This window comes from Ambystoma mexicanum, chromosome 4p (genome assembly GCF_040938575.1).
Source record: "Ambystoma mexicanum isolate Mex_15411 chromosome 4p, UKY_AmexF1_1, whole genome shotgun sequence".
NCBI classification, from domain to species: domain Eukaryota; kingdom Metazoa; phylum Chordata; class Amphibia; order Caudata; family Ambystomatidae; genus Ambystoma; species Ambystoma mexicanum.
This window is the reverse complement of record NC_090927.1, coordinates 1,147,381,229-1,147,525,407: the sequence shown is the minus strand read 5'-3', so window position 1 is coordinate 1,147,525,407 and position 144,179 is coordinate 1,147,381,229. Positions and strand designations below refer to the sequence as shown.

The window sequence follows — 144,179 nt, the reverse complement described above, 5'->3', positions numbered from 1 at the left end:
ACCATATACACTGAACTTTTGAAGGACCCTGCTGCCTCTGTCCCTTACTAGCTTTATTGGAGACACTGGGCAGTGCATTGGCCGACCCTTTACTGACCATCTTACTTTGCTGCAACCGCTGGTCATTACCAGGTTCATCATACTAATTGTGAGGTGGTTTGTTGGGGCTGTTTTCCCTGTGCCAGAGCAGCACTGAATGTGACATTTACTGGTCTGCTCCCCTAGCGATCCCTCTGGTGGAGTCTGGGGGGAAGCGACCGCGACTTATCCTCACATCGCATGGGGAGTGCCAAGCCCCTGAGTTTGCACCTAACGAGGATATATTGTAGTTGACCACTACCCAGAGTGCATTGGATAATTGCTCAATTGTTTCCTTTGCAAGATAACTGATTCTTTCCTTGTCCTCCTTTGTGCACTGAGCATGCTTTGCACCATGGCGAAAGGGGCCAATGCAGGAAAGAATGCAGGGGCTATGGATACATTTGCTAAGGCCGGTCCTTGAGGGGAACGAGAGGCATCACCTCAGGCTCATCTGGCACTTAATCCTGTCAATCCTACTGTGCCCACTGATCTGCAACAGATGATGGAGGCTATGAGCAGGGGGTTTGCAACAGTGCATGAAAAACTTGACGACATAACTGCCAATGTTACCTCCATACGTGCACAACTAGAAAAGGAAGTATTTCACATAAATGACGCTGAAGAACGACTTGGGGTGATGGAAGACAATGTGCAGGGGCTACAGGTGGCAGTGAATACACTGACAAAAGACATGAAAGTCGTCAAGAACAAGTGTGAGGATTTGGAATCCCATTCCTGGAAAAATAATATCCGTATTGCAGGGGTTCCGGAGGACGCTCTATCTGGAAGAATGGAGCAGCCGGTCGAGCGGCTATTTGGAAGACCGTCTTGATGACCCACAACTGTCCCACTTTTTTGCAGTAAAGAGAGCACATTGCGCATTGGCGCCTAGATCCAAACCTGGAGATTTCCCATTATTGCAAAGATCTTAAGTTATCCAAACAGGGATCATCTTCTGAAATTAGCCAGAGACAAGAGAGAACTGCGATTGGGATTCCAAATTATCCAGATCTTCACTGACGTTTTGGTGGCAGTCCAACAAGAGTGACGTCAACTTACTGGAGTCAAGAAACTGCTCTGGGAACGCAATATCCTACATGCAATGTTGTTTCCGGCGCGCCTCCTTTTCTAGTTTTGGGGCCCAGATCCCACTGCCTGCCAGAGGGTGGTGGTTGCCAACAATCAGATGCCGGGTTGACAGTTTGTCTCTATGTGGTCATAAGTAGCTCTGCCATGTTTATGAGGACATTGTACCTGTTGGTTTAATTTATGTCACTGCTGAATATCCGGTTTAGTAACAGCTCAAGCTCAGCCACAATGGCAACAGTAAGCCCCATTGCAATTGCTTGGTATTTGTTGATGTTGACATGTTTATAGTTGGTTAAAGGGATTTGGAATGTGATGGGGTAGGATGTGGAAGGGAGGTAATACACTGCTGGTTGGGGAGAGGCAGCGAGGGTGGGAGGGATGGTATTACATAGGTGGGCGGTTATCCAGTGTTGCCCAAGTTGGGGAGCGGGCACTCATAGACAATGAAATGGGATGGGAGGAATGTGGACGACTGGGACGTGCAAGACGAATTGCTTCATTATAAAATTATATTGATATAATGCAGATGAAAATGATGAGCTGGAATGCTAGGGGGCTGGGGAATTTCACCAAGTCACCCAAGATTGTGGCAGATGTGAATAGACATAAGGTTAATATATTACTAATGCAGGAAACACATGCTTTGTTGGGTACATGTCGGGGTGTTGCAGCCCCCTGGGGGTCCAATAGGTACTTTACCTCTTACTCTACACAGTCACAGGGAGTTATAATGCTTATTCAGAGAAGAAGGTGTACGTAGACACCGAAGGACACTATGTGATCGTACTTTGTATTATAGAGGAGGTTGAGATAGTGTTGTTGAACACTTATGGCTCAAATATTGATACCCTGGAATTTTTTGACATAGTGGCCGGGATACTAGCTGTTCCTTTTGGGGTCCCCATTGTCTGGGGGTGGTGACATGAATCTGATACTGGACCAAACACTAGATTGCATCGTTACAGGCCCTGGGCCGCGATCCAAGCCGGCACGTGCGTTATCCGGGTTTATGGACTCCCTCTCTGTGAGAGACATTTGACACCTGCTACACCCATACGACCGGGAGTATACTTTTTTCTCATCATTGCACGATATGGCCTCACGCATTGATATGTTCTTAATTTCTACCTCTTTGGTCAGCATTACCACTAATGCAGATATTTTCCCACAAACACTCTCGGATCACTCGCCTGTGGTGTTGGCCCTAGTCCTGAACAGTTCCCGTAGCCGAGGCAGGTCATGGAGGTTTCAACCGGAAGCCCTGGGAGACAGTGGGCGTCATTACGACCCAGGTGGTAAGGGGTTAACAACACCGTAAAAGGTGGCGGCGCCGTTAACCCCTTACCACCTAATTACAAGGTCCCTTTGCGGGTCCCTATCTTAATGGCTGGTTTTACCAGCCGTTAAGGATTGGACCCGCAAAGTGACCTTGGAGGTAATTAGGATACCGCAATTTGTGGTACCGTAACTACCGCCTTCCCCATTTCCATTGAGCCCTATGGGGGCAAAAATGGGAATGGGGAAGGGCCAATGGTGAATGTGGAATTACCGCCCGCCAACCTTGGAATGGGGCGGTAATTCCGCCATTCACCATGGCGGAATCGGTAAAATACTGGCGGCAACCATGGCGCTACTAGTGCCATGGTTACCGCACGGGTCGTAATGAGGCCCAGTGTCTTTAAGGCAGACATCAGATCCGACATCGAAACTTTTTTCACTTGTAAAACAGCTGATGCTACTTCTAAGGGCGTTCAGTGGCAGGCATTTAAGGTTTACCTGAGGGGTATGGCAATATCCAGAGAAGCGAGCATTCTTAAAATGATTAGGAGGGACTTACAGGAGTGTGAGACCCACCTGGAGGCCCTGGAAACCGAATATGCTTGATCGCCCGATCCCGCTATACTAGCGTTAACTCGGGTGGCGTTGGAACAGTACAGGTCCCACCCTTCACGAGAGGTTAGATATTTTGCACATCCGGTGGTATCCTGGAAATATGGTGAGGGGTAGAGACCAGGGAGGACACTAGCTAGGGTTGTGAAGGCGGAGAGGGGACCATCCCGCATTGACTGCATCCTTGACAAGCAAGGGGTAACCAAATGGATAGACCATGATATTCTGGAGGTCTTCTTTTGTTTCTATGAAGCTTTATACACAGAAGCAACACTACATGGGGAACGAGGGATACACTCACTGCTTGAGGATATACCGTTATCCCGTTTGAGCACGGAGGCTAAGGACACTATAAATGTTCCTCTCACGAGGGAGGAACTGCTTGCGGTGATCAGGGAGTTACCTTAAGGGAAGTCCCCCGGACCCAGACAAACTAACATCAGAGTTCTCTCTTAGAAAAGCACTTTAGTGGGTTGCACTTCTGGTATAAACAGTATGGACACAAATTATTGTTTTCCATGAAATTTATTTGTTCTTTTGTGTGCTCTTGCTCATATTTTCATTGCACAATTTACAATTTCTTTCTCAATTGCATTAACTTTCATGTAACTCAAGATTTAGATTTTCAACTTTTATTCCTTGTATTCGAATTTATTTCTCTCGCACAATTGTCAATTTTTTTCTCAATTGCAATGACTTTCATGCAACTCAGGATTTAGATTTTCAACTTTCATTCCTTGTATTTAAATGTATTTCCCTCAACACGTGTTTCCCCACAGTATGTGACCGTGGTTCTTCAGGAGAGATACTAAGGAGAAAGTGTAGAAAAAGAACAGAAATCAAAAATTAAATAGAAGTTAAATGATTTAAAAGAAGGGGTGGGAGAATGAACTTATCGGTTTGTATAGCCTGTTTGGTTCACTCACCTAAAATAGTTTCTTCCTTGTTAGGAGTGTTGATAGTTATCTCACTTTTTGAATTCTTATATATATTTTTTTCTCTCTTTTTTCCATACAGTGTTCAATGTGCTTATATCTGAAATAGTTTAAAGCCAGAATTTGACCCCTAGATATTATTTCGAATTTATATTATACATAAAGCCAGAATAAATGTGCACATCATGATAAAAAAAAAATTCAAGGGCTACAACTTGTTTCCCAGGGCAACTTAACCTCTACTAAACCTTATTGACAACAAAATCTAATTCGTTTTTGACTCCTTAGTTAGGTATTTAAGAGGAGTCAAAGGATGACATTTCCTAACTATTTTCCATATGGATTGCCTTTAAGCTTTCTTGTTCTTTTCCACGGTACGATTGCCTCTAGGACTGTGCCAGATTGTGCAATCTGTACTCAAATAGGGCTCAATGGGAATGGGGAAGGCGCTAATAGCGGTACCGCAAATTACGGTACCGTTATTAACTCCAGAATCCCTTTGCGGGTCCCGTCCTTAACTCCTGGAAAAACCAGGCGTTAACTGAGGACCCGCAAAGGGAGCATGTAGTAGGGCGGTAAGGGATTACCGGCACCGGTGCCCTTACCGGTGCCGGTAATCCCTTACTGCCCGCCTCGTAATGAGGCCCTATACCTTTCTAGACCTTTCCACATGGTTGAATTTTAGAGAAACTCATTTGAAATATGACAAATGATTTGTATAATTTCCTCTTTTTCCCTTTTTTCTAGTGTATCCTGTTGTACATTAACAAGGAAAACATGTACATATTTCTTTAATTCATTCAAATTTGTGTGTATTGTGTCCTTGTATGTTTTTACTTCTCCTTTTTCCTAAATTCTGAAAAGTGGAACAATAATAATTTATTTTTTGTTTATACAAAACCAAGCTGTGTGGTTGTGTTTCTTTTGACATATAATATATGTGTAAAGTGGGATTTGACGTTTGCAAAGGCCTACTGTTTTGATAACTCCTTCCCAGATTCAATTTCTTAGCATTGGCACCTTTGGTATCATCATTTAGCGGCACTTTTTTCATTTGATATATTTGCTCTAGGTATGCAACAGAAAAAGAACCACACGTTAAACACTGGATAGTTGTAACATTCCACAACCTGGAGGCTCCCACGATTTCCCCGATCCTGAATGCCCCAAAAAATACTGTTACAAATTCTGCCCGGAACAAGGATGTCTTGTAATTGTCACGACATATCCCCCCAAAAGCGACCACCATCATCCTTATCTTCTGAGGGTCCAGAGGTCTCCTGGAATCCCCTTGGCCCCTGTCCAGCCTCCGCCAGCCAGCTAATGCCCTCTTTACAGCAAAATCGCCAGAAGGACTATCCACTCCATGCAGGCCAGAGACAAATCTCGCTGCTGCCACCTTAACCTTTGCGGACCCCTCCGATACCCCTGTCATGTGCAGATGGGACAAAAAGCTAATCAAGGAGTCCTGATGAAATAGGTCCCCAACCCCATGCACCTCGCAAAACATCCTGTATTTTTTATGCTCCTTTTGGTTTCCTCGATAGGGAACCTGCGATCAAGGGTGCCAAATCTGGGCACCAAGCCTCCAAGAGTATTGGGAAAAGGGGTCATCGCTTTCTCTGCCTGAGGCAGCCATCTCTGAAATTCCTGCTTCTTAAAACGAGACAAGGCATCAGCTTCATTATTCATCACGCCTGGTACATGCTTCGCCTGAAAATGCACCCCTTCTTTCAGACATAATAACACAAGGCGTTTCAGCAATCTCAGCACCATGGGACAAGATGCCCTCTGATTATTAATGGCCATCACCACCGACATGCTGTCTGACCAAAACACCCACCCAGACCGTTAAAGCCACAAACATGGGGAACAATTCCAAAAAGGTCACGTTCTTAACCAAACTCCTGCTGAACCACTCATCCCGCCACTCCTGCCCGCACCATTTGTTTCTCCACATTGCCGCAAATCCAGCGCTACCTGCGGCATCCGTGCAGAGCCCAATACTGGAATTCTAGTGTGCCTCTTTTGGCCAGACCTGCACCCCATTGAAACCAGCCAGGGATAAATCCCAAATTCGGAGATCCTGCTTAATGGATGGTGACAGTCTCGTGTTACGGTGCCTATCCGTCATCAATGATTTTGCCCCTACTATTGCTTGTGAAAAGGGGTGCCCCATTGGAATAATCATGAGCGCAAAATTCAGTTGTCCCGGCCAGGCGCTGCCGCCTTCCTAGTGTGACTTTTTCTGTACGTAGCCGTATGGGTACTGACTCCCTGAACTCTGGTACCTTCCCTGCTGGCAGCCGTCAAACTCCTAAGTCAGAATCAATTTTGATCCCCAAAAACGTGATGATAGTGACCAGTCCCTCGGGCTTGTCTTTTGCCAACAGCAGCCCTGGTTCCATGGTCACTTCTTGGAATGCCCCTCGAGCGTGCTGGCATTGGCTTAATCCTGATTCTCCCAAGAATAGGAAGTCATCTAGATAATGCACCACCCTCTTGTACCACTGCTTCGTAGCATGGGCAGGCATTTATCAAAATTGAACTGTCCCCCTGCCTGAAAACCTAGCAGACAGTAATCCTGAGCGTGCACCGAGAGGAGCCTAAATGCAGACTCAATATCTGACTTAGCCAGCAGGGCTCCCTTGCCTAGCTCCTGCAGCTGAGCTAGCACCTCATTGAAAGAAGCGCATCTAACCGAGCATGCTTCCTCGCTGATTGTGTCATTGACTGACACCCCTTTTGCAAATGATAGATTATGAAACATTTGAAACTTGCCCACCAAAGAACACAAACACTCCGGGAAAGGAGGGTGCTTAAAGAGGACCCCACCCTACCCAATCGCCTTTCTTTCACAATCTTTTCCATCAAGATACCCATATTACTAGAGGCAGAAAACTGATTTTTTTGGCACTGATGGGCGTTCGGCCTCTTGTATTGGAATTCAAAATCTCCTTAAAAATCCCTCCACCAACAATTCTGCTCCCCCCCCGGGTATCTGTTCACCCATAGGTGCAACACGTCTACCCGAATTGGTGTGGGCAAAGCACTCGATATCGGAGGCACACCGCCCACGACTTGTGTTCCCTCTCTTTTCCATTCTTGAAGCATTTGAGCTCAAGGTGTCCCCCAAACCGCATAAGGAACATGCATGCTTGAATCTGCAGCTACTCCTAGTGCAGGTTTTTGTACTGGATGCCAAGCAAGTTCCCTTCCTGTCCCCCCCTGAGTGGGAGGTCCGAAAGGACTGCCCCGCCTTTGGTGAACAGGTTCCCAGAGCTCACCCAACTGTGGGCGCACCATGGTACAACTGGCCCATAGATCCATGGCTCTGGTTCTCCGGTCCAACTACACACTCTCTGCCTTAGAAGCCCTGAATCTCTGATCATAGTTCAGCCATGCCCCAAAGGTACATTCTCGGTACATGGAAAGAATCAGGTGTAGATATAAGCATAATTTCGGATTCAGCTCAGAAAATTTTTCCACCATTACAGCTGAGAAATTTGCAAACCCTGTAGTCCTATTGACCATGGTTCTAGCCACCTGCACCTTCTTGTCCTTCCCTTCCGTCTTGTATTCTTTGACCTCCTCAGTCACTGTATAGTTAAGCAGTGCAAACCCATCAACAAATCTATCCTTCCAAATCTTATCTTTTAACTCTGAGGACACATGCCACGTGAGCATACCTGCTGAATTGGTAACGGAGCCCGGCAGTGCTCTCGCATCACCTATTGCTGCACCTGGTGCGGTCAATCCTGCTGTCTCCCGCTGCCTTCCCATGCCCCCATGCATTGTTGACGCTATTGCTGCAGGCAGCCCCTGTTAGCCCAACCCAGCATTGCTGCCTGATTGCTAGATGAAACGCTTATGGCACCCCCCAACCCACCTCCACTAGGCCCGCTGCGGTTGCTATTGAGTGCCGTTGCCCGTGCTTTGGGTTCCTGGTTGCACTTCCACAGAGGACAGCAGACTCAGAAGGCTGTGCTGCACTTATCCTCCTTGAGTCATCGGCAGCCTTTGGCACTATCAATGACAGCATCCTCATCGACAGACTCCACTCTCTAGGCATCATGAACTCTGCATTTAGATTGTTCACTCGTATCTCACTGACCGTTCACAAACCTTCGTCCTAATACTCCCTCAAAATCCCTCCACCCTGTCTCTAACGGAGTCCTGCAGGCGGACTCCCTATCCACCCTACTCTTCAAGATGTGCCTGATCCCCCTTCCCATCCTTATCCAATCACATGACATGTCCTGCTACAACTACACAGATGACACCCACAACTTTTCCAAGATGCCTAAGACCTCAGCTACTCCACATCGTGACCTCACCTCGGGAGACACAGCTTTCAAAACACTGCATGGCATCTAGCCACCTCCTCCTGAATCCTGGTGGAAGCGGAATCCTGATTTGCAGTAGTGCAGCACTCTTCCACCAACCCATTCCCACAGCAACCAGCTCAGTAAAGAACCTGGGATGCACCTTGTATTATGACAGAACCCTCTCTCACCACATTAGCACTGCTTGTAGATCCTGTCATCTATTTATTCATTTGTATGGCGCATATACAGCAGAAAGGGTTTCCAGTCGCCACAAGACAAAAGAAGAGGGGTGGGGAAAAGAGAACAAAACGAACGGTCCTACTAGGCCTTGTGACATTCGGAGTGTGCAAGTGCAGTATTAAGAAGTACACGGGGAGGCCAGGGGATGGGATGGGATAGGGAGAAGGTAATGGGGAGAAGTTCAGGGTAGAGGGGGGGCAGGGACTGAGCAAGTGTGAAGTATCGTGGGTCGTACACCAGATAACACTCATGAACATACAGGATGTAGGGAGCACGAGACATAGAAAGGAAAGACACCGGGATTCCCCATACCCATCCAGTACTCTCAACTCTCAACTCCCAATACCTAACGGTCCTTCTCAGAACACCATGAACGTATTCATGACAATACATTCCACTTCCAACTTTGACGTCACTACACTCAAGACATCACTACACATCTCCCTCCCGTGCAATCACCACAAACAAAGAGAGAAGCTGTGACCTGCACAAATTCCACTATACGTACACGTACACATGTGCCAAATAGTGTACGTGTAGAATATTTGGCCCGAGACTCTATCTCTGCTTCCCTATCCTCCCTTTGTTGGCTTCCCTTTCACTCCCAACTTAAATTCCATTTCCTCAGTCTAGTCTTCAAATCTCTTCATGATCTCACTCCCCCATATCTCTCTTCCCGTCTCTCTTTCTACTCTCCCTCTCGCCCCCTTCGCTCCGCTGACCACTTTCTTCTCACAGTTCCACCTTCCCTTGTGCTTCCTCTCGATTCCGCTCCTTCCAACTCCTTACCTCTCTCAATCTGCTCTATTCCTACCTTTTCCTCATTCCGCACCTCCCTCAAATTTCTCCTTCTCCACTCTCCTCCATGATTTCCCTCCCATAATCACCCCCTCCCTCCCTCTCCCTCTTCCCCCTTATTCACCTCCCTCCACACCCCCTCCACTCCCTCCACTCCCCCTTCACTCCTCCCGTTGCCCTTCTCCTCCTCCTATCTTCCCTCCCTCTTCCTCCCAGAACTACTCCACTACTCTCCCCTCACCCTCTTTCTTTTGCTCTAAATACTGTTTTGTTGGTCTGATTCAAAAATGTCATAATTGTTATTTGATTCTACTGTTATTGTTAATTTGTTATCGTTAAATGTACCCTGTTGTTATAATGTGAAGCGCTTTGGCGTAAAGCGCTATATAAACCAAATAAATACAAGTACAAATACAAATAGTCACCACAAAGCGGCCTACAATGTGAAGAAAAACCCAGTACCAACAACAAAAGGAATCTCCTCCACAGGACAACCGGACCACCCAAATGCCAGTAGCCCTAAAGATACTCAACAACCACGCAACCTCCCTTGGAATACTATCCATCCATACTTCATCCATTCACACTAGACGCACCAACAGCAATATCCACCGGCTTGGAATAAGGACATCACCCACGCTACAACATCAACTGACAGGCAACTCCCGAGAACTAAAAACAACAAACACAAGCACCTCCACCTATCTCGAGCAGTCACCTTAGGACCTTAGGCCTGCCACACCCAAGCATACTTGAGCATTAAAATGATGCTCACTAAACTAACCAACCAAATCATCAATAGCCCACACTCCTTCCGCTCCGGGCTGCCACCCCAGAACCTCAGCTCTGCCACAACTGAGCATGAACCACCTCATCAATGAGCAACAACATTGCCTTACAGGCCGGTAAGTGACCCAAAAGAAACAAAACAATCCAACACACAACATCCACCGCCACTCACTGTCACAACCTAACTGCAACACCTGACTCACCATACTGCTGGCATCTCACACACTTCGACACTACCGTTCCACCAAGATCACCCACCTTCAGTACATGGAAAGTAAATAACTGGGAAACACACCCTACTCATGACCAACACACCAAGAGTAGGAACTTTACTCCGAGCATAACCCTGCTCACTCCACAACCCTGGAGAACATCACAAAATGCCACGAAATGGCTCAATGGAGCTAAACCCTTACTCCGAGCATAACCCTGCTCACTCTACAACCCTGGAGAACATCACACACGCCAGTTCTCACAACTGATACCCCTCATCCAAAGGGGAACTAACTGTAATGCATACAGTAATACTGTAACTGAGCTTTATCTGGCTCAAACCTAAACTAATAGGTGCCAATGGCAGAGCACGCTACTGCTCCACTTTACGTTAACTAACGCCAACCGTATCTGGATTGTGCAACTCCTTACACCACACTCACACCCACCAAAACTCAACAAAAGTGGAACAAACGGAACACCCCACTTGATAGTCACGGGCGCAACTAGAAATTGAAAACAAACGTTGCGCACTACATCCATAATGGAACATTGACAAATCACAAAACATATAAAAGACATTTCATCAACGTTTTTCACCTCTCGCAGGAACTCTCCCATTTAGAGTCCAATATTTATATCCTAATATCATATGGTGAAAGAGAAGAAAAAAGAAAAACGCAAAATCGCTGCTGCACCGCCCCTTCATGTTTGTAGTTGAGTGCAATCTCCAAGCAAAATCCCGAACTCTTGAAAGATGCTCATGCTCCACCCGGCAACATGTCCCAAGCACCTCCCCCACACCCTCATGTTCCTAGATGAGTGCAACGTCCGTGCAAAATGCCAAACACTTGGAAGAATGCTCATGTTCCGCCCGGCAACATGTCCCAAAGCACCTCCCCCGCAGCCTCATGTTCATAGATGAGAGCAATTTTCCACAATTCTTCTTCAAACTCCCCCGGGAAAAACGTGAAAATCCCCACTACGTTTCCCAAATGTCAATTAGCACTGTAAACTGGAAAACTGAAACAGTGCCATCCCCAATTAATCCAAAAGAAACCTGCTACATGCACCCTAAACATTACATAATAAATTGACAGGGACCTATAAGGAGACAGAGGCCACAACATAACACACCACGCAATACCAACAACAGCCTCAAAACGACATCACCCACCAGTCACCAACCCAGGGATACATCCTACACCCCTAAACCTGGGCCACAAACACTCACACAATAACACTACAGGCCCAATGACACTTACCTCCCTCTTGTACTCTAACCAGGATCACCTAGGTCACGAAAATACCCCAACGCAGCGTCCAAAAATTCTAACTCACTGGCAACTCTTTGCCAAACCAGGGATTCCTCCGTCCTCTCACTACACTCCTCGCTGTGTCCAGGACAGCCCTTATTCCTCGCCCAGCTCTCCACGCTTATTTGACCTCCTTCAGCACCCTTGTTGGCACACTCCAATCCTCCGTCGTGTAAGGGATTTCAATCAGACACATAACCAACCCAAGTCTCGTCTAGCATGTAGTGCGTAAATGAAACCCTTATTTTATTTGTGTCTATAAGTTCAATATTCTGAATGATATATCACTCATATCACACCCTTCTCAAAATACCCCCCAGGTCACACTGAACCAGGAATCAGGCTAGTTTGTAAAGGTAAAGATCTATTTATTGATTTAATATTCACTCACACATAGGTTTAATATAGATATATATGGGGCAGCAATCACCCAAAGGGTGACAATACAATTCAGAAAGATAAGCAAAGCAATTGAATTCACTTACAAGGAGGCAAAATAGAAAGTACAGGAAAAAGAACAGTCTTGTTTTGCACACAGATAGCGTTTAGGTTAATGTTCCCCAGCAAAGTTTTGTTTAAATACAAATGAGCAATCCTACACCAATGTGAGTAATCAGCAGGTTTTCAGGAATGAAATACAATTGGGCCTCATTACACGGATGGCGGAGAACCATGGCGCTATTAGCGCCATGGTTCATGCCGGTAAAATACCGGCACCGCCTTGGCGGAAAGGGGAATTACCGCCCCATTCCAAGGTTGGCGGGGCTCTAATTCCCCCTTCCACCATTGCCATAGGGCATAATGGGAATGGGGAAGGCGCTAATTACGGTACCGCAAATTGCGGTACCGTAATTAGCTCCCTGGGTCCCTTTGCGGGTTGGTTTTTAACGTCTGCAAAAAGCAGGCGTTAAATCCCCCAACCCGCAAAGGGGCCTCGTAGTAGGGCGGTAAGGATTTACTGGTACCAGTATTTTACTGGTACCGGTAAATCCTTACCGCCATCCGTGTAATGAGGCCTGGAGTTATAGGCAATCCTCCCTCCCAAACAAGAGAGAAAACCTTATTTTTGGCAAATGACACTTTGAAAATGACAGGTGAAAATGGCTTTGTGAAATACTGCAAAAGGGTGCAAAAATGCTTAAATGGATAGACATTCTAAGAAAAGCAACACTAATCAGGTCCTAACATACATGAGCTATAATATAACCAACAATACACACTTGAGATTAGGATGGGATGGAAAAAGCACTTTGAAATGGGGAAATGACACCTGTAAACTTGGCCATTTTGCAAATTTGCGGCAAACTTTTACTATGCGATATTGAAGAAAAACGGGCCAAATACACTGTTCCGCGATGCGGTTATTAGTTGTAGAGATAGCTAAGGATGTTAGATATCAGTGAGAGTTGAAATTTCGTTTCTATCTTCAAAACTGAAGGAGTTATAGAGGTTTTAGTGAGAGGCGTTTTTGCCAAGTAGGCGCGAAAACGAAAACGACTGATGGGTTTGATTACACTATATTATGACTATGAAAAAGAGAATGCCACAGATGGATTTTACAGTCACGTGATCAGCGTAACCCGTCCTGTTGTGGATACTCTACTTCTTCCTGGGATTTACTTTAGTTATTCAAAATCACTATGGAGTTATGGTTTTGAAACACAGGTGAGACAATCAGCGCAAGAAGGATTCTAACAATACTGGAGTTCTGAATTAAAGATGGATTAGATTGAGATAGGGATAATACAATGCAGATATACTATGGGTCACTGTTCTTCCTGTTAATACTTACAGAAGGAGTTATTAAATTGGACCGTCAGCTCTGGTCAGGACAGGGCACCTCTAGTGGGATTGGATCAGCAAGGTGGTTCTGGTCAATTGGACTGCACCTCAGCCTGGATTTGGAAGGGCCCCTTACTGGTTACTGGACACAGTAGATAGCAGGATGCAAGTTTTCAGCGGGGCCAGCCTTAGTGGTAACAAGCAAGGCTGAATCGGAATGAAATCCCTTCAAGTTTGGGATGTTTGCAATTGGGTCAGGCTAGCAATAATTTTGCAATGCTAGAGTCTGGATTCTGCAAAGAAATCTGGATCTTTCAAAAAATTCTGGAGTCAGCTACAAGTTAAAGAGTTCTGGAGTAAGGTGCTGCGTGGACATCTGGATGGGTTCTGGAATCAGTGAGTTCTGGAAGCAGTGAGTCTTTTGTGTAGTGAAACTTCTATATTTATACATTACAAATGCCAACCCCTAGTTTATGGTGTGGGCAGAACTTCAAAACACACCCCCATGTCTGTGAGTGGCTACTGGCGTGTGCTTTGTCCTGGTTGGCAGTCTAAACAGAGCTGTCATCTCATGACAGGATTTAGGAACTCCCACTTGGATTTTTACCAAAACATACTTTTGCACAAATGTACATTTCTACCATTATGTACCCTCATAAAATTACACATATACTTTATACTCGATTATCTACATTTACATCCACTTCCCATCTTTGTGAGCGCTGTATTGGTCATTCTATGGATTTTTATCAATTTTACTCATAACACTTTGGATTAATTATTTCTAATTTGATACATCTCTGGGCGCTGATCAGGGGATCATGTACATACAATTTTAAGCTTGCAACATTAATAATTTTGCCACAATCAGTGTTTTAGTGTATCTTTGGTTCCTTATGTAGTAAGAACTCCTACCACATCTTCAACTGTCTAGCATGAGTTAAGATTTATAAGTTTGTATTTATCACTTGTCTACTTATTTTGGATGTCATGTTAAATGTCATAAGGTTCTGAAGCAAAAACAAGTAATTTCCATTCAAAATCCAGTCCCGTTTTTTTTTCTTACTTCCAAGTGAGCAAATGGCCAGTCCTTTGTATTTCACTGAGAAACCTCCTCCACATCCGGCCCCTCCTTTAGGAAAATGGGTGTCCAAGCCTTCCTTTGTCCTTGGGTCAGCTAGGAGACAAATGTCTGAGGCTTTCTTTGTTTTCATTATGCGGGAACCATTGACAGCCATTAGCCTTCCTGTTCTCAAGGAAGTGTCAAGCAGAGATGTCAGTTTTCCCAGGCTATCAGATCAGAATTACATAGTGGATTGGTCCCAGACTGGGCCCTTTGACATTAAAGTTTTTTCATTTCCCATATAAAATATAAGCTCAGTTTATAAAGGATTTAAACGTTTTAAAAGAATTAGCCATTCACCAACAGAGGTGATTTTTGCAATTTTAATCAGGAAATAGAAACACTTTTGAACTGGGTTAGACAGCTAATTTTCTGATGTAGCTGTCAGTCAGTGAGGCCTGGAGTCCTCTGACTGCCTGGAGAATCCATGATTTCAGCACACTTTCCTTTCAATAATTCACTGGGGAAAATGACTGAATTTAGCGCCAAAATAGTACTTTGAAGGTTTTCATTGATTAGAAAACTGTATTTAAGGGCATTTTCGGATTCTAGCCCTTCTGTGGCCTTGTTTCAAGTGACAGTGACAGAGGACAGATGACAGCAGCAATTTCTGTTTTTACACCAACTTTGCCTGTGTGTGTGGCAGGGTGTACAGCTCTTTGGTGGTTTTGCACCAGGCGCAATTTTTCATATTTGACGCGCACAGGGTCATTTCCTCAATTTTGACAGTTTACTTTCCCCATTTGCAAAGGGGTGCAGTGTGGCGCATTGGCGTGGATAACAATACTCCACAGTCGTATCACCAGTATTCGCCGCAACCACTGTTGACATGAGGACCGCTTCATGGTCACGTGCTTGGCAACCTCGATTATGCCATGAGCAGGACACGCTCGAAAGGCGCACCAAAGGCCGTCCACCTGATTGCATCTCCGTCCCGCACTGGCCCCTGACGTCACCAGTGTAACAGGAAATTCAGATGCGATAACATCTCTTGGACTCACAGCCCAAACATCATGTGTGACACAGCCGACAGTCTTCTCCGCAGGTCTGCTCATAAATGCAGTCCTCACTGCCTTCTGTGACCCCCTTTCATGAGGCCTGGGTCAGGGCATCCATGAACTGTTTCCCTTTCTGTCGGTGCTGCCTTGCCCCAGCACTGGACCAAACGGAAAAAGAAGTGTGGTTCTTCTCTGTGTTCCGACCGGGACGCAGTGTACATCCTACTCAGCTCCCTCTCCAACTCTGGGACACCGGCGGTGCTACGATATTACAGAATGTCATCTGCCTGGGACAACGGCTCTCTCACCAGGCACATCCCCGAACCGAACACTATGCGCTCCTCCCACATATCTTCCTCCATGTCGGCCCCCAACCTAGGAGACACACCAAAGGGCAGAACTCGGCAGGGAAACTGGCTGCTACTTTTGTGAAAGTCCTAGGTAGCATAGCCACACATACGTCACCAACAACAATAAAGAAGCTCGGTAGGGCCAAGTGCTGGAATCACGATCTGTACCCGGTACTGTACACCGGACTGGCTCACGGATAGCGCCACCTCGCCCAGCGGTCAGCTGTATTCCGGGGTGTGGGGAAATGTCGTTGTGGGTGGTGTCCTTAACTTGCTGCACCTCCCCCCCAAGCAGCGCAGATGTCACAGCTCGCACTACCATGCCATCCTCGTCACCAGTGAGGTATCGTGGGTCGTACAGCAGATAAGGTAAGTAAAGGTTCTTTAATGTCCAGTCCTGCACTACTCATGAACATACCGGATGGTAGGGAACACAAGACATAGGGCCTCATTACGAGTCCGGCGGTAACCGAGGCGGTAAAACTGCCTGGTTACCGCCGGCCTCGTATTACCATTCCGCCTCCGTGATTCCCAGAATTACCGGGGCATTACAAACCCGGTTTTCTGGGAATCACGGAGGCGGAATGGTGTTAATCCCCATTCCCATTGAGTCCTAGTTTACACAAATGCTGCATCCTGTGAACTCTAATGCCCAAACTCCTCTGACTATTATGTTTTGGTTTATATACCTAGTATAACATTTAATCAAGTTTCTTCTGTAATTCATGGCACTTCAATTGTGATTGATGCCTTTTTTTACATTAGCTTGATTATCACTTCTGGGTGCTCTCTTTTGTGGTGGCTGCAAGCCCACTTTTGTAACTGGTCTTGCTCACTGTCTCCTTTCAACCTAGGCTCAATCCCCACCACCCTTGGTTTTACTGTTTCGCCTCTGACTCCTCTTCACTGAATTGCTGCTAGGACGCCCGGTAAGTTCCTTGTGCAGTGTGCAATCCCCTCTCCTATTCTTCACTCACCCTGTAATTATGGTGCTCTCTGTCTCTCCTATCTACTGTAATTGCTACTCTATCACCTATCCTTCCCCTCTTTTGAAGTCTGCAAGGCAGAACTTTAAGAAAGCACTCCTGGTGTCCAACCCATTATTGTCCATTGCTGTCAATGCTTCTTCCAGACAGACCATTACTGACATTCTCTTTACTGTCCCCTCTCCTGACTCATGGATTCCCCATATGGTCACTATCCTCTCCTTTTTCCTCCTCTCCCATTAAAGGTGGTCCGATATGGGAATTTTTTCTTGCCGTACTTCCTATCATCTCGATGCATCATTAATATCTACCAAAATGGTACTATAATGGCCCAGGGCTCTCAGCCCAAGCTCCTCCTTCTTGATTGGTGTCTCCTGTCTCTCATCAACTTCCTCTCTTCTCTTTCCTTTATTCTGATTGCCACCCCTTTGGCCTCTCTGTCACCCTTGATGGTGGTACCCCGCCCCTGTATCCTGCCTAGAAAGACCTTTAAAGATGTCAACCAGCTTCACCTAGCTACCCTCAACTGTCGGTCTGCTGTCAAACACTCCTCAGACATCTGTCATCTCCTTGAATACTTTGACCTCAATGTCCTCACTCTCACGAGACGTGGTTCAATGCCAGCTCTGTCACTGCTTTTGGCACACTTCATTCTGAGGGCTACAAGATCCTCTCCAAGCCCAGGTCCAACCGGTCTGGAGGTGAAGTGGCCCCTGTCTTCCCTGATTGGGTCTCTGCTACCATCATACCCCCTCAATCCTATTCCTCATTTTAATGCCTTGTCTGCAAGTTTTGCATCTCTCATAGCCTCTCGCTCACTTTTTCTACCGTCTGCAGGCCCCATTGCCCTATCTCCCCCTTTCTCTCGGAGTGGGACGACCTAGCCTCCTCTCTTCTTTCCTCTAACTCTAATCGTCTCTTCCTTGGAGACTTCAATATCCATCTGGATTCTCCTGATGCGCCCACCCTACTCTTCTGCAATCTTTTTGTCTCCCTTTCGCTCACCATTATTCCCTCAGGTCTGACTCACTGAGCCGGACACACCTTGGATGCACTCATCTCTGCTAATATCTCCCTCTCCAACCCTCTCACCACTCCCCTCTCATGGACTGACCATGCCCTCCTCTGCTCCTATCTTGATCTCCCGGGCTCCCCAGCTAAGCCTCATTCGACCGATGAAGTGAGTGTCAGTTGCTGATTTTGCCACTTCCTTCTCTCCCCCCATTCCCACTATTCACTCTCACTCTGACTCAGCTCTTACTAACCGTCACCTCTCCATTTCCAACATCCTTTCCCCTTTCATGAGTATCCGTATGAAGCTAGCTTCTAAGTGCAATATCTGGTATGACTCCGATTTAGCCTCACTGAAATGCAGGTGCACAGCTGCGGAACGAAAGTGGTTGGCTTCCATCACATCCTCTGACTAATTAACTTGAGCCGGATCTCCTCAAGTTTCCCGGAAGCTCCTCAAGACCTTCCTCTTCTCCTCCTCCTCCTTCTTCCATCTCCCGCTCCCCTTCTAGTTCCCACTGCTGCTGCGACTGGTTGCCCGTGCCCCCCATGAGTCTTACTGTGATCATTCCCTCCATGAACAGCCTTCCCCTGCACCCCACCCTACCAGCACTTGCCCTCGGGCACCGTTCCATGACTAGCCACCTGTGGCTGTCCACCCCTGCCCTCACACTATTTATTTCCTCCCCTTGCTTCCCCCTGGCACTTGCCCTCTTGGGCTCCCCGTAGCACTTTGTATTGATGTCTTGAGTGTAGTGACGTCATAGTTGGAAGTGGAATGTATTGTCATGAATACGTTCATGGTGTTCTGAGAAGGACTGTTAGGTATTGGGAGTTGAGAGTTGAGAGTGCTGGATGGGTGTGGGGAATCCCAGTGTCTGTCCTTTCTATGGGCCTCATTACAAATTGCCCGGTATGGAAACAACGGTGGTGGTAAACCCACCGCCACCGTTGTTTCCATGCCGGGCGATCACAACTCCTGCAGGCGGGAGGTGATGTTCCTGCCAGGTTTGACCTGGCGGGTTTAACACCGCCCGCCTGCAGGCGGACAAGGAAACACCGGCAGCATTACGGTGTTTCCATGATCCCCATTCCCATTGAGTCCCATAGGACTAACCGTGTCCAGAGTGCCTAACGTACTCAGGTGGCAATGTGTTTACTTCACTGCCAGTCATTACTCTGTTCCCGAGTCCAAATTTGTGTGTATTAATTGGTTCTCACACTCTTTGTTGTAACATTCCTGTTGTTGCCAGAGGGGGATCCAGTCAATCTTTGCATGCAACACACCCTTTTTGTGTTGGTTCATCCATGGTCCTTACCAGTGGCTCACCCTGGGGGGGGGGATCACTTAGCCTTCCCCATTCTGGCGGTGCTCCCACATTCATGGCCAGTTTTTGGAAATGGATTAACCTACCTTGGGACTGTGTCAAGGGTATGCCCCCTCTGGTGGTTCCCATTACATGGGTGTCTTCCCCCTATAGGCAAAGCAGAGGCTGAGCCTCCTGGAAGCTCACTGGTGGCCAGTTCAAAGTGGACAGGGTTGGCTGTTTGCCCCAGTGCAGGCCCTCTGGCCATGCTTTTCAGCCTCCATCACCAAACACGTATGTGCAGCAGTTCAGAACAACCGTTCTGTGGGGTGCCAACCCTTCCCTATCACCACACTGGTGGAGGCACGTAGCGTGACCCCTGCCACTTTCAGTTGTGCCTGAGGCCAGTTCCTCTCCTTCTACCACCACACCTGGTGCAGGCTGGCCTGCCAGTGCATGTGTGGTTGACTTGTCCACCCCCCAAGTGTTGGGGCTTTGCATGCTCTCTTGCTTCTGTCCCACAGACGGCCCAGAGGGTGGGCAGATGAGTCTGAGGGAGGTGCAAGGCACCCCCATTTCTACACTCAGGGAGGTGCAGCTACTGTGAGGAGTGGCATATGCTTGTCTCATTGAGTAAGCCATGCACAGTGACAGTGCAAATGGCTCATTGAGTTAGTGATGTCAGCTTTGAAGGTTGGCTCTGATTTCCGTGGTGGATGTACAGCTAATACATGCCAACAGATGCTGACCTCCTGGGATGTGTGCATTAATCAGACCTAGAACAATAAGGCAAATAATGGCCGCTTCAATGATTGTAGCTACACATGGCCAGATTGTGCCACCCGGTGACGGCAAACACACATAATGATGTCTGGCTAGTCAACTTCCTGTGCCCACCATGGTGCTCCCAAGTGAGAGTGTATCATGTTTCATTTCAAGTGAGTAAGCCAAACAGCCACCACCTCCAGGGAAGGCAGGAGGCAGGGTAGGTGTCACAGGGTCCCCGTTCCCTTTGTCTCCCTAAGCTAAGACCCCGATCAGTACCGTCACTGAATCCACAGATCTCGTGCAGTTCCTTGATTGCGGGGCCTCGGGACCTCCAAGTGTCACACCTCGTGGGGTCAGGTGAGGCATGCCCACAGCATGCATCTGGTGGTGGTGGTGGGCTGAACTTCCCAATGCATATTTCTCTACCGATGAGCAGCTGGCTATACCACATGTGGCTCTTTGTGGTGTTCCGCAGCTGCCAGCATGTAACGGGCGCGGGGCACAGACCTCTCAACCACATCCATCGGCAAGCACTCCCCAGGTGGTGTGTGTTGATCAGGACTGCACACACTTGACAACACAAGAGGTAGCATGCTGTGGCAACACCCAACAAGGCCGGACAGCAGCTTAACTGCCTGAGATTCTACTCACCCAGTTTGTCCTCAAAACAGATGTGGGGAAACGCTGAATGTGACCATGTCACTAGGCAGGAATAAAGTAACGGGCCAGGATTCCCTCAGTAACAGCGCGTGGAGAGTGAAGAGACCAGCACTGAATACACATATATCGCTGGGTGCAGGAAATGTGGTGTACAGTAGACAGACTCCCCAGCATCAGTCTGGGGACCCAAGTCGTTTTGTTCAGGGCACACCACATGGATGGTGTTAGGCTGGTAGCGTCCACCAGCAGGGTGGGATCAGGTAAACTGAGAGCCGGGTACTTGGGAATACAACACAAAGCGGATGGTTGACTCCATCAAAGGAGGAGTATGGTTGTGGGAGCAATATCCAGCAGGTACAGTGAGTGACAAATGAAGTGTACTTTGATTAGTGAGTTGAAGTGGGCATGATTCCATCTAGAGATCTACATTTGGGGAGTTGACATGGTGGGCAGTCTGGTTAGACAACACAGCAGAACCGCTTGCAGGACCGCCACCTGGGTACATCCTGCCAAACACAGGGCAATTTACCTCTGTTGTGGTGCACCTCAACTGGCTCCAGGTTGGCTGAGAAAGGCCTGGAGGTAGGTGGCTATCCATTCTGATGAAAGGCGTTACTGACCCCTGGCTCTAGTTTCGACATGTCCACATGGCAAGGGTGATTAGCCACCAGCACTCACTCCCCTAGCGACCATCCCAGCATCTTTCAAGGAAGACCAGGGCAGAGACAGGGGAAAGAGGCTGCAGCTTCCAGTGCGACTGTCAACTGTGGTGGACTGTCCTCAGTGTACCACGAGCATGTAGCACCACCAGACTGGAGGCCCACAAAGGGTGTCAGGGGTCTGTAGTGATGTCGGTTACCCACCCACTTGCATCTCTCATCCACTGTTGTGGAGGTGTTGCATGAACGTGAGTGACCGGACCCGAGACAAGGTGCACTATGCCTGGCCTGGGTCATAGGAGAGGGTTCTGTGCTGGTCCATAGAAGTCCTAATATGCTAATCATTTGTCCGAAATGGGTTAGGGCCAGATGAACATTCAGAACATCTGGTATTTGGTTCCGTCTGACCTTTCACTCAGGATTCTGTGTCATGTGACTGCTTGCATGTACATGACAGTTGATATCCACCAATGAGCCAGGTGGTGCCAAAGGTTCCTGATGCCAGGGCCTGGTATAGTGGAGAATGGCGGTAAATGAAGCCATCATGTGTGCTTCTGGGGAAATTTGCATTGACATGCATGTTGACTCCCTTTGCATCGCAGATGACCTGTGCATTGATTGAATACCAATGCGTACGGTTGCAGTACATGTGCTCACTCGCTTGGGGGGTAGAGGCGGGCTGTAGCACAACATGCATGTAATCAATGGCTCCTAGCACCCGTGTGAAGTGTGCTATGGCGTAAACTCCTGGCACACTGACTTTCCCACGGTGTGCATGGCATGTATATGTGCCTACGCACATGTGATGTAATGCATCGCAATACCTGGTGTAGGCGCTGAGATTGCATGGCCAGCGATATGCCCCTAACAATGGCAGAGGCGGGCTGAAATGAGCCCATAGCCAATAAATGTAGGGCTGTCAACACCTTCTCCAGGGGTGTGAGTGCATGGGAGCAGATGGCGGGTGAGACAAGGTCTTCCTCCCACTCCCTGACCAGGTCTAAGATGACATGGGGAGGGAATCTGCACCTTGCATAAACCTTGTCATCTGGCATCCCAGAAAGCTTTGTGCGACTATGGAAAATCATGTCCCTCACCAACCTCCTCATCCTTCTTCTTCCATGAACATGTACGATCACTGCCACTACAGAGGGATTCGTCCTGGAAGTGCAATTTTGTAATGGTGTGCATTGCATGCTTTTATACGTGGCCTTTGTGCTTTGTGTGTTGTGTCACGTATCATGGTACAGTGAGATCAGGAGGTTTGCGTATGCCTTTTCATTCGGTGAAGTTGTGGTTAGGAATCCATGAATTGGGTTATGTTTGCGCACAACTGGGCGTGCTCGTTTTTTATGTGTTTCTTTGCGCAGGCCTTTGCCACACTTTGCACTGTATCGCGCAAACAACACAGCACCACACAAAGCAGGTCAGGACCTGCGCAAAGTGGCTGCAGACCCACCCAAAGTCTGATCCATGAATCGGCTACATGAATTTTGCGCGGCGCAAAGTGCACTTTTTCTGCGCAAATTGCCTTTTCACCCCGCAAAACTTTCTATGAATCGGGCCCAAAGTGACTTAGTAGGTACACAGTGTGTTTGTTTGTTCGTAATTATGGAGGCTATGCTTCTAGTAATGGGTTTTCCTAATCTCGCCCTGAAAGATTTTGTTTAGGGCACATTTCGCCACTCCATTTGTCAGTTTCATAAAAACTCAGATGTTATACCCCAGTTGGGATACTGCAACCTCCTCACCTGTTTTATCACTGGATGAGCGCCATACCCCTTCTCTAGACCTCTTAAAGAAAAAAGTGGTGCAGTTGGATTTGATCACACAGCACTGTACTGTCAAAAAATACCATATTGTTTTAATCTAGTGAAGCAAAACAACCAAATACAAAAAAACACACATTTTTATTTACAAGGCAGTACATATCAAATGTTAAGTGCAGTTGTACTGCACTAAATGCTATCAAGGCAGCGGATTCAGAGTCCAATATAAATTCTTTGTTTTAAAAAGTACAAAATCAGTCTTCTTGCCATGTCTGTAAAGGTTTGGTGAGGCAGTAATGTACAAAAAAGAATATAAAAAATAGGCATTTTAGAAGTAAGCAGACAAATGAACACAAGAGAACCCTTTCGAAAGGGTACACTGGAACATAATAAACACAGCTCTCCCAAAAGTTTGAAGGTGCAAGACATGCCGTTTACAATACAAAAATAACTAGAAAATAAATCTCCCAAAGAACAGTGTTTAAAAAGTTGCGTACAAAAGAAAAATAATATACAAACGTATAAAAGGCTAGTGCATAGTTGATTCGCTACCACCGCGTCTGTTTCTTTCTGAAAGCGGAACTGCACCTTGTACACTAACAGCATGTCTACATGCTAACAGTAGTTTGCAGCAGCAGCATAACAAAACATGTAAAAAATACTTAACATCCATTTGGCATTTTACAAAAATTAAATTACTGAATAAAAATATAATTTGTTTTCATAAAAACTCTCGTACGGAAATCATTTTCCAAGCAAGCCAGTAAATATTAATTACAAGACACACACACCCACACTCTCACACGCATGTATAGTGGTCTAGATTATGGCTCCCCAAATTATATGGACTAAAGCTCCCATCAGCCCCAGCCAGCAGTGTCAATGGTGAGGAGATCATGGGAGTCGTAGTGCAATACATCTGGAGAACCACACCCACACCTGGTAGAATGATATCAAAGTCAAAGAGAACTAAACATATTGTTCTCGATTGTGAGCATCCACAGTCCTGGCAGTCCTGGGTAGGATCCTTGCCTCTTGCCTCGCTTCATGTACTTGTGCGATATGCGTTTGTAGTAATGCTTTGACTGTGTTTTTTTAAAACTTTTTATCCAGTGCATTTTATTCTTTGAGTACGGAAAGAAAACTGGCCAAAAAACTGCTCTCCCAAATGCAGTACACACCGGCCTGGAAAAAACAATACTGGTGTAAACGTCTGATTGATTGCTCCTTTATAATACAGGAAACTCGTCTTCTCTTCCTTTTTTCAGGTTTTTTTTTAATTAAAAAAAAAAGTGTTATAACACTTAGTCATGTATCGCAGAACCTAATAACTTAGGTATGCTCTGGCATTTGTCCGTTCCACACCCTTTTAGTCGGGTGAATTCTATCAAATAATGTGCTCAGTTGCTGAGTGTGCTCTGAGCTGCTCCCAAACTGTTGTACCACAACAAAATAAGCTTTTCTCCCAATCATGAAAGCAGTGTTCACGCGTAGGAACTGTGAATTCCATGAAGTGTTTTGAGACTCCTAATGCTTGTCTGGCAACGCGGCTCTTCTCACATGACCAGCGTCCTGGTGGAGAAAGCGTTTATGTGTTTGCGTGCCTGCTCCATCGACGTCTTCTGCTCTTCCGTCTTCCCGCAGGACAGGACCTCCCAGGTGTTGCTGAGCTGCTGTGGAGGAAAACATGGCGACACGGTTATTTCTCCATTGTGACGTCCACATAAGACTAACCATTTAGAATGCATTACAGTTGGAATTCGCTTTGAAACTGTATATATCTGCTATCTGGAACTGCTCTATCAAGTAAGGCAGCATTGCAAAACTAACCTAGCTATAAAAACATACACTATCAATCTGCCAAACTTTGACCTTTACTCCAAAACAAATCTCAAGGAACAAAGAGAAAATATTTGACATTTTAGGTCACCTGGAAATTTGAGGCCTCACTGTCTGTATTTATTAGCAACTGTTTTAATCAGCAGAATGGGATGGTGGAGACGTGGTGTGCTTGCCGTACATTTTGATTGGTGTGTGGCCAGTCGCTGATGGCAAAGCCGCGGTGGAATGCTCCGCCGCCTACCCTGCCCCAAACCCATTTTCTCTCATAGCGCTCCATTGCTACCCAAGATAGACCTGAGTGATAGAAAATCCCATGCATGTGAACTGGTGCTGAGCACTAGGTAGGTAATAGCAGTAGAGGTAGTTTTCACACACCACCACAATCCCTCCTCTGCACTCACCAGTCTTTAGACATTAGATGACCTAACTGGTTGCTAAAAGAAGCAGAATAATGACGTGTTCAATTCGCTCTGGGGTGAACCCCTTGCTAAAGATTTGTGAAGAAGACTTATGCGACAGCGCCTCTTTTGTAGATCAAGATATATGGTAAAAATAACCCAATAGTATGAAGAAGGCCCATTAGCGACTCAAGGTCTAGTTTTAACCTAAATAACATCAATATTTACCACTGGATGTATTGACCCTTTATGCTCAATACAAAAAGACTGCACCAGAGCCTTCCTTTCTATACTGGAGAGTTGCAGAAGCGAAGGCAACCGTGTGGTCTCATCTCTGTGGGCAGGTGTTACAGAGCTCTTAAGAGGGGGCGCAGACATGGAACCCCAGAGGTTGGCAGGAACACATGAAAGGAAGACTACAAGAACAGTGAATTGGAAAGGGGAAAACGTTTTCTAGAGTGTACTTCTACGCAGCTTGAGGCAGCGCTGGAGAGATCCAACTACAGAGTTCGAAGCAAAATGATCAATGCTCAACAGTTTCCTGAGACTAACTTGGACTGAAAATGTTGGCCACCCGGAGCAGGCCGTATTCTGAGGAAGTAACCCAGGATGGGGCTATTAATGGTCTACACGGTCACTCGTACTATGCGGGTAACCGAATCTATTTGTTTTTAGTGTACTTGATGTGGGCCTGGTGTTAACAAGAATGAATTGCTAGTTATAGTTGGCTGTTAACCACTAAGGACAAGAGTATACAGAGGTACTTGTGTCATACTGAACTGTAAAAGACACTGCTTTATTTCAAAAGAACATCTTTTTGCTCTGGTGGAACTCAATGAAACGCATATCTTCGTTAAAATGGACACCAGAGCCATGCAATGGGACTTTTTAACTTCTATTTGAGGTTTTCTGAGTCTGTTAATCAACTCCCAAGTATGTGGTCTGCTGTCTGAATCAACCAACATTGTATGGAGAAAATAAATTAATTATCCAAAGGTTAGAATCAAAACCGGACACTCTTATGTTGCCCTCCAATTCAAGAGCATTGCACAGAAAGAGTCTCATTTAACAATAAGATGTTACTACGCATTTTGGTTGCATGTGGTTGTGTCACCCACTTTGGGTTTCCAAACAGCAGCCAATTGACAGAGGGATTAAACTAAAGGGTTATGTATAGCAATAAAATATACCATTCTTGCAGGATTACTCTTAAATTCATGTGAAAGCTCAACTCGTTTTATAAAAAGAAAAGGGGTTAAATGTAATCAACTCAGAATACAGTAATACTGACGTGGTTCACACAGGTTTTCTCTTGGCACATTAGGATTATCTGTCAATTGTTGACTAAAAAGGTCAGTGAGTAGTAGGCCGTCCATAATGGGTGACTGGGCACAGCCCTCCCTGTCCAAGTTATCTGTTGTGCACCTGAAGGGATGTGCTGCGCGTGACAGTGCTTCCTCGTTTCCGCAGGGGCAGAGGCCCACATGGTTGTGTGCAGGGACTTTGCACTAGGTGAAGGAAGCCTGGCCCATAGACGGCCATACAGGCTTCTATTCAGACCCTCCAGCTTATAGCGATTTTGCGATCCCGCAAAATGCCGCGAAAACGGCCGTTTTGCGGAAAATGCCGCAAAAACGGACGTTTTGTGCAAAAACAGCATCTTTTTAATTTTTTTTTTTTTATTATTTTTTACATTTTTTTTTTTAAGTAATCTGCAAAAATTACTGTTTTAAAAAAAAGAATACTCGGGGTGCCAGGTTCTCAACTTTTTTTTTACACAAGAAATGAAATGCGCTAACACATCTCATCACTTGCGCCCCAAAAAAGTGCAGCCCAATCCACAAGGGACACATGAATGGGCACATTTTATAAGCGCGCCCATTCAGATGGCCTTTTCCACCTCCTTGATCAAATACAGTGGCGTTTCTGTCAATTTAAAAGCGCATCCCTCATTTCCAAGCAAGATGCACTTTTAAATGTGCAGAAATTGTAGGCAACCCTACGCGCACGGGATGTGGGGCTGCCACTGGATGACAGGGTCTTTCCTGACCCTGTCATGCATTTCTTTTAAGGTATGAACCGCTGCTGTGTCGCTTGCATTTCTGTTCCTCAAACAGGATAGAAACGCATTTTTGGGGTCGCATTTTACAGCGGCAGGCACCTGGAGAGCCTGTCCCTGTGAAAGGCGCTGGGAGCTTGCAGAACACTGTCGGGAGAGCGATTCTATTAAAAGTACTGCCCATTTTGATGACAAAAATCTATCGAATGTTACAGTTTGACCTTTTTCGTCCAGTACTATTCGATCGATTTTTTTAAATACTGAACATGTGTTGCGGGGGTGTCACCCGCTCCCCATGTTCAGTATTTTTGGTCTAGGGTGGTTGCAGACGTGTTTTCCCCTTTTTCCTCAAAATTGGAGGCGAGGACAGAAAAAAAAAGAAAATAATGAAAAAGGGACCCTGCGGAGTCGGATCCGACCCGCGTTAGAGGGACGGATATGGCACCGCAGGGTTGCAGGGGAAGCGGCAGCGACCAAGTAGTTAAGCAGTTAAGTAGGGGAGGGGGTGGGGTGGTGGTGAAAGGTACATTTTGGGTTGTTTGGCTGAAGTGCAAATCAATTTGCAGCGAAATTGACTACAGTCAATTCCGCCGTAAATAATTACACTTCGGTCAAACAACCCAGAAAACCATTCAAGGCAGCTGGCCAGCGCACAATTTGCGCTACAGCTCAAGCCTGTGGAAATGAGCCGGTAACCTTTGAGAATAAGGTGACATGCTCATTTCCAAAAATGGGTTGTCTAAAAATAACATATCCTCTGTTCTTTTTTTAAATGCCCCATTATTTGAAGAACTGGGTCAAAATCTACATTTAAAAAAAAAATAAAAAATGGTTACACTATGAGAGAGGGAGAGTGATGGGTGAGATGTGAAGTGATAGGCAAGAAAGCAGAGGGAGAGCAGTGGGTCAGAGGAGGAGGCGCTGCACAAGAGAGCAGAGGAAGCAGTGATGCGGTGAGCGAGAAATCTGAGAGCAAGCAGAGGTACAGAAAGTAGAGGGAGCGTGTGGTCAGTGAGCCAGAAAGAAGAGAGGAAGTGGTTGGCAAGAAAGAGGCAGTGAGCTGCAGATTGGGAAAAAGGATGAGGGAAGAGTGCGACAGAATGGGAGAATGGATGCAAGATGCAGAAGCAGCACAAAAGAATGAAGGACTGTATATTGCGGGAGGAATTGTAGAGTGTAAGGTGTGAGTTGGGAGTATGAATTGGAGTTTGGCAGGGGCTGGGCAGTGCAAATCGTGACTTGACAGTGTGACATAGCACATGAGTATTTGTATGACAGAGTGAGAGGTTAAGGAATTTAAGTTGTGCTGGAGAGTTGGTGATATGTGTGTTGGTGAGAGAGGTGTGTGGGTGTTTGGGGGATTGGAGAACATAGAAGGGGAATATTTTCAGCATTACAATTGATAATGATCAATTTAGTTAATACTATTAAATAGGCATGAACATTAAACCAGCAATGTAGCCAAATCAAACACTGTTCTGCCAAGCCAGAGACATCTGGGACTCTTCCTATTAAATTAATACAAAGGATACATAATAATGATACCCTGGCTCTCTTGTAGCCTTGCACTCTGCCTATTTCCTGCAATGTGGCAATCTTACACCCTCCAGTTAATACAAAATGTCCCGCAAAAATGCCGCAATAAATAAAGGTTTGTGCTGCAAAATTTGGCATTTCATGCCGCAAAATTTGGCATTTCATGCCGCAAAATCCTGGAAGGTCTGTCTATTTAGAAACTCTCTGGTCCTGCCAAGGGTTGTGATTAAGGAAGGGAAAGGCCAATCACTTCCCTCCCTGCCTCTCTACACTGTGGTGCTTGTTGTGGAGAGTAGACCAAAGGAGCAGGGCCAAGCCAGGGAGCAGGCAAAGGGTATGTTTTTTTTGTGTTAACCCGGGTGTGCTGTTTAGTGAATGTACGTGTGCGTGGATCATAGAAGGAGCATGTGGCAGGACTTTGGCACTGAGAGTTAAGTAGAGGAGATCTGAGGTAGGTAGCGCAACATTGGGAGAGAATGTGGGCAACAAGTAACACATGTAGGTGTTTTACCGTGGAAGTGCTGGCATACATTGTTGTGTGGGACACCAGCAGCGTGTTTCAGAGAGCAAAGCTGGCATTCTGTTGCACCTTACAACATTAAAACTTGTTTTACAGGACAACGATGAGCACTGGCAGCATGAAAGTGGGTTTTACACTTTGGCCACCACTACAAGTTTGCGGTGTGAGGAAATGGCAGTAAAATAGCAGCAATGTAATTCGGCGGGGTGGGAAACTAAGATTGGAGATGAATTGGAGAATGTACTCTCAGTACACAGCTAGAGCTAAAATCCCCACTTCTCCCTCCAAAAATTGATTTACCGCATTGACATTTTTGCTCATGGGAAATCCGATGAAATCCCTGTGAAGTCCTATGGACTCCAAAAAGGGGATTAACACTGCTTTACCACCAAACAGCAAATCTGCAGGACTGAGCGGCGGTTATTGCAACATTTTTGTCAAACCTATGATGAGACCCATTGTTTTGCACTGGCGGCGTGACAATAGGGCAGCGCTATCTTACTGTGTGACAGACATCATTGTCTGATTTGGGCCCAAGTAGCATAAAAAAAGTGTTTTTACCTTAACAATGCAGGCATGTGTCAGGCATAGCTAGAATTTTCTTTGTATACAGTGGCACATTTTGTGGTGTAGTCAAATCTGCTCCCATGGATGCATTGAGTTGAGGGATTTTGCTTGGGCATTGCAGGCAAAACAATGTCTATGCATACAATTTGGCAGAGCTTGCAGAACATGAAGGGAGTTTGCAAACAGCTGGTGAAGCGGAATGGTGTCCCATGGGGGAAGTAAAAGCACCTGCAAAGGTCTGCTTGATGGTGCACATGGCTATTTCTCAATTGGCAAATACTGCTTTCACTCCATGTTAAAACAAGCATTGGCAAAACCAACCTTCTGGGCTTTTGTATAGGCACTGGTATTATGGCCAAAAGATCACAATAACTAGAAAATAGAGTAATTATCTGGGCATAGGTTGGGAGTACTCGGCAAATACCTGTCTAATACCTCAAGCCAAAACTGTTGGCTTTATCACTGCTTGTTTTTAACAGGACTTCAGCGCATGAAAGAGATATGAATCAAGTGGCTGGAAGCACGCTTGGTTAAGGAATTTGTATTACCCCAGTAGCCATTTGCAGCTGTAATTAAACCACTACTCCCAGCATACTGGAAGGAAATAGCAGTGAAAGGCTAACGTTTGATGGTATCTCTTGAAAGACCTCAAAGAGATCCCTGAAAAATATGTTTTGGGCCGGGAGGGGCAGGTGTTGGGTGGGAAAGGCCATATGGCTTAGCATTGCCAGAGGCAGTCAATGGATGGGTAAATAACCAAACACTCACAAGCTGTGTGTTCCTCTTCAGGTCATCTCCCTCTTACCTGTACCACAGTGCAATAGTTTTGGCTTATTGGTGGTGCATAAGAGCCACCTAATAGCCCAAACTAAAAGGTAATTGTTTCATCCTGGCATAATGTAGAGGCACCTGACAAGTCATTTGTTTATTCGGAATAATGAAGACGTATTGGCCAAAAGGTGGAGATATGGCTGTGGGTTTAAATAGTTTCCCCACCTTTTACTTCTCTATAAAGCAGAAAGTAGTATTCGCACACAGGAAGAGCGCTCTTTAGGTGGCTGGAGTACACAATCCCAGGGCTGCTGCTCCAGCCACCTGAGGCCCTTCCCGGGGTGGCGCTTTTCCCCCCCATTTCTTTCTTTTTTTTCTAACGAGAGTAGGCAACAGCGAGGCTCACCCTGTTGCCTCCCCACGTTAGAAAACCCCAATTCCCCTTCCCCCACCCCACCCCAGCCCAACTTACATGCGGGAATCGGAGCCTTGCGCATCCGGTCCCTGATGCTCCCCCGTCTGGCCGCCATCAAAATAGAAAAGGGATTCGGTCCTTTTTCCATTTCAATGGCACAGGCCATATTTTTGTTGCATTTTATTTCTCCGACGGGAGATGGGCTCGCCCATATAAACATATATATATCCGCACCCCAGTAAATGCTGGGGTGCAAATAGCTTTTACGGACCAACTTGGCAGCGGGAGCTGAGACCCTCGCTTCGCTCGGACCTACCAAAGCTCGGGCTGGCAGGCCATTAAACCCCATGTGTCGCTCCAGCTGGGGCAGGAAAGCTATATTCACGGGGCTGATGATGAAGAACAGACAGACTCTGGGGCAGTAGTCTCCTACAGAATGTTTCCGCCCGCACACCTAGGTTGGCTCCCCTCTTTGGGCTGGTCTTAAGTCCCCGGAAGCAAGGAATGAATGCAGCGAGACCCTCTCAAGAAGATGGGTCCAGTCTGCTGGTATACACACATGTTCTAGAAGCGCCCACCACCCCAGGACTGCTTTGTGTAGTTATAGGGAGAGCTGCTTATGCTCCCCTGCTTTCCAAGCCAAGTTGAAGCACATCATTCTACAGTGCACATTGCAGTTCAGAAATATGTAGTGCATACTATGCCTATAGCTTTTAAGTAGAAGCCCCTTAAAGTACAGTTCTGCAAATATTTTCAACACTCGTACCCTAGCTGGGAAATCGCAAGAGAAGCACATTGTGTAATGCGTAGACAATCACTCTGGACCCCCTTCACCTTGCCATTGCAGACTTCAAAGGGACATCTGGATGTGGGGCAGAGCAAGGGCCCTTGCTACACAGGCTTCATGTTCAGTTCTCCTAAATATAAGCCAGGGAGGGAGATCTCGCTTTCCAAGATCTACAGCATTGAATGTAAGTCTAAATGGAAACGTGTGCAGCCCCAGGGGCGAGGGTAAGGGCAGAATGCAAAGGGAGTCTAGTCTACTGCCTCATCTCTTAGAGATTGCACCTACTGTTTCCCCTGTATATTGGTGGCCTTGTTTCAGGCCTCTCCAATCAGGGTCTTGTTTGGAACCTATCGTTTTCTTGGGGGTCGCGTTTCATGTCTCTGCAAGCAGGGTCTTGTTCTAGTCTTATAGGGGGGCATTCTATTTTGATGGCCTTGGCAAACGTTTCTGTAGGCAGGTTGGTGATTGGCGTCTATGCGTTGGTTGGATTCTCGTTTGAGGTTTCTGCGAGCAAGTTTGTCCTCCTCTTTGACCACTCTTGGAGACTCTGAAAAGGTAGGCGGCCAGCACCCATGGCTTATTACTATTTTTCTGAAGGCATATTGCTGAGCACAAGGGATTGGCTGTGAAGTTCATCCGTGCGCTGGCGCCAAGCTGCAGTATACTGCATAGTGCAGCTGCATAGGTATGCTATGATAGGTTATTTATAACGCGCTTAATACCCAGAGGTTTCTAAGCGCGGACCCGGGGATCGAACCTGTCGTGCTCTGTGTCGTCTTGCTTCCAAGGTGAGCATGTTGCCCCTGAGCTATCCTCCCGAGATAGGTGCAGAGTCTCCACTTTTGTTTGGAAGAGCGTCTTGATGGGGGGAACGAGAAATGGCACCCTAAAGTTCCCTATAAAATATAAAGCATTTAAGCCCTTACTTTTTGTAAAATAAGGCTTTGTGCTCCTGGTTCACTGATTATCGTGGAACACTGTGGTCTTCGTGGTGATACTTCACCTGACCAACAAGTGGGCTACACTGGCCAAATGTCAACAGGTCTCGAAAGCATGAGGCATCTTAAAAAGAAAGAGATGCCTCCCTTTTCCACTCCCAGCTTTCCTTGCCGAATACTCACTGTTCTGTGCTTTTTGTGAGATACCACACCACACCTGTGTCCACACCCCCAACTCTGTCTGCTCTGAGCGGAAGACACAGCTGTACCCGCCTAAATGCGCGCAACGCGGGGCATGTTTTTTTATGTGCCACTGAATACAAAAATAAAAAAAGAGATATTCCCCCATTTCCCACCTTCCATCTATGCAATGTGCCCGTGTGTCTGCGTGGCTGGCATGTCCCAGCTACCCCCCATGCCAAGGCTGCGGGCAGCCAAGGAGGAAATGAAGCGCTAAAACGCATTAGAATACAATTGCAGGTGCTGACGTTTCCCCGTTCCATTCACTCTGGAGTTTCCTGTTCTTACTTTTCTAGTTCTGCATCTTCCCTTGCAGGTGGAGTAGAAATCCGCTCCCTCTTGTTCACAAACCTGCCGATCAAGCCCCTAGACGTCAGCCTCTATTCATTCCCCCGGCCTGCACATTTAATGCCGTGCTGGACTATTCGTCTACCTGCATTTTTATGTATGCACGTGATGGGCTTGGATCACCGACAATGCCCGTTTCCAAAAAAAGGTCTGTTGTAATGACGGAAAGGGCTGCAAAACCAGTTCGGCGGATTCTCTGACCCTCCGGTCGTCATTCACCGCCCCCCTCCCGTGTTCCCACTGCCACCTGCCACCTCCTCCTCCAGGCACTGGCCTGGTTCCGCTCTGTCTAAGCAGCACTCCAGGCACATCCTTCTCATGGCACCAGGATCCCTCTGTTTATCCTGCAACGTGTGCTTCACTGCCCCGGGGTTAGAGGGGCGGGGGCGAGGGGGGCAACGAGGAGAACTGTAAATACGCAGTCAAGTTCAAGCTGGGATATTATCTTAAAAGCACTTTTAATTAATAAATGTCCCCTTCATTAAAAAAAATAACAAGTGCGTCACAGACGATGTCACCCGATGAGACCATGCTAGTCATCCAAAGTCATTGCCGTTTGGCACATCCTGGTTCCCTGCGTTTTGACGGGCCTTGTTTCAGGCCTCTCCAATCAGGGTCTTGTTTGGAACCTATTGTTTTCACGATATTTATAGGGGTCACGTTTCATGCCTCTGCAAGCAGGGTCTTGTTCTTGTCCTGTAGGGGGGCCAATCTATTTAGATGGCTTTGACAAACGTTTCTGCAAGCAGGTTCGTGATTGGCGTCTATGTGTTGGATGGCATTCTCGCTTGAGGTTTCTGCAAAGCTTTGATCACTCTCGGGGACTCTGAAAAAGTAGGGTGGCAGCATCCATGGCTTATTACAATTTTTCTGACGGCATCTTGCTGAGCCCAAATGATTGGCTGTCAAGTTCATGCACTTGCACGACCTCAATGTCACCTGGCCTAGTAGGATCGTTGTCTCTGTCTTCCCTCTGTTCCCCCTTCCATGCCTCGTCGCGCCTTGTAACACTTGTGTATAGGCGTGTTATAAATGCCTTATCATATCAAGTTCCTTCTAAAATACATGGCGTTGAAGCTCTTACTTTTTCTAAAATTACTCCTTGTGCTCCTCATTCACTGATTATCGAGGAATACTATGGTCTTCATGTTGATACTTCACCCGACCAATAAGATGGCTATACCAAATGGTCTCAAAAGCAAGAGGCATCTTAAAAAGCAAGATGCTTATGAGAGATGCCTTCATTTTCTACTCACAGCTTCCTTTGTTGAATATTCACTGTTCTATGATGTTTGTGACATGAAACCACACCGCACCTGTGTCCACACCCCCAACTCTGCTCTGAGCGGAAGACACAACTGTATATTTCAGGCAAACATGAATTCGAAAAAAGATACTGCTTACCGATAACGTGAAACTCATGGACCTCTGCTAACATGAAGTGATATCATGGGATATGAACTGCTCACCAGGGCAGAAACCACACACGCCAGATACATGCTCCAAACTAACCGACGCAGCACATCTACTGTGCAGAAGTTGCTTACGCTGACAGGGTTGGTCAGTGCCTCGAGTTTAGGATCCTAGTCAAAGGTTTGATGAGTTCTCCTAAAGCATCACAAGGTCATAGAGCGGCTAGCATGTTCTCTACGTTGTCACTTCGCAGGACTAAGTGATTCAGATTTTTGGCAGCGTTGGAAAGAGGCCGGATTAGAGGACATCGTTTATTCTCTCAATTATTATCCGTTCTTTGGGCAATTTTCTTTTGTTTGTTTAGGACCCTGTGATGTTTTAAGATGTCCCAAGAAGAGACGTCATAATTCCAGGGATGTAACATGCACTGGAACACAGACTTTGGGTTAAAAGCTGTTGCTATTAATACTCTTCAAAGCTATTTCATAATCCTGGATCCCAACTTTTAGTATAGAAACAGATCTGCAAAGAGTTGATCTTTTCCTGCGTTTTAAGAGTAGAGTTCAGGTGGGGAATCTTCTTGGCGACAGGCGGATAGCTGAGCACCGCAACGCCACCCAATAACTTCCAGATGACTGCAAGTAAGCAGGCATCACAATCTGCCATCATTTTCCTTTTCGTGTACGCATCTATGAGCATGTCCGGCCTACATCATAATCAACAATGGCTCAGAAGCCCCACACCGCACAAATATCTGCCACATCGGGTCCAGAAGAATGTGCGATCACACCAAGAGGGACCCTGCACAAAAGTAAGGGCGGGAATCCGTCTCTCCCAGTACCCTCTGACGGTTTTTTGTAAATTTGAATGCTAGGCCAGAAAGAAGGGGTTATGTCACGACCAGACAGGGTACACTATATAGGACCATAAATTATTTTGTTAAACAAATAAAATGTCGATGTATTCCCGACAATGCTGGTATTTGTGGAAATTTCCACAGAAGGTAAATTCGTTTTCATAAGTTCTTTGTGAAAAACAAGCAATCTGCCTAAACAGCCAACTGAAAGTGTGATATATATTAACTCGCGCCACCACCGTGCACTGCTAACTCTAACACCCAGGACATCAAAGATTTACAAAAGCACGCTTTCGGGACCAAGCCGCCGCACCTAGCGCACATTTGTTAAAAATCCATCCAACATTTTTTCCATTGCGTCTATGAGGATTTTCCACAAATTGTGGGCCTCCCTGAAACTTTGCCCCCTTGGACAAAACCGCACCAAACTTTGCAAAATCATTCTTTTTTTGCAATGTTTGATGACGATTCGTCCAAGGAGTGGGCAAAGTTATAACCCGCCCGAAAAGTGTTTTTTCTATAAGTTGAGCAATTTAACCATAACTACAGGGCCGCTACCGCAGGCCCTGTCATAGCACACACTTTTGGCCTGGAGTGTGGAATGTTTTACTAAAACATCCCCTTTTCCCATTTGTTGGCAAAAATGCCAGAGAATACCATCGGAACAGAGCTCCTTGAGGTCTGCCCACAGGCACTGTTTCTGACCCAAAGGATAGGGATGGGATGCCATTCTATGTAAGGTTGCACACCGATGCCTTGTCCTCAACCCGTTACTCTTCACTTCAGTCTTTCCCATGTTTTGGTGTGTTGCTGCTTGACATCGTGTGGCCCTCCGGATGACACATATGTAGATGTTGAATTTTTACAACAAATAACCTAAGTTTCTGATTCATCGATCAAGTAGTTAGTTATTATATCATTTCACTTTAAACAAAGGCTTCTATACCAGGTATGTTTATCCTTTTTGATACCTAAATGAGGATGGTTGAGTAGTTTCCATTTCCAAAGCTTGGCTTCTTGTACCTAATGCGCCCGCGTGACACGGTGCCAGCTGGTGCAGTTTATGCGCCCGCGTTGCAGCTCACAGCTGAGCGGCCTCTCAGCCCACATGCGTGCGCAGTGACATCCTGCCCCAGCGAGACTTTGCATCAGCAGGTTCATGCAGGTGGGCGGTTGACTCAAAGGCAGAGACATATTGAGAAATTGTAAACGTAGCCGCTGGATAGCGCTTGTGGGGTTCCCCTTCTTGGGAAGGCAGCTGCGCGGCGCTGAGGTGGACCGCGCTGCTAAGGAACGGCTGGAAGGAGTGTGCAGTTTAGGCCGCCAGTGGAACAAAAACAACAGCAGAGATGATAACTTGATCAAAGGAATCCCTATTTCATGGGGGGGGGGCTCCCCGTTATTTCAGGAAGGTAATTTTCTGTCCTACTACAAGTTCACACATTAGTCAGCCACTTAGGCCACGTATATGTTTATGGAATTTATAGAGCACTTAAGCAAAAGTGCTATATATATCTGCTGTAGGCGATTCCGCAGCCGAGAATGAATTGTGCACATGGACATCTACCGCGAACCGAAGGAGGGCTGAGCCAGCCATCCTGGGTTTCGAAAATGCCAATAGCTGATTGCTCCACTTAAAACTCCCCTGCTGGATTTCTGCCACTCCCCACCTCAGCTCTCCTATTACGCCTGCACCCTTTTGTAACCCACGAGTGGGTCCCCTCTGCACAGCGTTCCATTGCTTTACAGCTTTATAAATCCACTACATTCATACATGCACACATGCAGGCAGAGGGATTCTTTAGAATGACCTCTGTGGAGAGAAATCCATATGGCATTGTTACAGGGGGTTTTTGTACAGTGCGCAGGTGTCATTGGTGTGACTTTGTTGCTCTGTATACTTGTCGTAAACTGCACCCACTGCACACATGGCTCCAGCAACAGTGTTCAAAACTTTGCAATTTTCAATAGGATATGGAGTGGTGTTACGGAAGCAAAGATGAAAATGTTGAATAGTAAAATAAAGGGCTATGGTCACACTTTGAATGCCTTACGCTTCTGCAACCTCTGTGACTCTCTCTCTCTCACCATTCTTCCCTCTGGTCCTACTCACTCAGCCGGGCGAGCTCTTGATGCGCTCATCAATGCTGACCACACTCTCTCTAACTTTCTGAGTACACCTGTCTCATGGCCTGATCATTCTCTCCTCTCCTATCCTCTGCTTTGGAGCTCCTGGGCTCCCCGGCTAAGCCTCTGCCCGCACTACCAGCCTCCTTCTCCATCATCCGACCGATGAAGCGAGTGTCAGTAGCCATCTCTTTTATTTACCCCTCCACCCTTGCTATTGACTCTCACTCTGACTCAGTGCTTGCTAACTTGCAACCCTCCATCTCCAACACCCATGACATCCTGAAAAGTGCAGAGCTGCGCAACGGAAGGGGTTGGCTTCACGCTCATCCTCTGACAAACTGGCCTGTCGCCTGCTCCAAAGGCATTGCAGACTCTCCATCCGGTCCAAGAAGCGGGCCCATATCCAGGCCTGCATCTCTGTGGCTAACAACAACATGGCTGAACTTTTCTAAATCTGTAAGGAACTTGCCAATCCTACTTCAGTTCCTACTTCTCAGCTTTCTTCCCAGGCCCTCTGCATGGCTTTCGGGACATCTGTCCTCACTCTCCTCTACTCCCCTCCCTTCTCCACCTACACTTAGGCCTCCCTTGTCCCCCCTCTCTCCGTCTCTCCTACTATCCTCATTCTCACCCATAGCACCGGATGAGGTCAGCAACACTATTTTGCTCTATGAAAGTCTCCTCCAAACCGGTGTTTCCCTGCCCCTCCAGAACTATCAAGGAAAATACTGCCGCCCTCGCTCCCTTCTTTGGCTGAGTTCTGCAATCACTCTTTTTGCCACTGGCTCCTTTCCTTCACCTCTCAAGCACACCCTTGTGCATCCCCTCCTGAAAAAGCTGTCTGTGGACCCTTCCTGCCGAGCTAACTATAGCCCGATCTCCACTACCCCCTTCTTGGACAAACATTTGGAGAGGTTGGTCATCTCCCAACTAATCCATCACACTGAATCTGTTGCCTGTCCCCACGATCACCAGTCTGACTTCAGAGCAGATAGAGGCACAGAAACTGCTCTCCTGAACACCAGTGAAGAATTGTTCTCAAACCTCGACTCCAACTCTACCTACGTTCTCACCCTCATTGATCTGTCCTCTGCCTTCGACACTGTCAATCATGTCACCCTCCTAAATCGACTCTGTGATACTCTAGGCATCACAGCCCGGGCACTGGCTTGGCTGACCTCTTTCCTTTTGAATCAGCCCTCCCAGGTTCAAATGGGCCCTTTTCTCTTCTCAAACTCACTCTCCACCTGTAGCGTCCCTCCGGGCTCTACGTTCTCACTGTAGCTTTTAAACATTTATGTTGCCCATCAGATCTCCACCTTTGCTCCTCACTTCCAGTGTTATGCGGATGGCACTCAGCTCTCCTTTAAGCTTCCCTCTACCTCCTCTCTCATCCCTGAGTGCTTCACTGCTATTCAGACATGGTGTGCTGCTAATGATCTCTGTCTTAATGCCAGTAAGACTGAGATGCCTCTCATTGGTATTCCCCCCACTTTCTTTCCCCTAATCTCTGGACGACTCCTCTCTCTCCTTCTAACCTTATATTGCTGATCTTGCCAAGAAGATCCACTTACAGCTTCACCTCCTCAGAGGAATTCTCCCTTTCCTCACCTTCTCACAGACACTCATTTCTCTAGAGCTCTGGTTCTCTCCAGGCTGGACTACTGCAACAGCCTCTTCCTTAATCTGTCTCTTTCCTCCCTTCGCCATCCTCAACTAATCCAGAATAGGACTGCAAGACTTATCCTTGGCCTCAAGCCCAGGTACTGCATCCCTCTTCCCCTAAATTCTCTCCACTGGATGCAAGGATCAAATTCAAGACCCTCTGAATCATCCACAAGGCTTTCTGGGGTCTTGGACCACGTTATACCCCCCTTTGTCTCCCTAAATACCGCCCTGCTAGAGTCCTTCCGTCCTCTAGCTCCAACTCTCTGCAGGTCAGACGTTCCTCCAAGCAGAGAGTGAGTGGAAGATCTCTTTCTTCGGCACAAGTCTCCCTCTGGAACAGCCTCCCTGCCGCTCACACTTGGGCTGATTTACGGAAGCTTCTAAAGACCTTCCCTTTCTCCTCCTCCACTCTCCCCCTTCCTTGCTAATGCCCCCATGCTGATGCGACTGGCTGCCTAGTGCCTCTGAGTCATACAGGGGCAAGGCCCTCCCTCGGCCAGTCTGCCTCAACACCCCCAACTTGCCTTCGGGCACCCTTCCTTGATCAGACTACTGAGTCTGGCCCTCCCTCCTCACACTACTTGACCCTCACTCCATCCCCCAGTGCATTTACCTCCTACATCCCCCCAGCCCCCTCCCCTTACCTTCCCTTCGCCTGACTTGTCCCCCCTGCACTTGCACAATCCGAATGTCACAAGGCCTATTAGGACTATGTATTGTTGTTTATCCTCCTTTGTTCCCCCTTCATCTTGTAACACCCAGAAACACGTTCTGCTGTATAGGTGCCATACAAATGTTCAATGCATAAAATAAAATAGGGTGTCCCCTCATATGAAATAGCTACAGAATAAGAAAGTTGTGAACCGCCTTCCTGCTGCAACTGTGAGTCGTGCTGAAAGGGTTTAATGTTTAGGAAAAGGAGTCAAATCTTTGGGAATTGCTTTCTCACAGGATGTCCCTTAGGACTCGGTTGCAGCTCAACATATGTCAATGAGCAGGTATTACAAAACACCACTGAGGGAACAAGTACTGCATCAAGGACTCGCAGCGTAAGGTTGCTGCTCTCAAGAATCCGGTTAGCCCGTGCGTCCTGGCAAGTGAAGCCTCAAACGCACACGCCAACACTCCAAACTTGAGTGCTTGGGCCCAATCACAGTGACGTGTCCGATCGTCCATGGAAAACAATAGTTACCTGCAGGGGGCTTGCCAGGGGCCGGTGCCTGGGCGCTGCGAAGGCCCTAAGAACATGTTCCTCTTTCTCAGACTTCATAAGGACAGAGCTGGTGAGAAGATTCTGCAAAATAAACACAACAAAAACATGAGCTGGGCTGTCTCCCCGGGCCACCGGCTGCACTGAGGTGATTAGTTAGCCACTGACCACAAACCGCACCAAACCCCACCCTTATCAGCACAAATACATTAATGAGAAGACCGTCTGCAAACACGTTGGCTTCCAGAGGGTTCTCACAGTTGCCCACTGCAACCCTATTTAGAAGAGACGCTGCTGTCCCGAAATACAGAAGTGGTGGGTGGCAACCTGCTGACCGTGGGACTTGCGAGTCTATCCCCACGCCACGAGGGGCATGTCAACTGGCAAAGCTGCACCACTGTGATCTCTACTGTGACTACTGTATATATAAAGAGAAACTGGTTCCTGTACAAGTGTAAATACGTACAATAAAGCTGACCTGGACAAAACCTTATGGCTCCACAGCTGGTCTGTGTATGGTTGATCAGAGCCTAACACCAAGACATAACAACCACAGCAACTCCACACAAAACCAAGACAATGACAGGGAAAGGACCACGCCACACGCGGGGTAGACTGCAGCTCAGCCAGTATATACACACAAGCTTTCAAAAAACGTTTTTTAAAAAAAACTTTTTAAAGCCCAAAAAAATCAAACTTGTCAGAAAAAAATACTCGAACATGCCATTTTCGGCCTCGGGTGAGTTGCGTGAACAAGCACTGTAGGACTATGAATGATGCTTTACCAAACCGTTAATTATGGACCAAAACCACCACCAGCCGCTCCAGGGTATACTGAACTTCTAGCAACGCTGTTGCTTCAGAAGAAGGGCCCACCTTTCGAGTGTTTACCTACTTCCCCACTCTTGAAAATCTCAAAAGGGTGAAGGTTTATGCCCTGAGCTATGGGTAAGAATGCACCCCTCATACACGGTAGCAACCTTTAAACTTGGGCCATTCTACTGGCCTTTAACCTGGACACAGCACACATTCCTCTTGCACCCAGCGCACTCTCACTGAAGACCGACGGTCTTTGCTTGCACTGGCCCAAGCACACGCCTGACTCCAACGCAAAAGGCGGCGTAGCGGGAGGGAGGCTGCATGCGCGGTTACTATAGGGCCGACAGCATGTTCAGGAAACAGCTCCCTGCTGCACACATACCGGCACGTCATCCAGGGCACAGGACTGTGTGAAGAGCTGAGTGTTCAGGTTCTCCCCCTGCCACTGACTGGAACAGAAGAAGTTTCTAGATTTCTCAGTTGGGGACTCCACCTGAAAGAAGAGATCCAGCGATATGTTAATGTTCGAAATGAAGCTTGCAAACCCATGCTCGTTTTACAAATGTTATTCTAGTTTTGCATGCACTGTTAACTTTACTGTTTAGACTGCTCAGTCAGTATAGTTGGACATTATTAAATATGAAGCGTAAACTGCTGCTGGCGATGTGTGTGCCACACAGTCACGTCACAGGACGTGTCTGGCCAAATAGTCGTGCTGTGACTTTAACACGGCCTTACCTCGGAGTCCACCCTAACAATGGGGCTATGATTTTCGGAATTCCCGCCACGTTGGCTGCTGTTTGAGCGGAGGAGGGGGGGCGTGGGAGGGCGGTGGAGTGGGGAATGATTCGCTGTTTAATACAGGAACACTCATTCGTGTTACTCGGGGGCACTTGAGTAATATGCATGTCAGAGCCATGTGGAGGATGAAAAAGTGATCCCTGCCACAAGTCTCTTGCTTTATTCGCCCGTCCGGCAATGCTAAGGCCATCCATCCCCTGTCGCCTTTACATAAGGTTAAGCCACCAGCAGTCCTCTCCAGGCGATAACCCCCCCCTACAGCTTTTTCAAAAGACTGACTAATTTGGCCAGAGAACCTGGCAGGCATATTCCTTAAAAAAAAAAATTCTAACTATTCTTGGCTACTTTCCAAATTCCTGTCAGCTTCCATTGAAACTCCAAAGGGTTTTCTCGGAGGACTGAAATTAGTTTTTACCACTGAAGGGTAGCTGATTTTACTGAGGGACACAGAATCCAGAAGACTGGCTAGGGAAACAGAAAGAAGCAGACTCTTGAAAAGGATCTGCGTGAAATGACCAAGATGAAAAGTCCAACCACCAAAAGTCCGTTTTTTTTCTTCTGGGAGACCCCCCACAGCAGCCTCACCTTACACCTACATTTTTATTAACTTTATCCCCCCCCCACATATACATTTGCGAATAAATGGCGGTCGGACTTTTGGTGGTCGAACTTTTCAACCTCAGTAATTTCGTCCTATTCCCTTGAAAACAAACCCCCCACCAAACTAATGAAGGAATTCCAGTTCCATACACCAACTCCAGCCAATAGGGTAGGTGGCGAGTCAGGCTCCTAGTGGCAGGTTCCAATTCACCCCTTCCTTAGACACCAGATCATCTGGATCAAGTGCACTGACCGACAGGGAAGCAAGCTTCACGGCCAGCTGGCCAGAGCGCCCTATTAGAAGGGAGTGCCTGCTCAACCCACGGACTGGCTAAGCCGTATCAGGGGCCCTAGACCGGTCACTCGTCCCACTCACCTCCTGCTTGATTTTCTTCAACAGCGGCGTCTCGTGCGTGTGTAGGTCCGCCACGATGCCGGACTCGTCCGACTCCTGCTTGATGACTTCCTGTAGATCCTCTGCCAGGTGGCTCGGGGTCTGAGGCTGCGGGAAGAAAGGTGCATTTATGAACAACTGCGTGCACACTCCGGGCCCAGGCAAGCTCCAAGCACCCGGGTCGCTCTGGAACCCCAACAGCCTTCGCTCGCACTCACCAGCATCTTTAAGGGGCCGTACTTGAGTTCCTGGGCCGCGAGTGCATTTTTAAATGGGGTGGGCGTTCTTGGGGAGCTTTCCAACAGTGACCTCTTCATAGCTGGAGTCCTGAAACTGTGATAGGGAGAGAGACAAAGTTATCCATTAAAGGGTGCCAGTTTTAAGGTGGAAGTAGTTAATTCCTCATGAAACTGACCGTGCCTCTGCACTCAACAATATGTAGACAAGGAAGGCAATGGCCAGGGGTCTTGGAGGAGCAAGCAACCACATTCATATCCACCGAATATTCAGGTAAGTTTACACTACAGTTACATGTGCATGTGTTTGGAGGCTCACCATATTAACGACTAGTGGGAAACAACCCTAGACTCACATCACAGGTGGAAGTACCACACCAGCCCCCAAAAGCAGCCTTTTCAATGGTGGAATAAAAGGTGCCTGACAGACCACAGCTGGCCCGCTGTACACAGATATGCGTGCAACAGCTTGAACCTCAAGCCACTACACCCACCGTTCTTACACTTTCTTTGCATAACTTTTGAGTTCCTGGAACACAGAAGGCACTGGAGAATAGGACCTACATGTTATTTTCCTTCTGTAGCCTGGAGAGGTGGTGCAGCGCGGACGCCCCGGTAGCCTTGTGTGCGCAGAGCGGCGTAGACGTTAGCGTGGGCTGTTCCATGTCCAGACTGTCATGCGGCGTAGAAGTGTTTAAGAACTGTTAGGATGCAAAGTTGCAAAGAATTTTCATGAGGCGGCCTGGAAAGCTCATGTTAATTAATACAAAAACCAAACAGCCTGTAATTTGCAGCTTAATCATCTTTCAACCCAACCAAACAGCTCAATTTTCCATCGGGGAGGAGACACAGACCGGAAAATGTTAGCGGGCAAGTGGAAAATGTTAGGGGCAAGCGTGTTAAAAAGACTGAGCGAACGAAGGAAAAGGAGCAAAGCACAACCACCAGGAAGCCACCAATGATTGAAAGAAGCAAACCAGACCGTTAGTTCAATGATCGTCTCTACACAGGCGCCAGGGCCCGGAGCAGAGACGAGCACTGCGTGAAATCAACAAGTGCATCAGGAATTAGTCATTTCTCTCACATCAGTTTCTATATTGTTAGCACTCGGGTGGCTGCAGAGCGTTAGTAACATCTGTGCAGAGGTCTTATCTACCTGCGAGGGAGAGAAGAGCAGGCTTTTGATAGGGGAGCACTTAGGCGTTGAACGGCTGGCGTCACCCGTCGCCCAGAAGGTGCTGTCGCCGGTGGCCATGGGACCAGGTGTCCCTCTCTTTCTGGTGAGGGTAGTCACCGTTGTCATGCCAGGCGGAGAGTCAGATAGGGAGCCAGCCGGCGAAGCGGGAGGGCCCCGGCACAGCACACTGTGGCTTAAGCTAGTGCCACCAGGTCCGTCTGGGCTGCACGCGCTGCCCCCCTGCTTCTGGGGCTCTGTGGCCTTTCCTGGGGGAGTGGTGCTGGACGAAGCATCTGCTTCTTCCACGAGGTCAACACTGCTGACTTCACCCCATGATGAAGGATCCTGAAACAACCGGGGAGGCACGCAACTATCAGACAATATTATGGTGCTGCATCACAACAACATAGTTCTAAGAAGGGTGTGACAGCAAAAGGAGATTCTATGTGCATGATAGGCCTGGATCCACCAACCTTTCCTCAGTACTGTCATATGACCCATGATTTTTCACGGGGCGAACATGAAACAAGACCTTCAATGTCCTAGCGGGCGGACGATCCTATCACAGTACTGAGATTGGGCCATCGAGTTAACGCCACAACTTACATGTGCTTTATTAAATAGGTCACTGCGCACACAAGTGCAGAACATGTTACTGGCAAACAATGGACTGCAATGGAAGAGAACTTGGTCCATCTAATGCCCATATCAACACTTAAACTCTTCCACCAGCCCATTTGCCTTTTTCTTCAACTGGTTTAGCACCATGAGGAGAGGTTCGCTGTGCACTGCAAAGAAACGTTGCAACAAGTCCTGGTTCAATCTATAGCCCTTGCAGAATTGTGTCTGGGCTTTACTCCCTTAACAGCTAGCAAGCAAGCACATATAAAGTCTGGCACACATATCATGCTCTGTTATGCTGAAAAGAGATCCACCTTTACCACAATACGGCCCCAGAGCAAGATAGAACTCGAGATAAGCAGGTACAAAAGGGCAGAGACAAAAACACCTGCGCGCGCACACACACACACAAGCGCGCGCGCGCACACACACTCTTTCTCTCGCTCAGAAACAGCGTGCATTCCTCAAGGCGACTACTGCAAATGCAGGATGTTCCCCCTCATTACGAGGACTACCACCAAACTCATTTACTGTTCCTGCCACTTTGTACGGTGGATTTACCGCAGGATTACGAGTGGTGGTAAATCAGAGCAAAGCCCTGTTTTGGGGTTCCAAAGGACTCCATGATGATTTTGTCACATTTACTGCAGGGCTGTAGGCACATTTTCTCAGTATCAGCTCTTGGGGCCTAAAGTACGCTCTAACCCAAAGTGCTGCATTTTGTCCTCTCGCGCAGCAGCATGCGTTACCCAGTCGTTACCCAGTCAATGCTTGCCAGACTGCACCTGGCCAGAGAAGGTATCACTCAGCCTTCCCGCCCCCACCAGTCCTGCATCAACGGTGCTACTTACAGACTCAATCAACTGAAGTGTTTCGGCAAACTCTGTGAGGCTCTTCACCTGGGACAGGAGGTGGCTCTGATTCAACACCATGCACCTAGCCGGGGAGGCACTCTCCTCAGGTAAGGAGCTGTGGTCCATGGGAGGGGATGGCATGGGTTGGACATGCTCCCCCCTACAGGAAGCGGGCGCACTGTCACCGTGAGGTCTGGAGCGGTCAGCAATCGATGTGCTGTGCCAGCCGGGGAAGCTTGAGGCATGATTCTGCGTTTTAAGGAAGAGGAAAAGAGAAAGGGAGAAGGAACTAAGCAATGCAATTGCACAAGGTGTCATATACTGATGGAGGCAAGATAAAAAGCAGTTGCATCACCCTAGAACACACAATTCTGAAACAGTTGTCAAGATGTTTCCTTTCTGCAAAATTGCAACCATGTCTTAATTGGCAGTGTGTGTGTTGTCATCCTGCAAGTAACTTCTGCAGCTAGCAGGAACTAGAAAGAAGCGTGTGCTATAACACCACCTCCCCTCTGGTGAACATGTAACCGACCGAACAAAGGACAGGCACATTTGCTCATCTTGGAATGCAAATGACCAGGTTTTTATTTAGACTGCGCACAGAGAAGCATTTTCCCCGGGCCTGGAACTTCATTCAGCATGGGACAACACTGCGTGAGATCCCTGGGGTCTACAGCCTCACAGTGCTTTCCCAGGACGAAACCAATGCGCGTCTTTACAGATTCTGCATACGCTTCTCCAAGCATTCACTTTGTCACGTTTTCCTCTTCATACCTTTACTTCTCCAGTCTTTCACATCGTCTAACATTTCGTTCTAGGGGGAGACCCCCTGAGACAACTCCTTCTTCTCTAACCCATATTCTTCCCCCTCGCCCACCTGGAACCCAACCCTCATCTAACAGCTAACCGTACCTATCTATTGCCACCTCGACATTGTGACGCTGCAGACGTAATAAAGGTACGAAGGAGTAAATGCACGAAGAAGTAAATGCATGAAAAGGTAAATGTCTGACAAAGAGAATGTAGAAGTGCACAAGTGTGTTTTCTGGGTGAAGTAAAGGGGGGGAATCGGTGAAACGGGGTTCAGGGCTTACCAAATGAAACACTGCATCATGTCTACTATAATTGTTGCCTATATTGGGCAGTTTCGTCAGTATCACACACTACTTCATAAAACAGCACAGTACGGGAAAACATTGATTTGTCTTTTCTACTGCATTTAGCCTATGGGGAGGCGAGCGGTTTCCTCGGCGTGCGTCTTCCTGTGACTTTCGAGTCCCGTTCTAGAAACGGAGGCTCCCGGGAGCACTCACCTCAATGGTGTTGGGAAAGCAGAAGAGCGAATAAACAGAAGTTGCACAATTCTAGCAAAAAGATTGCAGAGGCTTTGCTGAACCGCGGGCCCGCATGAACTGGCAACATGCACTTATCGGCTACCACAGGTGTTCAGCGTCGATTCTGAAGGAAGGAGAAATGGCGCCATGCTGCGGGTGCTGCGCCAAACATGGACGCCAGGACAGATGGCAGAGCTCTACCTGGGCCCGAGAATCTGTTCCCTCCATACAACACATGCAGGGGCCCTCACTAGGGCCTGGAGAAAAACACACATTCATCGCAAACGTGCGCCATGCCCAAGTTTGCTCTAGAGCCAATCCAGAACGTTCCTTTAAGCACAGTCGCAAACTTTGCCATGGCCCAAACTTTTTGTTATAGTGAGAATACCGTGCAAAACTGCACTTGCACCAGTATAAAGTTTCTGTGATAGGGTCCCACGACCTTTTAAAAGTGCACACATCTTTAGTGACCAGGAACACTTAGAAAAGTAGCCGTCCTTTCTTGCTGTACACATCACATCATAGCTCATGGCATACATTAGCAGCACAACAAGGATGCCGCAAGCATAGCGTATAACGTAATCCCACTGTGTTTATCTCGGTGTTTTCGCACGCTCCCTGCAAGTCACTTACATTAGAAACATGTCTTCCAAATTTGAAATGGGCCAACATTTCTCTGCCCCAAGTACCGAGCCTTGATCAAAGGAGCAGTGCCTGGGGGAGCAGAGAGAGCGAAGGGTGTGGTGTGAAAGGGGGGAGCAGTGAGTGAAGTGAAAGCACTGCAATAGGGAGGCCACCCTTCGACTCAGGGAAACGTGCTTGCCTTGGAAGCAGGACGACGCAATGCAACACGGGTTCGATCCCCCGGTCCGCGCTTAGGGTATTAAGCTCTTTATCAATAACCAATTCCAATTACCGGTAACGCCGGCTGCTGCCCTTTCAGCTCATTCTCAGTCGACATCAGTAGCAACTCCAGCTCCTTGATTCGTTTTTCTTTCTCAGGGTCTTCTTCGCTATAGTGTCTCTAAAAGCAAGAATTTGTGGGAAAGAAACGGTGAGGGCTCTGGTTGCAATGTCGTTCTACAATATACTTAGTGGCCTGTTTGCTAGCGTTTCTGATCAATTACACTCGGATGTTGAATGAACGGCCGCCATTTTTTTTAAGTATGATACATCGGCCAGTGTAAGTTTAATTTTTAGACATGACAATAAATTAAATATAAAATACACCTCCTTAGACACCATAGTGCCTGCTAATTTGTGTTCCTTATGTACCTCTTTGGCACACAGCTGAACCTATTCCCTCATCTTCCACCTGCCCTGCCCCCAAACACAGCAGATACGGGGCAACGATATAATCCCATCGGATCCCTTCATGAACGAGCAAATGGCATGGCTAACTACATACAGCACCGCCAGCAGAGCATAACCCTTGTGCAAGGGGCAAGTAAGGGGCAGCCTAACTTATCCTGCCAATGTGGCATGCTCGTCTGTAAGCACGCCATGTTAATGCCCAGTTGCAAATAATATATCTGCGTCAAATGTATACCATTCTGCAGTGTTCCTCCTAAATGCAATTTATCACGAAACAAATATGCAATAAACTAGTGCCACGGGGGTAACATGAACACCCTCACCGCCTCCTGTGCCAAGGCCTCATTGTGATCTCAATAAAACACATCACCAGACGCCTTTGAGGAGCTGGGTATCCCCACATGCACCCTTGCAGCACCCATGCCCAACACGTCTACACAGGAACCCCCCCCGCACTGTCACATGCATGCATCCGATGAAACGGAAGTGGAAGGTAATGGGGAGGACCGCAAGGTTTACGACCCCTACCATGACCATATCCCCTCAGCAAACCTACTCACCACTGCCCAGGAACTCAGCGATCACAATGAAGGCCAGTGCCACGAGGTTGTGTAAACCGCAGAGGTGTGCCATACACATTGCACGTGAAATAGCGTAACCCCAGTAAAACATAAATTACATTTAAATCACAGCGTGCCACCCCGCCCCCCACCCCCATGAACGACACATGTGTTACTTTCCACGCACCTATTGTTGCCTCTGCCCCCAAAACAATCTTTCTTGCATATTAATTACCTGGACTGCCGCAGTGCCTGGCTGGGGGACGCTGACAATATTTACATGCAGCGCTACTGGATAAGGCGTCTGCGCGGGAAACAGAAAAAAACAATGCAACGGTCAATTTTTAACTCCAACAACTCCTGCTCTGTCAGTTCCTGGAATGAGTTAACATTCCAGACTAGTGCCAACTTGAAGAACTACATTAATGTGGCGTGAAAGTAATGCTGAAAGAAGAGGCCCAAATTGAATAATAAAAACTCGAGAGCATACAGGGCGGATGGGCCTTATTGCCCAGCAGCTGTGCCGAGTGCTGCTGCACAAAGTATTAGGCTGTGCTTTTCACCACCCGAGTGCTCCCCAGAGCAGAGCTGCTGCAAATACTTATGTGGCCTCGGGTAAAAAGCCATTTTGGAGCATTCCTCTTGTATACGGTCAATGTGGCGCCCCCTGGCGTCCCCCTTGTAGAGCAAGCCGTGCATAAGACGCTGTGAGTGGGAGCGTGAGCCAAGACTTAAGGCTCCTAAGATCTAGCCGGTGGAAAGGGGTGGGTATGGTCTGAAGGACAGCTTGGGGCCTGCGCTCTATGAGACAGGGCTTGTTGTGGTTAAGATGTCGGCAGGGGCTATATGTGTGAAGGAGGAGATAAGTTGCGGTTGAGTTACAGGCTGGGTCTAGCCATTTGTAGGCGTGCTTTGTTATCTGAAGACACACACGGTCAATAGCTTTTACAACTATCAAATCTGATACTAAGCAGAGATGGCAAACAATGGGTTAACTCTTAAGCAGGTATCAGATATTTCAAAACCCAGGGTACGGGCAACACGAGCATGGTCTCCCCTTTTCCTGGAGCTTATACTGCGAAGCTTAAGAAGTCAGGTGGGTCCACGTCACGGAACTCAATAAGCAACCTTACAGTAGACATGTTTTGCTAAAGAACCCAGAGGAGACATGGAGGGGTTGCAAAAGCAAACAAAGTGCACCATTCAGCCAGTCTAGTCCAATCCTGGGCAAGTCTTGGGAAGCAAGTCAACCAATGGAGATAGACGCAAAGATCTTACACTTTGTTGCTCGGAGACGTGGTAGTAGGAGTAGCTGCTGCAGCTGTTGTTGACTCGGGGGTGGGTGGCCGCAGGGTGTGGTGCCGAGGCTGGCGTGTGGGCATAGCCCAGCAAGTGATTGGTCTTCTGATAGTTGGCAGCTGCCGCAGCCTGGCTGGCTTTGGAGGACTCCTGCAGATAACCTTCCTGTTCCACTTTGCGACGCATGGTAGAATTCCAGTGGTTTTTGATAGCATTATCAGTCCTATGCAGGAATGTTAAAACAGAAAAACAAACATTAGCCAGCAGTCGTATAAGCCAGGACCCCCAGCGGAGACAAACACACGTCTACAGAAACCTGCCAACTGAGAGGGTACAGCACGACCATGTTTACATTATCATCCCTTGCATGCCCTCCCACTTCTGGCCAATCCCCGGCCGTACTGAGAGCCTGCGCAGTCACCCGCCATTGTGCATGTCTCTCTGCTCTAATGCAACCACCACAAGAGGGGTCCAAAACAGTTTGGTACTCAGGAACACTTGACATCTCTTTAAATATTACAAACAAGGATGCTCATTGTGCCGATTCTCATCACAAAGGAGTGTGGCCTACACACAGCGCACCAATATGGCCGCCTCCTGTCATACAGGCTGCCGAAACGGTGCCCGATTTGCAGAGTTCTAGCAGCATCCACACATCTTTGGGCTGATGCAGAAACCCAAAAGCCACAGGCCCTCACACCCTTTAGTCGATGATCCTGCCTCACATGAAGGATACTTTCAAAGGTACCTGCTCAATGTCTAACTATGCCCCACAGCATTCTCACCGATTGCAATCAATACATTTAATGATGCTTCCTAGTGTTCTCCCAGAGACAATATTAACATGCATAGCAGAAATTACAGGTTCAGAGCACTTGGTGACAGGTGTTACCAATTACCATCATTATTGCCCACATTTGTGACAGAACTGTGGCACTGCAGGCCTGGGTGAGTAATCTAGGATATAGTAGTGTGGCTACAATACACCAGTCCTGGCAACACAGCTAGGACAGTATGCACTTGCCCACATCTCCTCGATGCATGGCAGATCCTTCATGAATCGTTACAAGTAGGACCGGGGCGCCCATAAGAGGCAGGTGTTATTACTTGTATTAGTGCAGCCCGTGTGTGGAGGCAACAGGCCATGGGTGATAATCAACCAGTCCACTGATAAAACATTCAGCCTCAGGTTTTTTTCAAAATACTTTGTGGCAATGCACTTTAAAGACAGACACAGTGACAGTGCTGTGTGTGTGTGTGTGGGTGTGGGTGTGTGTGTGTGTGTGTGTGAGCACGCGCGCACTCTGCGCGTGCGTTTGCATACAAAAATTGAAGCAATATTCATCAGTGCAGTGCCTGCTCAGTGAATCGTTAACACACTTTTTGCTATGAATAGTTAATAAGGAGCAAAAAAGCGCTTTAACAGGTTTGATTAAGTAAGATTCCCCAATCGGAAACCTGAATTTACAGAGTTACCTCCAAAAAGTCTACATCCTGCGAAACACATTGTTATTAGGGCATTCATGGAGCACGTACCTACCTTCTGGAAGCAACAGAGCTCCTTACAGGTCCTAGGGGGAAGGACACGGTGAGGTAAGCAGGATACAAGGGAGGGGGTCTAGCATCAGGGAGCGTGAGGTGGGCATTTCTGCAGCAGGGGATCTACAAGCAAACAGGGGAGTAAAAATGGGGGGCAGGTCACCTAGCCTCAGGTTTGGTGTGAAGTGAAGGGTATGTAAACTTAGGTTTATGGGAGGAGCCATTCCTTGAAGAGGAGTGTCTTGAGCACCTTCCTGAAATGAAAAAGCGATGGGGTGAGCCTGGTGTTGGCAGGAAGGAGGTTCCAGAGCCTGGGAGTGTAGATGGAGCAGGTCTGCTTCTGGTTCTTTGCTTCCTTTCATTACCAAAATTGTTTACTGTTATGCCTAGTTCTCACACAGGCAGCAGAGACAACTTGCTCTGGTCTACTTCTTAATCAGTGGGGCAACGAGGTGCACGTGGGCACGATTAAAAATGAATTCTTTCAAATTTCTAAAAGGACATTTGACAAAGTGTCATTTTACATTCATTACAGAACACTGGCCCACATTACCTCCCCGGGAGCAACTTTGCAATCTCAGCCCATCTGTTTCCAAGCCGCTTGTGTGCCTGATATATAATGCGGTCTTCCTCTTCCGTCCAGGAGGTCTTCTTCACTTCAGGATTCAGGTGGTTGTGCCATCGCTCCCTGCACTGCTTCCCGATCCTCCCTTTTAGGTGCTTCGCGATGACAGACCATCGCTTGGGACCGTACTTCTGCACCAGCTCAATCACCTTGAAAGAAAAGCAGGGATGCGTGTCAAAGGGGATGATCTGCCACAAGTGCAAATATGGCATGTGGGAGCCAAAATATACAAGCCGTACCAATAACTCACACCACATCCGAGTGGTGGTCCACTTTCCTAAACTGGTTCATGCCCTTCTGTGAGCTATCAGTAGCTCCGATACTCTGCAACCTGTGATTGGCTTAGTCCTAAACCCTTCTGTACCTGTCTCCTCATTCTAGCCACTGCACAATACACTTCTGGTTCAACACCTTCAATAAACTACCAAGAGTTGAAGAGGCAGAGTAGACCATTATGAAACTGGTATACGTCCTTTCCCCCATTGGGCGTCTAAAACGTTGGTAGAGTTGAATAGAAATGATCATGCATCAAGGAAGCTTGGGCTGAGAAAAATCCCTGTTCTGGCACAACCAGCCACTTTCAGACTTCAGCCTGTTAGACACACATTTCAGGACACATTTCACAATGTAATCTGTAGTCAGTGATTAAAGCTCTTCTCTACCCGAGCCCATATTCATATCCTGGTAGAATTCATCACGTCAAAGACTCAATGTCAAACCCTTCCATGAACAACACTGATTAAAGGTTGCAAGAATCTCAGGGTAAAATCCTCCTGCATCCCACAGATCAACCACTTAACAACCACTACACGAACGGTCCACCCAACCCACACAATCCCTGCTTCTACAAACCGGAAACAAGGAAAACAAGGGATACATTTAGAATTGAAATCAATAACATACCTACAAATAACCAGAGATCACCCAAAACCCACCAAACACCCCTTCTCACCCACACATGCCCAGAGGGCTAGTGAATGGACCCATAAAACCACAAAAATGGCACATGACTAACCAAGCAAAAAACCCAACCAACACAGACAACAAACAAGTCCAACACTGGAGGCCACCCTTCCGGACACAGCAAGGTCAGTGCACAAAACAAAGCACATCCAGAAAGCACACACGCACAGTTACACAGATGATCACAACATCTATCCTATTCCTCTCTCGCTCACTAACCAATCCTACCCACTTTTCCTTGCAGAGCCACTGAGTTCCTGGAGACCTTGAAAATGGCAGCTGTGCCCAGAATAAATCAACATAACATAACATTCATTAAAATCTACGCTAAATTCATCATCTGTTCAACCCTTCGATTATATGCAATAGTTTAACCCTTTTCACATCTCATCAATGGTTGATGCCCTACTAAACTAGCCTCTGAAATGTCACTTCAAGCCCTCTCATTCAAAACCATTAGTTAAAACACTTCCCTTAGTGGCCCCTCCATCAAACACACAGAAGTTCACAATTTCATGTACTGGTCTAGTTTTTAGGTCCAGCGTGTGCTGAAATTGTGAGAAACCCATCTCCAAACCTCAGTGTATGACACATATTTCTGTAACAGTCGGATGTATCGTTTCTGAAAATATCGACTTTCTTAACAAATGCAGAAAAAAAATTACATGATGAAAAAATTCAAAACGCTACGTGTGAACAGTTATGAAATTGAATCGTTCTGCAATTATATAGACCACAACATGTTCTCGTGTTTATTTCCATTAAAATGTTTTAGGACATAAATGGTTACCGATAAGTGATTGCTTGTATGAATTTAACCCAAATAACATTTTGATGACTTGAAATATTTGTGAAAAAGAATGTGCTCATTCCACAGTCGCATTATACTTGTGGCAGAGGCGGGAATGAAAAGAAACACAATAACTGGCCCTACAACGTTGACTGATCCTTTAAGGAAAAACACCAAGTAAGAACTGCATCACAAGCTCTTCCATAATGGAGGAGACTCATCCAGGAACCCTCCGGATCGCCCACCTGCATCCAATGGAGCAATGGGGCGTACTCAGAAAGACGGTACATTTATCATACATCCAACATCGTGCTGTGATAGTGGTGCGCAGTTGGTTGGTGAGCGTGATCAACCTTAATTAAGGCCCTCAACTCTATTCTGTATATGTTACGTGAATGTTTTTGCCACATTAACCAAACAAGCACTGACAAAGCCAACAGTTAGGGCTTTTGTGTAGACATGGGAAAGGCCTTCTTTGTCAGACACTGGCATAATGGTAGTACCTGTCCATAAAATGGTACCAGCTGCAAAATGGTGTGAGCACCTGGCATAAAGCTGTTCCTAGCAACTGCCTATGTAATACCTAGGCACAAGCCAAAACTGTTGGCTTTGCCAATGTTTGTTTTAACGGATCGTCCATAAGAGGACATGCATACTGCTTATAAATGAAGTGGCACACTTGATTAAGAAAATGTTGTTACACAAGCAGTGCTTTTATAGCTCCAATGAAGCCAGTAACGCTCCAGAGACTAACTTGAAATAACAACATGTACTTGCATCACTAAGTATGATGTTACTGCTTGATAAAGCTAGCACACACATCCCAAGGGGGTGTGGTTTGAGCAGGGAAGGGCAGTTAGTGGGTGGGAATGGTTTCAGGGATTAGGCTGGACATGGACAGTCAATGGATGTGGGGGAAAAACAAGCAATACCACCAGCTGTGCATTCAGCTTCACACGCCATCTCCCTTCTAGCTGTACTCCAATGCAATAGTTTCATCTTATAAATGGAGTGTTAGCGGCACCCAAAACCAAAACTAAAATCAAATCACTGTCACGTTCAGAATGATGATCATATGAGTGATCGTCCATCCTGAGATGTTCCTTACCCGCTGGTCTTCTTCTTTCGTCCAGGGCCCTTTGATCAGTTCAGGGTTCAACACTTTCTGCCACCGATGCTGGCACTGCACATCAGTCCGGTTCTAATTTTACAAGAGAGAAGAATGCAAGACTCATTATCTATTGCTGGGCGACATATGCAAAGTCTTGCCTATGAACTGCTGTACGTTGTACTATTTGGAACCATAACACACAAGCACACTCTCTACCGCACTGAAATCTCCATGAATCACATTAGCTCCATGCAACAGTCGAAACGTAAGCCACGCCAATAGCTCCTGGACTAAGACATTGAGAACGCACAGCTTCCGAGGCGGGAAGAAGCACAGTCCACGCAGCTTGTTGGTACGAAGTGGATACAACTAGCCACAACTTTGCTGATTTCATAGTCTGTCTACCAACCATCTCACCAAAAAATGTCAAAACAGATTCCTCTTTCCTCTTCAATATAGTCAACTCTGCCCCCCACACACTACTTGCTATGTGAACTAAAAAGTGCAGCAAGCAAACAAGTAGAAAGCGTTCAGCAAGAGAAGCAACAGTCCCTAACAATGCTACTCACGTCAACATCTGGGCAGGGGAATGGTTTAATACATTTGAAGAAAATGGATGCATGCCATAAGTCACTGCATCTCCCCAACTCATAACTACTCGGCAAAGATGGTGGGGCATGATTGTCAGTGTTGTACACACCCCATCCTACCAGTGCTGGCAAAAAGGGGGTGCAAACATGTCACAACTACCAGGAGACACACACACACACAGAAATTTGCAATCATCACCACTTACAGGAAGGAAACTGGCAATAACTTTCCAGTCTTCGGGGCCATTCTGTTCCACTAGTTTCTTTAGCTTCTCATCCTGAGACGTGGAAAGAAAACCCTATTACTATGCCAGTCGTTCTTTACTTGTCACATATATCTCTCATTGCGCACTGACGCTTTGCAGCCAACCAATTCCCACCATCTCAGCTGACTCGTTAGGAGTGGGGTTTTGAAGATGCTGCCAGGTTTAATAAAGGAGTGAATGCCTGGGACAATCAAACGTGCTCAGGGTTTTCGCATGCAGGATGCTGGTGTTAGGATGACAACAATGCAAGACATTGATTTGTATGGCCTGCAGCGTATTACTGCAAACCGCTCAAAGCAAAATGATTAGGAAATGCTGCACCGCCCAAAAAAAGATCTCATCAACCCATGGGGCTCAATTTTCTGATCAGTGCATATCTTGGGGCCCCAGTCTGCTACAAGCTCTGGGTCTACTTCTTCAAAGACTGAGCTCAGTCTGCTCGATGAGTCGATAAGGGGCTCAGCGAACGAGGGTAGGGAGGAAATACCAAAAGGCCCAGGAAAGAACACATGGCCGTTTCATTCATCCAGACACAAGAACTTTCTTTGCATACTATAATCCAGGTGTCACAGAATGAGTACTGCTATAATCAGCCCCACACCTCTGCAGTTATCCCAATCATACAGGCCAAGCAGGCACAGACTGCAATGTATGCCTCCTTTGCCCCTTGTGGTAGCACAGGCAGAGAACATGTTCTATCTCGGGGGGGGGGGTGGGGGGGACTGATAAAAGTAGCAACCCAGACAGCAATATTACAAAGACTCCAAAATGAAAAAATGCACTATTGAGTTTCTATACAATTAGAGAAATTTAATTAAACAATAAATTGAAAGCAACTATCCAGACAACACTTGCAAAACCCACCCCTGTAAACGAAAACAGAGAATGCTGACTTTTGTGAAAGGGCGCTTTGTAGATGGGTAGATGCGCAGGCAATCAGATTGGACAACAATGTCAATGTTCGGAGTTCCTAAAAAAATAAAATATTGTAGAGAATAGCGGCTCAAAAATCACTGTGGTCCCAAAAGTGGACTAAGGGGACAAGGCCTCTTCACAGTACCTTATTCTTTGTCTTCAATGCCTGACACTGTCAAGCTGGGCTTCTATGTGTTTTCCTGTGGTCGAGTTGGTTTAGAAACGGAGCAAGCCGCGTTGATCCAGCGAAAGTCGGCTCTAAGACAGGCCCTGTGTGTCTCGAGTCCACACTCAAGATGATCTGAGTCAATGACTCCCAAAAGTTGGAGTCGGTGGTCCAGTTAGGTCGAAATGATGCTTCAGCTGGGTTGAGGCGGTTTGCAAAATTGTGATTCCCAGCGTGTCGAGTCAGCAGCTAAATCGGGTCGAGGCAATGTTATGTTGGGTTGAAACGGGGTTCAGAATTGGGCAAGTCAGGTGCTTTCAGGTCCCGCGGCAGTGCTCTTCAGTGATGGGAGACTGTATCGATACAACTGGAAGAGGCAGCTAAGCAGCTCGAAGTTGAGTACCAAAAGCAGCATTTCAGGCCCTGTGTCGGCTCGAAGGGTGTGGAGTGTAGTCAAAGCGCTCAACGAAGTCTTGGGGTGACAAAAGAGGATTCCTGCTGCTCTTGGACTTCTCGTGGCTAAAAGTCCCAATCCAGAACCTCCGGAACAAGGTGAGTCCTTCTGTTCTGCACTCCCAATCTAGCGAGTTGCTGGCATCTACAGGTGGTCCTTCACCTCCTGTGAAGAGGGTGCTGGTTCCAGTGCAGCCAGCAATGAGGTCTTAGTGCAACAGCAGTCATCCACACTGTTCTGTTGGAATGGTTAGGAGACAGAGCTCTCCTCTGCCTTGGATGTGTTCTGTCTTCACCTCTATGGCAGAGGACTTTGAAGTAGATAGTACATTCAAAAGAGGTCCAGTGAAGCCTTCTGGCCCTTGTAAGAGTTCAAAGATAAATCAAATAATGAGGCGGTGCCCCTTTCCTTTTAAAGGAAAGCGGTCTCAGGGAATTTGGCCAAAGCAAGCCTGCTGTCAGGGGTCCAATCCAGCTTTCTTTAACAAGTGCCTCTGCCTCATGACATCACAACCTGAGTACACCGTCTTCAGGAAATGGAGGGGACAGGAAAAAGAGAGCCCTAACAGAAACCAAGTGATGGGCCCCTTCCCTCAGCCCACCGTCCCTCTCTGGCCTCTCTAGCTCTGTTCCTGCCCCATGCTTGTTTACTTCAAAGGTACTCCAGGGGTCAGCACCAGGGTGTGACAATACCTTGGTTATGTCAGTGCTGCCCTTGAAGCACTGGTTTCCAAGAGACCTCCTGGGTGAACTTGCCATGCATTGGGGAAAGATGTTACCCTTCCTGCAGGGGACTCAAAAAGGCAGCATCCTGCCTATCGTGCTGTCACGTGGCTGTAGTGGAGACAGTCAGATCGGGCACAAATAAACATCAGTCATGTCATAGCTAGGCCCTGCTCACAGAGCGGACACTAGTGTGGTATCCAATTGCTGTGGCTGTATAATTGAGTGCTTTTACCAATCAACATGCCACAATCAGGCATGGCTTATATTTAAAGTTTTAAGTGCTAACGCAGACTGATTAAGGTATACAGTTATTATCATTTAGAACAGAGCTGCAGAAGATTAAAAAGCCACCTCTGCTTGCAAGAACTTTGTGTTCCAGCAGCAGTCAGGAAGGCACATGTGACATCTGAACCTAATCGGTTCCACTGCAGACCTAGGGCTGAGGTCGCCTGTCTCAGCAAAGGCATATGCTTGCACTATAATGACCTATCTTTCAGAAACAGAATTATCAGCATAATGTTAGTATTTAAAAATCAAAAACCCTTGGAGTATTCTGCCCTCGCCAGATGGCATCCTGTCACACCGGGCATCTGCACCCTATGGCATCCTGCTGTCACACCTGGGATCTGCATCCTTTGGCTCTACAGTTGTTTTGGATTACGAAGCCCATCAGCAGTAGCCAGCTTAGTGAAAGATGAAGGATCCTGGGAGTCATAGTGGGACTCCCAACCTGAAAATAAACAGAACACTCAACTGGAGCGTGAACCATTTTCCTTGGAACAGTCGTTCCATTGTAGCTGCTATGGTCCCAAATGAGCCATCTGTTTGATTTCTGGGTGTAGGTTATACTCCGAGTCACAGGAATGCTGGCTGAGGCCACTCAACAGAGTGACTAAGAGGGGGAGGATGTCTCAATGTGCACCCACTTTGAAAATAACCGTTTGTAGGTTTTCATCATCTGTGTACAATTTTACCAGCAGGAAATGCTGTAATGGTCAAAAGCGACCATGTTAGCAGTGAAAAGAAACCAATGGTTTTGAATACAGTTCTCTGTGGCGTATGACAACTTTCCATAAACCCCGACTGGTGTGTGAGAGTGACAACCCGAGTTTCATGCCTTCTTATACCACTGGTTCTAGTTATAAGCCCCCAAAAAAATGTGTTTCAGCCTCGAGAGTGCTGCAATGTGCTGCAATGCAAATGAAAGGCGAGCAAAGATGCCTTTCCCCACTAGGGTCCTCCATTTTAGTGTGTTTCTTTGTGTTTGGCCCGTTCAGCCCAATAAGAAGTAGGCTGTTTTCAGTCGGTGTCTGACAGACCTGTGAATAAGAAGCACATGACGCCCCCAAGTCTTTGGAAAGATCCTCATAGGATGGAGTTTGCCATACAGCCAGTGGGCGGGGTTCAGCCAGCTTCAAATGTTTAAATATTAAAAAACGTAAGCGCACAATGTCCCCTTTTTTAATGCTTTGCCTGTTCGGTGTTTTTCAAAACATTGTTGGATTGTCACATAAACAAATGGCTTTGTGAAACAGGACCACCTGTGCTACTCACCCGTGATCTTATCATTTGCAAACTGCAGCTCCTGCTACAAGGCCCTGTTCATGGTCCCACCACCCTCCCCCAAACATAACTGGGGCCAGGGAAGCCCTATATGGATAATGGGTACAGATGCGCCACATTACATTTTGAGACAAGTGTATGCCATACAGGAGCGTGTGCCCCGTAATTCCCTTTTGGAATTACTGTAATACTTCCCCCCTTCTGTCAACTTTTCCTGGCTCACTGTTTAGGATGGGTTATCATATCAGTGTTAAGCACGTGACAGGCACGTCCTTAGCGCGTGTCTCTCAAGAGTTGTTGTTATGTTAGCTTGTACAGCGCTTTGGGTTTCTGCTAGCATGGGTTATGTCGTTGAAGCGCTTTGCCTGTCCGACAGCCAAATGAGGAGTATGATAGAACATGCAGCAGTGGTAGGCAGGAGCAGAGTTGGGTGGATAGATAGGATGAAGGTGAAGGTTGGATAGGAGGCTCGGAAAGGCATGAGAAGGAAAAGGTGGAGGGGCTATGCGACCAATGACCTAATATATCCTGGGACTTAACTGTATTCTATGGGACGCAGCTGCATTATTTTGAATGGTATTCGATTGTGTTATGACTTTGAAGTACTAGCACACTGTATTTAATGTACGGCTTTTCCTTGTTTAAACTGGGTGTAAAGGTGAAACCTCACTGCTACCAATCCACAGAAGTTGCTTTTAATTCAGTTTTGGTTCTACTCCACTAGCAAAGGATGAAATACACCCCAGAACACACGTCACAAAATAGACTAGTATGTCAAAATGCAGCATAAAACCTACAGGGAGAAAATCTGAAGGCTTTCAACGAACAAATTCAGACGGAACTTAAATGACTAGCCTTGACTGCACCCTTTTTGTGCATTGGTGGAATAGGACTTCTGCCTTTTTGAGAACAATGGGATGTCGACTGTCAGAATCTGCCACAGTTGCAACGTGTCATGTCAAATGCCTTCCGGGATCTTAACCCTAAAAACGAAATGGACTCACTAAGACCAAACCAGACAGTGTCCTGGAAGGCGGTGCAGACTCAAAGCATTGAGGTAATATAGCATTAACGGCAGGGGCGGTGGCTTGCACAGCCGGTAGCAGCCTATTTGCCCGCATTGGTGAGCTGCAGCTGAGAGAGGTCCCCATCCAGAGGCTAGCGCTGCAAGCAGGGTTTGAAACAAGGATGTGGTTACTAGGCACTAAATAAAAGCAGCTCCTGGCTATCCCACATCACCCAGTAACCAGGAGCCATCGCTGGGAACCAGGATGTATCATATAGCCTGCACTTCCACATGACATGCAAAATACAAACTACTTCTTTTCAATTCTGCATGACCCACTACAGGCATTGAAATTAAGATCGGATGAGGCGGCGATAAAGGCAGCTCCTGGGTAACCAGCAATAACCTGTGATGAGGAACTTGTAAACGGCGTTCCCCAAATCTTAACTTCCACATCAGATGCAAAATGATCAATGTATCCATTATTTATGATCTCTAATGCTTTAAATGTTGTATAGCTAGCTGTGCCCTAATGTTTATTCATCGATTGTCACAAATAAAGAGTTAAATTCACATGGGAATGTTTGTGCGCCATCATTTGGCTTGGGGAGCCAATAGTGGCGCCTGGTAGCGGTTTGTGTCAAACAAACCCGACTCTGCTGTGCTAGAAGCAGTAGCTAAATAGCTTCCAGCTCCCCTCAATTTCGAATCCCGCATTATGCTTTAAAGGTCTTCTGGATATGCCCTAATGCTCATTTATACACATTTATTTTATTTATTTAATTGTGCATTTGCCTAAATGCTCTGGGGTAATGTCACATGGATATATTTGTATATGGCACCAGTTGGCCAGTGGAGCTAAATGTATGCCTGAGTAGCTTTTGGTGTCACGCCAAGGCTCTCCTGGGCTATAACCAAGAGATAAATAGCCACCAGCCATTTTGAACCCCGGGGGAGCCCGAGCCACGGAGGTGCATGGTGTACTTTAACTAAGACGTATTCTTGTATCAGAGCCTCGATGCCCCTGGGCTGTGTGCACGCTATATAAATGTTAATAAATAAAATACATAAATGATGCAGTTCTCTTAGAATTGGGGCTTTCATTGGTGGATTTGGCAAGTGTTCTAGAGAGCTGACTGCAGGCTACATCGTGCTAGGTACCAAAGTGCAATCTGTGATTTGCATACGATAATACTGAGGTGGCTGTTTCCTGAACTGCATGCCCCCACCAAAACTGTGTAAGCTGGACTTTTTTACCTCGATAGAGCAGATGCAATCAGCGGGGAAGGTGTTAGGGTTACATGACAGTGCTCCATCTCAGTGCATTCAGAGGGGGGTGTGTGTGAGAACCAAAGGTTGATGCACTCATAGTTGCCTCAGCCCTTTAGTTTCCGGAGGTCACTAAACACGACTGATTAATGTGGAGGAGTTGCAGTGCATCAACATGCCTGTAGCCTGACCCAAAGGTTCTCTGGCTCCCAAGCAACCAACTACCAGGCCATAGGAACACACTGACAGCTAGAGCTCGTTCAGCGACCCAACATGCACTGATGCTGCTCCACAACCCTTTTCCTCTGTCAATGAGGCCAATCTCTCCAGGTGAGGTGTTTCAAAGAGGCATCTGCCACGCGTTCCTACTTTCAAAAAACATAGGACAGAGAGCCGAGCGGCCAAGAGATGGGATGGGTCCTCAGGCTTGCTAAAGAAGTTTGAATTTTGCCAGAAGTAAGTGTAAGGACAGTGCATGCTCAAACATCACAAAGTGGCTTGAAGGGGGGCCCTCCGGTCTACAGGTACTGAGTGCAGAGGTCTCATAGAGGGAGGGAAAGTGGCCCTCCGATTTACTCTGTGAGGCGCTCTGCCAGACCCGCTACCCTCAGTTTGGCCTGTATAAAGAACAGAGCTGGAGTCGAGGTGGGGGAAGAGAACAGCAATTGAAACGGCAAACAAACAAGGGAACGGGGCCAAGAAAGGAAGAAATCACCTAAGAATCCTTTGGTGGAATTCACTTGCCGAATGCAGGGTAATGCGGGCCACCAGCCGCAGAAATCTATTCTTTGTGCTGCATCTAGAAAACTCATCCTCTGAAGCCCCTCACTAAAATAGAGATTTTAAATGCAACCAGCAACTTGGGTGGCCACCGTGAAGTATGCGCACTGCCAACCTGAAACATGCTCTGCGTGCGATGTACCAAGCTAATCCCATGTGCTCACTTTTCACAATCTGTGACCAGAGCTTTGGTAGGTGAAGAGTTTTGAATGACTCCCTGCCACTGGCATTGCTCTGGCCAACCTTCCACACCACTCTTTTCAGCCTGTCTGCACGACTGCAAAAGGCAATCAGCCACATGCAAATAGGTCTGGGAACTACTATTTCCGAAATCTGCTCATTTGGTTTCACTGATCGCCCCTGATCCATGACTTGGGATACCTGGCCAGAAAAATGAGGCTGGTGTCTGCAGTATAACCATAGGGATTGGAGGGCCTGCTTTGCAAGTCTGCAGAACCCACGGAGGACAGCATATTTGCAGCGCTTATACATCAGACCACACAGCAATTAGTTGCACGGGCGAGCAGCATTCTGCTTTTCACTGCGAGACTGTCACAGTGTAAAAGGTTATCAGAAAAATGTGACTTAATTATTTCTCTATGGCTTTCACTAAGGCTCACAGAAAAAGAGCTCTGTAAAAATAGATTTTGGGCACGTCTCACACCTTTACAGAACCAATCCACCAAAACCAAAGCCAATCAGAGGCCAGCAATACCCCCTTTCTGAATTCTAGGGTTCTGAGATGATATGGCATGTATAATATACACAACTGTTTCAAGACGCAACGAGGCAAGGGAGGGGAAACAGATGGAGGAAAAAGACAACGAGTTTACCAGGCCTAGTGACATTGAGATCGCACAGGTGCAGGGGAGAGGGCAGGGGAAAAGCATACTTGCCAACCCTATTGATTTAGGCAGTAGGCTGCTGCTTTTTAAGCAGTCCTACTGCCTACAGATTTGGGTGACAGATCCTACTGGTTTTTACAGGGGCAGGTAATGTATGTGACTCTAAGGCAGGCTGCTTGTCTGTCTGTCTGTGCAGTGGGAGGGTAAGTGATTGCTTTGAGTGATGGACTTGGACCAATCCACTGACCTGACAGCTTCGTGAGTCTGCCCTGCACTCTGGTCGGGACAGGCCTTAGGTGAACCACCAGTGAAAGTAAGGGGCAGCGCGTACCACCACCATCACACAGAATCTGCATATCAGACTGAGGAGGATAGCAATCTGCATGTTGTTCAGTTATTCATCTTCCACTGCAGGAATAAATAGGCATTACCCATGCTGCGGCTACAGAGCAGTGGCAAACGTTGCCTACCAGCTCTGCGTGATTACCTTCTGTGAAGATAGGTAATTGAATTCATTGTTAACTTACCATTCACAATTATACATTTTAAACATTGGAGCATCTTTCCATGTTGTGCTGTTTGACGGGTTGTGCATTTTAGAATGCTGCAGTGCGGCCAACAATGTATTTTTTGTATTTTCCTGTGGTGTCTTTGTAATGCAAGGTATTATTTTTGAAACTTGAAAAACCCTACATCTTTTTGGTCATAGAATGTTTGCAAGTATGGAAAAGTGCCAGTACAGGGATCAAAACAACAGGTAGTGTGGCCAGCAGATAGCAGGTGCAAGGGTAAGTGCAGACAGCGGGTGTCCAATAAGTGCAGGTAGTGGTTGCAGATACAGACCCAAGTGCAGGGGTTGCCAGGAGGCAGTGCGGGTGTGCAACTGGACGGGCCGGAACCTGGGTCCGAAATCAGAGGGTAGCCAGGTGACCAGTGCAGTATCAGACAGGAGATCAGCAGAGGGGAGGAAGAGAGAAGGCAGAAGTAAAGTATCATCAGTTCACCCTCTGTGACTTAAGGCCTACTCTGCTGCCCAGTGGCAGATTGGCCTACAGGGAAGTCTGGCGATTTTCCAGTGGGTGTGTGCGCACCATGGGCCTCTTTTTTCTGAGAACACTCAGTATTGTTTGTGTTTCTGCGTGCAACACAGGCCATTAAAATGCTATTTTCGCTTGCAATGTGTAAAACGGGGACACTTTGTAAAAAAAAATATCCAGGGCCTCTTTTGGTTCCCAGTCCACTCCACACGCAAAGGCAGGCGAGCAGAAGCAAGGAGCATTTAATCCAGGAGGAAACAAGACTCCTCCTTCCTCGCTTAGCAACCACTTTCCGACAACAAAAGGCCAGAAGTGATAACCAAACAGTGCAGCAAAGGCATTGTACCTTGAAAAACGCAAGCCTTGCCTTCATAGCACACTACAGTGCGAAGAGGTGTCTTGAGGACCTGCCAATGCTCAAATGTGTGGTGTGAATTAAGTGGTGTGATAATCTGTTCAGTAACCCAATACTCTGCTACACACACACACGCGTGCGCGCACCTTGTTTGTCACTTTGCGATTCCTCAGTTGTGTTTACCTCTTCGCGAGTCCATCGTGTTTTCCCCAAGTGCCGTTTCCCGCCTTTACACAGCAGGCCGTCGTAGTCGTGATCATGGTCATACATCTCGACTTCCTCGTCGTCCTCATCGCTGCTGTATATGCTACAAGGGAACACAGGTCAAGAGCAGATATCAGAGTAAGTGCCAGGACTCCAGGCCACCCACCACCCCCACCCAACCACACAAAAGCCGGCCAGTGCTGCATGGCAAGCCTCGCAAAAGGGAGAATCTGAAAAACTTGTAGGGCAAGATTTTGTTCTGCATTCTAGTGTCCTCATATTTTGAACAGGTTCTCCTGTTTTTGGTATCCACAGATACGAGGAAAGTGCTGGCATGTTTATCCGAGCTGTGCGTGTTCAGACCTGCTCAGGCTGAGAGCAGGAACCTTTTGGCAAACATTACGCCGGTGGAGTTTTGAAACGCAGCGCTCAAGTGAGTTGCAAAAACAATGCTGCGTTTCAATGGTGTGTGAGACTGACGTAGTCTCCTGTTCTACCTGAAGGCCCAAACTCGTCCCCCGCGTTCCCTGCTGGACTGCGCACTGATGTTCCTTCTCAGACAGTATCTTGCCAGGGCAAAAACTTAAAGAAAATAAGCATACTTTTTCTTACACTTGTAAATGACAACAAGGCCTTGGTCATTGACCCAGAAAATTGATTCTAGGGACTGGCTCTGACAGGCTTCATCTAGTTAAAGCTAGGGTTTATAATAAACAACAAGGCCACATGGCAGCCAGAAATACAGAGATCACCCCCCCACCCCAATTCCAAGCTCGGAAAATACCCTTCCAGAAAAGCCCCCACCTTGACAGCAATGTTGTCTCATACACTTCAATGGGAGAATGGGGCCTGCTGTTGTACAAGTTTGGGACGTTGCTTCCTCTTCATAAATTAACTTAAATCCGGCCCACTGAGCAGATCGCATTGTTTTGGAAATAAACAGAACACCAAACACACCCACACGCAGTTCACGGTCAGGTAGAGACAAAGGCAGGTCTACAGTGTACTGTTTCCACAGCAACCAAGTGAATTCGGAAAAAAACATGCCGCCTGGGCCGGGCCAGCTTCAAAATGTAGACTTCTGTCTCGGTTGACCCACAGTTCGCCGGGCCGCTTTACACTGCACCTCCCCACTCGTGTGCTCTGTGGCAAAAAAGGGAGTTTCCTAGAGTTCCTTTACCTTTCTCAATATGCATTCTTCTAGCACTCATTGGGCATATAAACAAATGTCAAGAAGTGAAGTGCCACGTTATCTAGTGCCACGAGGCCACTGCCGGGGCCGATAATTAAAAAGCCCTGCTTGATGTGACACTTGGGAAGGCAGTGCGCCATTTCATGTGCAAGGTGGTTGAACTAGGTGTTACTGCTTTGTAGCTCGCGTCTGGTGTGTGCAGAGGCAGACAAAGTATAACCCTACGACAGTCTTCCCGGTCGTGACGAATTAACTCATCCTTTCAGAAACCACGCCATGAACACGATGACTAGAACAGCGGTGAGATGCAGATGGGGCAGCCCACGGAGAGGTGACGAAAAGTGAAACTTCAAACTGATCAGTGTCGTTTAAAAAAAAAAACGTAACTTGCGGATTTGGCAACACGTTTTCATCATACGTTCTTGGTGCAGGGTCAGGGCCATATTTGGTTGGACGCGGTTGCCTTTTTGAGATGAATCCTCACCACTTTCAGCAGCATGCTGTGACAGAACGGCCAAATTACGGGGAGAATCAGATGCACGGGAATGTCTTAGTGTGTGCAAAACACATGCAAAAAACAAACATGGGCCTTAAAACGGCAACACACACTAGAGTGCTAAACTTAACTTCAGGAGGAAACTTAATTATGCAAGAGAGCAGTGCAGAGAAGGAGGGAAATGGGACGTTGCCACACACCAAGGCCACTTGAAAAACACAGCAGGTAACACTGACATGCCGCTTTCCTCCCCAACATGCCCTCCGCACGGCTCCCTGCTGCCACCGGTCCTGGGTTTACTTTTGCCTGGCCGGTTCCTTTATTGGCACTTTGCTTCTCCCTGCCGACAGTTGCCACTTCGGGCCTAACCCAGTAAATAACATCTATTTGATTGGACTGCAATGGAAGGCCCAGCTGTACTTCAGTTCCAAGTCTCATCTTCTGTGGCAAGCCGTCCGCAAGGCCCAGAATTCTTTATTTATTTAGGGGGTTTATATAGCGCTAGGGGTCACTCCATAGCGCCACTAGAGGGATGCATGGGGAGAAGTAAGTGGAGCCAATATGGGAAACGGGAGGGCATACACCATTAAGAGCAGGTCAGTGGCTGCATTCATGTAGGACAAAAGTGAGAACAATGCTGCCACATTTGATGCAAACCGCTCCTAAGTAATCACTCGTAATGCCACCCTCGGTGTATTGTAAACAAAGGCTTCGGTCATTTTTTCTGTCTGTGTGCACGCACCACGATGCAAAAAATCGCGTAGTACGGGTGCCGAGTCCTCCGTTTAGCACTTGGAAGGAAGGCGTGGAGTAACACAGTCGGCTCCCGTGGTCAGAGGCTTCTACTTGTCTTTGCCCTTCCCTTTCTCGTATCAAAAGCAATGATGTGCGACCAACCACAATATTCACACCGCCCCAATACTTTCAAAGGAGGTCCAAGATGAACCAACACGTCCGGGGACCCACGTCACCATTATGATGGGCTTACAGACATATAAAGTGCGTCCGAGTGCCGGGCGCCAATTCGACCCCCAACCCATCGCACACTTTTAATATTAATTAAAAAAAATCATCTTGGCCAGACCCCATGTGAAGGTGTCAACCTAAGCACATGGCAACAAGGCCCGAGTCATGGATTTTTTTTGCACGGTCGACACTCAAACCCGCATTCATGGAACTGTGCAAAGTGTATTTTTGCAGTACAAAATGAACTTTGCACTGTGCAGTCACTTTCCAGCAGTGCAAACTCACTTTGAAATGTGCAAATAAATCCATGAATCCGGCCCTGAGTCTTTCCCCAAAAAAGTGCACACCGCTGCAACGCACTTCTGTGAAAGGACGGGGCGAGATCGAGCTTCCGAGCATGTGGCAGGTGCGGGAAGGCCTCCAAGGTGCCTCCGGGGCCCGGAGCCGCGGAGAGGGAAGTCGCACGTGCACCTGTCCGGGATGAGTTAGCAAGTGCCATGCGCACCTCGCACGCCCAATCCCAGACGGCTGAGGTGCGGGCGGTGTAACAGCCTGACCTTTTCAACCCGTTTTTTTTTATTTTCTCTTAAAACTGTTGTGTTGGGTCATTTATGAATGAAAAGCGACAAGTCCCTTCTTCACAGTTCGTAAAAAAGATAAGTGTGTTAAGCGCCCGCCACGAGCCATGACAGCGGTCGACCTGACGTGACTGAGCGGCCGCGCTAGTCAGCGAGGCTCCCGCGCACGCCCTCGCCACCTGCGCACACCTGCCCGCCCCCAGCGCTGACAGACGCCGCATGCATAATGAATGGGGGTCCCGAGCCGCGTGCAGCTCCGCTCAGAAGCACGGCCCCGCGCCTGCCTGCCATATGCCGGGGTAATCCCGTGCAAGCACACGCTTGCTCCGCACGCTGGCAGCAGGCATGCCGCGGGTTCTCCCGGGCTTGCCTGCACTGGCACCACCGCTGCCGAGGGCGAGACATGCATGCAAAGCAGCGCCCTGCCCTGATGTAGGGGTCAGCGGGTGCAACCGTGTGGAGGGGGTTCCGGGCGGCGTGGCAACCGCCCAGTCACAAGCGGGCAAGCCTCCTTACTTTCCCACTTAGTACACGGGGGCGTACTTTCTCCCTGTACCATACATGCTTAACATAAATGCACCTGCTCCCGGCAGTCTGAACACGAAAGCATGGCAAGTTGCTAGGGATCCACTGGCAGACGCACTCTACATGAGTGCAATGTTACAAGTACAGATACTAGCAATTGCAAACAGCTAAAAGTGCACGCATCTTAAGGGGCACAAGATCAAAACTACAAAACTGATATTAAACCAACCCAAAAGGTGCAGCATATTATAATGGTGGAACCTGCAACAGGGCAAATCTAAAATTGCACAAAAATAGGTGAAATGAGAGGGTACTAGTTTAAACGTTCGCATGCCAAAAAGTGCACTATTTAAACTGAAAGTGTGCAAGCAGCAAAACGCATCGGTCACAAAAACTGCGAAGCAAGAACAAGGCACACGTGTAATCATAGGAACAAGTAGGGCTGGGTTTGCGCGTGTACCTGTGCCTGGGTCGCCTGGCCATCCTGAGAGCGGTGCAGGTGCTGTCTTGAAGGGTAAGCTCCACCACCAGAATTAAAGTTTCTGGCCAGGAGAAGTAGCGGAGGAGAGGACCTTTGGGGGCAGGGGGCTGGACTAGGGAGGGGAGAGGGGGCGGAGGCAACAGGTTGAGATGAAAGAGTGAAAAAAAAACTCTGTAAACAGAGATTCCATCAAACAAAGAGCCACTAGGACACACCCCCTCCCGCCAAATCTGGCGCCGCTGCCAGCTGCGCCTGCGCCTTGCCCTGCCCCGCGAGATGGCCGGCGGGGGAGTGGTGGGCGTCCGGCGCCCTTTCCAGCCTGATCCCCGCTCTGAAGAGTCGGGCGCGCCGGGGGGTCGGGGGGGAGGGGGGTTGTGGGGTGGGCGGAGCCCCCGCCTGAAAGAAAGAGAGGGCGGTGGAAACCAGAAACTCCTCCGCCCCTGCAGCAGAGGACGTGGGGAGGCTGGCTGTGCCCGGGGCTACCATGTGGCTGCCAAAAGAGGCACATGGGCGCTGCTTCCCCTCTCCACGGGCAATGCACTTTCCTCGACCGACATATTACATTTATAAAATTACATTTGGTTAAGAGAAGTGTGGAGGCGCGGAACGTAAACAGAAGCTAAGAAGTTTTAGTATTTTGACTAAAAACGAGGGTATTTCTCAAGTTCCAGTGATCGTATAGTTGGCATGTAAAACCCTCTTTGACTTAAGCGGTTGCAGACATGCTTGTCAGTTCACCTATCAACAACGCTGACCGGATCAACATTTTTGAAGGTTACAGCATGCGCGTTTTTTTTAAAGTTAAAATTTTGACGAACCCTAGAGAGTTACTTCGAATTTGCGGGCTTCTCGTTTTGGAGCAGGCTTGAGTTTTGGTATGGCACACATTGCAGGGAGCCAGCTCTGCGTATTTGCTGTGCAGGCGTCCTGTGGCCGCTTCTCTTTTCAAAATTCCCACCCTTTTAGAGATCCACGGCATAGCAAAGCACACCACAAACAGCATTTGAATCATATTTACGGGGTGGTAGGTACTTCTTGCTTCATGTGTCCGACGCGGCAATCACACCTTGAACACGGGGGTGCCTCCCCCAGTTCCCCCGTGCTTTTCATCCGTGGGGGGAGGAGCGCACAGCTGACCTGGTCGTTTTAAAATGTATATATATAAAACGTCGCCCGAGTGACACGAACATACGTTGGGGGGTGGAATATGTATGCTTTAACAAGAGGGAAACACTACTTTTGCTGGTGGAATAAATAAGCGAGAAAACAATAGGATACTCTACAATTTAAATGGGCATCGTTCCCATTATACAAATCCCATTATACAAATCACATTTTAAAACAGTTGCTGTTTTTTACTACCTTGTGGTGTGTATTATATCAAAATGTACATGAATGTCGAGGTGGCGCTGCCTGTTACGGGGTCGGGTAAGACCCAGCCCCAAGTTGAATGTACTCACGGAGACACATACCACAGACCCAGTTGGCTGGTTGGAACTGGCATGTCTGTCTTTTTGTGGATAGAGTTTATCCATCAGCTGTGATTTTTGGATACCGAGGCTTGAGCCTCATTACTCCATCTTCTCGGGTTGAGTATGTATGTAGTCGTGGGTTAGGATTCTTGGTCTGTGTGGACTTGTCACAGTAGGGCTGGTTTCACTTTTATTTGCACTTTTACATGAGGTGTGTACACGTGACACGGCACAAGCCTGTGCGGGGGGGGGGAGGGGTTCAGACAACATCCCATGGCAACTATAACAAAACCAAACATTGCATAACTTTGAAAACACAACATAATAAGCTGCTGCTCCACTGGCTACCAGCATCAATCAACCAAGTCCAATGGCTTTCTTCTCTGGGTGGGCCACCACTTTATTATGCAACCTCCTCTTCACCGCAGCTCCCACACTGCTCACCGGACCATCCTTCACTCCAACACCTAGCTAGAACACCTCTTCATCTTTTAGCTCCTACATAGCTGCCATTTTATTTCTTTATTGTGCATTTTTAAAGCGCTCCCACAGCCCCGGGGCATCGAGACGCTGTTATAGGAACATGTTTCTTAGTAGTGTATTTCTAACGCGCTTAATACCCAGAGTTTTCTAAGCGCGGACCCGGGGATCGAACCTGTGTTGCTTTTGTGTCGTCTTATTTCCAAGGTGAGCACGTTGCAGCTGAGCTATCCTCCCGGGACAGTTTTCTTCTTGACTGCAGTTCTTCACTGTTGGCTGCCATCTGGGCACCTACATCGGGACGTCGTTCTTTACCTGGCCTGTTGTTTTGGTGGCACTTATGGATGGCCACAAGATCTTCCAGAGAGCAGCAAAGCGCCCTACTTTGTGGCATTGCCCACACTGCCCCCCCATCGTCGGGCACCCTCCGGCATGCAGCATTATTCTGCTGCGGTACCCACATGGCCGAGGGCCTACATCTTCCCCTCGAGCTTTTGGGGCTGTCCCACTTCCCCCTCCACTCTTCTTATTTTGCTCCCGGCCCATGCACACTTCACCCATCTTCAGCCCCTTGATGGCATCCTACATCATAGGTGAACGTGTTGTGGCCAACTCATGGGCTCGTCCTAGCTCCAATATCTTTTAAGATCTGAGTGCACAATTTGTTGGAGCTGCATGCCTGAATCACTTGGACCCTGAGCTCTCCCTCTTCATTCACAAAGTCACAAGTGGCAGCCAGCAGGCGAAGCCTCGTGTAGAACGAGTCAAGGAACTCATCCGGGTGCGGTGTCGCTTATCGCAAGGAGAATCTTTCAACATCAATGTTCACCATTGGCGCAAAATACTCAGTAAGAGCCTTTCTCGCCTCTTGGTAGGTTCCAGTTCCTGGGGGGCAACGTTTTATAGAGTCTGTGGACATCGCTCCCCGCTTAAAACAGCAATATGGTATTTTTCTTTGCATCATCGATTATCTCAGCCGCCTCATAAAACATCTAATCTCTCCAGCCAATGCACCCAGTTAGCTCCTAGGCATGTGGGACTCCCTTTTATGCCGAATTATGGTACTGGGTGACTGTTAAACAGGCGACCGTGGGACTGTACAGGTCCACCCGCTCTATGTCGTGGTGCCGAAACATAGCTCGCCCCTTGACTAGGCCCTTGTATGTTACTTGGCCCGGGCGTACTGAACACTGAACCTGGGGTTTCTGTCCATCCTCTCCATTTCTAGGTTGTGCCCCTTTAACCTGGTAGCCATGGGGATCCTGGGCCACACAAACCACTCCCAGGGGTGCACACTGCAATAGGCGGGCCAACAGCACCTTTCTACGGCAAAAGTACCTGGGAATCATGGCTGCTGACACCTTCACACAACCTCTCCTCTTCTGGATTGGCTTACTCCTTCCTCTTTAACCAGAGCCCCTCTGTGGGCCAGACCGCACAAGCACCATCTGGACCAGGCCTGCGGCATGCAGGGATCAATATACCTTCAGCTCCCTCCCTCGGTATTCCGAGCCACAGCGTCGTTGTGCAGCCCACCTCGGACGTCACAGGAGCGTTCTCCGGTGTCATCAGGTGTCGAACACTAAAACAAAAACCCTTTCCTGAAACAGGCGGTCACAAGGACAGGCCCGGTAGTAGGGGCCTGTGCGCACAACTTGCGCCGAGCCCTGAGAACGCTCTGAGGACTGCAGAACCACAAGCCCGCACACAGCAGGATCTCATCGGGGAGGCTGCTGGTCTCCGGGGCAGGACCGGCACCAATGTAGAGCATAGCGTGGCGGGCACTCTTTGTAGGATGTGCTGGCATGACCGGTGGACATGCAGGTTCGTACTCCCTCATCGCCAATGTTACATGGTTGAGTAAGGTTCCAGCCCCCACTTGTATGCACTTACAGATACACATACCACAGACCCAGTTGGCTGCTTGGAACAGGCGCACGTGAGGACGTGCACCCCTTTTATTCATACTCTCACATGGTGTGTCACGTGTTACTGCACACATGACACAGCACAAGCCTCGCGGGGGGGTTCAGACATAACACTGTCTAGCTCAGTGGATCAATCCACCTACCAAAGAACTGTATGAGCAGGCAAGAATGCAGCTGTAATCCGAAGTCGAGGTATGCTTTGTAGCTGGTTAATGATCTCTGCTATTGGACACAAGACTACATAGGGGAGCATAGGGCATGAGGCACCCTTCCTGGGGAATATTTGCTTTGCTTCTATCAGATGGCAGCTGGCTTTTGGTTAGATTGGGGCTGGGAAGATATTTGGGTCTGGTACTTTCAAGACCTTTTTAAAAATGTGGGACCAGATGGGAAGTGCTCTTGGCTCATTTTGCATTGTCCAAATGCACCATTAAAGGCATAGTTCACTCTAAAATTTTATTGGCTAAATAGATGGCCCATAATCAAAAATATATATAAAAAATATTTTTAAACAAAGTTCCTATGTAAAGATTTGAGCAAATGAGGCTCAAACTCAAACATTTCAAGCACTAGGAGGCATCCATTTTGTGAAATGGATGAGCCTCCTGTGCTTCTGTTAAGCTCTACCCTTGCCGCACTAATGAAGCAAAAGCCAGCCAGCTGTAATGAACAAAAGCTACCACTGGGTGGCTTTTGCTTCATTATTGCCGGAGAGCAGAGAAAGCAGGCAGGAAGGCTGCATGCAGGTAAGTGCTTATATATATATATATATATATATATATATATATATATATATATATAGCACCAAAAGCCTAATATATATATATATGTTTGCAGTGGCTTCAGCTTGTGTGGGAGCCCAGGAGACTCAAAGCTGAAGCCATGGCAATCATAAATACAATGTTGTATTTATGATTTCCGTTGTTTTTTAAGCACGGCAATCATAAATACAACAACGTTGTATTTATAATTGCTGGGCCTTTGCTTGTAGGCAAGTACAGGCAATTATGAATACATTGCCGGCATCCAGCAGGGTTGTCATAATTGCTACGACTTTCTTTTCTAGTTTTCCGCACGGCAAACTGGAAAAGAAAGTCGCAGTAATTATGAAAACTCTGCTGGCAGCCGGCGAAATATTCATAATTGCTCTGCCTTTCATTTTACGTTTTCTGTGCTTCCCTGAGCTTGGGGAGCACCGAAAACGTAAAATGAAAGTGAAGGCATCCTCCTCCATGTTTAGCTCTGCTCTGGCTGCAGTAAGCAAAAGCTCCCCGTTGGGGGCTTTTGCTGCTTGATTAGTGCCACCTGGGCAGAGCTTAACATGAACAGAGGAGGCTGCTTGAAATGACAAAATGGATGCTCCCATGTAAACACTTTGAGCCTCGTTTGCTCAAAAGTTTACATAGGAACTTTCTTTAAAAAGATGTTTAATATATGTTTTTGATTATTGCCCATCTTTTGGGACAATACAATTTTAGAGTGAACTATTCCTTTAATGTCTATCACAATGGCACTATCATGGCTCAGGGCTGTCAGCCCAACCTCATCCTTCTTGACAGGTGTCTTCCATCTCTCTTCAACTGCCCCCCTCTCCTGTCACCCCTCTATCCCCCATCCTGCCTCTCCCCTCCCCCCAGTAGTTGCAGCACACCCCTGTACCCCCTTGCAATTCCTTTAAAGGGGGCAGCCAGCTTCACTTAGCTACGCTCAATTCTTGCTCTGCTATCAAAAACCCTTCTAAAATCTCTCAACTCCTTGAAGACCTTGACGTCCTTGCTCGCACTGAGACTTGTTTCAAGGCCAGTTCTGTCACTGCTTTTGACACTTTCTTACCCGAGGACTTCAAGATCCTGTCCAATCCCAGGCCCTCCCAGCCTGATGGTGGAGTGGCCCTGATTTTCCCTGAGTGGGTTCCTGCCTCCATCATCCCCACTCAAATGTATTCTTCCTGCGAAAGCCTAGTCTGCAAGCTTTCTGTCTCGCCCACCTTCTCTCTTACTCTCGCTACCATTTACAGGTCCCGCAGACATTTCTCCCTCTTCCTCTCAGAATGGGCCAACCTATCCTCATCTCTTGGGCAAGTCCTTGTTTACGCACACGCCTACACACACAACCTATACACGCCACTCCTGGGCCTCCACCGCACATCATAAAAATACTTTAACAAAGCAAACTAAAATAAGCTGAAACAACAGACACTACTATTCCCAAGCTCTCTAATTATACAAAGCTCCTATATTTATCTTTATGTTTACTCCCGCACTGGTCAATACATTGCACATGGTGCCACCTTCCCCCTTACTCAGGGGGGTTCCCTCGATTCCCCTTTTCTTTTTTCCTTGCTATCCTTAAAAATGTATGAAAAAAACCAAGAGATAAACACACACTGCACAAATATGCTACACTCTCAATTTCAATCACTGTGTGTTCACACTGTTCACACTGCTCCATACATCCAACTCTACTTTGTTATCCCTTGCAGGCTGTACTCTTGTGCACGTGGGACTCTGCAAAGACGGCTCCCACAGGGCTACTCGGTGCTACGCGTTTTGGGACTGGTCGATGTTGGTGGGTGCAGCCCTTCCGGAGAGGCCACCTGGACACCTCCGCAGGTACGGGGGCATTGGTATCACGTCGGGGTCACCAAATGAAGGCAAGTCCATGTTTACGCTCACGCCAGAAAGAATGCCATTCTAGTGAAAAAGGTCAAGAGATTGCTTGCAAGGATAACAAGGTTTAATTGTACAGAATACAAAGGTATCAGCAAATGACTCTGCTGCTCGAGAACGTTCTGGGTAATCTTAGTACAGGCAGAAGCTTAAAAAGCCATATGGTGTCAGGTGTCATGATACACAGTAAAAACTAGCACCACTGATTGGCGAGACCATATACATGAGGGATTCCAGGCTACAATTGGTTCACATTTCCGCTGTCTGTCAGTTCCCATGTGGGTCCGCTAGACTCTGAGGAGTGAAGGTCAAGTCTCTCATAAGTTACAATATCCAAACTACTACGATACAGTAAGCCTACTATTATATCACTATGGCATGCACCTGGGAGGTTCAGGGATGAGTGCCAGGGGGACGGGAGGAAGAAATATAGTCACGCTGACCCACACATTCTGTGCTTTGTTGCTCTTGCACCGAAGGCTTCCACCCTCGTTTTGATCTATAATTTATCCTTCCCTGTACCTCGTGTTGCAAAGGATGGATTTATGCGGAGAGGTGAAACAGTTGGACATGCTTAGATTTTTAATGGCCATTTAGTGTATGATTGGGGTTGTGGTCACATACTATCCTGGAATGCAATGGGTGTGGAGACTGGGTCAGTGGTGTGAACCATGGCTCTGGGTCTGTTGGTGGGGGTTAGAGGTCTGCTGGCAGTTGGGCTGTGATGAATGGGCAGTGCGAGGATCCTGGTGTTGTCTCACGGCTTTCAGGGTGCATTACTCGCAGCAATACTGAGTAATTGCAACAATGGGTGGACAAGGGAAAGCTTCCGTGAGAACTGAACATGCAGGCTCATCCCTTCTTAATGATCTGAGCCTAGTTGAGTTTTTCCATGGAGCTAAAGTTATGCCGCGCGGCCATGCAAGACTGTGCATCTACCATAACTATAAAATGGTGTTCCTTTCTATACGCGCACTGGGTCTATGCATCTATCGTTTCCGCTATATTATATCCGTGCCTAGTTTCATAGCACGGTCCTCTCCCCCCTTGCACACTTCAAGATTTGATACAGGATCCAATCTCACCTTAAGGCGCTTAGGTGGGTGGATAGACTAATTTCCCTCCCAACACCTCTTCCCCCAAACGTATCTTCCTATGGACTTTACCATCTCTCTTGACTCTCCTGATGTGGCTACCGTGTTCTTTCGCAACCTCTGCAACACTCTTTCCCTCACTATCCTTCCCCTGGCCCTACCCACTCTGCCGGTCACACCTTGGATGCTCTCATCTCGACTGACATCCCTCTCTCCAATCCTTTTACCACCCCTCTCTCCTGGTCTGACCACTGTCTCCTCTTCCCACCGTGACCTCCCCTGTCCCCTGATGATGCCTCCACCCGCACTGCCAGTCTCCTTCTCAGTCATTGGACCGATGACGAGCACGTCAGTCACTGCATTTGCCCCTTCCTTCATTCCTCCCCCACCCTTCATTAGACTCTCCTTCTGACTCTGTTCTTGCTAAGCTCCATCTCTCTATCTCTAACACCCTGGACATCCTCGCCCCTGTCATTAGGATCCCATGAAGCCTGCCTCTAAATGCAACTCTTGGTATGATTCTGACTTGGCAGCTTTGAAACGCAAATGCAAAACTGCAGAGCAGAAGTAACAGGCATCTAGCTCATCCTCTGACAAACTGGCCTGCCCCCTACTCCAAAGTCAATATCGTCTCGCCATCTGCTCCAAGAAGAGGGCTCATGTCCCAGCCCGCATCTATGGAGCCTCCAATAACACGGCAGAACGTTTTAAAATCTGCAAGGGACTGGCCAATCCTTCCACAGTCTCCTCCTCCCTCCCAGGCCCTTTGCTCTGCATTGGCCACCCTCTTCTCCAAAACTCTGGACATCCTGTCCTCTCTTTCATCTGTTCCCCCCATAAACCCCTGGCTCCTCGCCTCCCTTTGCCCCCCTCTGCTCCCATGTACTCTACTCCTTCTATCCCATTTCACCAGATGAGATCTCTAGAGTTGTCTGTTCTATGAAAGTCTCCTCTTAACGGGTGCTCCCCTGCTCCTCCAGAACCATCAAGGACCACATTGCCACTCTCGTCCCAGCCTTGGCTGACCTCTGCAACCACTCAATTGCCACTGGCTTCTTCCCTCAACCCCCTAAGCACTCTCTTGTGCACCCTCTCCTAAGAAATCTGCATGCTGACCCTTCTTGCCCGGCTAACTAACGCCCTATCTCTATCAACCCTTTTTTGGGCAAACTCATGGGAAAACTGGTCACCCCCAACTGACCCTACACCTGCCTCTATGACCACCAATCCAGTTTCAGGGCAGCCAGAGGCACAGAAACTGCTCTCCTAAACACCCTTAAAGACCTACTCTCTAATCTGAACGCTAACTCTCCCTCTGTTCTGATCCTCCTCAATCTTTCTTCTGCCTTTGACACAGTCAACTGCTCCATCCACATAAACTGTCTCCATGATACCATAGGCATCACAGACAGGGCACTAGCGTGGCTTACCTTGTTCCTTTCAGACAGACCATCCCAATTGCAAGTGGGTCCTTTCTTTCCTCCACCTCACTCTCTACCTGTGGCATCCCTCAGGGCTCCAGCCTATCTCCATGGCTCTTCTATATATACCTGGTCTGTTTGGCCCACCTGATCTCCACCTTCTCCCCCAACTTCCAGTGTTATGCAGATGACACACAGCTCTCTTTCAAGCTGCAATCCTCTACCTCCTCCGCCTCCTCCCTCATTCCTGAGTGCCTGACCGCTATTCAGGCATGGTGCTCTGCCAATGATCTCTGCCTTAATGCCAGTAAGACAGAGATCCTTCTCATTGGGATGCCTGCTCCTCCCCCCACTCTCTGGCCTGACTCCTTGGGTCCACTCCCCTCAGCCACTTGTGAGGCAAAAAACCTTGGGATCATCTTTGACTCCTCTCTCTCCTTCTCTCCTCACATCACAGACCTTGTCAAGAAGTCCAACTTTCAGCTGCACCTCCTCAGGGGCATTCTACCTTTCATCACCTTCCCCAAGGAGCTCAAAGTCTCCAGAGACATGGTTCCCTCTAGGCTGGACTACTGCAACAGCCTCTTCCTCAATCTGCCTCTTTCCTCCCTTTGCCCCATTCAACTACTCCAGAATAGAACTGCAAGACTTATCCTTGGCCTCAAGCACAGGGACCGTATCTCTCCTGTCCTTAAATCCCTCCATTGGCTCCCAGTGTCTGCAGGGATAGAATTCAAGACCCTTTGCATCATCCACAAGGCTGTCTGGGGCATGGCACCTCTCTACATCCAGCTTTCCATCCCTAAATACCTCCCAGCCAGAGTCCTTCACTTCTGTGGCTCCAACTCTCTGCAGGTCAAACGTTTCTCCAAGCAGAGAGTGGGAGGTAGATCCCTCTCCTCAGCTGGCTCCTTCCTCTGAAACAGCCTCCCTCCTCCCCTCAGACTTGAGCCGGACCTTTTTAAGTTCTGGAAACTTCTCAATACTCTCCTTTTCTCCTCTTCTTTCTCTCTCCCACTGTGCTAACACTCCCTCTACCGCTGCGACTGTGGCCTGGTACCTTCAGAGTCATACAGGGACCAGACCACCCCCTACAATTCCCCCCAGCATCCCTTGCCAGCACTTGCCCTCGGGCACCGTTTCCCAGATTAGCCCAACCTGGTACTCCCTGTCCACCACACTCATCCTCCCTTCCCCCTCCACCCCCAGGGTACTTGCTGCCGTGGCCCACCCAGCACTTGCCACCCAGCAGGTGATCACCTCACTCCTGCACTTCTTCCTGTACCCCTCCCCCTGCACTTACGTCCTTGTTCATGCACTTGTACTGTAGGGTGTCACAAGGCCAATATAACTGTTTTTTGTTGTTCCGCTTTGTTATTCCCATGCCTCCTTTCCCCCACCCCCCATCTTGTCTTGTGTCGCCTGGAAACACTTGTGTAAAGGCGCCATACAAAAGTCCAATAACATTTTTTTAAACATTAAAAAAGAAAGGCTCAGGTGAGCACACCTAAACCAAAAGAGAAATCTTCACACAAAAAAGTTAACAATGATGGGAAGGACAAAGGTCGAAACCCACTTCTCTTCAAAGTCAGGTGCCCAAAAGACTGAAGGGAAAGCCCAAAACTCTAGTTCAGCCACACACATGAACAGAAGAGTGCTGGAACCCCTAACACTGGGAGACCTACGTTCTCACCACCCAAAGGTTGTTTCGTGTGTAAGGAGCTGGGCTATAGGGAAGGGGTCCTGCATGCAAGGGCTTACCCAAGCAAGCCATTGTCAATGTTAGACTTGTGGAGGAGGCCATCATTAGTATGGGCCTCCTGGAGGAGGACTTCCCACTAGGCAAAGGAGTGGCCAAATGTGGATTGGTTACACTGAGTGGGACCGGTACCGGGTGTTAGTGAGAATTCTCTGTTAAGGCTAATTTCCCAAACCTAGTGAGTCCCCCAGCAGCTTTGCTGGATTTTTGGAGTTTATTTTTTTCTCCTGCTAAGAGTGAGACTCTTTTTCTTCCACTCTTAGGCATGATTTGAGAATGTCCTTTGACTATGTAATGTGTTTTATGGGCTATGGGGTCTTTTACTCCACAGGGCTTCATGTGTTTTTGGTTTGTGTGTTACACATCACCCTCAGTGCAGTAACACAGGGGTGTCATAGTGACCCCCAAAGATAGACTCCATACCCTGGGACTGACTACTGTCTCCCAGGGCATGTAAAGTCACCATTGGCTTTACTAGTCTTAAATTGTGAACAGAACCAGTACAAACCATCATATTGTGGAAGTACTGGTAGGGGTAATTCGATTGCCCCTGGGTCTTTTTTCCAAGGGGGCACTGTCCAGTCCCCACTTGTCAAGTTTCTGGCTGGTGGCAGTGGATACCATGCGAAATATTCCACCGGAATATTTCCTATGGGATTTTCCCATTCATTTTAAATGCACCACTTTTTGGTGCAATGTTAAAGATACCGCTGGGTTATTTATTTAATATTTATTCCCCGGTTGGGTCTTTTTGCCAGGACTCAGTTTTAAAATGGCGTTTGTGTTCGCCTCTGAAACTCTAACCCAAGTCGAGCCCTTTGTTCCACTTTTTGGCTGTCTTCTCCACAGAAGCCCTCCAAATGGTGCCAAGTGGATGAAAGCTTTTTCAGGCCTGAGGATGTTGCTAAGGCACCCAAATTTCCAATTAAGATGTCTGGAGGCCCTGTCCAAATGGTTCCAATTCTACCAGCCCTCATACAGTGTAACAACATGACAGTGATGATTCCTGTCAGTGTTCAGACTGAGGTGCCTGGGAGAGTCCTGTTGGGGAATGATCTAAGAACTCTAGGAGTAGTATCCAGTACCCCCAGGCCTCCCAGTATGGAGACCCAGAAACAAACCAAATTGGCTAGTGAGGCCACCTTAAGGGACCACTCTAAGCCTGTGGGAACCTCTACAGAGAACCCCACTACAAGCCCTGGTGTTGGTAAGTTGACCTCTGACCCAGGCAAATTTCAGGCTAAAATGTTAGGGAAATGGGAGCCCGAACCAAGCTCCATCATTATTCCCCCAGTTTTAGAGTCTGTGACTCCCCCTGCTTCTGAGGAAGAGGTGGATAGACCAACTGGACCCCTACATAAGCCTAGGAGAACTGGTAATTATCAGTGCTGGTGGAAAACTAGAAAAGAAAAGTCTAAGGCCAAAAACCTTCAGACTGTTGGACCTTCTACTGAAGACTCCAACCCAAATCCTAGTATTGGGAGTGAAGCTCCTAAAGTAGGTAAGGTTAGATCTAAGGAAGGAGAAGCATGTACCTTGCTTATCTCCACCCCCTCCAACCAAGAGCCCTAAGACCCAATCTTCTCCCAACAGGGAGGTGGTGAGGACCTCTGGAGGCCCCTCTAGATCTAAGGGAATCCTTTATAAGGACCCCTTGAAAAAGCCTATCACAGGTTCAGAAGTTGTACCAACTTCTGAGGGACTGGTCAACCAGATCCCCTATAGTTTTAAAAAGACTGATCTTCCTCAAAGGGTTTGTAGGTCATATAGCTTACAAAGGAAAACCTTTGATTTGACCATAGAACATAGGTCAGGGTGTCACCACCAAAATGCTGATGGTCTCTCTAGGATGTATGTCATCGCCTAGAGGTATGAGATTCATCCAGGAGTGGATTAAATCCTCCTGTCCCTTAGTCTGGGGGGGGAGGGGGCAAGTGTTAGGGAGAATTATCTGTTAAGGCTAATTTCCCAAACCTAGTGAGTCCCCCAGCAGCTTTGCTGGATTTTTGGGGTTTATTTTTTTCTCCTGCTAAGAGTGAGACTCTTTTTCTCCCACTCTTAGGCATGATTTGAGAATGTCCTTTGACTATGTAATGTGTTTTATGGGCTATGGGGTCTTTTACTCCATAGGGCTTCATATGCTTTTGGTATGTGTGTTACACAGCACCCTCAGTGCAGTAACACAGGGGTGTCATAGTGACCCCAAAACATAGACTCCATACCCTGGGACTGACTACTGTCTCCCAGGGCATGTAAAGTCACCATTGGCTTTACTAGTCTTAAATTGTGAACAGAACCAGTACAAACCATCATATTGTGGAAGTACTGGTAGGGGTAATTCGACTGCCCCTGGTTCTGTTTTCCAAGGGGGCACTGTCCGGTCCCCCCTTGTCGAGTTTCTGGCTGGTGGCAGTGGATACCATGCAAAATATTCCACCGGAATATTTCCTATGGGATTTTCCCATTCATTTTAAACGCACCACTTTTTGGTGCAATGTTAAAGATACCGCTGAGTTATTTATTTAATATTTATTCCCCGGTTGGGTCTTTTTGCCAGGACTTCGTTTTAAAATGGCGTTTGTGTTCGCCTCTGAAACTGTAACCCAAGTCGAGCCCTTTGTTCCACTTTTTGGCGGGCTTCTCCACAGAAGCCCTCCAAATGGTGCCACTCTGTCTGGGGTCAACAGGATGTGTGGGAGGGGGATTAGGCACCCTGAACTGAGTTGCCTTGGCAACTCAAGTCGCACTCTTGTGTGATTTGCCCAGTGGTGAGCCGCCCGGCTCACCACTTAGCATGTTTGAGTGACAGCTAGGCTGATGAATGGGGGTTTTGCTGCATAAAAGCAAGGCTTTGGTGACTGGAACTTCAGAAGTCACCACAGGACCTAAAGAATCCAAAGAGGGGAGAAGATGAGCTATCTACAACAACAACACCGGTGAAGCCCTGCTGTACGAACTCACCACTTCGCCGACAACAGAGAAGATCTTCTTCCAGGAGAGTCTTCTTCCCATTGAGCTGGTGGGACCAACCAGTTCGCCCTTTTCGCCTTCCTGGATCGTCTTGTGGTCGAATCGCACGTGCCAAGCACCCCGGCGGCCGGATAGCCACGCTTCACCACTACTGCGAATAAAAGGGTAGTAACTTTTAACCGGGAAACTCTGCGGCTGGTTTCTTCCCTGGCAGTGCAACGACCTCCAGCCTTCCTCCATGTCGAGATCCTCTCTGCCTCTGGACGAAGCCCCGACTTGCACCCGCTGCCAGGAACAACTGCCCCCGCTGGAGCTTTCTCACCATTTCAGTTACTGTGTCCTGCCTAGTCTCCCTTGCAACAGACTGTCCAAGGTGTCCCGTAAATCCTTGACTCTCTATCCTGGGGTGACCTCAGACCTGTTAACATTACCTTTCTAACTTGATCGAACCTCTTTTGACTTTTCTGCAAAGACTTTGAGTGCATTTCCACTGTGTGATCTTGGACACATTCCGCCTTGCTCTCTCCAAGAGTGGGCCTGGCCTATGAACCTTTTGCTCTACAGTAGACCCTGCCTTTCTTGACTTGCTGTGGTTTCTTAAAAGTGTTGGTACTGTGTGTTTTCCCTATTCTGCCTTTTCTCTCCCTTTTTAAACAAATTATTGGAGTGCCATCTACGGTTACGGGCTCACCTCTGTTTTGCTAAATAAGTGGTGTCTTAACCTAGACTTGTCGAATAATTAACTAGGGAGGTGTATATACTTATAGTGACTGTGTTTGAACTTGCTTGACATATTAATGCCAGTGTATTTTTACAAGTGTGTTTTTAAATAAATAATTATATACTTTTATACCAAAGCTCTGGTCAGTGTTTGCTTGTGCTACTGTATCTTTAGCCCTATTGTGTATACTCTATATATTGCCTAACTCTTCTTGAGAGAGGTCTGACTGCTCAGCCCCAGCTACCAGGTAAATCCGGGTGGTACAGACTGCTACCAATTGGGTTTACTGCTAACACCTGTAGTCTTAAACGTTTTACAATGGTCCCTAAGGGAACTGCACAGGTTTCTGCCTAACACCGGGTCTCCAGAAGAGATCCCAGTTCCCAATCATACTCAACTCTATCTAGTACATGTGTATATCAATGGACACAGAACTCCTGCGGTCTGAGACACTGCCGCTTGTCTCACTGCTGTCACTCTGCAGTGGGTACAGACAGCCCAGTATAGCGATGGGCCTGATTGTTGCGCAGTGGGTTTGACGGAAAGAGTATGTGCCCCTTGGCAATAGTAGAGTTCAGCTGGCCAGGTGAAATGACCCAAAATACTCTGAGGCCGAGGGCGACAGAAGGTTGGTGATTCCCCATTGCCCCAGAAAGTTCCTTTTGGATTTGGCTCACCAAATTCCTTTAGCGGGTCACTTGGGAGTGACTAAGAAATCGGACCCATTGTCTGCACACTTTTACTGGCCGCAGTTCGGCGTAAGGGTTAAGGAATATGTCCGGTCCTACCAGAATTGTCAAGCATCTGGTAAGTCAGGTGGTACCGCAATGGCCCCCTTAATTCCACAACCCATGGTTGGGTGGCCTTTCAAGAGAATAGGCATAGACATTTTGGTTCCTTTGGATCCTCAAACCAGCTCAGGGAACAGATACATTTTGGTGGTGGTAGACCATGCCATAAGGTACCCTTTGGCATTTCCTCTGAGGAGCATCAAAGCCCCCATGGTTGCGAAGGCTCTGATTGGGATATTCTCCCGTGTTGGATTCCCCAAAGAAGTAATTTCTGACAGGGGATCAAGCTTCATATCAGCATATATAAAGACTATGTGGGAAGAGTGTAGAGTCACCTACCGGTTTTCTACATCCTTCCATCCACAAACAAATGGGCTTGTTGAGCAATTCAACAAGACCCTGAAAGGCATGATAGGTGGCTTGGAAGAGCACTTGAGGAGAAAATGGGATATTCTCCTGCCATGCCTTTTGTTCGTCTACAGGGAGGTGCCACAGAACTGAGTAGGGTTTAGCCCCTTTTAAGCTTCTGTTCGGACACCCTGTATGAGGTCCTCTCAGTCTAGTGAAAGAGTGATGGGAGGGCAACCCCTCATCACCTACACGAGATGTGGTGGACTACGTACTTGGCCTTCGGTCCAGAATGGCAAAGTATATGGAACAGTCAACGAAAAAACTAAAGGCCAGTCAGGAGCTAATGAAGCACTGGCATGACCAGAAGGCCACAGTGACAGTCCATTCTCCATTTGAGTGGGTGTGGATTATGGAGCCTGTCCAACTCAGTGCCCTTCAGGGCAAATGGACTGGGCCTTACTGTGTGCTGGAAGAAATCAGTGAGGTGAATTATCTCATTGACGTGAAAGGACCTAAACAGATGTGCAGGGTCTTTCATGTCAACCAGCGAAATCCCCATTATAGCCGGGATGACTTGGTCATGGGGTTAGTGACTGATGGAGAGACTGAGGAGGAGACCGATCCCCTCCCAGACCTCCTGCATACAGAAGCCACAGATGGGTCATTTGAAGGTGTCAACCTTGCAAAGGACCTGTCAGAACAGCAACTGACAGACTGTTGCCGTTTGCTGGGACAGTTTGCTGGTCTGTTCTCACCGACTCCAGGTTACGCAGATTGGCGCACCAATGATGTGAACACTGGAGACAGTAAGCCGGTGAAGAGTAAGAGTCCCCGGATGTCCGTTAAGATCAAGGAGACCATCAAGGAGGACATTTCCAAAATACTGTCCCTACGAGTGATAGAGCCCTCCCACAACCCCAGGGCTAGCCTAGTGGTACTGGTCCCTAAAAATACCAGTGGTGGGAAGACTGAAGTCTGCTTTTGTGTGAACTACAGGGGGCTCAATTCTGTCTTGAAGACAGATGCTCATCCCATTTCTCGGGCTGATGAGCTCATTGACAAGCTTGGCGCTGCCAAGTACATGAGTACGTTCGACCTCACAGCAGGATATTGGCAGGTCGATTTGACAGATGGAGCAAGAGAGAGGTCAGCATTCTGAACCCCAGAAGGACATTATCAGGTCATTGTGATGCCCTTCGGACAGAAAAATGCCCCTGCCACTTTTCAGCAGATGGTTAACCAGGTTTTGTCTGGTCTGGAAAACGTCAGTGTCACCTATTTAGATGGCATTGCTGTGTTCAGCCACACGTGGGAGGATCACTTATCCCACCTGAAACAAGTGTTTCAGGCACTGCAGAATGCAGATCTGACTATCAAGGCCACAAAGTGCCAGCTAGCACAGTGCACCATGACTTACCTAGACCACCCGGTCGGTGGAGGGAAGACAAAAACGCTTGAAGTGAAGGTACAGGCTGTGAAGGATTGGGACATCCTCACCACACAGGTGCAGTTGAGAGCCTTTCCAGGTCTCACCGGGTACTACCGGTCATTCATCAAGGGGTATTGGACCATTGCCGTGCCCCTGAATGATGTAACTTCCAAGAAAATGCCAAAGAAGGTAACTTGGACCCCCACCTGTCAAACCTCCTTTCAGGATTTAAAGGATGGATTGTGCAGGGCCCCAGTTCTGAAAGTGCCACACTATGGTCAGGAGTTCACTATCCAAACAGACGCCTGTGATTTTGGGATTGGAGCAGTTTTAGCTCAGATGAACTCTCAAGGGGTAGAGCAACTTGTCTCCTACATGAGCAGGTGATTGACAAAAAAAGAAAGGAACTGGGCTATCATTGAAAAAGAGACTTACGCGGTCACACAGGCTGTATTGCAGCTGAAACCCTAAATCTTTTGGTCACACTTTATGATCCAGACAGACCACCAGCCTCTTCGGTGGTTCAAGGCCATGCAAGGGGAGAACCCTAAGCTTTTGTGTTGGGCCATATCCCTACAGGGGTTAGATATGGACATCCAGCATGAGCCAGGCATGCAGCATTGAAATGCAGATGGCCTCAGCCGGTACTTTCACCTTGATGATGAACCAGATCCTCAGTAGGGTGGTGGTTGACATGTTGAGGCTGGGGCATGTGTAAATTCAACCATCCACACAGTCGGTGTGTGCTCGCCTGGGTTTTTTGAAATTTTAAAAGAAATTGAATGATGGTAGATCACCGTGGAAAATGTGTGGGGCTAATCCGCACACATTTTTCTATGCTCGCCGCACGACATACACACATACACATAGACCTGTGTACTCTGGGTGGACACAGCCTACAGGCGCCGTCCCCCCTGTCATATGCAGTTGGGATATGACAGCCTGGATAACACCATGTCCTCTCAGAAGGGGGAGGGCAACACATCCCCCCTGCAATGGCCAGCCTAATTAACTTACAAAGGTTCAAAGGATCCGCCCTGTCCTTATGCTAGCTCTACTGCTGGTCACAGCTTCACATACTAATCAGAGTTTAATTCAAACAGGCCCACATGGGGCCTGGCTGCAGAAGCTAACAAAGGAGACAGGGGGCCCTGACAACCGTTGATATGCACTATGTTAACCTGAAGTCAGCTCCAGCCCTTAGTAACAATGGACAGTGAAATGTCATGTATGGGAATGCTTATATTACAGTAGTCATCCCTGCAGGGAGTCCCCATTCAGAAGGTAGGAGTATGTGATTTGACAGAGACAGAAAGTCTGGTCCCGCTGTAGCTTGAAGGGAGACCTGCTGCTTTAATCAGGAACCACAGAGAGACCCTTTGATCTGCAACAGACAGGAAGATGGGTGGGACTTAGCATAACATGTTTTCACCCATTTACTTTTTCTGTTGCAAAGCACTCTGGTAATGACCCCATGCATACAGGAGATTTTTGGTGGAGACCCAGGATAGGTTCATTAAGGGAGGCTTAGCCTACACAAATCACTGAGGCCCATTTGGCTTTAAAAAGGGCTGGGCCCCTCTTTTTGGGCATATCATCTGAAGGCTTCACCAGAAGCATAAGGAAGAACTTGCATTGGACCCTGACTGAAGGTACAGTCTGCCTTACATCTTTTGCCAATGAAGGACCAGGACCTCCAAGAGGGAAGCAAGATCCCTCTGCTAAACATCTCCCAGGGAAACGAACAAGGGAGCTACCGAATCCAAAGGACCCTTCAGCAGCTCCAGAACTGGTACCCAGCCAGCACACTGCGTGCCCTGCTAGGCTCTGCAGCAAGCTTCCTAAGTGGGAAGTGCCAGAGAGTCTCCAAACCAAACCAAGAACAAAGCAGCTGCTGCAACACTCTCCTCAGCTTTGGGCTGGCCATCTTAAAGGGTGACACAAGCTCAGTGAAGAAGCTAAGAGGAGTGCATCGAAAAGGATCTACCGACGTCTGCTTTAAAGGACATTTTCGAGCTAGTTGAGCCGCAACCGACTGCACTGCTGACTGTTGTTACGCCGCAGTCGCTAATGCCGTCTGATACAACTTGACCATTGCGTCAGACCAGCCAACCAGCACTGAGACAACGATTCCTGACCCGAGCCGCTGTGTAGGCCAGTCTGCAGCCATCCGTCCAGCCTCACTCGCCGAACTGTCTGCCGCCCAATAGCTGCAGCTGTCTCGCATCTTGAACTCTGTCGCAGAAGCTGCAAGGTGCCCTTAAACCGACTCTACCCTTTCAAGCACCAAGAACATCTACAGCACAAGGTACATTGTGGATCTGTCCCCCTGGTCCTTCTCCGAAGGCCCCTAGTGGCATTTTACAACCCATTGCTCCCTTTGTGTTGAAACCAAGTATCATTGAACTATTGCGATTAATCACTTTACCATATACTCTCCTGTCAGTATCCAGAGTGCATCTCTTTTCCTTCTTTTAAACTGTCAGTCCTCTGCATTCCTTTACAGGGTGGGTGTATTTTGTAGTGTGCTAGAACTGTCTGTTGTGATAATAATAAAGAAGATATTTTTTATACAACCTTGACTGGGCAGTCCCTTTTATCATTGAGTAATAATTATATTTTCACTGTGTTGCAACTATCCAATGATCCACGGCTTTGCAGAGATAAGCCTGCCATTCTGTCCACGTTACCAAAATTGGACAAGGAGGTTTAGAATTTGCTTGTTTCCAATCTGTTTGGACCCCTTCTGGTGTACTAGAGGTGTGGGGCTAATTGATGATTTAGAAACTGATATTCATCCCTGGACCACTGGTGCTCCGGAAGTTGATTTGTCACAGCATTCCACCACTGCACCACTAGGCCTTGTAATGGCAGATGAAGGTCATCAGGACCGCAAAAGTTGCAGCTTTGCCAGTGTCATTGATTAGTGCTTATCCAAATAAAGCCCAGAACAAAAAGGCCCCTCCTGTGGCTCTACCCTGGATTGAGGAAGGCAGTGGTATGTTTTATACCTCATATTCTGTGGCAGCGGCAGATTTAATCCACCTTCTCAAGGTGGATGGTGGAGGCTTATGGTCTGTTTTTGAAGTACCAAAGGTGATAAATACGAAGTCCCCTTGCCGAAACCCGCTAGTGTGGTGCAAGTAAATAGTAATGGCTCTAGCCACACCTGATGTATGTGGAGTGTATACATAACTTTGATTCCTGTGAAGTGGTTGGGCTGATTCTTGTTGGAGGTGGGAGATGGATATAACTTTGGATGTAAAATTGGGGCAAGCCTTGAAATAAATCTGTTCTCCTTAAACTGGAGGTAGGGTTCATGGCACAACAGGGGATCGATTTCTCAGATCCAACATCCCAAGTTTATTGCTACCAGGAAAGCCACCTTCGCTTAGACAACCTTAATGAACAACTTCTGTAAATGCTGGAATATCTGGTCCTGTAAGTACAACTTAGTGGATCAATAGGCGATTGAACTCAATACTATGTAAGAGCCTAGGAACAAATTGCTCAACATACACCCTTCCCTAGTTTTCACAGAACACCCAAATGACTGGCCACTGGCACTAGAGGGTATAGAGGGACACAGAGAAAAAACATCCCTCAACAAATCCACTCTTATAATTGCAATCCCATATGACCAGCAGTGGCCGCGTTATGGGCATGTTTCAGCATCAGACTTCGGAATGAAGTAGGTACCACCCACCGGTAATAGCCAGATTGGGTTTTCCTCACCAACAGCCCACCTTGAATCTTAAACACATTCTGAAATTTCATTAGAATATGAAAATCTGCCTTTCCTTTATAGTCTGATTCTGCCAGAGGGAATCTGACTGGATCTTCTAAGTATCCATAGAATTTCCCAATAACCAGATCCTCTTTTTGAGCAGTGATCAAGTCTGCATCAGGATCGTCTCTACTGATCAGCTGTAAATTCACTGTCAGTTCGAGATTGTGATCTGGCCACTGCCGTGACCTGGATTTCTCCTAGTAGGTGTTCCATATATATAAAGTCCCCTGTAGAGCTCCTGTTTTACCCAATTGATCAGCCAAGCCATTCCAGTCTTATCAGGACCCTCTAACTTGGTATGACATTTGATCTTTTTCCAATAGATGGTCATTTCATTAGATGTCACCAGGCGCATGCCTCTGTTTTTCTAATTAATCAGGTGTTCCAAAAACCCATTTTGCACGTAATCAGAATCAGTGATAATCGCCAGTTCTTTGAGTTGGTGGTTTACCGCAGTGAGGATGGCTTGATAAATTGCCACCAGCTCTGCCCCCTCAGTACTTCGGGGACCTATTCTGCTACCAGCTCAAGGTTCGGGAAGATCATTTACCCAAGCGTTCTCAATGCCAGCATCCAATTTTTCTGCCTGATTTTTGTAATTTCTAATATGGTAGGAACATCCATCCACATGACCTGTGGGTATCCCCTGACTAGTGTTATCTTCATATACCTTGTGCAGGGATGCCGGGTATGCCTCCATATTATGACTGGTGATTAGATTTCCGTCATCGAGACAGAGTTCTTCAGCACAATCATGTAAATCTGTCAATCCTTGAGGTAGAGGCCTCTTCTTATTTTGGCCGTACTGGACCTCTGCAGGAAAGCCCTGCATTGACAGAATACAAGAAGTGATTTGTGAATTAGCGATATTCCCAGTCTGTATTCCATCACTTTGTAGATATTATTGCGGTTGGTGGGAAGTCTGTTCTATGATGTGCTCCCCCTGGATAAAAGGGTGATCGTTTTTCAACATCCACACTGTTGCCAGAAGTGCTTTTTCACAATTATTGAAGTTATCCTCTATGGGAGATAATGTTTTGGTCGCGTAGGAGATTATCTTGTTGACTTTGTCATGTTTTTGGTATAACGCTGCAATCAAGCAGGCATCTGACAAACAGTGGTAGTGGACAAACCAGTCTCTAAGAAAAACTCCTTATTCTTGATCGGGTAAACCAAAACAAGGAGCTTGTGACAGGCTTCCTTTCAATTGCTTCACTGCCTTGCTTCTGCTTTACCCCACTCCCACTTGACCACGACCTTCAATAAGTGGACCAAAGGTTGATTGATCTTTGCATAATCCTCAATTTTTGAATATAATTTGTCAGTCCAAGTTGGCTTTGCAACTCACACAGAGTATTGGGGTTCTTTAATTTGAGTAAGGTCTCAACCTTTTTTTTCTGGGGATTGATACCCTCAGCTGTAATTTTATGTCACAGAAAGTTCACTCTGGTTTTGCACCAATGTGCTTTCTGGAAGGATAATTTCGTACCAGCTTTTTTCGACTGGGTAAGAACATATCTGATTTCTGCCAGATGTTTTTCCACAGTTGATCATCCACATAGGCCAAGCTTTCTCTTTCTCTCAGATCAGGCATGGCCTTGAGAAGGAAAATGTTGAACTAATTTCCTGAATTGATGCATCTGAAGGGCGTACGGGTCTAAGTATATTGTTGCCTCACAAAGTTAAAAGCAAGTTTATACAGATCTTCCCTCTTCACAGGTACTGTCCAATAACAGTTTGTGGAGTCAAGAGCTGAGTACACCTTTGATCCTTGGTTCTGTGCCAGTCCTTCATCAATATAGGGAAGAGGCCACCTTGACATGTGGACCCACTTATTCAACTCCCTCAGGTCAGCACAATCTCTCCATTGTGATTTGGGTTTTTGGATCCCTAGTACTGGGTTGTTAAAGGTACTGTGGACAGGAAGAATGATACCACAGGATTTCAGATTTTTGATGATCTCTGCAAATGATTCCATGGACGCGAGAGGAACCAGGTATTGTTTTACAAACACGGGAGTTATTTCAGGGTCTGTTGGTATTGTTGTGGAATGAATAGTTGTACGCCCACAATCACATAAGTCAACTGAAAATATACTCTGAAAATCAAGGAATACCTTTCTCTGTTGTCACTGTTAATCGGTCTCAAAGGCATCGGCCAGACTGATCTGTTCCTCAACCATTTGCCGGAAACTCTGGTTTCGATATTTCAGAAGTATCCTCCAGTTGGGTGGAGAAATATCTTTCAATGGTGTTTACCTAAAGGAGAGTTTCCACTGAAATCTAAATACTACCTCATCTTCCAAGATGACACAGATAACATCTTCTACCCCATAAGGGCATGAAGAATATACCAAGAAATGTCCCCCCTGTCAGGTACTGATCTTTTCTGATGGGATACGGTGTGTCTTGTTGTAGCCATCTTCCAGAATTGAGCCTATGATTTCATTTTTCAAATCAATTGAATACTATTGAGAATTGACTGCCATTCCAATATAGAAGTATGTGCCCAAAGTGATACTTTGAGGGTCCTGTTATCCACCAATATTCAAATGTTGTCGTCTTTTAGATTGATCAGTGGTGTTGGATGTAGGAACAATCTTTGTTGTTGGAGGGTATGACTGAAATTTATGAACGCTTCCTGATTTCTCAGGGTGTATCCTCTTTATATCTTGTTTGATACTGTAAATTGTCACATCGGTCTTTGGATAGTAACCTCTTATTTTGCTTGGACGTCAACAGCATAAGGCAACAGTTGAAGTGACCGAAATTCTTTCTCAACATTGTCAATGCTCATTGGGTTATCCCCCAGTCTTGACCAAACATTTCCATCGTTAAAATTTTAATTCATTGCAAATCGATGGAGAATATAACTGCCCAGATAAAATTCAGAAGTGATATTTCTTAACGATCCAACAATTATGGTCAATCGTTTTATCGCCCATCAATATATTTAACTTACACCTGCTAGGTTGTACAGGTTTTGAATTTTGGGTTTTGTCAAATTAAAGCAGGGAATGGCCTGAACTTTTTGGAGTCGCTGAAACAGTATGTGAGGAGCCAGAAATGAGACACGGACACAGATGACTCAAGGATTTGCCTATACTCTTTTATTGAAACAAAAAGGGGTTGGAAAATGCCTCACTATCCCTATGCTAGGAGGCTTTTCCCTACCTCAACGAAACATAAATGGGTCTGTCCTTTATGAAGATCTCCAACAAAATATGTCATGTGTCCGTAATCCTATTCTGACCCTAACACTCTAAAACTGATTCTAAGGGATAAAGGGTAGTGTCTTTGACTCTTGAAAAACGATGTTAAATTCCAACCTAAAGATTCAACTCCAACAAAAAGGTTCCATGCATACAGTGTTCATAGTTCTCAGGACAATAATTCTCTTCCCATATTTCTTTTCTTCTTTAACATACAACTAAGAATCCTATGACTTTTCCTAGGGATTCCTGTTACCACAAATGTGAATTTTAAAGATATGACCTTTCCTTAAGATTCTCACAGTTCATGAACTCAAGGGCAGCTACCCTCCTTGAGTTTCTTATCACTCATGGACACACATGCATGGGCCTGGTATACTCCCCTGCTAGGGCTTCATGCAATCTTTCCAAAATACTTCTTTTCAGCTGGTATGCCTTTCAGCTAAACCTTTTACACAATTATTTATTTATACGTTTTAATTTTATTTATCCTCACCCAGTGTCCTCTCCTGCCAGGACTTCCACACATTCATCTTCACCTGGTGTACTCTCCTGCCGGGACATTTCATACATCGACTTGTTCATACATTTACTTGTAAGTATTCACTTTCACCTGGTGAATTCTCCTACCAGGACTTTCAGACATTAATTTATAAGCATTTACTTTCACCTAGTCTATTCCCCCAACTAGTACTTTCCTATACGTATTTGTAAGTATTCTTCCTTTTATCGACGAAATAACTTTGGTCCAGTGTTGGCATATTGTTCCTGGTTTTACTGCATTCGTCTCAACAGTGGTCCGCTCTTTCATACAACAGAGGTCTGCCCCTTTTCCCAGTTCATTCTCATTTACTCAGGTTTCTCTTTCTTTCTTAAAGTGTGGGTTCAGCAACCCCTCTGTGTTAAAGTTTGCAGGTATATTAACCTTCTCATTACTTTCGGTTCACTCTCTCAAGCGGCACACACCTTATAGAACCTGGTGACCCTGTTGACTTCCCTGGGTTTATCAGGTGCTGTTACTGTTTTCCACGCTTCTTCGCTTTCTTTGCGTTCTGGTTGCGGGCTCGATGTATGCCCTGTCAACAATTGTGCCTTCTCCGGCTTGGTACATGGTTGCCTTTGCCTCTCGCTCACGGACAATGAACCATCTGCCTTGGTGCTTCCTCCGCTGCAGTTTGGCTGTGCTCCGTCACCATCTCCCACAGTGTTCACTATGCCGTTATGCTGATTGCATTCCGCACAGGACGCTTTGTCCTCTGCAGCTCTCCTGACTCATTCTCTCTCTCAGCCACCGCAGCAGCAGTATTAAAGTTTCTAGGCTGATTGGGGAGTTTCCAAAGACTAGACCTCTCATGGGCTTGTCGGTCTTCGTGATCCTCATTGCTCGATCTCTCTTCCTCCTGCTGGTAATCACGTCATCCCTTATGTGATGTTGAGGGAGTTGGTTTGAGATCCTTTGGGGAGTAATGATTCCTGCGCCTTGCCTCTTCCTCATCTCTGTGACTGGTATATAGTTCTTTGTGTCATGTCGGGGAGTGTTTAAAGTAGGTCTGGTTTGGGATGAAGTAGAATGTCACAATATGCCATTAAGGCATGGGGAATGGATGGTACGTCCTGAAAGGGAATGTGGGATATGTGCCTTCCTCCATTGATGTCATAGCATCTCACTGAGGGTCACCTTCCCCCAGGTGCTCCTCCCTCATATAGGCGCCCCCCAGGGTCAACATCAGGTAACGGCTGCCGTGCCCTGGCCACATGGGAAGAAGCTACACCAGGGAAAGCAGTGATGACATCCTCAGATTCATCACATACCTTTCCCCTAATGCTTCAGCTTACCGCCCAAGGGTTTTCAATTAGATTATGACTTGTGTTCTCCCTCAGGATGATGGGTTCTCCCCCAGGTTTAGTTTCCCACTCCCAGATAGGGTTCTCAGGTATGTATCCATCTTTGTCCCAGGAATCAAAAGGAGAGTAGGGAAGGGAGGGATTAGTAACCATTTCCAAAAGGGAGTCAAACTTCAGAAAGTCTGTACCGATTATAGTTTCTTCTGGTAATCATGGGATTATAGCAGTGTCTGTTTCAGTGGTCTCCCCTTGAACTCGAATGGTGGCTGGGGTCTTGTGATAAACGTCTGCATCTCCATGAACGCAAGTGAAATTTACAGGGTGGTACAGCAGTCTTTCAGTTGAGACCAAGTCAGCCCTGACTCCGGTCTGTTTACCACCCAAATCAATGAAGGCTTTCACTGGTATCCCCTTGATGATGACAGACTAACGGGGTTTGATAGGGGTGCGCCCATAGAAGTAACTACTTCTTGTTTCTAGATATTCCTCGCCAGGGAAGTTAGTCCCTTCCCACTCACTCCTGGTCATATGCCTAATTTCCATGGGTTCTTCTCTTTTATTTAGGGGACAATGTCTTGCTAAATGTCCTATTGTTCACAGAAGAAGCATGTGATTGAGGTTGGTTTAAAGGTTTTTGTTTCCCCTATGCCAATCCCTTCTTTGTGTTTAGTGATTACATTTGTCCTATCTCCCTTTTTGTAGATCCTTTACCCCTGGCCTGCCTGGGACGTCCTGACTTCTGTCCTGACTTCTGTCCCTCATGTTTCTCCTCACTCCCACATGATATAGTATATGGGAGAAACCTTTGGGGTCTTTCTTGGCTGCTTCATTTTTGTTGATGGATCTTATATGTCTATATAAGATCACTCCACAAAAATCACTCTCACTACCTCCATGCCTCCCCTAACTCTGTTCAGCTTTTGCTGACTGGTCGCCTGGCTTACCTCCAGAACCTCACAGGGGCCAGGCTCCCCTGCCAGTCTTTGCACTTGCCTACGGGCCGCTGCACTATGCTCAGCACTACTGCACTTTCAGCATATGTTCCATGAGAGGGGTAACCTCTCTGCATTTAAGCTAGGGCCCCGCTGCACTGGGCGCATTTGTTCCCCCGCCCCCTCTCTTGCACTTCCGTCTGTACACTTGCATGACCTGAATTTACTAGGCCTAGTAAGTTCTGTCTTGTCCCCCCTCCCTAATCTGGTTGCGCCTGAAACACTTCATGCACTTGTAATAGGAGAAATGCCGTCAGGCCTAGTTATCATGATCCACAGACTATGGAAGGTATGGGATCAATGTAGGCGACGCTGATCCGTTACGCTTCCCAGTGCGTACCAAAAGCAGCAGGCTAGTGTTTCTGCAGAGGATTCTGACGTGTATATCAATGCACCGGAAGAAAGCATTGGTGCGTTGCAACCCTGCTTTCGTGGGTTAACACGCTGTTGTTCGCGTTCCTGCTTAAGTGTTCCTCTTTCATTCCTCGTCCCCTCCTAGTCCTACTGCTGCTTTCATGCTTTGTATTTGTTTTACTGCACCTTCGCGGTCACTTCCTGCCTTTCCGCGTCCCTCTCGGCTCTTTTACTTCCGCATTGGGTTACTGGCCCGCTCTGGTGGATTCTGTTTGGTCACAGTGATCTCGCACACTCGACCTCTCTCGGTAGAGTTCTGTCAACCGCCTTACAGACTTTAATGGAACTCCCTCCTTCACGGAATACATCCCCCAGTGTCTTCTGGGTATTGTAGTTCGCTGCTTGCTTACCATCCACACTGATCTCAAAGGATTCTTCAGACTTACCGGATTTCCTGGATTTCTTTAAAGGACCTTGCCGCATTCATCTTGCATAACCACCCCTCCGGACATCACATCGAATACAGGGTTTTTCAGCATTGCTTTTGCCTAGTGGTGGGGTGGGGTGGGCTCCCCGCAGGCCCCGCTGCCGGGCACGTAGCTATTAGGCAAGGTGGCCTACGGGGGAGCCTGTCCCAAATTCTCCAAACAGAAGAAAGGAAAGAAGTCAGAAAGCGCCTGGAGAGAAAGAAGGGACATTTCCACAGAAGAATCTTCAGATAATCATTCAGAAACTACAGGTGAGGAGGAGGAGGCTGGTGAAGGGGGTATAGTGCATACTAGTCAAACACCAGTTTGTGAGACTAGTACGCTAGTTACCTTTTTTGTGAGATCATTCGGAAACCTCAAGGTCTAAGAATGACTACTGTATTCCCTTGCTGCCTTCCCGCCTTGAAGCAGTTTGAAGCACTTCACGTGTGTATAAGCGCTGTACAAATAAACAATTATAATTGCAATTATTAGCCTGTGCATACTTTTAAGCAGTTTCTATAGCCATAATCATGGTAGGATTATTTAAGTGAAGGACCGCTTTCTGCAAAGGGGGTGGTAGGGAATTGGCATATTGCTCTAAGGTTAAGGTCTCAATTACCTCTGGTAAGGATTTTTTCCCTAGCCAGAGTGAAATGGTATTTTTCACCCTGGCACCTAATTCTACGGGTGTCTCCCCGGCACCTACTTTAATCTCCTGTAGTTTTTGTTTATAGAAATTATCTGTTTGACCAACCTTCTGCAACAGTCCCTGTTTAATTTCATCAAATGTTGTCGTGCCCACTGGATTTAAAAGTTGGCATGAGGTTTCTAACTCTCTCCTCAGCAGTGGACCTAGGGAACATGTGTCATGGTCATGAAGTCAGGGGCACAGGCATGCAGGGGTCGCATGCACAGGAGACCTGGGTGAACACTGTCTGCCAGGCTCATGAACAAAAGTAAACAAGAACATCCATTTAACACCAAAAAGCTTTTATTATGGGCATAGCACTTCAGATGCATTAACCTTGAACCTTAGTGAAGAAAAAGAGGCTTTTACAGCATCCGACCTGTGGCCATAATTCCTGAGGAAAGGATTAAAATCAGAATAGCTGACACCACGTGTGTGGATGACCAAAGAACCAGTTTGCAATCCCCGATGGATCAATCAACACAACAGGAATAGCTGTTAAAAGGTGACCAGTACACCATTGAAGACAATCTACCGTATTTCCAAGGACGATTATATGTCCAAGACCAAGGACTGCAAAAGCAAATCATCACAAATTACCACGATTCATTAGTGGAAGGACACCCAGGAATAGTCACAATTCAGGCTAAGGTAAAACAAAACTACTGGTGGCCAACCTGACAAAAAGACATTGCCCAATTTATTGAAGCCTGCGATGTCTGTGCACAACACAAGTCTCAGAAACAGAACCCCGCTGGCTTACTACATCCCCTAACAGTACCACCAGCACCTTGGCATACCCTGTAGATGGACTTCATCACAGATCTTCCACCCTGCAATGGATACAACACCATATTAGTTGTTGTGGATTTATTCTCCAAAATGGCCCATCTCATCCCTCTGAAGGGACTCCCAACTGCGTCAACGCTCGCTTCTGTGTTTCTAGAGCACATTTTTTGATTGCATGGAATTCCATCAATTTTAGTATCTGATCGCGGAACTCAATTTGTTTCTGCCTTTTGGAGAAAGTGTTGTACGATTGCCAAAATCGATATCCAGTTGTCCACAAGCCATCACCCTCAAACTATTGGGCAAACTGAACGAACCAACCAAACATTAGAGCAATATCTCAGGTGTATGTTACAACAGTCCGAGGATTCTTGGAAAAATATACTCTGGATAGCTGAGTATGCATACAAGAACTCAGTTCACACAAGCACAGGGCAAACTCCATTCTACACTGTGCATGGAAGACATTGGAGGACATCAGTATTTGATCCACCCAGCCATGAAAAACTTGCATAAAACCATCACTCAGTTTCTTAAGGAGGTGACAGAGCATCTGACCAAGGCTAAGGAAAGACAAAAACTGTTTGCTGATCGACATCGAAAGGAAGCTCCCGCCTACCAGATTGGAGAAAAGGTGTGGTTAGCATCCAAATATATTCCCCTGAAGGGGCCAAGAGCTTTCGGCCCCTATACCATAAAGTCCATAATCAATCCTGTCGCCATGAAATTGGAGTTACCATCTCACATGAAAATTCATCCCGAATTTCATGTCTCTTTCCTCAAACCAATGAAATCCAATACACGGCTTAGTTCTCCTCCAGAGCCCGAAGTAATAGATGGAGAACCAGAATATGAAGTCAAATCCATCCTGGACTCCAAGATGGTTCGATCAAAATTGTATTACCTAATTGACTGGAAAGGTTACGGACCTCAAGACCGAACTTGGGAACCCAGTGAACACGTCCATGCTCTGCGTTTAATCAGACAGTTCCATCGCAATAATCCCACCAAACAAGGACCGGGAGGAGAACCACCCTTGAGAGGGGCCTTGAGGGGGAGTGCTGTCATGGTCATGAAGTCAGGGGCACAGGCATGCAGGGGTCGCTGTCCTGGCGCCTTTGGCGCCAGGCTCATGAACAAAAGTAAACAAGAACATCCATTTGACACCAAAAAGCTTTTATTATGGACATAGCAGTTCAGATGCATTAACCTTGAACATTCCATCCATTAAGCAGGATGGTTTAACCTTGAACATTCCATCCATTAAGCAGCCCCAAGTGTATTTTTGGGTGTGGCTGCTAATGGATTGCCTTTGCACGTGCTCACTCTCTAGGAGTGGCAGGGTGAGGCTGGTAAGGCGGCCCTAAGGGGCGTGCCCACAATCTCTGCTATACAAGCTGCCCCGATCCTCAAGACAGACGCTTCGCGTTATCCTGCACTTGCAAGCAGCATAACGCTCACCATCGCCTGAGGTCAGACTTACCTTTGAACATCCTGCTTCCTGGACACCCTGCTTCCTGCCAGCCTACTTACCAACTGGGGGAAGCTGTTCTTAGCTGTACATCTCTTCGGCGAACCAAGTATTCATCTTTACACTTTCTGGAACGCCAAAATGTTCATCTTGGCACCGCAGCACGACACACTCCATCCTCGACAGCAGCGCCTGCAAGGAAAAACAGAAGACAAGGTTAGACATCGAAAAAACAGTCAGTTTAAGGTTGTGCTTCGCCATACTTCGCGCTTTTCCTTAAACCATCACTTACCTGCTATCGAACATTGCGGTAGCATCCATCTTCCATACGTCCGCACCTCGCGTCTCAAAGCTGCATTGAGGCCGCATTTCCATCTAAGGGAAGAAAACAGAAGAGAGACATTATTGTGGGCATAAATAGGAGCAAAATATAAAGACATTAAAGAGAACAAACAGCATCACAAGATCTCAAGAAAGACTTACCAATCGTAAGGAGAAGCATAGTTGCAGCTGGACTGGACTAATCCTTATCAGGGATCAGTGAAGGAACTAGATCCCATTCGACGCGCCCCTGCCAGAAGAAGTAGTAGGACGGAGAGCTTATCTTCCATAATTCACAGGTGAGCTTTATGGGCTGGCGTATGCTCACAGAAACCGTACTTTGGGGTGAAGGGTTCGAGAGGAACAACAATCACAGATTGGCGCACTCACACACTCTTATCTCCACGCAGGAACAGTATTAACATGTACCACCGCACACAGCTTTTCTACTGAGGGAGAGGCCTGAAGGGGGTGATTCAAGTTCAGGGAGGGCTGCAACCGTGCCCCAAAGCCTCCGCAGAGACCAGGTGAGCGTAACAACATGTTTTTAAAATATCCCCCTCAATGGAATTGTTGGGCTAGTCTTTCAAAATTGTGAAAGTAATTTCCCAAATCCTCCCATCTTGATAAGGTTGTAGTACTCTGTGGGGAGGAATGGATCTTTTTTGGGCAGAAACAATTTGATCTAGCCCATTCTGGAAGTGTATAAATAACAGCCTGGATTTGATGAGCTGTCAGTTGCGCTAATAGGGTCAAGAAGGACCAGATCAGATGGATTTCGATAGAGGAGGGAGTACCAGTAGGTTTATCGCTGGGAAGGTCAATACCCCGTTTTGCTAGAAAGACCTTCCTTTTCAATAGGGCCCTTTTCCTATTGAAGCCCTTTAGGGATTCTTACCTCCTCCTGTTCAGGGGGAAAACATGGTTTGGTAAGCCCCTCTAATGGTCCCATCACGCCTTGCTCTTCAGCTGGTAACTTGGAAGCTTTCTCTCCCAATGGAACTCTTATGGGAATCCTGAGGCTTAGTTTAATCCCTGCAGAGCTAAATGAGGAGTCGTCTCTGCCAGCTTTTATAGAGAGATTTACTCTATTATTTGGTATTACCTGATAGATAATCTCAAAGCATTAGATAAGGGACGTCCTTGGAAGAGTAGTCGCTGACACCCAATAGGGATTTGATATCTATCCACTATTGACTGTTTCACATTAAAGACAGTCTCATCTGGAGTTATTTTATTTTTTTAAAATATATTTTATTGTTTTCAAATACAGGCTTACAACTGATAAACGTTCCCCAAATGCCTCCTCCCCCCGCCCCGGAAGATCTTCTGAATGTCTCTGTTTTTCCTGGGAATGTCTATGATCTGAAGATGTCTGAAATTCTAATGTTGTGCGGACACCATTGCTCCATGTAGTCTGATTGCAAGTAGTCCAGAACCTCTCCTCACTCCTTTGTGAAGGACTCTTTGGATCCCTGTATGGTGTGTGTGAGCTGTTCCATTGTCAATTGTGACCATACCTTCTGTAGCCATGCATACAGCAGGGGTTGTTCTTGTCTCTTCCAGCTTTGGGCTATTGTCGCCCATGCAGCAATGAGTAGGCCCATGAAGCCCCTCCATTGGGTTTTCTTGAATTTCTTGGCCGCCTGATCTTTCATTCCGCATAGCCAAACCCTTTCCCCTAGTTGTTCCGCATCTGGAAAGATCTTTGTTATTTCCGCCCTTACTTCTGACCAGAAGCCTTTGATCCCCCGGCAGTCCCACCAGATATGCTTCCACGTGCCCACCTCAGTGCATCCTCTCCAGCAAGTGTTAGGTGTTTGGGGGTACATGGAGTGTAGCCTCTCTGGCGTATAGTGCCATTGGGTAATAATTTTTAGCCACATTTCTCTTTTTTTGGACTGATCGGGTCATTTTTGGAATGGTGTTCCAGAGGTTCGCCCATTGCTGTTTGTGGATGTCCCCCCCCAGAGTCTTCGTCCACTTGACCATGGAGGCCCATTCGACGTCTTCTTCTTGGGAGTTGATGAAGCTATATAGAGAGGAGACCAGCTTTCTTGAGCCCAAGTTGGTTATTAGGTATTTTTCAAATGGCGTGAGATCTCTTGTAGCCACCGCTTTGACGTCTGGGGTCGCGAGCTAGTGCTTAAGCTGTTCATATTTGAACCTGTCTGTCTCTTTTAGATTTAGTAGTGTTTTGCATTCTTTGAATGTTCTTATTTCTTCGGCTAGAATCATTTCCCCTATTTTTGTGCACCCCGCGGTCTCCCACTTTTCGTAGGTTCCCGTTTCCATTCCCGGCGGAAATTGGGGCTTCCGGCAGATTGGTCTGAAGGGGCCTTGCACCGTGGTCATGGTGCCCCTCGGTGTGTGTTCATCCCAGACCTCCAGGGTGGTTTTCATAATTTCACTGATACAGAGGTTAGGGTGCCTGTGTTGTTTTGATTTCCATAGGGTTTCCTCTAAGGGGGATCTGGCTACCGCCCTATCTTGTGTCACCCACACTGTTTGTTGGTTGTCTCCCAGCCATTCCCTCAGGACCCATAGTTGTGCTGCCTGATAGTATTTGCGGAAGTGTGGCAGGGACATTCCCCCCGCCCTGGTCGGAGCGGTGAGGGTTGCTCTGGCAATCCTTGGGGGTTTTATGTTCCATAGATAGGTTGCAATCGCCTTGGATAGTGCTTTAAAGAATGATTTGGGGACCTTGATTGGGAGTGCCTGAAAGAAGTATAGTATTCTGGGGAGGATGTTTATTTTTACTGCCTGGATTCTGCCCCACCAGGAGATCATTAGGGGACTCCAGCGTTCCAGATCCCTCTTTACCCGTTCCAGGATTGGGGGATAGTTCTTCGTGTATAGTGCATCAATCTTATGTGTCAGGTTTATGCCCAGATATTTGATTCCTTTTTCCGCTATTTTTAGATCTAGGGTTGCTGCTATTCTTTCAATTTCCGTTCTTTCTCCTGCCAGGAGTAATATCTCCAAATTTTTCCTGTTTATTTTGAGGCCAGAGATTGCCCCAAAAGTCTCCAGTTCTCTAATTGCTATGGTAAGTGTCCTTGGTAATTGCTAGGGCCAGCAGCATATCGTCTGCATACGCTATTACTTTGTGTTGTGAGCCAGCCATTTCTATCCCCGTTATGCGGGGTGACTCCCGAATTCTGATTAGGAGTGGTTCTAGAAATAAGGCATAGAGAAGGGGGAAGAGCGGACATCCCTGTTTGGTACCCCTTGTTATCTCCACTTTGTCGGTGAACTTGCCATTTATGGCTATTCTGATTGTTGGGGAGTTGTAGTTAGCTTTTACCATATTTATAAATTGATCCCCAAATCTCCTGCACTTTAGAGCTTTGAAAAGTAATGACCACTCTACCCAATCAAAGGTCTTTTCGGCGTCTAGTGAGAGGAGGGCTGCCGGGGTGTGTGTAATCCCTGTTTTTTCCACTAGGTGTATTATTCTCAAATTATCATGTGTTTATCTCCCTGGAATAAAACCTGATTGGTCGGTGTTAATTAAGCTAGGCAGTAGTGGGGATAGCCTTGTTGCCAGAATGTTGGTGTATATCTTGGCATCCAAATTAATCAGTGCTATGGGGCGGTAGGAGCTAGGGAGGGATGGGTCTTTCGTTGCTTTATGGAATACCAACACCTTTGCTTCGTTCATCGACGGGGTCACATTCGCACTTTCTTTGAAGGAGTTTAAGAGTCTTGTCAAGACAGGGATGAGTTGGTAAGCATATTCTTTCTAGAATGGGGTAGTGAAGCCGTCCGGGCCGGGTGCTTTGTTATTTGAGAGTCTGGCTGTTGCCTTCTTTGCTTCTTCTTCGCTGATCGGGATCTCTAATACTTTTCTGTCTTCTTCTGGGATTTTGGGGATGGGGAGAGATTGTAGGTACATGTCTTGGTCGCTTTCGTTCGGGTGATCTGTCGCATATAGTTTTTGATAGAATTCTCGAAAGGCCTTCCCTATGTCCTGGGTACGAGGTTGCGTTTCTCCTTGTGCGTTACGAATGTTCATTATGGTTGTTGTTTTTTGTCTTTCTTGTAGCTGTCTCGCTAGATATCTGTCTGCCTTGTTGGCTTTAATATAGAGTCGTTGTTTAAGGAATACGAGGGATTTCCCGTTATTTTTTTTCGAGTTCTTTTTCCCAGGAATGTCTCTGGCTTTCTTTGGTGGCTTTCAGTGCAATCATGTGGCCGCGGATTACCGCTTTGAATGCCTCCCAGACTGTGCTCAATGGGACATCCCCTGTGTCGTTTTGAACAAAATAATCTGTAATCTTCTCCCTTATCGCTTCCCCCAGTATCAGGTTTATGAGAATATTCTGTGGGAGCTTCCAGCGCCCTAGCCCTCCCCCTTCCCTGGTGTCGTCAAATCCAGCCATAGCGGGGCGTGGTCTGACAGTGATATCGCACCTGCTTCAATTCCTTGAATTTTGCCCATGAGGCCCACTGAAACCCAGAAATAGTCTATTCTTGACATTGTGTTATACACATGCGAGAAGTATGTGTAGCCCCTCTGTTGGCCCTTTAGTTCCCTCCACACATCACAAATTGCCATGTGGTCTATTTTCTGTTTGAGGTGTTTGGAAGGAGCAACCTGGCTTATGGGACCCCCCGTGCTCCTATCTGTTTGTGGAGGCCATGCTATGTTTAGGTCTCCCCCTAAGATCACTTCGCCCTTTGCGAAGTCTTCTAGCTTCTCCAAGGCGTCTCGTAGGAAACCATCTTGACCTGTGTTGGGCGCACATATCGTAGTTAGGGTTAGGCGGCATCCCTCAAGTTTGACGTTGATAAATGCGAGCCTCCTTGTCCGTTAGCCTGTCTTTTAGGACTACATCCGCTCCCTCTTGTATTGCTATCAGCACCCCAGCCCTTTTATCATTGGCATTTGCTTGCGCCCATATCTTGTACCCCCTGAGATGTACCTTCTGTTTGTCCTGAGCTTTTATATGGGTTTCTTGGAGAAGGAGAATGTTCGCCTTTTCCCTCTTCAGCATGGTCTCTACCTTCTTCCTCTTCACCGGGGAGTTCAGGCCCCTTACATTGTTTGTTAAGATTCTAAGTTTCCCCATTTTGAAATGGCTTGTAGTGGATAATTAAGATTCCCTGAGATATGAGCTCCTTTCTTCTTCCAGAGGTTTTCCCTCCCTTCTTCCTCCCTGTTTCCCCAACTTCCCCCCCAACTTTGAACTATGAACACATAACTTCCCGAGAAGGGCCCGGGTACCTAAGGTTGCTAGGGCGTTGAGCCTATCGCTCCCGGCCCTCAATGAACTCGGTATAACCGTTCCAGGTGTTCCCATACCCCGCATTTCTTCAGTCCTCTCTGAGTGTCAGATCCTCGGTCTTCTTGCTGGGCCGCGGATTTGTAGAATCCTCGAACATTCTTGTATGAACAATTCTCTACCCATTTTGCTTCTTCTTTTGTCTTACTTCTTCCCAGCCTCTCGGCCTTTTGTGGTACCCTCCATTTGGTTTGTTGGCCAGCCCTTCCGCCCCTTCTGTTTGTATGTCCATTATGTAAAGGCCTTCGTCGCATGTGGTCACTCTTCTTTGTTTGCCTTCCCAGGTGAACAGGAGGCTGAATGGGAATGTCCACTTGTATCGTATTTCGTTCACCACAAGTTCCTTAACTAGCGGGGCCATGTCTCTTCTTTTCTGTAAGGTCACCGAGGCTAGGTCTTGGTACAGATGGATATCTGTTTCATTCATCCTAATGTGGTCCACTTGTCGGGCCCTCTTTAAGATTTGTTCTTTTTGTGGGAATGAGGAAAGGGCTGCTAACACATATCTTGGTCTTTCCCCGGGTGCCCCAGTTCTTTTCGGGCCCACTCTGTGAACTCTGTCGATCCCTATGGCCGCTGCTTCTTGCTCTTCCAGAATGTCTCTGAACACTTCCTGGACCGCACTTTTGAGGTCCTTATCGAGTACCGACTCCGCCATGTTCTTTATTCAGATGTTGGATCTTCGGGACCGGTTTTCTAGGTCTTCGCACTGGATCTCTAGGTTGTGGGTCAGCCGCACCAGGTGTTCCTGAGTCTCGCTATATTGCCGTGCTTCATCCTCTAGGTTCTGGACGATTCTCTCTATCGTTTCTGTCCTCTCTTCTAATTTTGCCACATCCATCCTTACTTCTTGGACCAGCTGTTTCATTTAATTTCTCATTGTGGTGAATTGGTCCTGGACCGTGGTCATTAACCTGTCCTGTAGTTCCACGAACCATGAGTGCATATCATCCCTTGATGGAGGTAGTTGGCATTCATTGGGGTGGTTGCGGTCTCCTGGTGGGTCTTCCTGTGCCCTTCCTCTGGTATGAACCTGGGGTTCTGCCGACCACATTTGGACCAAGTTTGCGTCTTGTTTAGATGACTGTGGGTTTGGGAGTGTAGAGCCCCCTTCCCCTTTGTTTTTGACATGGCCTCCCAGGAGTTGCACCTCTTCCAGGGTGAGAGGGGGGGGCGCCTTGTGATCCCTTCTGGGCCGTTCCTTCTGCTTATTACCCCTGTGGATCGCCACCTGGTTAGGGTGGGACTGTTGGAGGGGGTAGCTGGCTTACGGTGAGGCGGGGGGAGCCTGCTATGGTGCCCCCGCCTTTCTCCTTTGACTGTTCTAGGGGGTTGTCGCCGGTCACCCCCTACGCTCCGCTGAGGGTTTTGCTATAGTTTTCTTTTTTTTTTGGGGTGTGCTCCTTAGTCCCCTTCCGCCCCTCCCCCCCCTCTGCGGACCGCTGGGCATTGCGGGCCTCCGATGGGGGATTTATCGTTCTCTGCGTGACCTGCAGGTGGTCAATTGCCGCCAATGATTATTGCTGGGGGGGGCCTCACCTTAGCGCCTCCGGGCGACTGCTGGCATGCGTGGAATCAGGCGCGGAGCTCTGCGCTCCTCAACGCTGGGCCTCGGTTTGCTCTCCTCAATTCCCCGCCCCTCCGTTGCTCGTCTCTGCAGAGGGCCGACCCTATGGTGAGGCGTGCCGCCGCCGCTCTGGGCAAAGGGTCCGGGCCACACGCGTGTGCAGCTCCGGGAGCTCCGCTATTCCATGGGTGTTGCCGCGGCCTCCGGCGTCCTTCAGTGGATCCCTTCTCCTGCGTGGAGGCCCACGTTGCATTCTGTAGGGAGAGGGGCAGCCGCGTCTCCTCTACCTCGATCCCCCGCGTCTTCCGAACACCGCAGCTGCTGGGTTGGGACTCGCCTACCTGGTGTGTCGGGTGCTGGCTCCGCGGGACGGCTACGTTTTTTAACAAAATTGCGTGTCTTTGTCTTTCTTCATTTTGGTTCTTGCTGCGGCCCCGGAGGAGAGAGACCTAAACACTTCTCTCTGTCCCGGCGGCTATCTTGGATCTCTATTGGGAGTTATTTTGAGTATAAATTCTTCTGCCTGGGACTGGTTGATGGTCAAAATTATATCGATTTTTCTGTAGTTACTGCTGGATCGGTGGCTTGGTTGCTAAGCTTTTCCGACTTGGGGATTCCCCAGTTTGTGTCAACTGACCCCAATCTCACTTCGTACACCATATGTGAGGAGCCAGGAATGAGATGCAGACACAGGACTCAAGGCTTTGACTATACACTTTTATTGAAACGAAAAGGGGTTGGAAAATGCTTCACTATCTCTATTCTAGGAGGTTTCCAATAAAATATGTCCTATGCCTGCAATCCTATTCTGGCCCTCACACTCTAACGCTGATTCTAAGGTGAAAAGGGTAGTGTCTTTGACTCTTGAAAATTGTTCAAATGTTCAATTCCAACCAAAAGATTCAGCTCCAACAAAAAGGCCCACGCAGACAATTTTCATAGTTCTGGGTGACACTAACTCCTTTCCCTAGATTTCTCTTCTTCTTTAAGATACAATTAAGAATCCTAACAGCATGACTCTTCCTAGTGATTCTTCTTACAACAAAAGTGAATTTTAAAGGTATGACTCTTCAGTAAGATTCTTGCAGTTCATGAACTCAATGGCAATTACCCTCCTTGAGTTTCTTATCACTCATACACACACTTGCATGGGCCTGCCAGGGCTTCATGCAATCTTTCCAGAATCCTTCTCTTCACCTGGTATGCCTTCCAGACACCCCTTTTATACAATTATGTATACAATTTCTTTTATCTCCACCTGGTGTACTCTCCTGCCAGGACCTCTGCATATTTACTTGTAATCATTTACCTTCACCTGGTATACTCTCCTGACAGGACGTTTCATACATTTACTTGTTCATACATTTACTTGTAAGCGTTTACCTTCACCTGGTATATTCTCCTACCAGAACATTTAAGCACTTATTTATAAGTATTCACTTTCACCTGGTCTATTCCCCCTACCAGGACTTTCATATATGTATTTGCAAGCATTTACTTTCATCTGGTATATTCTCCCTACCAGGACTTTCATATATGTATTTGTAAGTATTCTTCCTTATATCCATAAAACAACTTTTGTCCAGTGTTGGTGAACTGTTCCTGGTTTTAATGCATTAGTCACAACAGTGGTTCTCTCTTTCATACAACAGGGTTTTGCCCGTTCTCCCAGTTCATTCTCATTTGATTGGGTTTCTCTTTCTTTCTTAAAATGTGGGATCAGCTACCCCTCTGTGTAACAGCTTACAGGTATATTAACCTTCTCATTACTTGCGATTCGCTCTCTCGAGCAGTCCACACATTCAGACAACCCATTAACCCTGTTGACTTCTCTGGACTTGCTGGGCGCTGTTAGTCTTTTCCACGCTTCTCCACTTTCTTTGCGCTCTGGTTGTTGGCTCGGCATACACCCTGTCAACCGATGTGCCTTTTCCGACTCTGTACACGGTTGCCGTTGCCCTTGCTCACGGGCGATGAACTGTCTGCCTTGATGTTGCCTCTGCTGCAGTTTGGCTGTGCTCTATTACCGTCTCCCGCAGCGTTCATTTCCCTGCTATGCCGGTTGCATTCCACACAGGACACGGTGTCCTCCAGCCTCGGCAGCTCTTCCGACTCCTCTCAGCTGCTGCAGCAGCAGTTTTACACTTCGCAGGCTGATTGGAGAGTTTCCAAACACTAGACTGCTCCATGGGCTTGCCAGTCTTCGTGATCCTCATTGCTCAATCTCTCTTCCTCATCCCAGTGGTAATCACGCCATCTCTAATGTGATGGTGAAGGAGTTGGTAGGAGATCCTTTTGGGAGTAATGATTACTGCTCCTTCCCTCTTCCTCATCTCTGTGACTGGTATGTCATTCTTTGTGTCATGTTGGAGAGTGTTTCAAGTAGGTCTGATACAGGGTTGAGAGAGAATGTCACAATATGCCATTGAGGCATGGGGAATGGAGGGAACTCCCCTAAAAGGAAATGGGGGATATGCACCTTCCTCCACTGATGTTATAACATCTCCTTGAGGATCATCCCCCCCAGGTGGTCCTCCCTCATATACCCGCCCCCATGGTTGGGTAGCGCATGCCATCCTGTGTAAACATGGGAAGAGGTTACCCAAGCAAAAAGCAGTGCTGACATCCTTAGATTCATCACAAGTGCTTCACTTATGAAGCTTTTCTCATTATTTAGACAAACTCTGGCATGCACAGGATCTTTTTCTCCATTTATCTGAATGGGGAAGAATGTGTGTTCACTCTTTTTATGGATATCGTTGAAATTATGATTATTTTTCAGAGCTCTTTTCTGGAGCACTTTGCTCTGGAAATGAAGGTTGTCTGTGACCCTCTATCTGCCAGAGCTGATAAATCACACTGACCTTGTATCTGGACAGGAGCATAGAATCTACCTTCTTTATACTCTTGTTTATTTTCTTTATATTTCTTTATTAAGTTTTTCTTATAACAGTTAAACATCTCATCAAACAACAATACCAACCCCCACCCTCCCCCTGCCCTTCCCAACTCCATCCCTCCCCCCGACTGACCCCCTGCCCCTCTCCCATCCATCCCCCACCTGGAGTGCTATCCCGTCCCAACCTTGCTTCCAACAGCACCCGTCATCTCTGCTCACTTCACTGGCTATTGACCACTGCCCTTTGATTTGAAGAACCCCCCTTTGTAGTTTTTGCTTTAAGTCAGATCACAGGGGTTTAAGTCCTGGGTGGATGCCATTTCTTTCAACAATTGTCCCCAATCCATCACACATTATCCCCCTATGGGTCCTTCTTTCTATTCAGACAATTCACCCCAGTCAAGCCCCACCTGCGTACATCTTGGAGCCATTGCCTCACTGACGGGCCCGCTGGTCTCTTCCATGCTATTGCCATCCGCCGTTTGGCTAAGACCAACAAAATTCTTACAATTTTGTTCTGGGTTTTATACCTCTTTGACCCCCACAAACACACCTCGTATGTACATTCATATCAACCTCCCACCATAAAGTTCAATCGCTCCATCACCTCTCTCCAATATTTAGTGACAACTGGGCAATCCCAAACCATATGCCAGAATCCAGCGTGGTCTCCCCCACATTTTGGACAAGTATGGGGCACGGATTGGTTTATCACATGCAACTTCTCTGGTGTCGGATATACACTGTGTAAATAATAGAATTGGGTGAGTTGGAATCTTGCATTCCTAGATGCCTTTCTGACCTGTTCCCACATTTGTGTCCACATCTTTTCGGGAATGAGCCCTTCCAAGTCGCTTTCCCATCTGTCTTTAACCACCAGCTCCTTATCCTTTCTCGTTGCCTGTAGGGCTCCATACACCCGAGACACCTTCCCACCGCCTCTGCCTAGGTCTAATAATGTCTGCATTAGTGGATCTACCTCTGGCTCCTCCGGGAAACCGTCCCATAGTGTAGCCAGACATCGTACTACCTTGGCATATGTGAGGAGGTGACCGCTTGCCACCTGGTATGCTTATCTCCATTCTTCAAATGCTAACAATTTGCCCCCTTCAAATGGATCCCCCAGTGTGGTGCAGTGTCATTTCTTCACTGTCCTGAGTCCTATGCTTCTTAATGCTATTCTGATGGTGGCGTCAAACCCAATAGGTAGCTCTCTGCTATACAGCCCTTTGACCCGCAGCTTACCTTAAAGTTTTCCCCATACTGCCTGCACCACTCTGAAGACATTTGTGTCCCCTTTACCCCCGACAGGTCCCCACAATAGTTCCACGCCTTGCCTCTCTTGCAGAATTCCACCCACCAGCCCCACCACTTCCCCCCTGGAACAGCTTGCCAGTGGGCTACCACTTGTAACTGTGCCGCCATAAAGTACAGTTCAAAGTCCGGCATGTTGAGTCCTCCTTCCTCCGGCCTGCGGCGTAATGTTTGCATGACCACCTGAGTCCACCCTGTGTTCCACAACAGCTCCCCCAAAGTTTTGTCCAACATTTTAAAGAATACTTTCTTGATTACATAAGGGATGTTTGCAAAGTAGAAAAAATGCGTAGGGAGGACCACCATTTTGCAAAGCGCGACTCTCCCCATTAACAAGAGGTGTAACCTCTTCCAAAACTGTACCGCATCTCCTATGCGTGAGAGTGCCTTCCACGTATTATGCAAAAATGTTTCCTCCATGTCGTGGAAAATCTGGATACCCAGGTATTTAAAAGATTCCAGTTCCCATCGGAGACCCCAATCCAGACGATCGTCCCCCCTCCACTCCTTGAGATCCGCCTGTGGGAATAACAGTGAATTTTCTCGATGAACCTGGAATCCCGACAGCTTATAGAAATTGTCTAAGACTTTCAAGATCATTGGCATATTTTCCAGCAGGTCACCCACTTATAGCAACATATCATTTGCGTAGAGCGAGATATTGTGAGCCACCTCCGCTGCCCAGATTCCTGTTTCTGAGATATATGTTCTAAAGTACCTTGCCAATGGTTCTAGTGCTAGGGAGAATAAAAACGGACAGACGGGGCAACCCTGTCGAGTTCCCTGCTCCAGTGACCGTCCTTGCAATATCCACCCACCTGCCCTTATCCTAGCAGTGGGGTTGTTGTACAACAGACACAGCCATTTCAAAATCCCACCCCCAAAGCCACAGGCTTCCAGTACTTTAAACAACCACAGCCATTGAAGCGAGTCAAATGCTTTGACCAGGTCTAGTGCTGCCAATGCCATTTCCCTCTGAAAGTCTTTGATAAGATCCATCACATGATACAGTCTACGTAGATTCATGGTAGTATCCTGCCCCCCTATGAATGCGCATTGATCTGGGTGTACCAAACTGGTAGCTGCTCCTGCTAACCTGGATGCCAACACTTTCCCCCGGATCTTTGCGTCCACGTTTAGTAGGGAAATGGGCCTATATGAGGCGCATTGTGTCTGGTCCTTGTCCTTTTTTTAGCAGCACTGTAATCGCTGCCTCCCTAATTGACCCTGGTAGAAAACCTCTCTGAAGCGTGTGATCATAAACTATCTTCAACTGGGGGACTAGAATATCTGCAAATGTCTTATAAAGCTCTAGCGGAAGTCCATCGCTCCCTGGAGCTTTGCTAGCCTGCATCGCCTTTATCACTCCTAATATCTCCCCTTCCCCTATGGGTGAATCCAATACTTCCCTGGCCTCCCCTTCTAATCTGGGCATCCATACCAGATCGAGCAGATCTGAGGCCTCCTGCTCCGAGTAGGTCCCTTACGTCGAGTACAGTTGTCTGTAGTACCCCTGGAATACTTCATTTATCTTCTGCTACAATGATACCCATCTACTTGCCGGATCCCGTATCTGGGTAATTGGTCCCCCTGAGCACTCTCGATTGATTAACCATGCCAGGAGCCTGCCTCCCTTGTCCCTTTCTCCATTCTCCATGCACTCGCGCTGTATATCGGCCCTGATCAAACCGTGCCAGGGACTCCAGAGCTTCCTGATGGGCACTCATTTTTCCTGCCAACAACTCTCCCACTTGCTGCCCTCCCACTAGATCTGTCTCCAGCTGTTGAATCTCCCCCTCCAGACTTTTTATGGAGCTATCCAGTGATCGCCTGACCCCCATCGCCTGGGACATGCATACTCCCCTGAGAGTTATCTTGAATGCTTACCACTCTATCCCCACATCATCCACCGACCCCTCGTTCAGTTTGAAAAAGGAAGTAATGGCCTCCCTCAGTGCTTGTGTGTTAGCTGCATCCTCCAGTAACCCTTGCTCCATAATCTCGATCTGGATTTGATGTTGCATGGTCTTTACCCTGACTATCAATGGGGAGTGATCGGACATGGTCCTATCCAAATATTGTGGTTCAGTGAACCGGTGAAAGTGTTCCCTACCTACGAACAGGTAGTCCAGTCTGGAATATGAACCATGAACCCCTGAGTGATAGGAATATCCCCTCTCAGACCCATGTGTCTTCCTCCATAGTTCCACTAGATCAAGCCTCTCTACTACCTATCGCAGTGTTGGCCGTGCCTGTGGCTTTTTGGGCCCCGCTCTCCCTGTTCGGTCTAGTTCTGGGTCCAGGGCACAGTTAAAATCCCCCCCTATATGTATAGCCCAGTGCAATGGCCTCCCGTCAACTCCATCACTGAGGTGAAGTAATCTCGGGAAGATAGCTCAGCGGCAATGTACATGCTTTGGGAGCAAGATGACACGAAGCATCACAGGTTCGCTCCCCGAGTCCATGCTTAGAAACCTTTGGGTGTTTAAGCACATTATAAATACGCAACTAAATAAAAACCAAAAACAATTCCTGTAACAGCACCTCGATGCCCGCGGGCTGTGTGAGCGCTTTAAAAATGTAAAATAAATAAAAAATAAAATAATCCTTGTCATCCACATTCGGGGCATATGAACTTACCACACAGATGTCCTGTCCATCCCATTGTCCTGCTATGGCTATTTTCCTCCCCTCTGTGTCCCCCAGCGTTCGTTCCACCCGTAGAGCGATCCCCTGGGTCATTCATATCAACACTCTCCTCGCCTAAGTCGAATACGAGGACCTTAACCCCACCTTTACTTTACTTTATAGCATTTGTATAGCGCGGCCATGGACTCTAAGGCGTGAGGGCGGTACAAGACATAAACGACACATAACAAGAAGCAGCTAAGAATTCATAATTGAGTACCAGAGAAGGAAGCTAAAAGCATCAGGTAGGAGATTAAAAAACAGATTAATTAAAAAGGTGACTCTTCAACGTTTTCTTAAAAATCTCAAGTGACTCAATGCATCTCATATCCAATGGACGAGCATTCCGAACCTTAGGCCCAATAGAAAAAAAGGCTGAATTGGCCACCTTAACGGTTCGGCATTTCGGCACAAATAACAAATGTTGGTTATTTGATCTTAGGGCTCTGGTATTAGTTCTCATAATGAGAAGCTATTGTAAGTAATCAGACATGTTGCCTAGTCTCCATTTTTGAATTATAGTTAGAAACATAATTCTGGACTCCACGGGGAGCCAATGGAGAGCATGTCTTGCAGTCGTGACATGGTCTCTACATTTGAGTTTCATGACAACTCCGACTGCTCCGTTTTGGCACACTTGCAGTTTGTTACAATCAGTCTTGTTTATTCCCATTAAAAGACTTGAATAGTAGTCAATTTTGGACCCTATTATCGCTCTCGCGATGGTCTCCGCATTATCTTGTGATATGAGGGGCCTTAAATGATCTAGTAGTTAAATTTAATAGGCACATGAAGATACCAAATTGCTAACATGTTGCTTAATGGTCAGTCGTTGGTCAAAAGTCACACCAAGTGTTTTCACCTTTTTTAGTGGAATGATCATTTCTTCTCCCAGCTGAAAGCTATCATAGCGTGGACCAAGTTTATTTAATATGTGAGAGGATCCTATAACAAGAAGCTCAGTCTTTGATTTGTTTAGAGCCAGCTTGTTATGGACCATCCATGTTTCAATTACAGTAAAGTCTTTTTTAATGGCCAGTTCATCCAAGCTATGTGAGCCAGACAGCGGGATGACACATTAAGTGTCCGTGTAGTTAGTAAATATTATGTTCTCTTGGTCTAACATAGCAAATAAGGGGGCTGTAAAGATGTTATAGAAGCAAGGGGAGGTGCAAGCTCCCTGGGGCACTCCATAGGAAATCGTGGTGGATTCAGACTCTGCCGTGCTGCAAAATACTTTGCTGTCATAGTTGTTAAGGAATGAGGAGACCCACTTAGATGCAAGGGGGGAGAAGTTTGCAACTTCGTGTAACCTGGTGGTCATGATATTGTGATCCACCAGGTTAAATGCCGCGGAAAGATCGAGCAGCATGAGTATTAATGCCTCATTATGGTCCATGCGGGACATTAGCGTAGACTTGAGTTCCAGAAGAGCAGTTTCTGTTCCAAAACCAACTCGGAATCCAGACTGGTGATCATTTAGAAAGGGATGTTTCTTTAGGTGGTCTGCGATTTGTATATAGGCCACACAATCAAGAATTTTGAGTAAAAACGCAGTGTTGGTAATAGGCCGATAGTTATTTGGCATGTCAACTGAGAGGCCAGGTTTTTAAAAAATGGGCATTACGCAGGCCTTCTTAAGATCCTGGGGTACGATACCAGAGGTTACAGATGCATTGATGAATTTACAAATTGAAGTGATTAGGGTGGGAGAGCATGTTTTAATCAACATGGTAGTATGGATATCATTCTTGCATTTGCTGGACTTAAGATGTTTAATGATAATTTCAAATTCTTCTTCCGTAATGGGATAAAAATTGAAAATAGATTCCAGAGTCCTCAAGTCTGCCCCCTGTAAATAAGTCTCCTGCAGCAGTGCCAGCTATATTGCATGCCGCTTCAAATATTGCCCCACCCTGGCTCTTTTCCTCTTATTCCCCAGCTCTCGCACATTGCATGTGCCTATCTTAAGGTGGTTCACTCCTGTGCCATCGCGTATAGTGTGCCTGCCTAAGTCCACTGCAGCTTTGATACTGTCCTCCATGGCACCCATCCTCTTGCCCCGTAATATCCCTTGAACCAATATTCTCCCCTTCCATAAACAAACAACTCGCCCACAACTCCCCAATCACAACGTGCCCTCCCTCCCCTTGCCCTCCCCCAATCTCCCTGTTCTCCCTTCCCTTCCTTACCCCCTCTTCCTCTGCCTCTCTCAACCTGCTCCAATCGAGACAATCCCCCGTTCCACGCCTACCTTCCAGTGCGATAGAGGGATCCCGGTTTCTGGGGTTGGCTAGATTCTCTTCCTGCTCCGGCCGCATTTCGCTGTGCACCCCTGCACCCCTTATTCCGCTAGCATCGCCCCACCCCTTTCCCTGTAAACTGTACAATTAATCCTCACCCAGCCTCGTTGCCCCGACTCAGTTCTCCGCCAGGTTGCTGTCACACTTTTCCTCCGGCTGATGGTCGCCAGCCTCCTAAGGTGTCCTTTTTGGTTCTTTCCTCTCCAGCCAATCCCATTCATCCTTCGGGGATGTGAATAGGAAGGACCAGCCTCCATCTATCACTCTAGTTTAGCCAGAACGATTGTCATGTAACGTAAATTCAGCTTGCGAAGCCTACGGCGAGCCGAGTCAAAAAACCTCCTCTGTTTCTGGACTTCCTGTGTGAAGTCCGGAAAGATTACAATTCTGGCATTCTCCACCTTAATGTACCCAGCTTTGTGTAAAGAAAAACAGAAGAGTCAAAAGCTTCCCCTCTTCAAACGTGTAAAAGGGTAGGCCTAAAGAAGCAGGAAATTAGTTTATACAATTACTAGCTGTTGGAGATCACAGACTGGTTTTGGAAGAGTTATTTTTGCTAATTCAGTTTATTCATGCGTTTAGACACACATCTAAAATCTGTAGGTTCACAAAAACACAAATGAACCTTAAAAAGTACACTGAAGCCTTAAGAGTTACAAGCTGTTTTATGTTCCACAGTCAAGTGAGGGTTAGTAACAAAAAATATAGTGCGAATTCAACTACTACTTATAACATGGTAGTATGTTGTTGTTGTCCCAGCTTTGTGTGCCACTTGCAGTATTCTGTCTCTGTCCCTGAAATTTAACAGCTTGGCCACAATAGCTCTGGGCTGTCCTCCTGGAGGTGGGGGTCTGCGAGGTACTCTATGTGACCGTTCTACTGTGAACAGCTTCAATAAGCGTTTTGGGCATAAAGTCTCTAAAATCAGCTTCTCCACGTACAGCTCTGTGCACGGCACCTCCTGACCCTCCAGGAACCCCACCAAGCGAATATTGTTTCGGCGGGATTGGCCTTCAGAGTCTTCTGCTTTCACCTCCATCCCTTGTTTTGCCCTGATAAGGCTGTGCACCAGGTTTTTGTGTGTGGCTAAATCATCTTCCACCGTGTTCACCCACTGTTCCACCTCCGTCACCCTTCCGCTGACTTTCCATTCGTCGGTTTGCAGCAGGGCTACAACCACTCCTACTTCCTGTATTTTTCCTTCCAAAGATGTCCCGGACTGTATAGTTGCCATCAGTCTTTCCAGTGTGACACCTTCACCCCTCTCCATGCCTGCTCCCGCGGTGTCGCTCCCCCCCCGACAAGGGGAGGGAGTGACACTGCCTATGTTTAGGGGCAGTATAGTGCCCATTTCTTTTGTTGGCCCTTCACCATGGTTTTGCCTTTTGACCTGTATCTTGAACTGTTTGAAGTCGGTTTGATAGCAGAGCTTACCGTGCTGCAGGGAGGCCACATTGAGTTCCTTTTTCGTGCTGGTGTCTCTCCCGCCCCTTCCTCCACTGGGATGCCTGCACTCTCCTCCTTTCTTGACGTCCATCCAGTGTTCTAGGGTAATTCCCTAGTGTGCCCCAAGCTATCCGTGCAGGGTTCGATGATGTGGTGATTGAAATGAAATTAAATGATATTTATTTATATCGCGCTCATACACCTTGTTCTCTCTCTTCCACACTTTCTTCTCCTATGCCACTGTTACGCTCACCTGGTCTCTGCGGCGGCGTTGGGGCACGGTTGCAGCCCTCCTGGGGGGAGGTCGCTCAGGTCCGACTTTGCCCTCTGCGCTTATGTAGTGACTGGTGGTAATAGGTGATGCTGCTCGGTACTGCTCCTGCGTGGAGAATAGGTGGCGTGAGTATGCCAGCTTGTGCGCCTGATCCCCTTCTGCCAATCCATTGTACCCGTGAGATGCGCTGTCCATGGAAAGCTCACCTGTTGATTAGTTTTGGCGAGCACTCCGTCCTGCTGCTTCTGGCAGGGGCGCTTGTATGATCTGGACCGAGTGCCTTCACTGGTCCCTTGCACGTGGTAGTCCAGTCCTGCTGCGACTAAGCCACTATACTTCAGGTAAGTGTTCCTGTTTGCCTTTGTCTTTCCTTGTCTGTTTTTGTTGTATTGTAAAGTTTGTTGTCTTCTATTGTTGTCCGTTCCACTTTTAATGTTTGCTCTTTTGCTTTCTTCCCTTGCAGGTGATGTTGCCGTCCAGGCACAAGCTGCGGAGCTCGAGGGGACAGCCAGAGGGAATGAGTAACGAAACTGCAGCGGTACAGTAACTGGTACGTTGTTAACTAGGGGGCACGCGGGGTTCAAATGTGGCACGGCCCTAGGACGGATGTTCTAACCTTGTCTTTCTTCTTCTTCAAAAGGTCTGAGTTCGTTGAAGCAGAGTGCGGTGCTGCAGCATTGGGATCAAGATCACTGGATGTCAGGAGATGAGTCTGCAGATGAAGCGATGAAGCACCGGTTTCCTGGAGGTGAGTATGCAGGAGAACGCCTGGTTTCAAAGGTAAGTAAACTGGTCCAAGTGGTGGTGAGTGTCACGTTGCACGTGAGTGCACAGTAACACGAAGCACCAGCCTTAAGGATGGAGCAGCTTATATAGCAGCCTGCCTGCCACACCTTGCTACACTTGATGAGTCAGCACATGAAGACCAAGCCTAGGGAGCCACACCCGATGAGTCAGCACATGAGGATGTTCTCTGGAATAAAGGCTTTCAGCTCCTGGAAAGTTCTTGTAAAATAAAAGCACTCCTGCACTGAAATAAAGTAAAAGCACTCCTGCACTAAAATAAAGTGTTCCTGCTCACATCTCTATATGAGCCTGGAGCCAAAGGCTCCAGGACTGAGTCCAGCCAGGGCCCCTGTGTTTATAGGTCCCAAAGGGACATAAGTGAGTCAAGTGACCCATTGCCACCATCACTAGATGGTGTGGTGTTTGTGTTCTGGGGCCTATGGCCATGATAGCACTCTCCCTCAAGAGCCCTCTCATGGGTGGTTTCCCCCCTGGCACTGGTTTAGTGGGGTTATTGCGGTGGAACTGCCTGATTAATCGTGGCGCGTGGACATGCTCACTGAGTTCTCAGGTCCGATCTTGGGGTCCATAACCTTTCCAGTATATAAGGTAGTATAACTTGGAATGGACCCTCTTAGAGTCTAGGATTCTTTTAACTTCGTATTGTGGTTCTCTTTCAACTATTTTAGGATCTGGTGGAGTATCGATCCACGTATCTGGTCTCAATGGTTTTAGGAGGGAGACATGAAACACTGAGTGGACCCGCATGTGGGCCGGTAATTCTAATTTCATGGCAACAGGGTTGATCACAGCCTTGATAGTCTAGGGTCCCAGATAGCTGGGATGGAACGCCTGTGGTCCTTTCAGGGGATGTTTTTGGATGCTAACCAAACCTTGTCTCTGACTTGGTAGTTGGGAGCTTCCCTTCGGTGTCGATCCGCAAACTGCTTCTGTTTCTCTTTGGCTCTGGCAAGATGATCTGCTGCTTCCTTAAAAACCTGGGTGATGGTTTTGTCTAAGGTCATTACAGCGGGCATTTCTAATGATTCGAGTAGGTCGAAAACGGATGTCCGTGGATGCCGACCCTATACTATGTAGAATGGGCTTTGTCCCGTACTGGTGTGAATGGAGTTGTTATATGCGTATTCTGCTAACCAAAGTATGTCCTTCCAGGTATCCTCGGTTTGTTGCAGCATACACCTTATGTATTGCTCGAGGGTCTGGTTAGTCCGTTCAGTCTGGCCGTCGGTTTGGGGGTGATGGCTTGTAGATAACCAGAGGTCGATTTTGGCAATTTTACAACACCTTTTCCAGAATGCAGAGACAAACTGAGTTCCTCGGTCTGATATCAATATTGATGGGAACCCGTGTAGCCAGACAATCTGTTCCAAAAACACAGTAGCCAGAGTAGAAGCAGTTGGGAGACCATTCAGGAGAATAAAGTGGGCCATTTTAGAAAACAGATCTACAACGACTAAGATGGTATTGTATCTGTTACAGGAGGGAAGGTCTGTAATAAAATCCATTGATAGCGTATGCCAACGTGCTGGAGGTACTTCTAAAGGACGTAGCAGACCTGCGGGACTTTGTTTTTGGGACTTGTGTTGTGCACATGTGCCACAGGTTGCAATGAACTGGAAAATGTCCTTTCGCCAAGTTGGCCACCAGTAATTTTTGTTTATTTTAGCTTGGGTTTTGGCCATTCCCGGATGCCCTTCTACTAATGAATTGTGATAGTTTGAGATGATTTGATTCTGTAATTTCTTATCCGGGATGTACAATCATCCTTGGTTGTATGGTGGGTTGTCCACGATCGTATACCGGTCTCCCTTCCCTAGGCATTCCTGTTGCGCTGTTGAACTCATCAAGTGTTGCAGGTCAGATTTTAAGTTGTCTAGAGTGGTGGTTTCAGCAATCATGCCTTGGATTCGTCCTTCAGGGATGATTGCCACTGGGTCTGGTGTAGTGAAAGACTCTTCTCCCTCACTCATGCGAGCCTGGGCATCCGCTTTTCCATTGCGTACTCTGGATCTGTAGGTGATGATGAAGGCGTATTCCGCAAAGAAGAGAGCCCAGCAGAGTTGGCATGATGGTTGCGCTTTAGCGGTCTTCAGATATTGTAGATTGCGTTGATCACTGACGGCAGTGACTGTATGTCTAACTCCAAGAAGATAATGGGCATCATTATGAGTTTGGAGGTAGCCATGCCCTTAACAAGGGCATGGCTACCCCCAAACCCTGGTCCGGGTTCCCTGAATGGGGAAATACCAGGCCATTCCGACCTTGGAGGGCCTGGTATTTCCCCATTCAGGGAACCCGGACCCGGTCCATCCCCATTCCCATTTGATCCCCCATAGAGCTCAATGGGAATGGGGAGCATGCAAACAACGGGCCCGTTAATGACGGGCCAGTTGTTAGCATGCTGGGCCACTCGCGGGACCCACCAAGGATGTCGGGTAAAAGCAGGCGTCCTGAGCGGGTCCCGCGAGCGGACCTCGTAATGGGGCGGTTAGGGGTTAACGGCTCCGGCACCTTTACCGGCACTGTTAACCCCTTACCGCCCTCCTCGTAATGAGGCACAATCTCTCCAGGCTTTGAACGCTGCCTTAATTGCTAGCAGTTCTTTATCAGTGATTGCATAATTCAATTCAGGGGCTGAAAATTTGAGGGACCAGAATGCCACAGGCTGCAACTGACCTGTTTTGGGGTCTCGTTGTGACAGGACTGCTCCTATTGCTATGTTAGAAGCATCAGTTTCGACCACGTATGGTAGTTCTCGTCTAGGATGCTGTAGAATTGTTGCTGTGGTAAATGCTTGTTTTAGCTCCTGGAAAGCTTTCTCTACCTCTGCGGACCAATTCAATTGTTTATTTTTCCGTAGTAAAGAGGTGATTGGGTGGACGATCTGGGAGAACTCGGGAATGAACCAGCGATAAAAGTTGGCGAACCCGAGTACACGCTGTACTCCTTTTATGGATGTCGGTGAGGGCCAGTTAAGGATAGCATCTATCTTGCGTGTGTCCATGCGTACGCCCTGTGGTGTGAGAATAAAGCCGAGGAATTCTACCTCTGTCACATGAAAGAAGCATTTCTCCAATTTGGCATATAGCCGGTGTTGACGAAGTTTCTCCAAAACTGCCCGGACATGGTTGACGTGGTCCTCCTTGGTAAGAATGTCATCAATATAGACAAGAGCGCAGACGTCCAACAGTTCGTGGAGCATGTCATTCATGAAAAATTGGAACTCCGCCGGGGCATTACATAGTCCAAAGATCATAACCTGATATTCAGAAAGGCCATATTTCGTGCGAAAGGCCGTCTTCCACTTGTCTCCTTTTTTGACTCTTACTAGATGGTAGGCCCCTCGTAAGTCTAGTTTTGTATATATCTGAGCGTTTTTACTTGATCCAAGAGCTCGGAGATAAGCGGTTACGGGTGCAGGTTTTTTACCGTGATCTGGTTAAGTGCTCTGTAGTCATTGCAAGTTCTCAGTTCTCCCTCCTTTTTAGGCACAAAAAAGAGGGGCGAGGATGCAGGGGACTTGGACGGACGAATGAAGCCATTTGCCAGATACTGATCGAGGTATGATTTAGATGCTGGTTTTCCTGTTCTGTTAGGGCGTAAATCCGGCTGCAGGGAACTTGAGCTCCAGGTACCAGATCAATTTGGCAGTCATACGGTCTGTGCGGAGGTAGGGTGTTCACTTGCTCTTTTTGAAAGACATTGTGGTAATCCAGGTATTAAGGTAGTAGTGAACTGGTGAGGCCCAGTATGGTTTCTTTCTTTGACGAACCTGGGTTGGTAAGACCTTTTAATGAGAATCCCTTGCTATAACAGGTGTCGGCACAGTCTTGGGGAAAGGTCAGAACTCGTTTACTCCAGTCAATCCTGGGATTGTGGGTCTCCAGCCAGGGCATTCCCAATATCATCTGGAACTCAGGAGCGCCGATGAGATTGAAGGTGATGTCCTCTTGGTGACGGCCCTGACACAGAAGCGTGACCTTCTCGGTGTGATGCGTCACTGGGCCCGATGATAGCTGAGATGCATCAACTGCTGTGATGTTTTCCAGAACCTGCTTCTGTTGGAGACGAAGGCCCATCCGGGTAGCTAGTACATGGATCTTGGCCCATTTACTTTCCCACAGCCCCACTGTCAATGTATGCCTCCAAGGCATGTATTTTCGATGGTTACTTGTGGTTTACCAGGAGCACAGGGATGACTAGATGTGAGGTCTCTATAGGTTCTATTTCACTGCTCGACAAGTGGACCCATACGCTTGCCAGACGTTGGAGTTTCCCAAATCCTGTTCTTCTTCTTCACCCTTGTCAGTTGCTCCAACTGCTTTCCTGGGTGGTTTCACCGGGCATTCTCGGCGATAGTGACCTGCCTTACCACAGTACAAACAAAGCTGCTGCTGTCTCCTTTTCTCCCTTTCTGCGTTGGTGAGTGCGGTCCGCAAGCCTTCGATTTGCATTGGCTCAGACTGATCGTGTGATTTGGTTTGATTTTCACGGGGTCGCACGTAGACCGACCACCCCTCAGCCTTGGCCCGATCCATCTTCCGATCCTGCAATCTGTGATCGAGCTGCACTGTCAGGTCAATGTATTCAGCACTACATGGGCTAATAGATCCTTAAGTTCCCCTCGCAAGCCTCTGTAAAAGAGCGTAGTTCTTTTCTCCTCTGGCCAGTTAGTTTGTGTTATCAGACAATTGAAGGAAGGGATATATGTTAGTAGGTCTTGATTACCCTGCCATAGTGATAACAGGCCATTGTCCAGAGCCCGCCCTTGAGTATGCTGTGCAAATAGTTCTCCATTTCACTCTGGAAACCTCCTAAGTCTCGAAGCAAGGGATCATCCTGGTTTACCAAGGGTATTGACCAGTCCGCTGCACTACCTCCCAAATATGAGAGTACAAATGCCACTCTCGCTTGATCGTTGGGGAATGCCCCAGGTCTGCACAAGAAATGTAGGCGACATTGATTCATAAAGATGGTGTACTTATTCGGATCGCTTGTGAAGCGTTCTGGTGGGGCCAGGGGAACCCCCCCTGGAAGAACCACCTGTACTGGCGTGGGCTGTGGAGGCGCAGCAGGAGGGGCATACCTCAGCAGTGGGACCTGGCCTGTCTGTGCCTGGAGCATTTGCCTTGCTAGTTCATCTGTCCGCTCCCGGTTCACAATTAGATCCCTCCTCAGAGCATTAGTTTCCTGTTTTGAGGCATGAACTTCAGCCCGTAACTCTCCCAATAATCGGGCCAACTGGTCTGTTTCAGACGTTTCCATAACGCCGAGGCAGAGATTCGAAGAGGCTTTGCCTTCTGTTCCGCTCACCTGGTCTCTGTGGAGGCGTTGGGGCACGGTTGCAGCCTTCCCGGGAAGGCCCATCAGGGGGGTGAGGTCGCTCAGGTCCGACTTCACCCTCTGCACTTATGTGGTGACTTGTGGTAATAGGTGATGCTGCTTGGGACTGCTCCTGCGTGGAGAATAAGGGGCGTGAGTATGCCAGCTTGTGCACCTGATCCCCTTCCAGAGCCCTTCTCCCAAACCATGGTACCCGTGGGATGCACTGTCCCTGGAAAGTTCACCTGTTGATTAGTTTTGGCGAGCACTCCGCCCTGCTGCTTCTGGCAGGGGCGCTTGTATGATCTGGACTGAGTTCCTTCACTGGTCCCTTGCACGTGCTTGTCCAGTCCTGCTGCGACTAAGCCGCTATACTTTAGGTAAGTGTTCCTGTTTGCCTTTGCCTTTCCTCGTCTGTTTTTGTTGTATTGTAAAGCTTGTTGTCTTGTATTGCTGTCAGTTCCACTTTTGATGTTTGCTCTTTTGCTTTCTTCCCTTGCAGGTGATGTTGCCAGCCCGGCAGAAGCTGCGGAGCTCGAGGCGACAGCTGGAGGTAATGATGAATGAAGCTGCAGCGGTACAGTAGCTGGTAAGTTGTTAACTAGGGGGTGCGCGGGGTTCAAATGTGGCGCAGCCCTAGGACGGATGTTCTAACCTTGTCTTTCATCTTCTTCACAGGGTCCGAGTTCGTGGATGCAGAGTGCTGTGCTGCGGCATCAGGATCAAGATCACTGGATGTCAGGAGATGAGTCTGCATATGTGCCGATGAAGCATCAGTTTCCTGGAGGTGAGTATGCAGGAGAACGCCTGGTTTCAAAGGTAAGTAAACTGGTCTAAGCAGCGGTGAGCGTCCTGTTGCAGGCGAATGCACAGTAATGCGAAGCACCTGCTTTAAGGATGGAGCAGCTTATATAGCTGAGCTTCTGAAGCCACGCCCACCAGGTTCAGCCTGCCTGCCACACCTGATGAGTCAGCACATGAAGACCAGGCCTAGGGAGCCACACCCAATGAGTCAGCACACAAGGATGTTCTCTGGAATAAAGGCTTTCAGCTCCTGGAAAGTTCTAGTAAAATAAAAGCACTCCTGCAATGAAATAGAGTAAAATCACTCCTGCACTGAAATAAAGTGTTCCTGCTCACATCTCTATATGAGCCTGGAGCCAAAGGCACCAAGACTGAGTCCAGCCAGGGCCACTGTGTTTATAGGTCCCAAAGGGACATAAGTGAGTCAAATGACCCATTGCCCCCATCACTAGATGGTGTGTTTTTTGTGTTCTGGGGCCTGTAGCCATGACAGTCGCCCCTCTGTGCCTGCCTGTTCAACATGACTGGTGCGCCAGGCTCACTCCCCAGGCGGTTCTCTGTGCCTCCCGCTGTATCAGGCCACAATGCTGCTCTTCCATATACTTTTCCAGCCCTCCAATCAGTCCCAAGTGCTGCTCTCCTCCTCAATCCTCCGGGCACTCCCGCCACCCAGGTGGTTGTAACTCCTCACTTCCAACTCATGGTGGACTTACTCTTGCAGGATCTACCCCACTGCCATCAGCAGTGTATTGGTGATCTCACTATCAATACCCTATGGGGGGACCGGGTCATGATGTACTGTGAGGGGGCCCACTTTGTCTCACCTTCTGCTCCCTGTCCTTTCCACTTTCCACACCCCCTCCCTGCACTGTGGTGCCTAGCAGTGTTGCTAGTGCTTCCGCTTTCCCCGGTAGTGCCGGTCAGCTCTAGGACACCTAGCAGAGGCAGCCCGTTGAAGCGGCTGCTTTCTCCCTAGTGTGAACTGCCAATGTCCACCTTCACCGCGCCTCTCCTTGTCACGGCCGAGGGGGCCAGTGCAGTTCTCTGGTTCTCCCGTTCGGGGTTGTTGACTCTTCTCTCTGTCATGCCCTCCAGTTACTCAGTGCTGTTCCCGCTTCCCCGCTGCGCTTCACCCTGTTCCGCACTGTGATAGCGGTTATTTTCCAAAGTCCCACCTGAGATCTGGGCCAATAGTGCTCAGTGGGGGGGCCTTCCACAAGTCCCCGGAGTAGGTGTATCCCCCTATCCACAAACTCTTTGTTGTCTTCCCGTTTTACAGAACAATCTTCAGAATTCTTTAGGAAAGAGGGTACCTCTGCTATTTCTGGATTTTCTGTGCTTATCATATCTGTGTTTATCAATTTGGCTTTCGTATCTAGAAGTTTCTTTGCACTTTTCAGTGTAATTTTTCTACATTCTAGGATTCTGGGTCTTCTATTTTAACCACTTTTCTATAGGAGGCGTCACTCCATCTCTGAAAGAGAAGGCTTTCTATTCTGGGTTTTCTGTGTTCTCCTCTGTCTCAATGGTGACTATTCTATATTTCATTTTTCGGAATTTCACTCTTCTTCTCTGTTCTTTTGGTTCTAGTTCCCAATGGACATGGTTGTCGCTATCGCTACATTTTTCGCAACTTTCTTTATTTAACTCAGGGGTCATTGTATGGGTCAGAAAGGAGGATTGGCATGTCTTTTCCTCCATATCTTCTTCAATTAGGAGACTGTTACTTGAATTGTTTGCCTCTTATCATTGCCCCCCTCCCCAGGGGCACCTGGCCCAGATGTTGGGGCACTTTGGAGGAACACTGGTAGTCTGAGGGTTTGTTGGGCCCTTAACATTTGTCCAATGTTCTCTGTCAATTGCTTGACCTGTTGCTCAAGTTGAGAGATCTTTTCTCATCCCTCATAACCGAGTCAAGATCCTTCTTCAGGATTCGGGAAAACAAGTTGGGGCTCTCTACATACCCCATACGCAGACGTGTCAACATATATTGTGTGGATTTATACGTTAAGGCAAACAGATACTGACTGTTAGGGTGGATCAGGATTGAGAAAAACGCAGAGCACAACAGTGAAATACGTGGCTTGACTTTAGGATACAAGACAGGGTGGTGGCTGGATTTGGGACCATCGGAAAGGCTGGCAGGACCTCAGCATTAACTGTCCTCAGGCCTTGTATGAAATGTTAGACCTCTTTACCTGGCTTCTTGGTGGGCAAAATCGGGGTGTTAAAGGGGTTTTGTGTAGGTAAAATAATAATACCCTGTTCAGCATGGACTCTGTTGTTTGTTTGTTAGTTTACTGTTTATTTGTACAGCGCTTATAGACAAGTGAAGTGCTTCAAAGCACTTCAAGGTGGGATGGGAGTACAGGAATACAGTAGTAATTCTTAGGACTTGAGTATCCGAATGATCTAACAAAAAGTAACTAGCATACTAGCCCTGACGGCAATTCTCCAAGTGCAAGTGCATGAAGTGTTTCAGGCGAACCAAACAAGGGAGGGAAGACAAAGGGGGAACAAGAGCGAATTTACTAGTCCTAGTAATTTGGGGCTATGCAAGTATACAGACAGACGTGGGAGGGATGGGGGGTAAGTGCACACAGTCCAGCAGAGCCCTGGGTTAAGTGCAGAGAGGTTACACCTCTCATGGAGCATATGTTTCAAGGGTTACAGGTCATTTGGTCGAAAATAAATGGTCGACAGGACAAATGGTCTACGCAATTTGGTCGAAAGACAAATGGTCGAATTATTATTTTTTTTGTATTTTCACATATTTTTTTTTGGGGGGGGATCCCCCCCCCAACCCTGTTTTTTTGCTAAAAAAACCTTTTTTTTCCTAAACGAAAACCTGAAAAATATATGTATATAAATAAAAAAAAAATTCGACCATTTGTCTGTCGACCAAATGACTAGACAGCGTTTCAAGTGCAGTAGTCTGAACATAGTGCAAAGGCCCGGTGTCAAGTGCAAGACTTGTGGGGGAGCCTGGGACCTATGAGGCTCTGAAGGTGCGCCAGGTGACCAATCAGTAAAAACTGAACAGAGTTGGGAAGGGAAGGAGGAATGAGCAGGACAGAAAAAGAGAGGAGGCGGAAGCGAAGAGAAAGGTCTTGAGGAGTTTCTGGAACTTAAGGAGCTCTGGCTCAAGGCAGAGAGAGGCAGGGAGGCTGTTCCAGAGGTAGGCACCTGCAGAGGATACAGAGCTACCCCAAATCTCTGCTTAGAAAAATGGCTCACCCGCAAAGAGTTGGAGGAAGACAAGCGGACGGCTTTAGAAGGAGAGTATTTAGGAAGAGAGCGTTGAAGATGGAGCGGCCCCCGGCCCCAGGAAGCCTTGTGGACTATGCAGAGGGTCTTTAACTTGATCCTAGCAGCCACAGAGAGCCAGTGAAGGGATTTCAGTGCCAGAGAGATGCAGTCCCTGGGCTTGAGGCCAAGGATAAATCTCGCAGTTCTGTTCTGGATGAGTTGTAGCACACGGAGTACAAGTAGGAAGATTGAGAAAAAGGCTGTTGTAGTAGTCTATGCTAGAGAGAACCAATGCTCTGGAGACGGTGAGCCTTTGGGGAAAGTCAGAAAAGGTAGAGTACCTCTGAGGAGGTGCAGCTGGTAGTGGGACATTTTGGAGACGTCCGAGATGTGGGAAGAGAAAGAGAGAGTGGAGCCGAAGATGACCCCAGGTGTTTTGCCTCACAAGTAGGTGGAGGCGCAGGGCCAAGGGAGGCCGGCGAGTGAGAAATTGGGAAAGCAGGGGTCCCAATGAGGACGATCTCTGTCTTACTAGCATTGAGGCAGAGATCATTAGCAGCACACCAAGGCTGAATTGCGGAAAGACAGGAATGAGCAAGGAGGAAGAAGAGCTGTGTGTCATCCGCAGAACACTGAAAGTTAGAGGTGAAAGTAGAGATCCTGTTGGCCAGAGGGCCATGTAGGCATTGAAGAACCACAGGGATAGGTTCGATCCCTGGGGGATATCACAAGTAGAGAGAGTGATAGAGGAGACAAAGGGCCCAAGTTCCAGCCCGGAAGGCCGGTCAGAGAGAAAGGAGGTAAGCCATGCCAGGGCGGATTCCCTCTTACAGGGGGAATTCCCTCTTCTTCCTGTCTAGATATAGGATACTGTGGCATACATGGCAGAGGTTTTGCTAGATTCAGAGTGATCTTGTCTGGCTTGGCATTGAGCATATAGCCAGCTTCATTTGCCTGGGTAGACCACAATGTGGCTGGAACTCTGTCCAACATGCCCTGCTGCAGCAAGAGAGCACTGGCTCGGATGTCAGAGTTCGAATGGGTAATCTCCTGTAGCACAGGCAAAACCTCATTTTTTTGGTGAGCAGGGATGTCAAGAAAAAAATGCCACCAGGGGAGCAGTATATGGAGCAACTCAGTTTACATAACACATCTTACCTAAACAAATTGACAGGGGAACAGGGACTCAACAAAAAAGCATGGTTATATCAAATAGCACCCAATGGGACCATAAGTGGGAATTAACAGGATGAAGTATCAGTGTACCTCCAATACCAACAGTATTGACGATTTCCTCAGAGTGTGCAAAATGCAGAAAACCAGAAGTCTTTAGTGCTATGCATGATGCGCCAGTGTCAACCAGACATGATACCCTTTCACCAGCAATAGAACAATCAACATAGGGAGCAGAGCGATGAAGTGGAATGAGTGGTGCAACAAATTCTGGAGCCTCCTGGTAATCCTAGCAATCATTCTGTGGAAGTGGCAGTGGAGGTGGGGGCACAGCCAACCCAATCGGTGCGGTTGGCTGACCGCCTCGACCATCATAGTGAAGCCTTTTTGGGCATTTTGTTTTCTAGTGCCCAAACTCGTTACAGTAGTTGCAGTGGTTGCTGTAAGCATTCATGTGATATCTTGCATTACCCTGGCCATGTTCATGTGTCTGAGAAACATCTTGTTCCCATCCCTGTATAAGGGGCAGGGGGTGGAACCCTGCCCTTCCCCTGGGAAGCTGGACTGCTGAATCTGTAGTGCTAGGAGATTAGCCTCTGTACTCTTTTTTTAATCTTTCTAGTTTATCATGGAAGTGTTGTGAAGAGAGCAGAACCTCAGTCAAATTCTTAACCCTCCCAACCTATGAGGACAGAGCTTATCCCTTCCGCCACTTTCAGCTGTAACCCCATAGCAATTGCGACACCACAGCCTGGATTCCAGAATGCTATTCAAACATGGTTTAAGACGCTCAAGATAGTCCATCGGATTCTTATCCTTCACTTGTGTACAGGGATTTATTTTTGCCCAATCAGTCTTTCGTGGAAAGTTTTCAATAATGATCTGTGCTAGCCTGTCAGTAAACGCTTCCAATTGTTTAAGAAAGCCTGTTGTTGCCAACAGGTAACCCAATTGCACTCTTCATGGACCAAAGTCCTTTTACAATATTCTTATAGTATATTTCAATCAAAGTATAAAATATACAACAGTAATGTCCATTGTGAAACTTCAGTGAATCTTCAAGAAACATTATTGTTGTACATTTTATACGTTTATTGAAATATACTTAAAAATATTGTAAAAGGACTTTGGTCCGTGAAGAGTGTAATTGGGTTACCTGTTGGCAACACCAGGCTTTCTTAAACAATTGTTGTGTTCAGTCTCCATGGGCCTGGGGCTATACCCAAATGCATCAGAAGGGTTAATTAACAGATAACAGAAATAGATATACTACATGACAAGTAGCAGATTGAACATATCAGTAGAAATATAGAAGGTTGTGCAACATCCGCATTATTTTTAGTAAACGCGTCCAAGCCAGCAGTAGGAGGTTCTTCTTCTGGGCGGTGTTTTAGCAATGTAAAAGTGTCAGTAGGAAGGGCTGTTCACAGCTCACAGCAATTGTTTTACATTGCGCACATGGGATGGTAACAGTCTATAATGACAGAGAGTTCCTGTAGGAACTTGACTGGATCATTGCTATCTTGGGGAACCTTTGAACAATATTAAATAGGCCGGTTAGACTGCATGGTGCATGCTCTGTGATTATGGTCTCTGTCCCCCCAGAGAGCTCCCTGAGTGGGAATGCACCATTGCTGTTAGTTGCAGGGGAACATGGCAACGCTTGAAAAGTGTGGGAGTTTGTGCTGGATGTTGATTGGAAGAGAATCGAGATGTGTGCTTGCAGGGCCGATGAGTGTGGGCCAGCCATGGAACTTAGAGGGGTGGAGTGGAGATAGGAGGGTGGTTGAGTGGAGTCCGGACTAGGTGTGGACACAGGACTGACTGGGGGACCCCTTGGGTATAGAAGGATGTACCTGATTTTACGGGCAGGGACCTGTACTTTGCAGTATTCAGTCTTTACGTTTTTACTTGAACCTGAACCTTCTCTTGGGTATATTTCAGGGCTCCAGTCTTCATTTCATTTTGGTGGCATCAGTATACCAGTCTAAATAGCAATCCCATTGCTGTTGGTGTATTCGTTCACCTTTATTCCCTAGTGCCTTGCTCAAGTTTGTTATTTTTTCTAAATCAAATGTGCGTTCCTGTGGGAAGTGTTTAGGTGACTCATTCTGTGCATAATCGTGCTATTTATCCAGAAGCATACAGGCTTTGGCGAGTAGTGTGCATACATGAAGTGAGCTGGACATCCTTTAGGAGGAAGTGTCACTTCTCTAGACTGACCAGAACTCATTCTATCTGGGGTTAGACAAGGTATGACTTATTGCAGAACCAAGGCTGTACCTAACTCCGTCTGCATCAGGGCACTACGGTGTCCTGAGGCTGGCATAGTTGGTTTGGCTCATAGCTGACCGCTCTGCAATGCCTATTCAGAGGTTTCGGATACGGACACCTGACCTCTGCTCCTCCCCATTACCGAAATTCCAGTGATATCCGCAGGTGTTGGTCAAATCCAGATGACTGCTCGGTCACAGTCCATGTCCCCCATTATCCTACCCACAATACAGAGCATTTAGCTTACCAGAAACAGGGTTAGGGAAGGGTCGAAGACAAGACACATAACCAGAGGAAACAAAGCCTATTAAAGCTCCCAAACCAGGCTAGAGGAGAGTGTGAATAGAAAGTTGGGGTTGCAACTGAGTTGCAGATACAGAAGAGTCTAGACAGCATAAGCACGGTCCCTCATCCACAATGTTCTCTTTGCACTCGTACAAGATACACTCATTCCAGCTCCTGATCTATGCTACTCCACTCTGAATGACACAGCAACCTAATGTTATCTTAAATCAGTAGGGAGCTTGGTCGTGCTGCTTCACAGTTACTCTTAACAGTGTTCGAAGCGTATGAGAAGAAGTAGTGGAACTATTGTTCCCTGCTGGCCTGCCCCCACTCCCCACAAACCCTATCACCACGCTCCCTCCCACGTGCAATCCAGATCCCCAAACAAACACACCTGCTATTTAAGGGAATGTTCAGTGTAGTGCATTGACGTGCAAGTTCAAACTTCTTCCTACACTTTTATTTTAAAAGTAAACCATTCCGGAATGGTTATTTTTAAAAATAAAAGTATAGGAACTGTAAAACTTTGGGAAAAAAAGTAGAGGAGCACTGCTCCTAACCGCTCCCTCCCACTTCGACCACTGACTAACTCCGGTGGGCAACCAGTGTGAACTTGGTTAATTCTGATCAGCTCACACTTGTTCATAGTCAAGGTGCCTTTCCTCCTATGTCCCAGGACAGCCAGACAATTTCCAGATTTCAGAGTTCTTTAACCAGAGACAAACATTTACCCCACCCCGTTTCAAGCAATAGTACAAAAAACATGACCGCTAGCAATGTAATAAACTGCGCTCGCCAACCCACGACTTTCAGTCGGCCCCTCTTCTGCGTCTGCTCTACCTACTCCCCAAAAACCCAGTCACGCATGCCTGCTTTCGTCACTGACGAAATCATCTTAGCTGGGCCTACGGGGATCACTGGGAGTCACCTCCGGTGACCCCTGAGTTTGGCCGCAGGGCAGCAGGACTTTGACGTCGCCGGCACCAATCTTGTCATGGAAAAATAACCAGACTCTTCCAATGGATTGGTGAACGACCTTTAATGGCAATCGGCAAAGGCAACATACAAAGGACAAGCACCAATCCAACGACAAATGACACTTTACGCAGCAACTCACATCCCCTCCAGACACGGTCCTTTATACAAAAGAGCACACACGCATTTCAATGGAGAGGGAAGCTCCAGAATAGGCATGGTATCATTAAGCAACAATGTTTCAGGTGAATGAACAGTGCCTCAGCATACAGTGTTAGGCAGAGGCAGCGTTCTCACGCTCAAGAAGGCTTAATCAGGATGGAAGGCAAACAATGATACATTAAGGGTCTTGCTGTGCAAGCTGCTTCGAGAGTTCACACACAGCTCAGGGCATGCGAGCCTGCTTACTATATGTTATGTTATGTGATATTTGAATAGTGCCTACTGCCATTGGTATGACCTAGAAGCACTGTGGGGCATGAACGCCCTTCTGAAGACTGTGGTCTGTGTAGACATGTAAATTACATGAGCTGTACAATGCATGCAAACATTTATTGCCAATTCAGTGATGAGCAGAGATGACTATGTTAAGGCAATTTTTCATGCAGTGCATATTGCAAAGGCATAGGGAAGAGTGCTGTGTCAGTGACTATGTTACAGCTGTGTTTTATGGGTTGCAGCACGAGAGAGGACAAGAGGGATGTAAGAAGCCTGTCAATCCTCAAGGCAACTGTCTACAGTTGAGGGCACAGCTGTACCTTATGTGCAGGGCCCCTGCCTCGATGGCTAGCATGCAGCTGGCATGTAGAAAAGTGAGATAAGACACAGATACCACCCTCTGTATGTCCTCTTGTCTGTATCATCTTTGTAGAGTAGAAAATACTGACTTGGCTTCAGGCATGGTTGAGATAATCCATAGTCATCAATGGAAAATTGAGCTCTTCGTCCGTGCCATTGACGGTCTCCTGAAGTTCTCCGCCCTCTAGAGAGACACCACTCGCTAATCCCCATCGATCACCCACCCATCTGAGTCCCCTGGGAGTCCGATTCCCTGCATGAGAGCGTTCTGACCACCTAGTCCATATTGCTAGGCGAGGTAGGAAGGCTGATGAATCGGTTGTGTGAGTTGTGTGTGTGGGGCGTTGGGGCAGTGAGAAATAGTAGGGTGGTCGACGCTGACAAGGGTTACGTCTGCAGGGGTGAAGGAAGGAAGAACCAGGTTTTGATAGCTTTCCTGAAAGCGAGGTGATCTACTATGTGGCGGATGGATACAGGGAGAGAGTTCCAAATTGTGGTTGCTTGTATTGAGAAGCAGGTGCCCCCATACAGGTTGATTTAGTCACTGGGATTACAAGTAGATGTTTTGTGTTCCCGATCTGAGGAATCTGTTTTGGTCTGTAGCAAGCACATTTTTTGCTGCAGGTATTCAGGTCCTTTGTTGTAGAAGGCTCGATGAGTGATACACATCGTCTTGAAGGAACCTCGGCGACCGACTGGAGGCCAGTGGAGGATGTGTTCTCTAGAACCTAAATCTAGGAGGAGTCTTGCGACCGTATTTTGCACCCGTTGGATTTTAATCAACTGCGAGGTGGGAGATCCTAAGTATAGTGCGTTGGCATTGTGTAGGTGTGAAAAGATGATTGCAAAAATATCAGTGAGTCTGTGTGGAAAGGTCAGGAAAGGAAAAATGCAGCAAAGGATCCATATGTGGAGAAAACTGTTTTTTACCACTGATTTGATGTGATGTAACAGAATTAGGTCTGAGACTATAATGCAACCAAGGTGTTTTCCTGCGTTGGAAGTGGGATGGGTTGTGGGAAGAGGGCGGTTTTCCCCAAACAGCCTGATCTCTCTTTTGCCTGGGTTGAGTAGAAGGTGATTGACCATCATCCAGCATTCTATCACAGAGAGGCAGAATGCGAGATCAGGAGCAATAGAGATTTTGAGATTTTGAAGATGAGTTGGGTGTCGGTGGCTTAATGGTGGAAATACAAACCATGAGCTTGGACGAGGGCAGGCAGTGGGCTCAGGTAGAGATTAAAGAGGAGAGGAGAGTGAGAAGCACCTTGTGTTACCTGGCAGGGGTACCAAGAAGAGCTGAGGCAAATTAATGATTTGTGATCTGTTGGAGAGGAAGGAGGATATCCATTTCAGAGAGAGCTGCGTCCTTGATGCCTTAAGTGTGTAGCCTCTGAGTGTATCACTACATATTATCCCCACCAAAAATATTGCTGCATATATAGTCATCTGGAACGGCCTTAAGCGATATTTTTTGGGGGGATAATGCTGGGGGTTTTTGGGAGCAGGGGTCCCCCGCTCCTTTAAAAATAATGCAGGGGTTGCGGGGGTGTCCCCCGCAGGTTCCATGCCTTAATATCGGCGCAAAAATATGGCAATATTTTTGTATGGTGATATTTTTGCGGGATATTAACTCATGGAACCCATCTGAGCCAGGATGGGGTGGTCTCTGGTAATTAGTTCTGCTGAGAGGTCAAGCAGGATCAGGGCAGCACATCCATCTGAGATGCTGTGCTTTTTTAGATCGTTCCAGATGGAAACTAATCAGGATGCTGTTCCTCTTAATGGTCTGAAGCCAGATTGAGCAGCGTCTAGGCTCTTGTTGGATTCTGAGAAGAGGCATAGTTGTGAGAAAGCTGCTCAGCCAGCTAGTTTGGTTATAAAGTGGTTATTCAAGATGAGTCTGTAGTTGCACGAGTCAAGAGGTTCTAGGGAAACCTGTTTAATGATGGGATTGATGAAGGAGGTCTTAAATTCTGCTGGCAAGATGCCAGAAGTCAGTGAAGAGTGGATGTTGGATCGTGCAAGATTACCTCCACGGGTGGATGTCAAGATTTCTTTTGCAGGGAGGGGAGTAGGGGTCTCTTGGGGAGCCTGATGAACTGCTAAGTGATAATAGTTTGAGGAATTCTTGGGTGGGGGGGCAGAGAGAAGGAGGAGAATTGTGGAAGGGCAGGTGAAGGTTTTGTTACCAGTGATGAGACGGCATGCGACGGGGGGAGGGCTGAGATTTTAGAGAGGTTAGGGGTATGTCTCTCTAGGACTTTGTTGTGAAAGTTGTCTGAGAGAGAGTCACAAAGGGATTTTGTGTTTCCGGGGTGAGTTGGTTGAGCAAGCAGGGGCATTGAATTCAGCAATGAGCTTAAATAGTTCTCTGGTTGGGTTTCTGGCTTTGGAGATTCTGTTCCTGTAATAGGATTTTTTGGCTTTTCAGACTTTCGCACTATAGAGCTTGAACTGGGACGCATAGGTTAGTCTGTTGGGTGAAGATGGGTCTGAACACCATGTGCTCTCACGGGTAAGGTTCAAGGTTTTCAGTTTTTTGAGGACTGCAGTGAACCATCTGGGCAAGTTGCATTTCCTGCTTGAGAAGGATCTAACTGTCAAGAAGGAGTTAAGTGCTTTTGAGTGACAGAAATTGAAGTTAGAAATGGTGACCATAGCCGGGGGAAGAGTGTTCAAGAGGAGAGGAATTCACTGACGGGCCCATAGGTCAACCTCACCCTCTAGAACTTGTAAGACAAGATAGCTGCACCATGTGAGGACAGGGGGTGCAGGATTCACTTACTCCAACACGACTCAAAAGAGAGGACTCAGTAAATTGGCAAAGGGAAGTCCGTTCAATGACAAGTACATCAAACAGAGAAACAAATGGAAATCAGCAGCATTGCGATCACCTGTCTCGCTCCGACTTCCTCGAACTTCAGTTGAACACCAATTCTTATAGGTAATAGTCGTCATCATTGACGTATAACTCTACAAAATTGTTTAGGTCCATCTGCAGGACTCTGTTGAAAATGGATGGAGACTCACAGTACCCCTGTGGCAACCTTGTGCTTTTCAGGCGCATTTGTCTGAAAGTAAATGACATCAGATCTTGAGAATCATGGTGCAACTGGATTGAGAAAAACACATTTTTCAGGTCAATCACCGTGAAATATTTTGCCTCATTTGGTATGTTGCACAGAATTGTGTATGGATTAGGGACTAGAGGGAATTCGGCTTCAACTATATCGTTTAATGCTCGTAAATCTTGGATTAAACGCCAAGACCCTCCCTTTGATTTCTTGACAGGGTAAATCCCAGAGTTGCACGGTGATTCTGACGTCACTAGAATGCCCTGCTCCATCATGGCGGAAATTGTCTTCGCGATTCCTTCATCTGCCTCTCTGGACATAGGATATTGTCGTGCTCTTGATAAAATTGCTCCTGGTTTCAGTTTAATTTTCACTTCACCTACCCCCTTCAGAAGGCCTACGTCATAGGGCCCTGTAGTCCATACCGCGGCAGGCACTTGGGTCATGTTGTAATCAAAGTATTCTGGACGCATCAGCGCCAACATCATTCTCTGTGGCACCTCCCGTTTGATCATTTTGACCCAAAATGTGAGACTTACTTCCACCCTCGTCTCTTCCAGGTCAGGGTGTTCTTCAAACAGATACCCTTCTTCGATGGCGATAATAGCACACCATTGTCTGCCTTCGTCATCATATCCTTCGACCAATACCACTTTCCCTCGCACTGCGGCAGATTGTATCATTAAGGGAAATACTTGTCCCTCCTCTTAGTGCATAGGTATTCTGGGTCTGAATAAAAACTCATCAGGTGTCCTCATAGTTCTATCTGCGAGGCCTGGCAATCCCGCAATGAGCACCCGCACCCCATATGCGAAGACTTCTGGCTCTAACGGTATAGCTCTCATGGCTATACGTCCGGAGTATGCTCTGATCATTTTGCACACGTTCGAATAATGCATACCTGGAGTGGAGCACACTATACCGTTCTCGGTAAACGAGATTGTCATATTCAACTTAGTCATTAAGTCCCACCCAGGATGTTTACTGGGGTCTGACGTGAATATAATAAGGGTACATTCATTTTATGCTCTCCCACAGAGACTGGGAGTGCGTCTGTAAAGGAAACTCTACTGTGAGCTCCTGTGAAACTCTGAGCATCTATGGCCTCGCCGGACAAGGAAAACTTGCCTTCTCGTATATACGAGCGCGTCGCACCCGTGTCAACTAAGAAGGAATATTCTTTACCCCCTATGACGACATTCACCCTAGGTTCCCTATTAGGGTCTGGTGTCACTGATAGGATAGAACACATCATAGTCCCCCGTGAGCTGTCCTATTTCATATATAAGTTCGGCCCACTGTATACTTGTTGATTTCGTCCAGCCCCAGGGTTGACTCCCCTTCTGGAGCTAGTGCCCTGTGACATTTGCAGTGGTGCCTGCTGGGATTGTCCCTGCGGTACATTCCCCATGTGCGGGGGTTGAACCACTTGCTGTGCACCTTGCTGCAGGCCTGGCACCTGCAGCTGCACTGTGTGATTTTGTGCAGTGCCCTGCTGCGGGACGGCAGGCTGATTCACCATGCCTGCCCCCATCCCTTGGCTACTTTGCCACATGCCTTGGCTTCTGCACACGCGCGCCACATGTCCTGTCATTCCACACAGCCAACGCACTGGCGGTGGTCGGGCCATCTGTCCATCTGGCATAGCTGGACCGCCCATCTGCGCATTCTGAAAGCCACTTTGATTATTCTGAAAGCCTCCCTGGTTACCTCGAAACCCACCCTGATTACTCTGCCATCCTATTCCTCCAAAACCCCTTCCCCTCTGGTAAAATCCTGCGCTGCCTTGGTTATCCTGAGCTGGGTTAGTCGCCTGCTGTGCACTTGGTTCAGCTGGGCTTGTCAGCATGGCTCCCTCGAGAGCATACTTTGAGAGTTTCTTTTGCACCAGCTTTGCCTCCTCACCCTTACGGGTTGCTTCCTTTTTCCGGTTCTTTTCTTGCAGCAATCTACAGTAATGTGCAATTGTCAACTGTATTTCAGCCCATGATTTAGCCTCTATTCCTACTAATTTCTTGAGCTGTTTTTGCACTGGCTCAGGCAACCCTTGGAATAAAATATAGTAGAATACAGGGATAGATTTCATCCAAAACTCATGCGTTTCGAGCACCCACGTGTCTTGAAAATTCTGGATATAGATCAACAGATCCTCTGACTCTTTCATTTTCCGAGTCATTATAGCCCCCATATCGGAAGTGTCTGGATATAGCGTTCGCAGCACTTTCCACACTGCTACCCTACAGTTATTAAATGGCGCTCCGTCATGAGAGGTGTTAGTTAGGGTTACCCTAGGATAGCCTGCCCGTTTCCATACATCATCTGCTCTTTCACCAAGTATGGCAATTAGGAGGCCCATAATGTCCCCTATAGCTAAGGTGACACCCCCCGTCATTTTCTCTAACTCATGTATCCACTTTCCGGCTCCCGATGTCAGCATTGGAAGCTTATTTTTAAGGTTCTCTCGGTCCATGTGTGGCCATTGAATATATTGTGGTCTTGCTCCCCCCTTTTCTAGCAACGGGAATTGTAATGCGCAGTCTTCTTTTTCCTTCCCCATAACTCCTCTGTCTACCGCTGGGGGGCATTCCCACCTTGCCGTCTTCCTGGCAATGCCCTTAATCTGTCTGCATAGGTAGGTGCTGACGCACCCCTCTGACCGTTGTGTGATCCTTCATGTCGGCCGGACTGCGCAACAGACTTCGGTGTCCTACTTGTGGACTCGCTAGCATCTAACCATCGTACCCTTCGGTCCCCTGGGAGTCGCTTTTCGCACCATCTCCCTTCCTCATGTGCCACATCCTCCATTTCCCCATTGGAGTCAGATCCTTAATACTCTTTCTGCCCAATCTCCAGCCTGTCTAGGGACAGTCCCCTGCTCCCACTACTTCGAGTGACATCCTCAGTGTCATATAGCTGAGTGCTCTCTAAGCGCTCATCTTCCCTTCCCCCATCGGGTATCTGCTCTAGCCCCATCTCATCGTATATTTTATCAATAATTTCCCCGATGCTTCTGGTGTCAAAGTCATCTTCAATATTTGTCCCACTTATACCTGGTACCGAGTCGTGTGCAGGAAAGAATTCTTCTATGTCTTCCCATTCTACAACAGGATTGGGTTTTTTAACTTCCCGCTCCAGATATTCAAGATCCAGTGCCCTCTGACTGCGCTTACGTTCCATTTCCTCATTCACTTCCTTGCACTTCCTCTCTTCTTCTCTAGCCTTATCTACTTCCTGCATTCTTTTGTTTCTACGTTCCTTTGCCCTTCTAATTTCCTCCTCTTCTCGTCTCTTCGCTCTCTTCTCACATACCCTTTGCTCTTCTGCCATCCTTTGCTTAGTCTGTCTGTACCGGTCGTAGGCTACCTCTTGTCTGCGATCGAGCTGTTTCTTTTGCTCTTCGCGATATAGTTGTTCTTGCCTTAGCCTATCTTTCTTTCTTGTCCTTTCATCCCTTACTTCCATCTCTTTCTCCCTCTCTCTCTCCTTTGCGTCTCATCAGACCTCTCCCTTGGCCTCAAATCATCACTTCCTTTTCCATCCATCTTCAGTAATATCTGACCTCCCATCCATTCGTCTTTCGCGAATGCTATCTCATCAACTCTACCTTCATCTCCCTTACTTTTATTTCCCTCTTTCTCCTTATGTGGAGGGGCACAACTCTGTGCCCAATCTTTTCCTTCATCTTCCCATCCCTCTTTGTCCATTGAGACCGCAGAGGTGATATTGTTTTCCTGCCCCTTTCCCTTATTATTGTCACTACTGTTCATAGGCGACTCATTTGCGGGGTTACTATACCCCGTGGCTGCCTTAAGTTCTCTTAGTGGGTAAAGCCCCTCGGTTTTACTCCCTTCAATGACTGGCTCAGGCGGGGCTGATGGCGCGGTAGGCGTCTCACTCCCCTTCATACATACATTTAGTATCCAGTCTGTGGGTGGTTCTTCCATCTTCGTTTCTTCAAACATCTTCCACAATTCTAGAACAGCAAGACGTTTCTCTAGCTTCTTGCCTGTATATGTGGCGCGTAGGAAGGTCGTCATATGCTCTAAAACAGCCTTAGAAAGGACCTATTCTGTGGCCAAGGCATAAGTATCTTTTGGGCAGTACCCTTAACCCACTCTGTGCTATACTTCTTGAGTTTTGGTGCATGCTTAGGTAGTTGCATGCACAGATGCGCAAGTGGGGTGACCTCCTCCATTTTTGATTCCGCTACCAACAATATTTATACAGTTTGTTATCCTTCTATTAGTATGAGGGAGCACCAGATACGCAAGCTCCAATCCAACCTTTTCCCGCCAAAAATTTGTTTTACTATCAATTAACTCAAAAACCATCAATTCATCGGTGATTCCCTCTCAGTTACAGAATCGCGTAAAACCAAATTTCATTTCACACAATCAATAACACAATTATTTTACATTCGACGTACAATGAAACACAAGTGACAGACACTTGACAGACTAGACAGACACCAGCTGGTCATACATATACCTGCCTTCTAATTAATACCCCGTCATGGAGTTTAAACAAACTCCTTTGATGCGTCTTTAAACGTCACCGTAGTCTTTTTTTCCCTTATTATATGGGCTATGAGTTCACGTTTCTTCTGACCGCTGTATTAATGTCGCAGGAATAAGGCACATTTTTACGTTTTTATCTCAGGTGCCCCCCTGCTAATCCTTCGTTTTTATCTCAGGTGTCCCCCTGGTAATCCTTTGTTTTTTATCTCAGGTGTCCCCCTGGTAATCCTTGTTTTTCTCTCGGGTGTCCCCCGGTACCCCTTGTTTTTCTCTCGAATGTCCCCCCGGTATCCACTCTTTATCTCTTATGCTCGAGTCATTACCCCCTACATATATATACAGTCTTCTCTACTTCTGACTATTTAAATTTTTCTCTGCCACCCACCGTTACCTTTCCCTTACTGGCTCTAATGCCTACACGACATTTGCCAAAGTAACGAGTTTGTTGTTTCACTCACTGATCGCATCTTTTCTTCTCTGGAACTTTGGGATCACAGCCCCTTCCTCTTCCAGCCTTTTAAGGTTTTTTTGTCCGATTGGCTGCCCGTGGGAATGAGAAGGGTTATGCTTGGAACGGCGGGTTCCTTCAGACCCACTGCAGATTTTTTATGAACTTACTCTATCATTGTCCACGGGGAACTTCTCAGTCTACTCAGCCGGAATGGTGAAAGGACTCGTGATATTGCCGAATGCCCGGAGTTACTTCGTGCCGTCGGTCTAAGGTGTCTTAGAATTATATAATCAATAATTAATGGCCGTAACCATCCTCACGCTACCAAGTGTTCAAGAGGAGAGGAATTCACTGACGGGCCCATAGGTCAGCGCTCACCCTCTAGAACTTGTAAGACAAGATAGCTGCACCATGTGAGGACAGGGGGTGCAGGATTCACTTACTCCAACACGACTCAAAAGAGAGGACTCAGTAAATTGGCAAAGGGAAGTCCGTTTAATGACAAGTATATCAAACAGAGAAACAAATGGAAATCAGCAGCATTGCGATCACCTGTCTCGCTCCGACTTCCTCGAACTTCAGTTGAACAGCAATTCTTATAGCTAATAGTCATCATCATTGACGTCTAACTCTACAAAAACTCGACATGCAATATAATTCGTTAGGAAAGGTAACTTAAGTATAGGTGCTATATCTGTATATGATAATAGGGCATGCGGATTGGATAACTCTTATCAGGTGGGCGTCTACGCCCATCCCACTACACCACACGTGATTGACGTCACTACAAGTACGACGTCTTATTGGTTCTACTATCTATAGGACTCCAGATGACTTGGTCCATTGTGATTGGGCAGGTTACACCCCTAGACATAAATCCCCATTTTAATTAGCAGCATGCAGAATGGACACCCATGTGCATGGTGTCCCAAGTTTCACCCTGCCTCCCTTCCATCAATCAGTATTTTAGGGCTATGTGTCAATTAGTTGGCTGGGTATGGCCTCGAAACTGTTGCCTCTTATCGGGAAAAGTTATGGCATCCTCGGGTCCTGGATGACATCAGGCGGTGGTACTTCTTCGCGCCTGGCTGGTCATGTGTTAGTTCACCATGAATCAGCTTCAGTTTCCAGCTTTTAGTGCACTTAATTCTGTTTCAGCCTCGCCACCTGCATGGGCCCCCCCTTATATTGACCTTCATGGGGCAGGCTGGTATGCTCTGAAGTTTGAGTCTTGTTAGCTGACGCTCTCCTCCCTTTCTCTGTTGACCTCGATTTCCTAGGCATGAGCCGCTCTTTGTTGAGTTCCGATTCCGCTCCTTCTCTTGCCTTTGGCTGGGTTACGAAACTTGGCCTGTTAGGCCTCTGGCAGCCTGGGCACATTTCTGCTTTTACAAAATGGAGTCGCACTTGTA

General features: G+C 47.4%; 1 protein-coding gene across 6 annotated transcripts; it reads right to left on the bottom strand.

Annotated features, from left to right (window-relative positions):
• Positions 1-23,214: 23,214 nt before the first annotated feature.
• MYB (MYB proto-oncogene, transcription factor) lies at positions 23,215-70,427 on the bottom strand. 6 transcript variants are annotated; one of them, XM_069606742.1, is made up of 16 exons: positions 70,220-70,427; positions 65,982-66,105; positions 56,624-56,695; positions 55,825-55,917; positions 52,892-53,112; positions 50,779-51,022; positions 49,736-49,804; positions 48,543-48,650; positions 46,290-46,541; positions 44,797-45,162; positions 44,205-44,341; positions 43,623-43,737; positions 43,387-43,512; positions 41,992-42,102; positions 40,773-40,874; positions 24,515-24,765 (listed from the first exon to the last, which is right to left on the bottom strand). In XM_069606742.1, exons 1-16 carry the CDS (start codon positions 70,240-70,242, stop codon positions 24,649-24,651), a joined length of 2,280 nt encoding a protein of 759 aa, XP_069462843.1. In that variant the 5' UTR covers positions 70,243-70,427; the 3' UTR covers positions 24,515-24,648. The 6 variants fall into 6 exon arrangements, with proteins under 6 accessions (XP_069462841.1, XP_069462842.1, XP_069462845.1 ...); XM_069606739.1 differs by having other exon boundaries at positions 46,338-46,541; positions 70,220-70,371; XM_069606740.1 differs by lacking the exon at positions 56,624-56,695 and having other exon boundaries at positions 23,215-24,765; positions 70,220-70,370.
• Positions 70,428-144,179: the final 73,752 nt, after the last annotated feature.

Bases quoted from the DNA above. Each gene is read 5' to 3' on its own strand.
- MYB (XM_069606742.1), bottom strand. From the start codon at position 70,242: ATGGCCAGGCGACCCAGGCACAG. The intron at 51,023-52,891 runs GTAATGTGGGCC...ATTCCTGCATAG, and splicing joins GCAAAGTTGCTCCCGGGGAG to GACTGATAATGCTATCAAAA. The intron at 44,342-44,796 runs GTAGATAAGACC...GCATCCTAACAG, and splicing joins TGCTCTTCTCTCCCTCGCAG to TTCTTAAACACTTCTACGCC.